We start from the raw sequence: 118,611 nt of genomic DNA, 5'->3' as shown, positions 1-118,611 counted from the left end.
CCTGGGTGTGGACGTGTGGGCCAGGGCTTCATCATGGCAGACTAGGATTGATGCATGCTGCTGGAGTAGATAGGGCCCTTCAGCTGCCCAAACCTAAAGGTCACTCTAAGGGACTCTTGCTGACTTCTATGGTGGCAGCTGTCCAGAGAAGTATCATCCCAAGGTAGAGTGGAGTGGAGGCTGATTATTTACTTTATTCACTGCCTTTACTAGATGGTCCTAGTGTTGCCTAGGAAGAAGCATGCTAAGCTGTGCAGAGGGGAAGGAGCATGCTACGCTATGGAACGAGAGCTCTTGGTGCTAACACTGTGTCAAACTAAAAAGTCTCTGAACTACCAAGAAGCAACCAAATGAACAAAGAGAATCTACAGAATGAACTATTGTGACCTGTTCACCTGACAGATGGGTTAATATCCAGAACATATAAGAAACTGGAAAGTTGGGGCTGAGAAGGTGGCTCAGTGGTAGAGCGTTTGCCTTGCATGCATGAGGCCCTGGGTTCGGTTCCTCAGCACCACATAAGCAGAAAAAAAAAGCCGGAAGTGGTGCTATGGCTCAAGTGGTAGCGTACTAGCCTTGAGCTGAAGAGCTGAGGAACGGCGCCCAGGCCCAGAGTTCAGACCTCACGACCGGATCCAAAAAAGAAAAAAAAGAAACTGGAAAGCTTAGCCACATAAAAGAAATAATTCAACTTAAAAATAGGTAAGTGGCCTAAGTAGACAATTCTCCAAAGAAATGCAAATGCCCGACCAAAATTCTCAGCACCATTAGCCATCAGAGGATTATAGACCAAAACCATTGAGAACAATGGAAGAGGTGACATTTATCAAGATGCAATGTAGTTATAAACTGAGTTATTGAACTGAAGCTCCAACTTTCTACAACTACTCAAAGAGAAAAAAAATCTCACTATAGTTAGAATTTTCAAAATAAATAAATAAATAAATAATGCTGGTGAGGAAATGGGGAGAAAATGAAGTCTTTACACTATTGGTGAGAATGTTATTAGTACAGACTTTGTGGAAACCAGTATATTAGCTCCTCAAGAATAGCACAAATAGATCTACTATATGAATTAACAGAAAAGTCCTACCCCTAGGCATATATCCAAAGGGAATACAATCAGCATAGAGCAAAGGGATATCTACACATGCAAATGCAACAAAGAAGTTAAATCACAAAATTTAAGGTTTGTACTCACTGTGGGTACCCATCAACACATGAATAAAGAGAATGCATATATACAACATAGTACTACTCAGCCATAATGTAAGTGGAAATCCTGTGTTATAGAGCAAAATTGATAGAACTGGATGGCCATATGTTGAATGAAATAATACACACACAAATACCACATGTTCTTTCTCATAAGTGGAAGCTAAAAACAGAAACAGTCAACCTGGAAGTAGAATAGTAGTTGCTAGAGACATGGAAGGAAAAACTGGTGGTAGGATTTTACCAGTACACGATATGGCTCTATGCATGTATCAAATTATCACAATGAACCTCTTCTAATACGTGAAAAGAACACATGTTAATAAGATAGAAACTAATATAATGAAAAAGAGTTATGAAAATTTTGCAGCAAGTTTTTATGAGGCAGACGAGATCTGATGGACAGAATTACGCCTAAGCTGACACTACCTAAACATGGTGATGCTATAGGTTGCCAGCTCAAGCTCAGGCTCGTTAATGGCTTTAGCCTCTTCAGACACTTTGGCTCATCTCATCCACAAAGGATCCTGTTGGGGACATCTTGGATGTGGCTTGTGGCAGGCATTTAGCCATTCACTGAGGTGCTCCCTTCTCATTGCAGATGACAAATGTGATGGTTTCACGTGTTGGAAACTTGAATTGTCAGCTCCCTATGATGAGCTCAGGCCTTTGGGAGGAACTTAGGGTCACGTGAGGACATGACTGTATTTGTGGTTTTGTGAGAAGAGGAAAAGACACACGTTAGCCCATTCTCTTCGTCTGTCTCCCTCTCTCCTCTCTCCTGCCCCTCTTCCCTCTCTCCTCCCTTTTCTCCTCTGTATTCTCTTTTCTCCTCCTCTTTCCTTCCTTCTCCCCCTCTCTTTTCTGTCCTCTCTCTCCTCTCTACTTCTCTCCCCACTCTCTCTACTTTTCTCCTCCCTTTCTCTCTCTCTCTCTCTCTCTCTCTCTCTCTCTCTCTCTCTCTCTCTCTCTCTCTTCTCCCCCCATCTCAGTATCATGATTCCTTGTAGACCTGGTTGCAGGAAGAATGTTCTCACCAGGTGCTAATGAATCTAAATTTTCAGACCCCAGACCCAGAGTGTAGAAGTCCCACCTCAGGTCTGGCCATTTGTTCTCACGCCAGAGATATAGTGAAGGACAGGAAAAGGAGATTTATTACGGGGTAGCCATGTAAAAGTAGCGCTTGTGTTACATCTTCAGCATCTTCTCGGAGATACAGACATTGGCCCCAGGTAAGTTAGGAGAAGGAGGCTTAGAAGAGGGTGAGAAAAGTATACATAGTTGAAACAGTCCTCAGCCACCAGGATAGCCTGGTGGACCATTAGTCCAGTCTGTTATCACTTTACCTCTCCACAGGAACCGGAACAAGTGTCTGGGCTGATGGTCTCCAGAGCTTTTGGCTCTTGTCTTCAAGGTGATAAGAAGGCTTCCCTCTTCAAGGACAGTTTGCTTTTTTTGTCACAGATGCTTATCAATAAGGCCTAGAGCCCAGAGTGATTAGGAAGTCGCAGCAGCAGGAAATGACCCGGATCAAGACGCACAGGTGCACGGTGGGGTTGGGAGTGGCTGGGTGCGCAGCTCTGATCCCGCTTTTCGTTCCTCTGTGGGCCCAGAAAAATTAGCTTTCAGGCTTCCCTTTGCCCTAACATCTTACTACCGGGCCTCCTAGCCTCCATAACTTCCAGACATAAATTACTTTTAAAAGTAAGGAGGAAGAAGCAGCCAGAGAAATCCACCTGCAAACAGTGCAGGATAAGAGTCCTTCCTGCTAACCTCAGGGACAGATGTGTTAGCGGAAAGAGCTCTGCAAAGGATGAGTGAGGGCTTCTACTGGATGCTGTAAACCACGCATGCATGCCACCCTCAGGCTGCATGGCACGGCCGATTGCCCATCAGAGATACAGACGGATGCTGCATGAGCAGACACAGGTGGACATTATACACAGTGCCTCCTCCCTCTACCTTCTCAAGCCCACTCCCAAGTGAGTTCAGGTCAGTTTGGTTTGCTTCAAAAAGGGTTCTCCCAAAAGCTTGCAGTATACAGAGCTTATTATTATTATTATTATTGATATCAGAATATAGTAAAGGGATGTGGATCTGGCACTTACTGAAAAAAATTGGATTCATTTGTATGGCTTGGGAAAAGGTAAGTAAGATTAGTTATACACACACACACATACACATATACAATTTTGTACTAACTAGCAGCAGGATCTAACTTTTAAGCACAAAAAAAAATGAATTAAAGGTATTCATTTATGTCAGCAATACTATTCCATAAACCTTAGCTCATACCAAATTGGGTAGAAATGTGTGATTGTAACAGGGCTAGCAGCTCAGAGTAAATCTTTTATTACGTTATTTGCTGAGTTGGCCAAGCCCTAGCAAGGGCTGTTGCCTGAGCTGGTTAAGAATTGACCTGGAGGAGTTCTTGCAGGAAAACAATGAAAATAAACAATGAAACAACTGGCCCTGCACACACACAAAGCTGCTTCGGTTCTACAGGTTTTAGATCCATTAATTTATAAGGCTTAGATTGATTTACTCACAGGACATTTGTTCCAAAAGTAATATTTTTGTCTACAGAAGGTAGAATCTTACACTTATAAATGGTATTCCTTCCTTTGTTGTTTGTTTTAGAATGATAGTACTGGGGCTTAAACTTAGGGCCTCTCATTCTTTTATTTAAGGCTGGTGCTCTACCACTTAAACCACACCTCCACTTCCAGCTTTTTGCTGGTCCATTGGAGAGGCGTCTCTCAGATTGATCTGCCCTGGATGGCTTCCAATCTTGGTCCTCAAATCTCAGCCTCCTGAGTAGCTAAGGTTACAGGTGTGAGCCACTGGTGCCTGGCATAAATGATAGTCTTATTAAACAATTTAAAATGCTTATACTTTACAATATTTTGAGTTTATGTCACTAATTAAAGTTTATTTAGAAATAATAAAAGGCCAGGCATGGTAGCATATGCCTGTAATCCTGGTGATTATGGTTCAAGGTCACTCACAATATTCAGTTCAGACGTAGGCTTCATGTGAGCTCGCCGTTTCCCCAGCTGGTTTTGAACTCCTAAGCTCAAAGGATTCCCTCTGTTTCAAACTCCAAAAGGCTGGAACGAATGAAAACACACTTGACCAAAGTACTTTAAATGTAGACAATCACAGTAATATTTCCTTTCAGCTAAATTATTTTAGCTATTACAAGTTTTATGGAGCTGTCACTGCCACACAATACTGAGTACCTGGCTAGGGGAATGACTTAAGAAGTAGTGTCCTTGACCAGCAAGTTTGAGGCTTTGAGTTCAATCCAGCAGTGTCAAAATAAGGAAAGGGAGGGTGGGGAGAGATAGAAGATCATCGAATTAAAGGTGTCAGCAATCATTTGGCATTTTTGTTAGGTCAGCATAAAACATAAATAAAATCATAAATGAAATGCATCCAAGATCTACCTCTTCTGTGGCTCTCATTGCTGTCGTATTCCTACTGCTGATTCATGGCAGCCATCTGCTCTGTCTAGGCCCTTCTAGGGTCTGTGTCCTACCTACCGCCCACAAGAGTCTGACCCTCAGGAGTCTGACCACATCACATGCATGCCTGAAATCTTGCAGCATTTTCCATCCCACACCAATAAAATGTCAGCTCCTCACTTGTGAAGTGTGGGGTCCTCCAAAACGTGACCACGCCTATCTTTTTCTGGCCTTGTTTGCTTCAGCTTTGCCCCTTTCGGCGGCTTAAATTTTCATGATTGCAGTTACGAACAGACCCCTGGAGCTCAGAAATAGTAGCAAAAAAATGACAGAAATAAACACTCATTAAGCTTTACGTTGCATACTTTATTCTGAATAATAACATGGAATCTGGAGCCCATTCTTCTCTCCCCTGCCTAGAATATGAATCATTCTCTATCCCGTGTATCCACAGTACAGATGCTACCCACCACAAATCGCTTAGTACCGTCTTAAAAAACTACTGAATGAATGAATAACGCCCTCTGCTATTATATGCATAGGTATCTATCTGAACTAATTTTTAAAAAATGTTTCTCAGCTTGTTTTGTTGGCTCTGTTTTTTGTTTTGTTTTGTTTTGGTGCCAGTCCTGAGGCTTGAAACTGTCCCTGAGTTCTTAAAGCACAAGACAAGGGCTCTACCACTTGAGCCACAGCTCTACTTCTGGCTTTTTGGTGATTAATTAGAGATAAGAGTCTCATAGACTTTCCTGCCTGGGCTGGCTTTGAACCATGATCCTCAGACCTCAGCCTTCTGAATTGCCAGGATTATAGGTGTGAGCCACGGTGCTCAGCTCTCAGTTGGTTTCATACTTTGAGGGACAAATTAATGTCACAGGCTGGTCACAGAAATTCTTATCTGCTGGCTTAGGTGACTACTTAACTTTTGCAAAGGCTTTTAATTATTAGCAAGGGCTAAGTCAGTTCGTGTTAAGGAACACAAAAAGAAATAACCAAATAAATAGAATTGTGAAGGTCGTTATGAGGTCGCTGGGTGATTTGCATATTGTTAACTCAGCTGCCAGCACTAGATTAGCTATTTAAATACCAAGGAGAGTTAAGTAGAGGTGAGAACGTCATGGATGGGTGACAAGAGGCAAAAACTGTGGACAATTAAATAGCTTTTGATCATTATAGCGCTCTCCTGCCCAATGTGATGAGAAACCATGAAACTGTAATTCATGGTTTTATAATTCATGGTTTATAATCATGAGATTATGATTATAAAGAAAATCCAGCAAGGATTTGTAAACAATGAGTGCCTGTTGTTTTCCCAGGATGAATAAACTAATTTCCATTCAGATATTCTCAGTAGCAAGGCTCTGCTCCTTTCAGAAGAGTTCTGAGAACAACCATGCCTCTAAACCACTGGCATCAGAGAATACATTTACGGCCAAAGAAAAGTCATTCTTGTGCTGGTTCCTGGTCAATGAGCCAGTCCTTTTGTACCTACAAGTAACTTCAGGCTCACTCTCAGTCTGCCTGGATTAGCTCAGTTACTTGCTCAATTGTATTTCAGTGACAAGGAAATTGATAGCAGGACCAGGCAATGTAGCTCAGTGGTTTAGTGCTTACCCAGCATGCCTGAGGCCTTACAAGGTGAGCATTGGTGCATAGCGAGCCAACTGGGCTCTGCGGCAAAGCTACAGCATCACTCAAGTCAACAAGAACACGACTTGGATCTGACACAAATGACAATCATGTCAAAATGGTGGTTTCTCCCATCAGATTGCCTGATGAATTGTCAGATTGAATCCCTGCCCCCGTCTTGTAGTAACTGAGTGGTCTTGATTCCATTTTTCATCTGTAATAATGGAGGTTCTAATAGAACCATTGTCATTGTGAGCATTAAGTCAGATAATGTGTGGATCACACTTTGCACAATGTTGTTATATGGTTAACAGCAAGACCTTGTTAGTCTCCCCCTGGAGAACAGAGCTATCACCTCTTGACAAGCATGTAATAAGAACCAGAAGAGTCACCGAGAATTAGCCTGTACCCCTGGTCTCACTTACCAGTGACAGTCCAGAAATGATGCCGGGGGTCTCAGCCATGGGATATCTCCAGCACTCTCTAAAGTGTCCATGTGGGTGATGAAGCGTAGGGTCATGCTCCTGTGAACTCAGCCCACTAGCCAGAGGCTGTTTGTGTCTGTTGTCTGTGGAATGGTCCATGTGGTCTTTCACTGTGTTCCATTGCAAACTCCCATTTGAACCCTCAAATGATTGAAAGAATGGAGAGCAGAAGGAAAAGGGGCATAGGAGGTGGGAGAGGAGGAGGAAGAGGTGGAAAAGAGTGACACTGATCAAGTATATTTCTATCCATAAACTTCTTTGTTAAATGGCAAGTACTTTGCACAAAGAAGAAGAAGAAGAAGAAGAAGGAGGAGGAGAAGGAGGAGGAGGAAGAGGAGGAGGAGGAGGAGGGTGGAAGAGGAAGAAGAAAGTGAAGGAGGAAGAAGAAAGTAAAGGAGGAAGAGGAGGAAGAAGTGGAGGAGGAAGAAGGAAGAAGAAGGAGAAAATAAACAAAAATATAAGGAAACACAGTTCCTAGCCTGATGTTTAATTCTGCAGAGGAGGGAATCTAACTAACCTACTATATGGCATCCCATACCATAATATGGTATCCCATATGCTTCATCAGTCATTTTGTGAGTGGGTACTGGCACTGGGGCATAAACTCGGGGCCTGGGCACTGTTCGTGAGCTTTTGTGCTCAAGGCTAGCACTCTATCACTTGAGCCACAGCTCCATTTCTGGCAGTTAATTGGAGATAAGCATCTGTCAGCAGCCAGGGCTAGCTCTGAACTTTGATCCTGAGTCACTCATTGAAGATCCTTACCTATACCTCAGAGCTTACATTGGGTATGGCTACACTTTGTAACTGTAATTGCTGTTCATAATTTGAAACATTTTTTTAACTTGGAGTCAAATGTTTACATTTCTTGATTGGTTGGGCACACTTAATAGTTTAAAAAATAGCTCATATTGTGCTGTAGACAGACGGCTTGAATAACATTTTGGTTTTCTTTGTATTATTCACCAAATCAGGTGAACCAGAGAGAGATCAAAGCGGGGGCAAGGCACTACCAGCGGAGAGCCTTGGTTCCAGTTGCACACTCTTCTAGAAGCCCTGCGTTTGACTGGCTGCGTGCTGTGGCGTTGGAGGCCCTCCCACTTGGTGGTCTAATCCTCTTGGATCAGATGATTTTAAACTTCACTCATTAGTTAAATTCTGTATTCTTTCTCCCAATACCTCTATATTTAGTCATTCATTAAAGCAGAACAAAGCCTGAAAGCAGAAAGAGAAAGTTCTCCAGAGCTATGAACAATATCATTGGGCCTGCCTCTCCAAGTGTACTTGTCTCAAAGACGAACTTGAGTTCTCATTCAGAGTCAATGATTTTCTTGTTAATTATGTCTAACCTGCTACCTGATTTCTTAATCCAGATTACATTAAATATAGCTACATAGAAGAGCTGAAATTAATCTTCATGTAAACAAAACGCTTAATTGCAACTGCTCCAAAGAGTATTTATACCTCTTAGTCCTATCTCTGTTTGAGAAACATTAAAATTCTTAGAACATCTGAAGAGCCTAGTGGCTCATGCCTATAATCCCAGCTACTTGGAAGTTAACTGTGTGTGTGTGTGGGGGGGGGAATCACAGGCCTGCCTATGCAAAAAGATATTCAGACCCCATTTTTGTTTTGTCGTTGCTGCTGTAACTAGTCGTGGAGCCAGGGCGTTGTTTCTGAACTCTTTTGCTCAAAGCTAGAGCTCTACCACTTTGAGCCACAGCCCCACCTCCAATTAGAGATAAGAGTCTCATGGGGACTTTTCTGCCTGGTCTGACTTTGAACCACGATGCTCAGATCTCAGCCTCTTGAGAGCTAGGATTATAGGCATAAGCCACCAGTGCTCAGTTTAGACCCCAATTATGTAATTATAATCCTAGCACTCAGAAGCCTGAGGAAGGAAAAGTTTGAGTTCTCACTCCATACTGAGACCCTGTCTAAAAAACTAAATGAGATTACAGCATCCAATATCAAGTGAGAACTTTGTTTTTAATTTTGACAGTTCCGTATCTGAGAGAGAATGTATTTAGGTTATAGTCTGACCGAATGGATTTCTATAATACAATGAATAAGACACTTAGTAGGTCTAAAAGCTATTTAAATGTGTAGTTAGGAAGTGAACAGTTTGGGATTTTTATTTTTTTTATTTTTGGTAGCATAAGAAAATGAGTGAAACCTGGTGCTAGTGACTCACACCTGTAATCCTAGCAGCTCAGGAGGCTGAGATCTGAGGATGGCAGTTCAAAGCCAGCCCGGGCAGCAAAGTCAGTGAAACTCTTATCTCCAATAAGCCACCAGAAAATCGGAAGTGGCGCTGTGGCTCAAGTGGTAGGGTGTTAGCCTTGAGCTGAAGAGCTGAGGGACAGCGCCCAGGCCCAGAGTTCAAGACCCACAACCAACCAAAAAAGAAAAGAAAAGAAAAGAAAGTGAGTGAAGAGGTAGGTTTCACTCATGCAGAAAAGATTTGGGGCTTGGGATATATCTCTTTCTTCTTCAAAGGTTTAGCAGTTTTTGAAGTATTACAGTCTGTAGGTCTCTGGAGCATTTATAATTCATTATGTCTGAAAAAAATCCTGTCGGGTAAGTCCAGAAGCACTCGATATATGTCCAGTGTGAAAGCCGCTTTTCTACGCCTGTTTTTGAACCAGGAAGTTGGATTTTTCCCAGAGTCAAGCTGGCTCATGTGTCAATAGAAACTCCAAGCTCACAAACTATCAGTTGTATTTTTCTACCCCTAGCTAAACTCTTGCCTTTCATGCTTTTCATTTTGCCATAAGCATTATGTCCACTGCCATAAACTCAGGTAGCAAGTCTCAAGACACACAAAACTGAATCTTTCACCCATCGGAGAACTTTGGGGGGCTTTATTCAAGTTCTCTTTCATCAGATTGGAAGGCACCATTGCAAGACTGTTGTAAACTGAGCAGGTTCTGAAGTCACAGAAATAGTAAGGGATTATGGACCTGCCTCCAATAGGTGAGCTACACACAGAAATGGGTCAGCCGTGAACAGAATCCAGATTTTGTGTCTAGAGTAGACACAGAAATCAGCCAAAGGAAAATGAGTTGATCCTGCTTTTAAGGTTGTAGAAACAAAATGAGCTGGGTCACCTAATTCTCAAGAAGCACTAAAATAAAGTCCCCAAAGGCTATTTAGAATTCTTTACTCCGAAAGGCTCATGGGAGAAAATCATGATGTTTATATTCATGAGCCTCAACTTGAATTCACTATGTCCTTCCTTACAAACATCAGATTATTATTATTACTATTATTATTATATGTATAATTTGGTCTACAATTTTTAAAAGATCATAGATTTTTTTGTATCTCAGTACAGATGTAAACATCTCAACATGTTATTCATGTTCATCACTTGAAATTTCAGTCATGTTTAGACCTGCCTCTCAATTTTATTTAACATATTCATCAAAAGTTACAGACACTTGCATTTCTTTTTAATATTTGATAATATATAAGGTAATATACTGAAATGATATGATGTGAATATACATACATTCCTTGAGATCTTAGGTATTTTATTTTTTGCATTAAGAACATTATCATACTAGTAAGGGCTCATAGCACCAAGAAGGTTAAGACTCCTTGAATTCTAATCCATTTCAAAGTGATATTTGAAATGACATTTTTATATGTATTTCTTGAGAGTGATGCAGGCTATCAAATATATCAATTTATCAAAAACAACATAGTTAATGAAAATACGCTAAAATGTCCTAAGACTTGGAGAATAGATAAAAAGGGAGGTATACCCATAGGAAGAAATCAATAGTAGTAGTAGTAGTAGTAATGATGATTGATAAAGGTGTTGAAAAACTCATCCATGAAAAACATGAATGAATTTCAAGTACATTATGAAATAAATATGAAGGTCACCAGAGTCAAAAGCCTGCGTGCTCCCTGATTCCATTTCCATGGCCTTGCTTCACACTGGACCTAAAATGTCCCCCAGGACCCATGTATTGAAGATTTATTCCCCAGCTTGACACTATTGGGAGGTGATAGAAATTTTGAGTTGGGGCCTAGTGGGAGGCCTTTAGGTTATTGGGGATGTGTCCTCAAGAGGATCATGGGAGCTCAGTCTCTTCCTCTTTCTCTCTCCTTTACTTCCTAGCACTTAGGTGAATACTTTCGGTCAGCCATGACCTACTGCCCTACCCCAGGTCCAAAGCAACAGGGTTAATCAAGTATAGACTGAAATCTACAAAATTGTGAGCCAAAATATATCTGTTCTCTTTATAAGTTGTCTTATCTTAGGTATTTTTAAAAACTAACAGAAAGCTAATCTGAGTGCCAGTGGCTCACACCTGTAAGCCTGGCTACTCAGGAGGCTGAGATCTAAGGATCACAGTCTGAAGTCAACACTGGGCAAAAGAGTCCTTGAGCCTCTTATCTCCAGTTAATCTGCAAAAATCTGGAAGTAAAGGTATTGGCTAAAATAGAAGAGTACGTCTTGAGTGGAAAAAGCCAAACTGAGAGAGCACTGAGTCCCCACGTTCAAGCCCAATGCTGGCACAACACATACTAAGTATTATTTGTGAACTGGTAATAAATGTACAAAATTCAAAAGTCAAAATCAAGCCAGGTGCTGCCAGCTCACATTTGTAATCCTAGCTACTCAGGAGACTGAGATCTGAAGATCATGGTTCAAAGACAGGTTGGTCAGAAATGTCCATGAGACTCTTACCTCCAATTCACTACCAGAAAACTGGAAATGGCACTGTGGCTCAAAAAGATAGAGCTCTAGCTTTGATTGTAAAAGCTCAGGAGTAGCACCCAGGGCCTGAGTTCAAGTTCCATGATGGACCAAAAAAAAAGCTAATGATCAGAGACACTTTTTCCAGGTCAAAACCTGGCAGTAATTGTTGACAACCAGGGCATGAGGGAGATGGGGAGACTGGTAAAATTTCTGTATTGGATGAACATTAATTTTACCTAAAATAATGTATACATACCATACACTAGGTCCTTAGTGATTTCCCATCTTCCACCGCTCTCTAAAGATGGGTGTTGGCACCCTTGTGGAGAACAGAGGACAGCCCAGCATTTGGCCCATCAGAGCCTTGGCTCAGAGTCACCTCTACTCCCATCTCCTATACCTACCCCACCCCAATCCACCCTCTCTCTGCTGCTGTCTTTTCATTCATTCCAGGTGAGCCTGGCTTCTTTGCCTTATTACCTCACAGAAGGCAGCTGGACAGAGTTGGGACATGATTTACAGCACACCCATGCACTAGACTCAGGCCACAGGTATAAAGCAAGAGAGCACCCTGGACAACCAGGACACAGGGCGGCCTTCCCAGCACGGGAGCTGCTCATGAGATGTGTGCAGCTAGTGGAGACCCTGGACTCCATCGGTTACCTCAGTGCTTGAGTTGAGTCTGGAACACAGAGATGTTTTCATCACTATATCCTTTACCCAACCTGTTCACACTCAACCCCAAATGCCTGTCATGTATTCTGTGAAGTAGTTTAGCAGCCCCTTCTCTGTGGCCTTCTTCACTCTTGCTGCCTGTGTCCTGACAGCTATTATTCTAAAATGCCCTAGAGGACTTTGGCCAAGCAATAATTGTCCTCCTGATGGGTCTCTGGTGCTCATGCATGCCCGAGCACAGCAGTATAAAGCAGAGTGAGTACTTAGCATTCAGAGCTCTGTGTCGCTCCAGCCTTCCAGACTTCTGGGCTGACTAAAGGGACCATCTCCATTTTATAGATGAACAGACTAAGGCTCACGGGTGCCCAGTGACTGTGGAGAGTGGCACAGCCACATTGTCCAACCCAGGAGGTTGAGACAGAAGGTGACCTTCAGAGCCCCACATCCGCCAACACTGCCCTGGTCTAGGACAGGTGTCAGCCAGCATGTTCTCACTTCCTGCCCATATCTGATTGACTAAAGTCAGCACACCTGAATTGTTCAAACAGCCGAATGACCTCAATAGCGGCCAGGCCGCAGCTTTCACTGCTGTGTGCACCTGTGACTCACTCGGTCAGGGTTGGGACTGGAAATGCACGATTACCCAAGATGGCCACTCAATTTCTAGACACTTGAAATACAGATTGCATTCCACACTCTGTTTTAAGCATGCGCCATCCATCAACTCCTGTGATGTAAATAATAACCCTCCATGTAACTATTGTTACAACCTCTCCACTGAAGATAGAGAATGGAAAGGGTACATAGCTGGACCAAGGGCATCCAGTTGGAAAGCAGTAGAAAGTACCTAGATGTCCTGGCCCCGTAGTCTGTCAACTTAATCCCTCCTAATCTCTGGGGAAACCTGTGCTTACTCTAGGACCACGTTGTGTGCCTAGCTGTGCCAGTCACTCTGCCGGTCATTCTGCTGAGATAGAGGACACACTGTGTCCCCAGGAAGCCACTTTCCTGGGGAACTGTGGACAATCAGACCAGCCGTTACAACACAGGGGGAAGTAAAGACTCTACATGTCTAGGAGCCTGTAGGATGAGGTCCCAAAGGTGACCTGGCGAGAGATGGGTTAAAGAGAGGTTTGCTCAGGTCTGAGGTAGTTTGGGAAAAATTCAGAGCAAGGAGGATGCTAGGAGGAATAAAAACGTCATCTCAGTGAGGAGATGTGCAAGAGTGCACTGGCCCATTAGAGAGTCTAAGCTTAGGTTGGGTGTTGGTGGCTCACACCTAGAATCTTAGCTACTCAGACAATCCTCAGATCTGAGGATTGAGGTTCAAAACCATCCTGGGCAACAAAGTCTTTAAGACTCTTATTTTTAATTAACCAGCAAAAAGTAGGACATGGGGATGTGGTTTAAGTGGTAGAGCATCATTCTTGAGCAAAAAAAGCTGTGGGACAGCACCGAGGTCCTGAGTTCAAGCCCCAGTACTTGTATGGAAAGGGTTAGGAGGGGAGGGGAGGGGAGGAGAGGCAACCAAAATTTAGACCATCGCTTTCTCGTCCCTCCAAATGACATGGAAAACTGATTCCTTCCTTCCCTGAACTGCTTTTGGCTTCTGTCCTGTGGAGGCTTGCAGCAGACATATGAGTGGCTCCGTTTCCCAGTCCAACCATCCCAGGGCAGCCTCTGCCGGCTCCTCCTCAGGGAGGCTGCCTCCAAGCCTGGTTCTGGCCAAGCCTGTGCTCCTCCAGCCTGTGCATCCTTTCCTTCCCCCACATCCGCAGAACAGCTGATTCCACAGGGGAAAAAATCCCATTACTGCTTGTATTGACATAGGCAACACTGGAAGAACCAACAAGATATTAATTCAAAGTGTGAAGTAGAGTCAGGAGGAGAGAGCCATCTCTATGAACAACTTCTTAGTATGCCTTTGACCTTTTTTTTTTTTTTTAATTCAATTCTAGGGCTTGAACTCAGGGGTTTTTTGAGTCTTTTGTTTTTTTTTTTTAAAGAGTCTCACAGACTTTCTTGTCCAGGCTGGCTTCCAACTGTGATCCTCAGATCTCAGCCTCCTGAGTAGATAGGATTACAAGTGTGAGCTACCAGCACATGGCTTGATTTTGACTTTTGAATCTTGTACACTTCTTACCAGTTCACAAATAATATTTAGTAGGTGTTGTGTCAGTATTGGGCCTTGAACTTGGGGACTTTTTGCTCTCCCATTTCGGCTTTTTTCTACTCAAGGCTGGTACTCTTCTATTTTAGCCACACCTCCACTTTTTGCAGATTAAGACATGAGAGTCTCAAGGACTTTTCTGCCCAATGTTAACTTCAGATTGTGATCCTCAGATCTCAGCCTCCTGAGTCGCTAGGATTATAAGCATGAGCCACTGGTGCCAGGCAATCTTTAATGTTTTTAAAAGATGTTAGCAATTCAGATCTCCAAACTTCTTCCCCTTCATGCTGGATTGTACTAGTGACTTTTCTTTGGAGGATGAAAATGTGACATCTTGATTAAATGCAACTTTGGCTAATTCGGAGACTGCCTAAGTTTGGTGTATGTTTTACATATTTCCTGGGAAATATACACCACTAAGCGTACCCTATTTTTTTTTAAAGAAGCAATCTTCCCTTTAAAACTTTCCTGAAGCCAACAGTGGTCCAGTTTCAGAGAACTTTGCTTTGTTCTGAGACTTACCTGAAAAAAATGTATTTATTCCACCCCACAGCTTTTGAATGCATTAGTCACCTGATCCTTCCCTGCTGTCCGCAGGCACTGGGAGGTTGCGGTTCCCGTTTTCTTCCATGACGATGGTCCCTTCACAAGGTTTTCAAGTGCCAGGCTGGCTGCTAGGCAGGTGGATCATGTATCCCAGGTAGGTAAGCCCCCTTTCAGCAGGCATTCACCTGTGCAGGGGCTTTTGGCAGGTGATCAGCCTCCAGGAATTTGAAGCCTTGACTCGCTACTGAAGCTTATGAGACCCAGGTCCCTGAGCTGGAGGGGTGGTGAGGTCAGACCGAAACTCACGGCATGTGTTAGGCAGCCGCTGCCTCCTCTGTGCTCTTCTGGGGAGGAGCGGGAAGCCCGCATGTTCAGCTAAACCTGGGATCCTCAGATCTCAGCCGGGTCACTCGCTAGGCTTACAAGAGTAAGCCAGCAGCACGTGACCTTTCAAGTATCTAAAAACTGCCATTTATGTACCGAGGAAAGTATATGCACTGCGAACCAATGTTGTTTGCTTGATGTGTTTTTACAAGATTGCAACTAGCCATGCGAAAGAGTCTTGACGGGCAAAATAAAGGAAGACAGGTGAAATTGTTGGGAAGCTCTGAGCTGTCAATTCTCTGAGGTAACATTGATGTCTGTGGTTACTGGGGTGTTTCTCAGATGGCACCATCGGGAGGTGTAGAAGACTGGCCTCTCTTTGACTGGATTGTCACCAGTCTAAGTTATTCATGATGACTCTGTGCCCATCAGCCCTTAGGTCAGGGTTGGACTCAGACTCAAGCTGAGTGAAGCCATGCCTGGCTCTTTCTGTCACTGGCACAAAGCCAGTGATGGCAAACAGACGTTTTGCTGTGGGAAAGAAGTGCTGGGGACAATTTTCAATTCTCTGCAAAGAAAATCACAGAAGCTAATGCTTCTTGCACCTCAGGACGCAGTCCTAGCCAAAGGTGAGGCCTACAACACTGGCTCCTTCCAGAGAAAGGTGGAGCCAAGGAATCCCAAGGACGTGGGACTGGAATCCTGGTTGGATTCCATCAACTCTGAAGTCAGCACTTTCCTACCAACTTCCAATGAGTGGAGATAACATTGTCTCGATTCAAAGAAAGGTGGGGCCAAGGAATCAGGGGAAGTGAGACTAGAATCCTTGTTGGATTTAACCAGCTCAGAAGCCAGAACATTCCTGAAAACTGAGTTGACTCACTTTATAAGCCACTTGTTGGAGCCTGTGTCCACTGAACTTTTTCCAGCCTGTAAGGCCCAAAGTATCCTGGTACATACATGAACCTGTGCTGCTGTTGCTGCTCTCCAGAAAGTCTGGGTCACACTGTCTTACTATCATAGATGGTTCTTCTCCTCAGCTGCCCACGCAGACACGGACCATACAACCTACCTTTTACCCTCATCTCGTGTTTGCTCTTTTCTTTTTTTCCTTTCTTTTTTCCTTTCTTCCTTCCTTCCTTCCTTTCTTTTTTTTTGTTTTTTGTCAGTCATGGGGCCTGAACTCTAGGCTTGGGCACTGTCTCTCAGCTCTTCAGCTCAAGGTTAGCACCCTACCACTTGAGCCACAGCGCCACTTCTGACTTTTTCTGTTTATGTGGTACCAAGGAATCAAACCCAGGGCCTCATGCATGCAAGGCAAGCACTCTACCACTGAGCCACCTTCCCAGCCCCACGTTTGCTCTTTTCTTAGGCAGGTATGTTCTGCTTTGTCAGCTGTGTGTGAGGAAACAGCTACGTGGTGATCCTACATCCATCCCTATGCCCTTTGGGTACCATTTTACCTCTACTAATTGTGTCAGCCATTAACTTCTATAGGAGATCCTGGGGCACTCCAGGCTACCATCCAAGACACTGCTTTCCTGCCATCTGGGTACTGGGGAATCCAATTAGTAGTCAGCAGGGCATTTTGTGAACATGGATTCAGAACCCAGAGAGACATTTATCATGGATTGTGAGAGTGATCTGGAGGTGATGCAGAGCTGCAAAGCCCTGTGCACATGGGCGCCTGGACTTTCCACTCTCTCTCTCCTTCTCCCTCTTTTTCTAGACTCCATTCTAGTGACCGTGTCTTTCTTTAGCTGTTTTATATCTTACAACCTTCTCTTGAGTTTACTGGGTCACCTGAGCATGGTTCAGGAGTTCTGAGTTTCCACTGGTCTGAATGTAAAGCCAAACTTTAGCTAGAGATTCCTACGGACTCCACCTCTGGGGTAGGTGATGGTGGTACACGGAGATCTCTCAGTCTGCACGAACACTTCAAGCGACTGGCTTACTTGCAGTAACCTTGTCACATAGACTCGCATCACAAGTGTCCTCAGTGGGGATGAATCAGAAGAAAAGTCCTTTGCAAAGGAGAATGGGCAAGACAGGAATTGATGGGATGCGAAAATCAAAGAGGAAGGAGACATTGAAGCCTTCCACTGTTGGTGGGATGATGATAATCACATGCTAATTATGCTCAGGGGTGTGTGTGTGTGTGTGTGTGTGTGTGTGTGTGTGTGTGTGTGTGTGTGTGTGTGTGTGTGTGTGCGCGCTGAGGCTTGAATTTGGACCTGGATGCTTTCCCTTAGCTTTACTGCTCAAGGCTACCACTCTACCACTTGAGCCATACCTCCACTCTGGCGTTTTGATGGTTAATTGGAGATTTGATTCCTATAGACTTTCCTGCCTGGGCTGGCTTCAAACAATAATCCTCAGATCTCAGCCTCCCGAGTAGCTAGGATTATAAGTGTGAGTCCCTGGTGCGCAGCTCATGCTTAGCTTTTTACTTAAATTGAGATAGTCTCACAAACACTTTGTCTAGAGTGGCCTCAAACCATGATCTTCCTGATCTCAGCCTCCCAAGTGGTGAAGATTATAGGCATAAGCCACACCATATGGGTTTCAGTACTCTTTTTTTGCACCAGTCCTGAGACTTGCACTGAGAGCCTGGGCACTGTCCCTGTGCTTTTGTGCTCAAGGCTAATGCTCTACCACTTGAGCCACAGCTGTCCTTCCAGCTTTGGGGGAGGTTATTGGATATAAGGATCTCCCAGACTTTCCTGCCCTGGCTGGCTTTGGCCCACAATCCTCATATCTCAGCCTCTTGAGTAACTAGAGTTATATGCATGAGCCACCAGTGCATGGTAACTTTTCTAAAAGTAGAAAATTATTCTCTCATAGCTTCAGAAGCTAGAAATCCAAAATCAGGGTGCAAGGGTGTGAGGAAAGGAAACAGAATCGAAGAATTTGGTTTTTATCTCCATGATGGTGATGATGATGATGATGATGATGATGATGATGATGATGAGCCAAATCTCATGGGAATAAGGCTGGACACAAGCATCCACACATGGAGTTATGGTAGTGGGAGACATTCTGTTGCTCCTTCAAGCTTGTGAACAGAGCTCTGGCTATAATACTACTGGAAACCCTGGGGAAAGTATCACTAGAGCCTGTCTCTCTGACTCTGCTCCCTATCCAGGATAACAGCTCAAGCTTTGCTTCTGTCATCAGGTGCTGCCATCAGACCTTGTGGCTCTTGAATTTTAGAGGGATTCCAAGATCTGATAGACAAATTCTACTGCTGATAGAAAATCAGTGATCTAAATTCCAGGGTGAGGCAGAATTCTTGGAAATTTCATGTCAGGAAGTCAATACTCAGAAATCTGAATCTCCCCAGTACATCCCATGAGCTCAAACTCACAAGGCAAACACTAGAACCCACCACTCATCAATCAGCTTCCCTGATTTCACCAGAGGCCGATGACTCTGCTGTCCCAGCTGGCACCAACCACATCGAAAGATGCCCTCCTCACTCCAGACAGCACGTGGTGCAGATGTGTCTAAGCAAATGTCTGAGCTCCCCAGGTCTGACCACGCTCTAGGTTGTTCTATGTGATGGAAAATGTTAGGGATGTTGGTCCATCCTGTCATCTTGGGTGCATGCCTGTAATCCTACCTACTCAGGAGGGATTGTGGTTCAAAGCCAGTCCAGACAGGAAAATCCGGAATACTCTTATCTCCAATTAATCACAGAAAAAGTGGGAAGGGGTGCTGTAGCTCAAGTGGTAGAGCACCAGCCTTGAGCAAAATGAGCTCAGGGACAGCATCCAAGCCCAGAGTCTGAGCCCCAGGACTGGCAAAAAAGGAAAAGAAAATGCTAGGGATATGACATCTCCCCACCAGGGTTCCAGCCTCCTACCTCCTTCCTATTTGCCTTTCTCTCATTCCCTTATTCTTTCTTTCTCAAAGGTTTTGCAAAGGGACATGGGCATGTATGTCCTCAGGGATGAGCTTGTCATGCAAAAGCCGATGCTTCTAGCAAAGCAGAAAGCCACGTTGAGGCAAGTCTGTTATCATCCACTAGGGGGCAGTGCTTCCACACCTTGCTCTCCCTCGCTTTGTGATTTGCTGGGTGAGGTCCTCGGATAAACGAATTTTATCATCTGAAATTAAAGGTCGGGGGTGACTCCTCAGTTAGCTACTCTAACAGTAAGGTAACTCTTTTGATATACACCCTGTAATATTATCCTGAAGAGTTGTGACTTTAGTTCATTTTAGCAGGTTTTCTGTTTTGCTTTAAATCTGATGTCTTAGGGACAGATTAAGCATTCAATTTTAGGTTGCAGAAAAATTCAATAGTAAATACACTTATTTTTCCAGAAAATACATTATACCTCACCTACATTTCCTTCCTGCCTCCTTGGGAACCCTCTGTCAGTGGTCAGTAATCTTGTCATTCCCTTGCCTTCACTGGAATTTCACAGAGTTGCAGTTGTCTAGCATATAAAACTCTTTGTTGTGTGTGTGTGTGTACATGTGTGCACGTGCCAGGCCTAGGACTTAAACTCAGGACCTCGGGCTATCCCTGAGCTTCTTTTTCTCAGAGCTAGCACTCTACAACTTGAGCCACAGAACCCCTTCCAGATTTTTCTGAGTCTTTTGTTGGAGATAAGAGCCTCATGGACTTTCCTGCCCAGGCTGGCTTTAAATCGTGATCCTCAGATCTCAGCCTCCTGAGTAGCCAGAATTATAGGTGTGAGCCGCCAGTGCTCGGCTCATATAAAACTCTTAATGTATCACTTTTAGGCTGTTCTATTCCACTTAGCAACTAATATTTAAGATTTTCTCCTTGGGATATGACAAATGGGATTACATCAAAATAAAAAGTTTCTACATAGCAAAGATCATAGTTACTAAACTAGAAAGACAGCCAACCGACTGGGAGAAAATCTTTATCAGCAATACAGCCAACAAAGGCCTCATACTCAAAATATATGAGGAGCCCAAAACATTAAGACCCCTCCCCCAAAAAACTCATAAACCAATCACTAAATGGGCAAAGGAGCTAAGGAGAGACTTCTCAGAAGAAAAAGTAAGAATGGCTAATAGACACATAAGGAAATGCAAATCAAGGAAGTGGTGCTGTGGTTCAAGCGGTAGAGCACTCTCCTTGAGCTGAAGAGCACAGGGATAGCGCCCAGGCCCAGAGTTCAAGCTCTATGACCAACAGCAACAACAATAATAACAACACAAAGGAAATACAAATCAAAACAACTCTGAGATCTCATCTCACCACAGTTAGATTGGCTAACATCAAGAATTAGAACAACAATAAATGCTGATGAGGGTGTGGAGAAAAGGAACGCTTATTGCACTGCTGGTGGGAATCTAAACTAGTACAGCCACCCTGTAAGACAGTTTGGAGGTTCCTACAACCCAGCCATACCAGTCCCAGGCATCTACCCAGATCATTACAAGTCAGGGTACAGTAAAGACACTGGCACATCCATGTTCACTGCTGTACTATTCACAACAGCCAAGTTCTGGAAACAGCCCAGATGCTCTACAACAGAAAGTGGATCGATAAAATGTGGCATCTACACACAATGAAATTTTACACTTCCATTAGAAAGAATAAGATTATGGATGGACCTAGAACAAATCATGCTAACTGAGCTGAGCCAAGCTCAGAGAGACAAACAACACATGATTTTGTTCATATGTGGAAGCTAGATCTAAAATATAACTGGACATGATAAATTATACAGGACTCTAGGCATGCACACACACAGTCAGAGTAAAGGAGGACACCCTTAGGGGAGGAACCCAAAGTTATAACTTCTCCAAACATTGAAAATACTGCCTATTGAACAAATTCCAGGAAATGGAAAAGTGAGTTGTGGTTGGTGGTGGTGGTAGTGGTGGTGTTTGTTTTTGCTTTGAGTTTTTTTCGGTGAACAAATGCAATCACGCTGTTCAGGATAGCCGGTGTGGAAAATGAACTATGTTACTTGTGGGCTGGGACAGGAAGGGGAGTATGGGGGAAAGCAAAGGAAGAGGTGACATTGTCAAAAAAAATGTACTCATTATCTGACTGATGAAAAGGTAACCCCTCTGTACTACACTGTAATAAGAACAACAAAGTATTATCTTACAAAACCAAGAACAAAAAGATCTCTTCCTTGGCTCTTCGTGGCTGGAGAGCTCTGCTCATTCACCCACAGTCTTCCATTGCATGGGAGTAACTGAAGAGCATCTTAGTCACATGTAACTTTTGGTTATTATTAATAAAGCCTCTTTAAACACTTTTGTGAACGTATTCCTTCTTGGGTTCCCCCTGAGAGTGTTGGAGCCACATCTAATTTTCCTGTTATCTCCAACAATGGATTTCATATTGTGTCTCTGCGCCTGTAATCATGCAGACAGCTGTCATTTAATACGAGGGCATGGTGTTAGAGCAACTCCTTGGGCGATCTTGTCATTGTGGGCACATCCTAGAGCCTTGTCAGTACCTTGACTCAGTCTGCTGATTCAATCACAATACCATACAATAGACAAGTCAACACCAGACTAGAGACCACTGCTGGAACACGGCCTACTTGTTTTATAGTTAATTATCTTTTTACACATAGCACATGCTTGAAAATAACAACAAAATGATTAGTGCAGTAAATACATGAGCCAGAAACAGAGTTGTTCATGATCATAATCCAGTGTGACAATAAATAATTGCCCTGTTATACATTTGGAGGAGCTGGCAGGGCAGTCAATCATGCCCAAACATGAGGCGTACCTTGTCCTGGGGGCTGTGGCAGCCATGGTGTCAACAGGAGGTGGGGAGTTCTCATCATCTTCGGGGACCTCCCTTCCGGGTGCGTCTGTCATTGCCAGAACATCACATGCACCCAGCAGCGGATGTGTCCTCAGCCTCCAGCTCTAGGTCACGGATGCTGAAGGAACAAATGGATGAATGAAGAAGTGAATGGGTAGCTGAAGATAGCCCTCCAACAAAGAGAAAGGCAGAATTTGTAAGGTGGCGTCTTTGTGTTTACAGCACCAGCGGGTATTGCCCTACAAGGAGTCCGTGAGGGGCAGACCTCAAGCTAGCTTAGTTCAGGAGCCACGCATCACTGAGGAAGGGCACCTGGGGGAGGTACTAAGCGCGTCCATTTCCAGCAAGGCACCAGTGGCTCCTAGCAATGCAGGAGGCTGAGATCTGAGGATCACCGTTCAAAGCCAGCCCAGACAGGAAAGTCCATGAGACACTTATCTCCAATTAAATAGCGAAAGGCTGGAAGTGGAGCCGAGGCTCAAGGGGTAGAGCACCAGCCTTGAGTAAATAAGCTCAGGGACAGCTCTGAGTTCAAACCCCAGGAGCAGCACAAGGAAAAAATAAACAAAAGAGGTATTTCCTTTAAAGGAAGTCTCTCCTGTTGGAATATTGACAATGGACAATGTTACCAGCTGGCTGTCAGGACAGGCTGCCAAGCATAGATGGTCAGTAGCCTGGAGATAGGATGGGGAAAGGGGGAGGGAGACAAGTCCGTGATGAATCATCCATCTGACGGGGTGAAGAGGGACTTACCACAAGCAAAGAGGACCACCGGTCCCTGCTTAGACTCTGCAGTCACACCCTAGAAGTAGGCCAGAGGGGAAGATTCTTTTTAGTATCATAATCATTATTATTATTAATTTTTTTTGCCAGTTGTGGAGTCTGAACTCTGGGCCTGGGCACTGTCCCTCAGCTCTTCAGCTCAAGGCTAGCGCTCTACCACTTGAGCCGCAGCACCACTTCCAGCTTTTTCTGTTGTATGTGGTGCTGAGGAATCATGCATGCAAGGCAAGCACTTTACCATTGAGCCACCTTCCCAGCCTATCATAATAATAATAATTATTATTACACTACATGGGTTTGAGTGCAGGGTGTGAAGTTGGTGAGGGACTCGAGCCAGGCTCCTAGCTCCTTTTTGCTTTAGGGTTTTGCATTTTTTGCTATGGTTGGCCATGGACTGAGATTCTCCTATATCTGCCCCTTAAGTAACTGGGATCACAGGTGCACATTACCATACAAGATTTCTTTTTTCTTTTTTTTTAACCAGTCCTAGGGCTTGAACTCAGGGCCTAGGCACTGTCCCTGAGCTTCTTTTGCTCAAGGCTAGCACTCTACCACTTGAATAACAGCTCCACTTCTGGTTTTTTTGATAGTTTAGTAGGGGTCAGAGTCTCACAGACATTCCTGCTGAGGACTGGCTTTCAACTGTGATCCTCAGATCTCAGCCTCCTGAGATTTACAGGTTTGAGCCAGTGTGCCCAGCCACACTAGGTTTTTGATCAGTTAGATGGGGTGTCACACTGGCTTTCCGCCCAGGCTGGCCTCAAACCATGATTCTTCAGATCTCTGCCTTCTGAATCACTGAAAAAGGTCTGCTTATCACATTGTAAAAAAAATAAAAATAAAAATATAAAAACAACAACTTATGTAGAAAAGGGAGTCTCCAGCAAGATCAACAAGCAAATTTTAATCTTCCTATTTTGAACCACTTTTCTGTGGCTGGCAGTGACTTAACAGCTAAAGGAAGCTATTTATATCACCTTTCCATCCACAGAAACTTACCCACTTTCCATCCACAGAGCAAACTCCCAAGAGACAGAAGAGGAGCCCCAGCCCTGTTTATCTGAGTGCTGGAACTGCACATGAGTGTGTAATTCTGTACAGGGGCTAGTGTCTCAACTAAAAATCAAGGAAGCCTTTTGAACAATAAGAGCTCCCCAAAAACCATGTAGGCTGCTAACTTTCAGGAGACACCCATTAGTTTATATGCTCAGCCCCTCCCTCTGATAATCTCAAGATGGCCTGAGATGGTCTGGCTCTCAGATAGTCTCAAAAACCAGGCTTTGACTTCCAGGAGATGCCATATACTCTTGATTTAATTTTTTTTTTTTTTTTTGGTCATGGGGCCTGAACTTAGGGCCTGGGCGCTGTCCCCCAAGTTTTCAGCTCAAGACTAGCACTCTACCACTTCAGCACAGTGCTACTGCCGGCTTTTTCTGCCTCTGTGGTGCTGAGGAATCAAACCCAGGGCCTCATGCATGCAAGACAAGCGCTCTACCACTGAACCACCTTCCCAGACCAAATCATTTCTTGTTTAAACTCACTTTTGAGGCTCTTATTCTCACAGCCAAGAGAATCCTATTCACACACATACACACACACACACACACACACACACACACGCGCACACACAGACACAACACTCCCCCCCCCCCCCACACACACACTTACAAGAGCATTGGGAAAGCCAGGAGCTGGTGGCTAGCTAGTAATCCTAGCTACTCAGGAGGCTGAGATTTGGGGATCAAGGTGAAAAGCCAGTTGGGGCAGAAAAAGCCTGGGAGAACCTTGTGTCCAATTAACCAGCAAACAGCCAGAAGTGAAGGTGTGGCTCAAGTGTAGAGAAACAGCTCTGAGTGAAAAAGCCAAGTGAGAACATGAGGAGCAGTGTGCACACACACACATGCTCGCGCACGCATACACACGCGCATGCATACACACCCACACGCACACACACACACACACACACACACACACACACGAGAAATGTATTCACATTTCATCAGTGAACTTTATTTCCAAACTTGAGAAAACAAACTAACCAAATTCCAATACTTTTAACCGGCTTTCCCGAGTATATGATGTTTCTAAGTACGGAAGACCACCAAAAAAAGATAGTTTTTTTTTTAAAGAATGGGTTTTTAAAAATAAAAGAGTGGAAACTAAGGGAAAGAAGTCCCTTTCTCAAAGACAAAACAAATCAAAAGCAGAGCAATGAAATAGCATGTTAGTTTTCTTTCTATGCAGTGACAAAATTTTAAAAATCTGAATTAGTTTGAGATCCTATTTGCTTGAGCAATATTTGAAATACTTCATTCCATGTAGAAGCAGACACTCAGAAAACCAGCAATTTACATTCCATGTTGGATAAATGTCTCAAATGTCTATCATTTCTTAGAATATGCAGAAATGCCTTTGGTTTATTTAATAAGCATTCCACAATTGCCTAGGATACACAGCCCCGTTGAATTTCCAGAACAACATAGAAAGCATCTGAAGGAGAGAGTAAAACCGCCTCACCTGGAAAATGAATACACTGGTTTATCTCTCATAGGCACATTTTTTTTCTTTTATGACTGAGCTGCAATAGACGTAAGAGGTGGGTGCTGGAAACTAAACTAACCACATGTACCTTTCTGAGATACCCCTCCCTTTTATATTTGGTAATTCCAATGGCTGACAAAAAGGAAATTGAAGAAGAGAAAGGGATAGTTAGTGGTTGTATATTCTAATTAAAATTTGCACTCTATCCTCATTTGGGGGAGGAAAAAAAAAAGGAAAACAAACAAACAAAAAATGAGAGCAGTTCTTTACCATCCTTGGCTCCTTTCCTTCCTTAGGATCTAGAATTGTGATCCTCCTGATGGCAGCCTCCTGTGGGGCTAGGATTACAGGCATAAGCCACCGCACCTGGATGGAAAAGCCCTCTGCTCAAAGACCGTGCAGTGGTAGCACCTGGCTGGAATGATACTATTTAGGAGAACCCAGTGTTGTAATTGGAGAAACTGAGCTGGCTAGTGAAGTAAGGAATGTCACCCTCTTTGCTTTGTACCTGGAGAGGGAGAGGTGGAAATCAGTTTGGTCTGTGTCCCAGCAATGGCCTCAGCATCCCAATGGTCATCAGTCACGTGTCTTTGCTATTTGTCTGAGGTTGTGAACCTGCTCGGCTGTTTTCAACCAACAGCAGACTCAGCCAGTGGGCCCCCTACCCCCACCCCGCACAGGGAGGTCGGCCTTCCCTGCCACATCTAGGGGAGGGAGGTTCTCCTGCGGATCTCTTCCCCCTAGTGCTCTCTGTCCCGCTGGTTCCCTCAGTACTCACTCTGTGCTACCTTACAGTAAGCCCACAATGAAAGAGCACACTGTCCCCAAGGACAGACCCACCCAGCAACTGGTTGGCTGGGCGTTGTTTTTCCAAACCTGGTGTCTCATCCCCTTTGTTTCCCTTTTCAGACTGTCTGGCGTCAGTTTACACCGGTTTAGACTCTACAAGGTCACACAGGCCGCTGCATTTCATCCAGTCTCCCTTGGCCTTTATCATGTTTGTTAGTTTCTTTAACTAGTTTTATTGAGATATAATTGTCTAGTTCAAAATTCACCCATTCAAGTACAATGCAGTGATTTTTTTAGTACATTCAATGTCGTGCAAACATTACCCCGAGGAAGAGGTTGTCAATACCCACAAAAAGAGATGCTCTTTTCATTTGCAGTCATTTCCTGGCACCCAAGTATCGACTCTATCTCTGTGGGCTCGCCTATTCTGGACATTCCTTATCAATGGAATAATATATGACTTTTAGTATATATTTCCAAGATACATCACCTGGGTGAGATACTCACATGGGTAATATTTCATGTATGGATATTCATCAGGTATAGAACAGTTGGACTGTTTCCACCTTTTGGCTATTAGGTACAATTATGTTATAAGCTTTTGTGTATAGGTTTTTGTATGGACATGTAGTTTCATTTCTCTCTCTTTTCCTTCCTTCCTTCCTTCCTTCCTTCCTTCCTTCCTTCCTTCCTTCCTTCCTTTCTTCCTCCTCCTCCTCCTCCTCCTCCTCCTCCTCCTCCTCCTCCTCCTCCTCCTCCTCCTCCTCCTCCTCCTCCTCCTCTTCCTCCTCTTCTTCTTCTTCTTCTTCTTTTTGCCAGTCCTGTGGCTTAAACTCAGGGCCTGGGCACTGTCCCTGAGCTTCTTTTGCCTAAGGCTAGCACTCTACCATTTGAGCCACAGTGCTACTTCCAGCCTTTTCTGCTATGCAGTATGGAACCCAGGGCTTCATGCATGCGAGGCAAGCACTCTACCACTAAGCCACATTCCCAGACATATAGTTTCATTTCTCTGGGGGTAGATACCTAGAAGTGGAATGGCTGGGTCATATGGTAACTCTACATTTAACTCTTTGTGGAGCTTAACCCTTTGCTTACTAAAGTAGCTACAATTGTACCTTCCTACCAGCAAGATACAGTGCTTCCAATTTCTCTAGATCCTCACATCTCATCTACTTTATGAATTATCGCTGCATGGGACTCGCAATCATTGTAATACCAACCCTAGAACCTTCTTACACAGGGCATATGCCTGCCAGTGGGGCATGCTGTTTATTATCATTGTTAGGTATACCTGGGGAAAATGGGCCTTTCTCCATTGTTCATCCTGAGTGCGCACGTGGCCCTTGGCTAGAAGCCCGCACCCAGTACCTGTGTTACCCAGGTGACCAGCAAACCTGGGCGCAGTGACCTCCCCTTTCTCTGAGGTTACATCCTGGACCCTCAAGCCTTCTTGGGACCATGGGAGGCTCCCAGACTCTAGGGTCATGTCTGCATCCACCGTGGCCACTCCTCCTCCCTACCCTCTCCCTACATTAGCCCAATCCCAGCGGAAGTCACCCACTCTCCCTTCTTCCCTTCCCTTCCTCTCTCCACACGCCTCTCTCTCATGTGGTCCGGCAGTCTGTTCTCCCCCAATAAACTCTTTTCTGCCTGAACCGTGTGGCTGTTTCCTTTCAGCCAAACCTAACATAATGGTGCCGAGACCCAGGAGGGGACAGAGTCAGAGCCGCTGGACCCCCTTCTCAGAGGGTTAATCCGCCATCCTCCTCCTTGACCACCCCTCCTCGGACCAAACTGCCAACGGCTAGAGAGACCCCACCTTGGACTTCTCACCATTGCTGGCCACGCAGCTGCCACACTGTCTCCTCTCCACATCTGCTGAGCGACTGTGGCTCCCCTCCTCTCTACATGTGGTGAGTGCTACCCTACAAGCCCTCTGAGACTCTCTCTGTCCCTCTTCATGTGGCACCACACCAGAAGGTTCCTACACCTCCTTGGCTGTCACTCCCTGTTTTGGGAATGCCTGAATCAGGAATTCGACCCTCATTCTAATAGAGGCTTGGTTAAACAGGGTCACCTTCCATCCAAACCTCTTAACACTCACCAGACTCTGCCTTTCTAGGTCCTCTGGAACTCCTCCTCCTCCTCCTCTTCCTCCACATGGTTGCCAGACTCCTTCCCTGCCTTTCTTCCAAGTCAAGATACTCCTTTGGGGGTGCTTCCTAAGCTCTCTAGATGTCCTTTTCCCTAAAGGACTAAAAACACCTTCCACTTTCTGCTAATGTAATGGTAAATGGCCAGAAGTTCTGTACATTTAAACTTCTGCTCACCCACCCGTCTGTCTTCTGTTCTCATAAACCTCCCAAGCCATCTCCTCTAGAAACTTTCCCGGTCTTGTAGGAGTTCAATCCCTCCCTCCCTCCTTCCCTACTTCTCTTCCTCTCTCTACTTGTGCCCTTGAGAGTTGAGATGAAGGTGGGGTCCCAGGGACTGCCCTCTAGGCTCCCACTTAAAGCTAGCCATCCTGGCTTAAATCCTTTTAGCTAAGACTGTCTGTATCTCTCTCTGCCGCTCCTGAAGGTACCTTCCTGTATGCCCTTTCTGATTGTTTGTTTGTCTGCTGCTTGTCTGCTTGCTTGCTTACTTAATAAAGCTCCACAAAGTTTTCTTACCATCCTGACTTGTTGTTGTTGTTGTTCTTGTGTGCCATCTTGGCCATGTGGTGGGTTTTCCTGGGACTCCCCACTTGACCAGCAAGTGTTCAAAGGTCAATTTGTATGAACTAAATTTCCAACCCCCTAATGTGTCTCTTTACTAGAATTTTTTTAAAAGCTAGGCACCAGTGGCTCATGCCTGTAATCCTAGCTACTCAGGAGGCTGAGATCTGAGGATCACAGTTCAAAGCCAGCCTGGGCAGGAAAGTCTGTGAGACTCTTATCTCCAATAAACCACTAGAAAACTGGAAGTGGTGCTGTGGCTCAAGCGGTAGAGTGCTCGCCTTGAGCTGAAGAGCGCAAGGACAGCGCCCAAGCCCAGAGTTCAAGCCCCAGCCCCATGACCGACAAAAAAAAAAAAAAAAAAAAAAAAGTTTTAAAGGCTTTCTGGTAACTGGCTCAACAGGCCAAAGAGAGGAAAATGGGAAGTTTTATAAAATAGATCTTGTGAGTAATGTTGGTATGGAACTAGTTGGCTGTGTTTTCAACAAGGTCAAGATTAATAAATTGATGTAAAGCAAGCACGTCATTCTTTTTTATTTTTTATTTTTGCCAGTCATGGGGCCTGAACTCTGACTGGCCCTGGGCGCTGTCCCTCAGCTCTTCAGCTCAAGGCTAGTTAGTGCTCTACCACTTGAGCCACAGTGCCAATTCCAGCTATTTCTGCTTATGTGGTGCTTGAGGAATTGAATCCAGAGCCTCATGCATGCGAGGCAAGCGCTCCACCACTGAGCCAACTACCCAGCCCCAGCATGTTATTCTTTATGTCCATCTATGAAAGTAATTGTGCACTATAAAGCCTGTCAAGTTTTTCATATGTGTTTTCCAAGTATGTAAGCCACCTTTGATACAGAGCTAATAGATAATGGTTTTGATCTTCAGTAGTATCCTAAAGTGCTTTACTCAGTTAAGCAGTTGCTATTTTAAAACTCTCATCTTGTCTACTGAGTTTTGTCATTACAGATTTTTAACCTCTGCAGCTTTTAGTCAGACCCACAGAGGAATAACTTTGGCAAGTACTTGTTGGTCAAAGTAGCTCTGGTTATTATTTCTATTGATCTCCTTGTTGCTTCAGTTGGGAATAAGGGTTTTTGACAAAGGCTCACTTGATCTGACAATTGCAGTTCAAAGCCAGCCTGGGCAGAAAAGTCCCTATAAGACTCTTATCTCCAATAAACTACTAAAAAAAATGCCAGAAATGGAGCCATGGCTCAAGTGGTAGTACACTAACCTTGAACAAAAGAGCTCAGAAATAGGACTCAGACCAATGAGCAAAAATGTCAACTGGGACAAGCCGTTCCAGAATGAGCAACTAGACCCCCAGGACAAAGCCAGTGCTGGCAACGAGGAATCATGGAGAAGAGTAAGAAGGGATAGTGTCACATACTAAATGGAGTTACTTTGTGCCTGTCCTTTAAAACTACCCAGAGCCAGGAGATCAGAAGAAAATAGTTAATGAGCCTGTCTTCTAACTGGACAGGAACTTAAAGTGAGTCTTAGACTCAGGACAGTTAGCCTTGACAGTTTCCTGGGTCTCCCCTACATACTCTATAATCCAGGCATCTACCAAGGCCTCCTGTCAGGTCTGTACCACTCCAATCCAGCCCCAGCCTCTGACTGCTTATTCTTAACCGTCTACTATCCCCTCCCCTACCTAGTCACCAGATATCAGAAGTAGCTAGGGATATTTTCCACCAATCTGGAACACAGATAGGAACTAGCCTGAACCCTTCCTTCTGCCATTTGTGTGCTACTCTCTAATATTTTTCCTTATTGTTCAGCCCCTGTTTTGTAAGATTTCTTCTAGATTTCATTCAAAGACACGTACTGTGTTCACCATCAAGGAACAGTCACTGCTGCCTTCTACCAGACCAAACAATAACTCTTGCCTTCTAGCCATAATGTCAATGCCCCTTGCCAGCAGGAAGTAGCCAAAGAGAATCAGCACCCCCCCCCAACTATCAAAAGGCTGGAATGTTAGGTGTGCCTGGGATAAATGGCCCCTATCCCACTGTTCTTCCTGGGTGCACATGTGGCCCCTTCCCTAGACGCCCCCACCTAGCACCTGTGCTATCCAGGTGATCAGCACACCTGGGGGAAGTTACCTCTCCTTTCCTACATCCTGGACTGCCCCAGTCAGCATCCTTCCAATAGTGGGAGGTTCCCAGACTCTGAGGTCACATCTGCATCCATTGTGGCCATTCCTCCTCCCCACCCTCTCCCAACATTAACTCCAATCCCACCAGAAGTCACCCCTTTTTCCTTTCTTCCCTTCCCTTCCTCTCTCCACTAGCCTCCATTTCTTGTGGCCTTGTGGCCTGGCTGGCTGTATGCTCTCCCTCAAAAAATTCTTTTTTGCCTGAATGGTGTGGTTTCAGCGAAACCTTATAATCATCAGTTACACCGTGGTTCAATTTGGCTCAACCGAGATTTGCCTAGGAAATGAGTAAATCATAGTCCTGGCTATGTCTGTGAGGGCCTTTCTAAGGAGGCCTAAGGGGGACAGACTCATCCTGAATGTCAGTGGCTGTATCCCATAGATTGGGGACCCAGATGGAATAAAAGAGGTAGTAGGAGAGAGTCCACTAGCTCAGGCATTCCTTCACCTTCTTCTTCCCCTGGTCCTAGTCTTTATCTTTCTTGGCCACCTTGAAGTGAATGAACCTCATGTCTCTACTCACGATGCCCTCCATGTCATGATGAACTTAAGCTTCTGAAACTGAGCAAAATAAAAAACTCCTCCCTCCTTCATGACAATTAAGGTGCTGGAAAAACCCCAACTAACACACTTTTAAATAAAAGGGATCCTATTTCTGAGTCCAATACAGATCCAATTGTGCATCTTCCAAAGAACAGAGTACATAAACAGAAACCATGTACTAAAGCCCTCACCAGAGATTTACCACCTACCTCATTTTTTTTTTGAGACAAGAAACTCAGACATTCAAGTTTAACCGAGGTTAATTACCCAAGTAATTAACAGTAAAACTGACATTTAAACTTGTCTTTCATGATGAAGGAATTTCACTTCTTGTAGGAAGAGAAATACACTCATGAGACCCAGTATTTCTCCTCTATAATAAACTTCCCAATGGCAAAGGTCCATGTGTTCTCTCCTCTATTGTAATGAACATAGTTTGGTGATTTTAAACAAATCACTTTTATTATATGTTTTTAGACAATAGAATGACTAATAGGCTGAAACATGAAAGAATACCCTCCTGTCCTCTTTTAATCCCTATTTATGACTATATTTGATAATAGGCTGAGCGTGTAACCAACCACCTGCAGTCCCCAGAGCTGTACAGAAATAGATCCAGCTTAAATCCCCTAAACTTGGGCCTTGTGTTCTACAAGTCACCCCATGGGAACCACAGAATCTCGGCCTCCTCAGTTATCATTCCAGGGGCCCAGGTCCCAGTCTGGTGTCCTTCAGCAGACACCACCAGCTGTCAGGAAAAGCAGAACTGGCTAGAGGCCTTTGCCCCTAACAAACATGGCCGCTCCGAGGCTTCAGGTTTAGGGCGGTAAAATAATGATCACGTGGGACCAATCCTGTTCTCTTATTGGTGTTCTGTCCGGGAAGGGCGGGACAGAATAACCCAATGAGGGCCGTTCTTAAAGGGACCGCTGCTGAATCTGCCTGGGGGCTGGGCGGGCCGAGCGGCGCTCGGGTTTCTGAGCCCCACCCGCTCAGGAAGGAGTTGGGCGAGACCGACGGAGGCCGCGTCTCCCGCAGCCGTGGTGACGGCCGCCGCCGGCCACTGTGCGATCTGGAGAGGGTTCGCCGGGAGCCGGCGGAGGGGAGAGCCGGCGGGGGAGCGCAGCGGCCGGGGCGCGAGTGAGCGAGCGAGAGAGCGCAGGCCGGGATGGAGGACGGCGTGGCCCGGGCCCGGGCTCGGGTGGCGGCGGAGGCGGGCGAGACGCGGGCGCGGCCCGGGGTGACGCTGCGGCCCTTCGCGCCCTTCCCGAGGACGGCCGAGGCCGAGGAGGGCGGCGGCGACTGGAGCTTCATCGACTGCGAGATGGAGGAGGTGGACCTGCAGGACCTGCCCAGCGCCACCATCGCCTGCCACCTGGACCCGCGCGTGTTCGTGGACGGCCTGTGCCGGGTGAGTGGGCCGGCGTCGGGGCCGTCGGGGAGGGCGGACACTTGTTGCCCGGCGTCGTCGTCGTCGTCGTCGTCGTCGCGGGTCGCCGAGCTGGTGGGGTTTGGTGGCGGGCGGGGTGGGCGGGGTGGGTGGGGTGGGGCGGCGACCCCTTCACGTCCCCCAAGCGTCGTCCGTTCTCCTCCGCGCCTGGGCGCCCCGGACCCGCGTCCTGAGCGCCCCGGGACCCGCTCCTGGGGGCCCCCGGGACCCGCGCCTGGGCGCCCCCGGACCTGCTCCTGGGCGCCCCCTGACCCGCGCCCTGGGCGCCCCAGACCCGCGCCCTGAGCGCCCCAGACCCGCGCCTGGGCGGCCTGGACCCGCGCCTGGGCGCCCCCGGAACCCGCGCCTGGGCGCCCCCGGACCCGCGCCTGGGCGCCCCCTGACCCGCGCCTGGGCGCCCCCTGACCCGCGCCTGGGCGGCCTGGACCCGCGCCCTGAGCACCCCCGGACCCGCTCCTGGGCGCCCCCGGGACCCGCGCCCTGAGCGCCCCCAGACCCGCTCCTGAGGGCCCCCTGACCCGCGCCTGGGCGCCCCAGACCCGCGCCTGAGCGCCCCCTGACCCGCGCCTGGACGCCCCCTGACCTGCTCCTGGGGGGCCCCGGGACCCGCGCCTGAGCGTCCGCGGGCCCGCACCTGGGCGCCCCGTTTGTCCATTCGGACGGGGTGGCCGGGAGAGACCGAGTCCTAGTTATCGGGGCATGCATTCTCAGCCCCCCGAAGCGGCCGGGGAGCTCCTGGGGCTTGAGCCCCTGGCCCTGCTTTTTCACTCGTTGTGGTCACCCCATTCATAGGGAAGAGGAAGCAGCCGTTGACCGGCGGCGTGACTCAATGTTCCTAAGTAGGACGAGGGCGGCTCTGCATTCTCAATCTGCACGGTGGGAAGGAAAAGCCAGTGTGTGGTGTTTGGGTGAGGATCGGCGGTTGCTCTTAATTCTGCAGTGGTGGGCCAGTTTGGGTCGAATGGGGTGCGGGTGCGTGCGTGTGTGTGTGTGTGTGTGTGTGTGTGTGTGTGTGTGTGTGGCATTTATTGAAGCCTTTAGGATATTTAGCCGGGAGTCAATCTTGCTCCCTGGAAGGGGGTGACTTGTCACCACCGCTGGGGACATCTCGTACACTGGGAATGGATCCCTCCCTCCCTCTCTAAATCTACACCATTTTGACACTTCGGAGGTTGGGGGGACAGAGATGAGTAATCAATGATGTCGCGGGGAGGAGGCACTTACTGCAAATCTCCAGTTATTGTGCAGAATAGAAATTGGACGGTGTAGGCGTTGCAGAAGGAAGCCTGTCTTTGAGAGCTGCCCCATTGAGAGTGCAGCTGTCCAAAAGAAAAGCCGTGTGTTGAGAGCTTGGCGCTGGGTCCGTGTGTGCTGTCAGTGAGCTGTGGTTGAAGGCGCTGCGCACTGTGGAGCAGGGAGCTACGTGCTGGCTTAGTTATCATTTGTATATGCCCGTTTACCTTCAGGAAGGATTTACTAGGGTCTCCTAAGCTTCGGACACGATTTTAGAGCAACGCTTATCAGGGTCTCTCTTATCTTCTAAGTCCTTTTCTTCTTGCTGGGCTAACCTCTTTCGTAGGGGTCCTAGGTTGTTTTTCTCTGAAGCAAGAAAAGTCATGCCAGACTGCACTTCTCTACTTGGGTATCTGTATCTAATAACTCGTGGTTTTGCATTCATCCTGGTGCTGGGGACATCCGGAACCTGCTTTTGTATAAACATGGGCTGTTCATTTTAATAAGGATACAGAAGAGAATAAATATAAAAGTGCCAGCCCTGAAGGCATTTTTGCTTTCAGGGCTGGCACTTTTGTTAGGGAAGATGCAATAAAGTATAAATATACTACTATAAATATACTAGGAGTTGATGGTGTTAGAGGAACTTGGGGAGTGGAGGTCGCAGAAGGGAAGAAGGGAGATGGATGATTTACATCAGATGGTCCGAGAAGGTCCCATGAACAAAGTGATTCTTGGGGACAGCGGGCAGGCATTTACTCATTCATTTATCCACGCACACTGATGCCCTCACACTCACACTGATGCACTCACTAGATCTCGGGATCTAGTGAGGGAGGAACAGATGGACCACAGAAAAGAAGCAAGGGAGCAGGTGCTTCCAGAGGCAGTGTACCATTAGTATCCTCAGGGATTGTTGGTTCTGAGAAACCACTTCCATACTAACACGATCTTAAAGTAGTATGATATTTGCATGTGCTACCAGACACATCCTCCTGTATACTTTAATTTACATCTAGAGTTGGGTGTTGGTGGTTCATGCCTATTATCCTAGCTAGTTAGGAGGCTGAGGTCTGAGAATTCTGGTTGGAAGTCATCCTGGGCAGACAAACCTGAGAGACTCTTACTGTCAGCAAAATGCTGGTAGTAGAGGTATAGCACAAGTGGTAGAGTACTAGCTTTGAGTGAAAAAGTCAAGCAAGATCACAAGTCTCTGAGTTTAAGCCCCAGTACCAGCATGCACACACACAAACATGTACACCCCTTCTAGGTGGCTGGTTATGTCTACACCATGTAAATGCTATATAAATAAAGACAAGAGAAGACTGTTCACAGTGCTGATGCAGGGTTTTATTTTGCTTTTTGTTTTTAATCATTTTGACTTAAGATTGGAACTGATGGCAGTGATAAGAATATAAAGAATACATAGCAGGAAAATGTGATGGAGAGGGCCTTGGATGGTGGCTGGTAGATCCTAACAGGGTCACCCACCAAACTGGTTTGAAATGCTTGGCTGAAGAACTAGTGAAGTGAGGCAGGCCTGAAGGAATCCACATGGGATGTTCAGACCACAGCCCTGAGCAATAGCTAGCGGTTGGAAGTAAGGGAGGAAGCAGTATGCTGGAATCCCAGGGCTGGGTGGCCTGGAAGGAGCTCTAGACTTGAAGGATGATGTGGACTCAGAGGCCCAAGGTGGTCAGGGAAGAAGTGTCTGAGCCTCTGCTCTGTTGGCAGAACTGAGCAAGCATCCAGGATGCAGAAGAGTCCAGGCAAGGGAGTCCATAGGTAGTCCCAGCCATCCAGGGTCAAAAGCAGGCCGTGGGTCTGGGCCCAGCATGCTTAGTGTCACACAGAGAGGAGTCAGTGTGGAGCTTCTGTAGATCAAGACCCAGGAAGGCCTCTGTACAGCTCAGTTGGGGTTGATTGATGGTAGGATGCTCCTTGGGGAGATCTGGGCTTAGGGACTAGCAATAACCAAGCTCTGAAGCAAGGATGACCTGGGGCAAAGGCCCCTGGGAGCCCGCGGGGGTGTTGAAGGAGCTGGATGGGGTGCTGGCTAGGATCAGGGAGCAGCCAAGGGAAGGGTCATGGTGGGTATAGAAGCCATGGCACCTTCAGATGTTATTCTAGCTGCAGAGCTGGGTAGCAACTGGGAAGGGATGGAAATACAGGCTTATTAATACAAGCAGATGGGCCTTGAACAGCCAATGAAAAGCGGATATGGCTGTTCTATCACATACCACATGATTCCTGGGTCCTTATTTGGCCCGATGGATGGGCAGCAAAAAGGCTCCCCACCCCTGGCTTATAGGGAAGAAAGCTGAGTGAGCAGGAGAGGAAGCAGGGAGACAGGACTGGGAGCTGTTGCCATTGTTGGAAGAGATCCTAAGGTTAGTGCTCTGAGGAGAGAAAAGGACGGAGCATCCACTTGAACCGCTCTCTGCCCATCCTGAGCCTCAGCAGTTTCAGAATGGGGTGGGAAGCTTTGTGTGCTGATCATCCATTTATCGGATCCTGTAGGGACCTAAGGAGCCAGTCTGTCCCCAAGGGATATTGACTGTAGTAAGGCAACCAGGGGGCTTAAACCATGGGAGGTCACAGTAGGCCTTCCGGCCAGGGGACCATTTCTTAGTTATATATAATACCCTTCCTGTAAAAGGGGCAATCTGGCTTGTGAACCTTGGCCTGGCACCTTAACATTTAAAAGGCCACTCCTCCTCCAGGCGGTTTCATCTCCTTTGGGTGGTGATGTCTAGCTTCGCCAGCCTGTGGGCCTTAGCAAGGCAGTGTGGGCTACCCTGGGAAGAGATAGCTCTGGGGAAAAGACGTATCTGCAGCTCCTTCCGTGTATTTTGTGTGATTCTGTAACCTTGTCTTAAAGGAAAGAAAGAAATTGAGCTAAAAGACTAGTCATTTGAGAAGCTCTATTTATTAACAGTTCAGTATGATAGGTGAGATTTTTTTAACTGCATCATTAGTAATGCAAATAATTTATAAAGAATATGTTAATTAAATGTTTATCTAAAAATAATCAAAGCTGCATTAGATTCACACTATTACAAATGATCGAAAACTTTTATTAAAATGAGATTATTTTCTCTTTGTACAGATATTTGCCTCACATGGTCCAGTGCATTACTCTTTGTGTGAACTGTTTTTCTACTAGAAAGGCAAAGCAAGGCTTTGACCCAGTGATTATCTGTGTGTGGATTGCTGGCAATGGTTCTCTAGTTGGGTCACCAAGCTAACCAGAAATTTCAGAGTTCTCAAATGATATTCTGTGTGTTCCCAAGTACCAGAGTTCTCTATAATAATGGAAAAAAGTTCTTTTTTTGGTTGTCTGAAACACAGGAATATATATGTATATATACATATATATATATTTTGATTGACAATGCCTTGCCTGAGGGCCAGTCAGAAAATCATACAAAAATCTGTTTTTTTTCCCTAGTGAATACACTCATTTTCACTTTCTCTAAAAGAAAAATGACCACTTAAAATTGGTAATAGCTATTTCCATGAGTTCTGAGTCAGTTGCTGGTGGCTCAAACCTGTAATCCTAACTGCTCAGTAGGCTGAGATCTGAAGATTGCAGCTCTTCAAAGCCAGCCTGGGCAGGGAAATCCAGTTAACTGGCAAAAAGCTGAGTGGAACTGTGGCTTAAGGGGCAAAGCCTTGAGCGGAAAAAGCCTAGTGAGTTCAAACCCCAGTAGGGGCACACACAGTGCCAGCGGTCGGAATGAGAGCATCTTAAATAAGGACCTTAAATTCTTCCTGTTAGTGGTGACCCCTGAGCAGGTGGAGTGGAGTGCAGCCTTAGCCACACATTAGAGTCTCGGAGAAGCTTTGAGAAGTTCCTATGGCCTTCCCACTCCAGACCAAGCCTAATCCCAGGCAGGAATCCAGAGTGAACTGGAATTCTGGCTGTGGGTCAAGACTGAGAAGCAGTCTATACTATAAAGGTCCCAGTTCGGCCTTACCCGACACTGTTATCACTATGGTTTTGAAAAGATAAAGGAAGAACTGATAACTGAGTTCTAGTTTAGCAACTCAATCTCGATTTCTGAGTCTATAATGGAGATTGAGGTTTGGGATTAGAGACCCTTCCTTTTCCTGGAGTGCTGTATGACCTTGAAGTCTGGAAGTGGGATTCTTGGTTCACAGCCTAAGCCTTTGGGAATTGACCAGGACCTTTATTCTAGTGGCTGCTTCCTTTCCTTTCACCTATGTAGGCTGTAAGCCAGGACAAGCCTCAGACCTGGCCTCTTAGAAACATATCTTGATAGACAAGACCTTATTCAAAGGCAATTTGATGATTGTTTTGGGATCCTAGGTAGCACGCTGGTTATGGCTATGCTCCTGAGCATGTACATCCTTGACTGTGTTCGGGTCTGGTCCTGATCGAGGTCAGTGTGTAGCATATTGTAAAATGTGACATTCTAGGCAGACAGCAGTAGTTGGGAAATCCAGGTGGCTTTAGGCTTTTTCCAGGTTTCATCCTAGGATGAGGGTGAAGTGTGTGGTTCTCAGACTTAAATTATGGATCAAAAGGCCTCCTTCCATGATCTGATCTTTAATGTGGCACAGTTCAGTTACTGGAGCATGTTCTGAATGTAATTTTTAAAAGATTCACTGGATACATATGTGCAAAGTTTGGCTTAGACTTTCTGACTCTTAAATAAATCCAGTGATTTTATATCCATAGGTTGTTTTTTAAGTCCCTCATCACCACCCCACTCTCTAACAAGCGTTTGATTCCTTTTTCAGCTCAGTCTGCCATGCAATACATGGCCCCAGCAATTTTATTTTTTCTTCCGTAGCTCTAAATGTTACTTTGCCTGCAACTACAGACTCTTTAAGCCTTAGGACAATTACATAAGGGAACAGAAAAATAGGCTTTGTAAGAGAGCAGAATAGCAAAAGGGGAGACTGTTGCTTCCTGTGTTTATATTTCAGGCTGTGTTCTTTGTCTCTTTCCTTTTCAAAATACATAATCAGATGACACAATCCACTCTTCTTGGTGCTTGTTGGTACGGGGCTGGTTTGCATACTTCTGTGAATGCATGCTCTTATTATAACAGTGGTAATGGTACACACCTCTGTGTGTGTGTGTGTGTGTGTGTGTGTGCGCGCGTGTATTCAATAGACCGCTGGGTGTATGTACTCTACAACGCCATTAGGACTCATTTCAAGGGTTGTAGGGGAGTACCAGGCTTTTGAAGTACAATTCAGTTGTGCAGGACCATTTTGCCTTTGTCAATATATTAATCACCATCCCAACCTGTGGATGCTGCTGCCCTGTTCTCTGAGCACTAATGGATATAACATTATATGCCTCATCTGTCCTTTATGGGAAAAGACAGGAGCATTTTCAAAATACAACATCAGGGAGATATGAATTACCTGCACGTAAACTTTGACATCAGCAAAAGGCTTGACTTCCTGTTGGTCTAAATTTCAGTCATCATAGAAATTGTGAAGTCTGTCCATGAAGATACCTTGGGGAATAGTGGATTCCAGCATAGTATTTGATTTTCCCTTTGCCACTCCCTGGGCAGGGTGACTCTGAGGTGCATTTCACTGACCCACGCCTTGGTTTCTTCACCTATGAAGTGGGATTTCCAGTGGGACTTGCATAAATAAATGCCTGTGAGAGTGATTGGACATCCGTACAGTTAGCGTGTCTGTTATCTTCTGGTGTGGAAGGAACTGACCCAACGCATAAGGGGCACAAACTAGTCCATGGTGCAGAGCTGACCGTGTTTATAGGGATCTGCCTCAGCGTCTCCCAAGGTCACAATCAACTGTCTGCTATGGCCTCGCTGGAAGGCAAGGGAGAGATTGGTGTCTTGATAGCTATCTGGAGGCCTCTCTCAGTTCCTTGTCCATGGACTGTAGCTCATAGCATGGCACCTGGCTTCCCTCCGGGCCAAGCAGAGAGCCCACTCTCTGAATTCTTTTTTTTGGGTCCCGTCGTGGAGCCTGCCTGAACTTTGGGCCTGGGCGCTATCCCTCAGCTCTTCAGCTCAAGGCTAGCACTCTACCACTTGAGCCACAGCGCCACTTCCGGCTTTTTTCTTTTTGCTTATGTGGTGCTGAGGAATCGAACCCAGGGCCTCAGGCATGCAAGGCAAGCGCTCTACCGCTGAGCCACCTTCCCAGCCCACCACTCTGAATTCTTGAATCCCAGGTTGATACCCCCGCCTCGGCTGTGCTCTGCTCGTAGGACAGCGACAGGATGTGCAGGAGCCCCTGGAGGAGCGGCCTGCCACGAAGCCGAGGCCCTGGAGATGCTTGTTCCACCTGTGTTTTTCCTTATAAACATCAAGTTAATGCATAGTGCTTATCGGGGTGGGGCGGTCAGCCACAATGCACGAGGCCCCAGGTTCCTGCCTCAGCAGTGACAAAAAATCTTTTTACTACGGTTTCGTCTAGTTTGTTTTCTCCTTAGGTTCTACTACCTGAAAGGATACAGTCTTGGCCTCCACAACGTAATCTAAAACGCCTCACGAGAGGGGTACAGCTGTGATCCAGTGTCCCTGAGGCACCAGAAGTGATCACTAACCACCTTTCTCAAGACATGAAACCCTCTGGAGGCTGGAAAGGCTCAGTACTTTTCCTATTGTTACTAATTTCGGCGGGTGCAGCATGAAATTCCCACTGCAGTCGTAATTAACACCGTAGAGAGAGGCATTTGAGGTTGGCCTGGATTTAGAATTAGAAGACAAAAATGTTATTTAATTCAGAGCGCTAATCTTGGATCCTTCCCTTCCACATAACAATAGCTTGTCTTCCTTCATCACTATATTGGTTATCTGGGACTGCCATAACAAGATACCTCAGATCAGGCAGCTAGACAGCTGACATTTATTTTCTCAGTTCTAAGGGCTAGAAATCTGAGATTGGGATGCACCATGGCTGGTGTCTGATGAGGGCCTCTTCCTGGCCTGAAGTCTGGTACCTTCCTGCTGACTTCTCACATGGAGACAGGAGCTTTTTCCTTTTATAAGGACTCTAGTCTAAGTGGATCAGGGCCTCTCCATTCCCACTCAACACAAAAGAACCCAGAACACAGGTCCCAGGGACCCATGAAGAGTCAAAGCCAGCCAGAGTAAATGGAAATGGAAATGCTTAGGGAAGGCCGACCTTCCCCAGAGGCTGCCCAAAGGTCTCCTGGCCAGTGGAGGGGACAGAGGAAGCTTTGCCCAGATAGAGCCTGAGAGACCAGTGGTCACCCCCAGGGGGAGTAGCTTCCCTTCTGTTCTGCAGTGGGTCCTCCCTCTTGACTTAGACTTTCTTTTAGGCATCAGACACAGGTGGTGACTTCAGACCGGAAGGGAGAAGTCATACCTTGTGCCACAGAGAATAAGTTGATAATTTAAACTCTGAATCTGAGGCATACTCTTCCATCTTTGAGCAGAAGACGAGGCCAGTAAGTGAGGCTCCAGGTGATGGCGCTTTGCCCTGCAGCAGGTGACGCTGTCTGTTGGTGGGCTGTGAGGTCCACGGAAAAGGGAGACTTCTTCAACGGGAGACTTTCCTACTCAACTATGCCTCTGTATAAGTTTGTGTAATTTTCTGCCACATACTTGGATTTGATGCAGCTTATTTGGAATATGACTCAAAGGATCAACATAAAGAAATACGAAGAGAAGACAGGGTGAACTTTGTTTAGCATGCATGAGACCTGTCTGGGGATAGAATCCAGCTGGAGACCCCAGCTTCTCCACAAACACATAAAAGAACTAATGAAAACACTTTATTTTAGAGGTAATAGGGCTTTTCTGAGAAGGCTTTGCAGCATTAGGTTCTAACTAGGTTACTTATGTTGGTAGATAGGTTGACAGAACTGTAGAGAGGGAACTGATCGCCCACACGGGAGCTCCTGCCTGAGGTAACGTCAGAGTTATCCCTGCTCAGTCCCTGTAGACATGGTGTCATGGGCTAGATCCAAAGTTTTAGGGGATTTAAACATCTGAGCTTCTCTGACACACCCTGACCTGTGGGTCTCAAATGAGCTGCTCTAGCAGTCTGGAAAACTCCGTTACAGCCCCTAAAGATAGGTTGCCTGGCAAAAATGTCACTGTGTGACTGTTCATGAACTGGCCTGCAAATGGTTGCAAAGTGATTTAGTGTTCATTAGCATCAGTATCCCTCTTGTAGAATGGCTAAATCCAAGATGTAGATATCAAACTAAATATTGGATGAGGTCAGCAGGGCGTGGAAAGCTTGAATGCTGGACAGTGACCCTGGCGCCTTTGCAGAAGAAAATGCAGCAAGCCTCTGTGATAGCATCTGAGGCAGAACTGCTCAGGAAAATATGTACTTGGTCTTTATCAGGAATCTCATTTTAAGGCTAGTGAACGTGTTGCCTGAGGGTTAATATCAGGTCACCATTTAGTTTTTGTTGGCTCAGTTATTTCCTGTTAATTATTTTCTATCCCTCCTTTGTTTTCCCTTCTAATTAGCACAGGGATTGTGTTGTCAGGATCACCCATTTACAAGTTAGTTTGTTTGTTTCTGCTGATTATTAATCTTACTAATTTCCTGGCTCTGCTGAGGGTGGAAATATGGTGAAGGTGTGGGGACATACACCTGTGTATACCCACTCTTCTTACTTAGGCAGTACTGGGTTTGAATTCTAGGCACTGAGTTTGGCTGAGCAGAACAATCTTTAAATAATGTAACTTGGGAGAAGTACCTAACTACTCTGCTTTGGTCTCCTTGTGTGCAAAGTGGGACAGGCAAGTTCCTACCTCCTGGGATTGTTGTTTGGTCCAAAGAGCTGAGAAGATTCCAGGTTCAGAGTAAGTCTGGATGGAGCTAGAGGTTTAATTTACTTGGAATGATGATAGAGCCTGTGTTGCTTTATCCTGTGCCCAGGGCCACTTGTAGGCACTTCCTCAGTATTTGTGGAGCAGTGGAAGTAAAAGCATCACAAAAATGAAAACTCTGCTCTTTGGAGTGCATTAGCTAGTATGCCTATTTTCCCATGTGTAACTTTAGCACTTTCAGAAATTACATAAATTGTTTCAGGTCAGTGAGATCTATGGCTTTAAAGTGACCTCAATAGTGTGTGTGTTTGTGTGTGTGTGTGTGTGTGTGTGTGTGTTGCACTCCCCAAATGCCTAGAATAAGACATAAATTCACCATAGTATATGGGGACTTTATTAATGAATGAAATTAGTGTGTTTAATGTGAAATGATACTGTAAAGTTGAAAATACTAAAAAACTTGAACACTGCTTTGAAAGCTAAAGCTCAAATAACACTGACTACAAAAGCCCCATGAGCTGTAAAGTATAAAATCGTTGTTGTAGACCATGGCAAGAAACCTTAGGCTTCCTAGCTAATGTGAAAATATTCAAGGTGGGGTATCGTGGTACAGGCCTATGATCTTAGCTACTTGAGAGGTGGAGATGGGGGATTCTGATTCGTGATTAGTCTGCTCATTAAAGTGTATGAGATTCTATCCTAATCAGTGGCCAGGTGCAGTGGCAGGCACCTGCAGTCCCACTAACAAAGGGAAGAACAAATAGGAGGCTTGCAATTCAGGCTGGCCCTGACATAAATCAAGATCCTCCCTGGAAGGTAAGTGGTGCAAAAAAAAAAGGGGGGGGGGCTGAAGGAGTAACTCAAGTTGTAGAGTGCTTGCTTAGCAAGCTCAAGGCCCTGAGTTCAAACCCCAGAACCATAGCCTCCACCACCACCACCACCACCACCAAAACCCACAATAAAGTCTTATAACTGAAAAGTAAAGGATGAGGTTTGTTAGGTTTTCCCTGGTCTCTTCCCCTGCTCCTCCTTTTCTTCCTCTTTTTCTCTCTTTCCTTCTCCTCCCTCCCTTCTCTCTCTGTTCTTAGAATGACTTTCTAGACATGAGCAGGTTTTCTCAGACATGCATCATTATCAGTTGTATCTCCCCATACCTCCTCAGCCGGCCTCCAGCACCCTGGTTCAAGGCAGCTGGGCATTCTTTACTATATCTGGTCCTAGCCAGACACACCAACTTGGGATGCTTCTTATTTCCCGATGCTGTCTGGGTTCTCATCAGACCACGCTAAGGAAAAGGATGTTCCATGATAAAAACGCATGCAGTCTGCTCAGTACACAGTACTAATTCCTGCTGTGCTTTTAATTAAATGAGCCAGGTCTTAAAGACTTGATGCTTATTCCTGCAGCAGCCAGCTACCCAAGTCTGTCCCAAGTCAATGCTATGGAAAGGCCCCAGGGGAGCCTGAAGAGCGCAGGGAGGGACTTTAGCATGGTGTCATCTAGACTCAGTGTGGCCCATTGAGGACAACTCCTCATTTATCTATCACTGTAGCAAGAGAGCAGAGCGCCTGGGAGCTTGACTTGCGCAAATACCTACTCACCAGCTGTCTTAGGTCTGCTCTGTGCTGACGAAGACCACATAATGGCATTGGAGATGGAGCACTGGAGCACTGCTCACAAGCGCCACCTACTGAGCACCAGTTATGGATTATCTATTTACATTGCTCTTGCATTTGGAGAGAGGTATTAATAATGATAGTAGTCATGAAGAGAAAAGAGTACAAGCACTTTCTAAAAACCCTCCATTATCTTCTCCCAACCTGTCTTAGAGGTGGCTTCTGTGGTTTTTGCAGGTGTGTCTTCACGCATGTAGAGACACAGATGTGTGTGGACATAGTGTTCCAGGCACCTCTCCAGCTTCTTCCCTGAATATCCCAGTTTTTCTTGTTAATTGTCTGTGCATGTGCATGCATGTACCAGTCCTGGAGCTTGAACTCAGGGCCTGGCACCATTCCTAAGCTTCTTTTGCTCAAGGCTAGTTCACTACCACTTAAGCCACAGTTCTACTTCTCACTTTTTTCCATGGTTCATTGGAGATAAGAGTCTCACAGCCTTTCCTGCCTGGTTCGGCTTTGAATCACCATTCTCAGATCTCAGCTAGGATTGTCAATGTGAGTGCCCAGCTATACTTGGGTGTTTCCAACCCCATCTCTGACTTCAAGATTGTTCTCTCTTCCCAAGTGCTTTCTCCTGTGGCCTAGCAGCCCACATCCATCACCCACTCAACCTGGTTTATAAAGTCTGATTTCTAGCCATGGGTCAGGAGAGACATTCCTCTGATATCATCAGTCAGCGGGGGACTTTGACCCCTTTCTGTTTTGCAACAACTCTAAAAATAATTGTTTGAGCCAGGTGCCTGTGGCTCACACGTTTAATCCTGGATACTTAGGAGGCTGAGATCTAAGGATTGTGGTTCGAAGCTAGTCTGGGCAGGAAAGCCCATGAAACTCTTATCTCCAACTAACCACTAAAAGGCAGAAATGGAGCTGTGATTCAAAAGATAGAGTGCCAGCCTTCAATGAAAAAGCTAAGGGACAGCTCCCAAGACCTGAGTTCAAGCTCCAGAACCAGCACTTGACCATATGCTGAATAAGATGGTAAGCATGCAGTTCCTTCTCCAAACCCTGCATCCCCAAGATTAAAAAAAAGCACGAACGCTAGCAATTGATTTCACTGTTCACTATGAATTTCTAGGTGTGTCTGAGGCAGTGGCCACCTGGGATGTAGTGCACTCCTCTAGATCAAGCACTTGTTCTGCAAGGGCAGGGATGGGATCTGGCTGGACTTTCTGGACAGTTTCTATTTGTTTATTGACTAAGCCCATTTCCTACTGTGAACCTAGTGCCTGTGCTCTGTGTAGCAGTAGACAGAACCACTGGGCTCACCTTGTAATGAAGAGGCCACAGCTGTCTCCTGAAGGCTGTCTGGGAGGTAGGCCCAGACCCTTGTTCCAGTCAGGATGCCTCGTGTCCCTCCCCTGCCCACGAGGCATGTGTGTGGTCTAGTCTTAGACAGAAAAAGTAGCACATGTGCTGGTCTTGTGTAAAGCCTTCAACTTCCCCAAATGGAAGGTTGTGACTCAGGGTAGTACCCCAGCCCACAGAGCTCCATCTTGTCCAGGAAGATTCTGTCACTTACTTATTGTGACAGGGTGTTGAGCAGCTTGGAGAAGGTGAGCCTTGCTGCTGGTGGGAGTCGTCTAGCCTCTCCTGGCAGTTAGGGGCTTTGTCAGCTGGTGGCAGGAAGGTGAGGGCAGTTAGTACTATGTCAAAACACATGTTTGACTTTAAAAACATCTGTGCTTTGCTATGATGCTTGCCTCTGATCGGGTTTCTCCTACGAGACTGTCTTGTAATGAACTCTTCATAATAAGTGAGAGGGGGATATCATCTGACATCCAGGCTCTATAAACTAGGCATCAGATTTTATTAATATCTAGATGAGGGTGGACTGAGCTGATCGCAGAGTAAAATGGGCAAACATTCGTTCTCAATGCTGTGCAGCACTGGGCATAACCACCCTCTCCTGGGTATTCCTGTGCTGAAGCCCTCCAGGAACCCAGCCCCCCACCCTCTGCCCTCCTGTTCCCATGGACATTTGAAAGAGCCAGCACCATGGTCCCTTCCCGTGTCTTCCTGGCACTCTGATTAAGTCAAGTCAGTGAGGTTTTCCTGCAATTGTAAATTGAAGTTTCCACATTAATCACTAAAACACACAGATGTTATATGGGAAAGTCTGAGCAGGGGTGAAACACTGCCAACCAAAAAGTGGTGTTTTTTTTTTTTTCTTCTTGGCATCAGAAAACACAAACAACAAATGATTGGATTTAGTTCTCTTTTGACAGCAACACAAGTCAATGTGGGTTTGTTAATAAATAATAATCTTTTCATCTTAGAGTCCTGGTGTGGAATAATGGCAGCCTGGGAAAGTGGTGTAGATGAAAAAGGATGTAGGGGTTGTGTGGAGGAGGAGAAAGGTACAGATTGTCCCGTTTCAGTATTAACTTGCGGTCTAATCCAAGTGCTGAAAACTAGGACTTTGTCCCCCTCCACTTGAGCCCTAACTACCTCCTGATGAGTGTCTGTGTTTGGAAGAACAGTACCCAGGGGGTTTTATCAAGCCTTTTTTTAGCCCAGTCAGTCGGAGGACAGTTTCAAGGGACTGTGGGTGTGTGGCTGGGTACCACCGTCAGGAACTAATGACTGGAATGTGCCTTTGCCCAGCAAGAATGCCACAGGCCAAGTGGACAGAAATATGACTCTGGTAACCCAGGTATAGTTTGGGTGCTTTCCCCTCCTTAAGCCAAACTCCTCTCTTGAATGGAAGTCAGACAGTTGGATCCATTTGGGTAATTTTCTCAGGTCTTCTGGCTCCCTACAAGTTTCATCTATCTGCCAAACAGAAGGGACTTGATAAACACAGATCTGACATCTGGATAGGGAGTAAGGTGATATTTTGATGTCACCCTTTACCCAGCTTATATTGCAACTTGGCCCTGGTGGCTTGTCCCTGTCATCTGGGAGTATCACAGTTCCAGGCCAGTTCTGGTAAAAAGTCTGTCTCAACTAACAGCTGGGGCAGTGGCTGTTTCCAGTCATTCCAACTATAAGGGACGCATAAATAGGAGGGTCACCATCCAGGCTAGCCTAGGCAAAAAGTGGGACCCCCGTCACAAAATAGCCAGAGCATCTGGAATGCACGGGAGGGCAGCAGAGGTCATAGAGTGCTTGCCTAGCAAGTGTGAACTCCTGAGTTCACACCCATTACCACCCAAAATTGCATAAAATGTATAATGTGATTGGCTCTATACTTACATCATGAAATGATTGCCACAATCAAGTTGGCTAACTTTCTATGGCCCTTATTGCAGCCTAAATCCCAGTCATGCTACAGTTTGCTGCATGACCATTATATTGTAATTCAGTGTTTAATATCACAGTCAAGTAGTTAAGTTCCCTGGACACATGTAAAATAAAGCATGTTTGAGTCTCCGCACATCCACCATAGAATCCACTATACAGGGGTCTTAAAGCCTGGTTTTTTTTTCCTAGACAGATTTGACTGGTAGCTTTTAGAATTGACTGGTAGCTTAAAAGACTTAAGCTTTCTTTGCTTTTCAGACCATTGTACTTGACGTTGGGCTATAATTTCCCTCCAGTGTATTCTGACCTTCCAGGTTCTGCCTGCATCCTCCAGTAGGCGGCATCCTTCTCCCTCTGGTGGTCCTATCCCTTCTGCCTCTGTCACTCTTTATGTTTGCTGTTCCTTCCTCCTGGAATGGTTTTCTAGTAAAAAGGCCACAGCTCACTGCCTTGCCCCCTTCAGGTCTTGGCTTAAATGTCATATTTGCTTGTCAGGGTCTGATTTTGTTTGTACCCTCTTCCCCTGCACTGCCTCTTTCCTGCCTTCTGTCTTTGGGCCACCTATGTTTTATTCTTCCTTGTCCATCTCTTCCAACTAGGGTGAATGGCATACAGGCAAGGATTGCTTCATCTCTGGCTCCTGCCAGGACCTGGCACACAGTAGGTGCATGAGTATATAGTGGGTACTGTGGGGCACTGTCTGGCTCGTCCTGGCTTCTGTGCTTCCCATGAAGAAACCACGAGCTCTATCAGCTTGCTTCTGACACTGCATAGGCATCACTGTGCATTGGGCAAAAGGGTTTGTTGTTGTTAACTGGGGCCTGAACTCTACTGTATGCACTGTTTTTTGGCTTGTTCGCTGAAGATTCGCACTCTACCACTTGAGCCATACCTCTTCTTCCAGCTTTCTGATAATTAAAGATAAGAATCTCATGGGCTTTCCTGCCCAGGCTGGCTTTGAACTGCAATCCTCAGATCTCAGCCTCCTGAGTAGCTAGGATTACAAGCATGATCCAGCTGTGCCTGGCTCATAATGGTTTTTATTCAATAAAGAAACCCTTAACATAACCTCCAAGATCAAGATAGATAGATAGATAGATAGATAGATAGATAGATAGATAGATAGATAGAAAATACTACAGTGCCCCAAAACTTCTAGACCATCCAGATCCAGTCATTCTGATTATTGCAGTTTCAGCTGTAAATTGGCCAAATACTTTATATTTCACCAACAATGTATTTTTTTTTTACATATCCATGAGATTGCAAACTTCCTGTGTATAGTTGGCCTCCTGTATTTTTGAGGTCCACACATCCAGATTCAACCAATAACAGATGGAAATTATTCTGGTAAAAAAAAAAAGTGCATCTGTAATGAACATGCACCTAGTTTTTTCTTCTAAACAATACAGTGTAAGGATGGTGTGCATAGCAGAGACATTGTGTTCAGTGTGAGAAGTAATCTAGAGATGATTACAAGTACACTGGAGGATGTGCACAGGCTGCGTGTAAATACTGCATGCGCTGCTTTCCATAGGAACGCAAGCATCTGAGGATTTGGGTTTGTAGGGGGAATCTAGAACCCTTTTAGAGGTAGCTCCCCATCTTCCTCTCCCAGCCCCTGAATTCCTGGTAGCATTCTGGGATGTTCTATCTACTGTTTCTCAGTTTAGATGCCTATACAAGTAGACTCACATACTGTATTTGTCTTTTGATAACAGCTTTATTTCACTTAGCATAATGTCTTCAGGGCCCATCCAGATGGGGAGCATGTATCAGAATTTACTTCTTTTGAGTGAATATTCCCCATTGTGTAATCCGTTTTTTGGTTTAGAGACACAGGTTGTCACCATCTTGGCCATTTGTGAACCTGCTGTGACCGTGACTCCACAGCTCTCTCTCCAGGACCCTGCTATTCTGTTTTCCATTTTTTACATATCCACTGTCAAGCTGTTCACAGTCGTGACACCAATTTACATTGGAATCGGTCATGGGGCTCTGGCTTCTACACATCCATGTTAACACCCCTCCCCTTTTACAGTGTCTGCTTCCTGGGTATGAGGGGTAATCAATAAAAAGTTATACCTTACAAAATGAAGTTTACGTACAGCAAAGTACACATAGCATCACCTTATATCAGATGGAGACAGAACAATCCAGCATGTCAGGAAGAGGCCTCCATGTCTTTCCCAGTCAGCAAGTACTCTCCAGGGACCCCCCATAGCCCACTATTCACATCACATCACTCCCAGGTTAGTTTTGCTTGTTTGGACCTTATGTAGATGGAGACACATTTTTAAATGATTTGCATCTAGTTTTCTTTGGTTCAATACTATGTTTATGAAATCCATCCTTTTGATGCTTGTTGTAGTAGTCAGGGAAGTAGAACCAGCCTGATGCGTGTAGAGAAAGACTGAAGGAACGGGCTCACACAGATACAGAGACTGGCAGGGTATAGGGTAGGCTGAGGGCTGGAGACCCAGGACCATCCCCAAGGCTTTCTCCTGTGGCCTTCTGGTGGGGGTGTGTGTGGGGAGTCTCTTTGTTCTATTCACTCTCAGTGACTGGATGGGCAGTCTGCCTCACTCAAAGTTCATTGATTTAAATATTCATCACTCCTAAAAATATCTTCACAGAACGGTCTAGAATAATGTTTCACCACATATCTGGACACCATGACCCAGCCAAGTTGACACACAAAGTTAAGCATTACACACAGTCATCATTACTTAGATTCTCATTGTTTCTAGTCAGTGGTGTGAATACATCACAGTTTAATTTTGTTCCCTCTATAGTTATTTCCCCCATTGAAATACATAGAATAATGGTGCTGTCATATTCTCCTCTATGTCTGTCTTCCAGTGTACATTTCTCTGGTTGTGGTGTGCAGCATTCCTTTTTGTTTGTTTGCTTGTTTTTGTTGTATTTTCACCTGTGTGTTCAGCAGACATAGCCTGGCAAAGTCCCCCTTTCCTCCCCGCACTTTCCTTATAATAGCCTTAACCAAGTTTCAGGATCAGGGTGTGTTAGAAGAGAGTGAGGGAGAAGAGAAAGAGTTTCTTTTTTTTTGGTTTTCTTATTGAAGAGCTTATGCAAGACTGCTAGTCTTTCTTAAATTTTTATCACATTTCACTGGTTTGAAGTTTTTAGAGATTTAGGTTTTAAAAAATAGATATAGACTCAATAGATGTATTCTGTCATTTTTTGTAAATTATAGTTTTTTAGGAATTTGATCATTTTACTTAAAACTTTAAGTAAGGGATTTATATGTTTTATAGGACTTTTAATATCTAATTGTGTCCCCCTTTTGAATTCTGATAGTGACAATTTGTCCTGTCAGAGTTTTATTAAATTGACTAATAGTTTGGGTGAATATTTGACTTAATTTCTTATATTATATGTTTATTTTATGTTCCAAAGGTTTCTCCTTTTTTTTTTTTACTTCTGCTTTTTGGGGCTCTATTTGCTGTTCTGTTTTCTTGCCTTTCTTTTTCCTTTGGCAGGTTGGAACCTGGACCTTGCACTTGTTTAAGAATGTATGCCAAGTTCAAGCCCCATGACCAACCAAAAAAAAAAAGAATGTATGCCACACCTCCAATCTTTATGCTTTAGATTATTTTCAGATAAATATTGTGCCTTTTTGCCCACACTCTCCTTGGATCAGAAGCCTTCTACCTATACCTACTGCATAACTGGTATTATAGATAGGCACTCCCATGTGCAGCTTGTTTTTTAAGATTGGGGAAACTTTTTGCTTGGCCTAACCTCAAACTGCAATCCTGGTCTCCTTCTCCTGTATAGCTTGGATTACAGGTGTATACCACAGCTGGCTTGGGTTTAGTATTTGTAAAATTTCACAATAGACACCGAATAATATAGTCATATTATATATAATGTATTTAGTATACCAATGATAATAAATATGTATGTAAATTTGTTTTGTTGTTTTTGAGACCAATTATTGCTATGTATTCCAGGCTGGTCTCAAACTCATGCTCTTACTGCCTCAGCCTCCTACATAAATAACTTTAATAAAAAGTAGAGGTGTGGCTCAACTGTTAGAGCGCCAGCCTTGAGCAAATAAACCAAAGAACAAAACAGTTGAAAATGTCAGGCATTGAGTTCAAGCCTTAGTACCACACCAAAGAAATATAAAAAATAATTAAAGCACACAATTTCTATAAATATTGGTCTGCCCTTTTAGCATGCAGAAGTGGAGGCCACTGGATGCCTGAGGTATTACAAGCCACCCATTAATACAAGGCTGTAGAGACTAGTGATGGGTATGCATTTAATTTTGTTTTGGGGTTGTGTGTGTGTGTGTGTGTGTGTGTGTGTGTGTGTCTGTGTGTCTGTGTGTCTGTGTGTCTCTGTGTGTGTGTGTGTTGACTCCTGTGAATCCTATGGTGAAAGTCAGATTTAGAAAGGAAAATGGATGTGTTTTCTCAGACTGTCAGGCATGCAGGTACATGCACCTGTACTGGTTTGAAGAAGCTGGCCAGTGAGCTCTTTTTAATGAATAAGCTGTGGCCAAGTTAACAGGATGATGGTCCTTAAGTATTTACCTCCTTTGCACTGATATCCTCACATCCTTTGTAATTTTCCCCTCTCCTAAACTGTCTCACCTAGCAATTTGATGAAAACCTTAATAGGCGTTCATGTCCGCAGGATTGTGTTTTGCAGTGGAATGCACTTTTCCTCCACAGTCAGCAATGGCTGGAGAAGGAGTCGGTAGAAGAAAACCTTTTGTAGGAAGGGTGTGATGCATTTGGTAAGTTATTCACAAGGATAAGCTATAATTATTTTTACAAGGCACATTTTTTAAACCACAATAATGTCTGTTTTCCTGAATTTTGGAGAAACACTCAGAGAAATATTGTGGCTCATTTGTTGTCAATGTTCTGCTTCAAAGTTGTTTGGTGAATTCATTCTTAATGAGACGGTGGGTATTTCTGGTATAACTGGCATAACTGAGTTTCCGATTTCCCTTTGGAGGCCTAACATCTTCTGAAGGCTAGGAAGGGATATTAACAGATGATTTGAAGTAAGGGAGAAGACTTTTTCGACTCTAGAATGTAGGAAGAGACATAAGTCAACATATTGCTCCATGGTGATGCATCTGGCTGGCCCGCTAACACTGGTTCTCAGGCCAGCCTTGTCCTCAGGGATCCAGACAGGGACAGCAACAAATGCCCTTCTGCAAGATGGCCTCCGGGAAGCTGTTCCAAGATAACTGAGAATCAACAGGAGCCCTTGGTTAAACTTTATTATTATGGTCATTATGAACCAAGAACAGTATGTGCATGCACACATGTGTGTGCATGGTGTGTGTGCATGCTCATGTGCATGTGTGGTAGCTGTTGAAAGGCTCTGGGTTTATAATGGCCTCTTCAGGTCTCTGTCGTGGCTACTCCTGTCAGATTGTCTCTGTAAATTATCATTGTTTATCAAGATTCAAAGGAAATTGTGCTGTTTAGTACTAGTCTGCTCAGCCTTCCAGGACAAATGCAAGAGAATGGGTGGCTTAAACACTACAAGGCTGAAAGTCTGAGATCATGGTGCCAGGCCTGGTTTCTCTGAGACCTGTCTCTTGGGCTTACAGCTGGCCATCTTCTCCCTGTGTCCTTACTGGTCCCTCTGGTATGCCCCTCATGTCTAGTGTCCCTTTGGGTTTTCCTTTTATTGGATTGAATTCAGGCCCACTTTCATGTCCTCATTTTCACTTACCACCCCTTTACAGGCCCTATCTACAAATCCATTTGTGTTCCAGGATAGCAGCTTGGGCTTCAGCACATAGATTTGAGAGGGAGAAGGTAAGGGGACATGATCACAAGGCTGTAGCAATATGAAAGCAATCAGAATGCTCTGCAGAAATAGCCAGGATATCTTCAGAAATTATTATTTCTGCTACTTAGCAAATGATTCCTCTTCTGATACCCTTAAAAATGGTAACAGGCAGACAGACATGGTGGATCACACTAATAGTCTCAGCTAAATGGGTGAAGATTAGGAGGATTGTGGTTCAAGGCTATCCTCAGAAGAATGTTAATGAGATCCTAGCTTGCCAAATAAGCTGGGTGTGGTAGTGGGTGCCTGTGATCTGTAAGTATGAGGGTGGCGGTTTAAGGCTGACCCTGAGTTAAAATGAGAACCTGGGTATTTCCTCTTCTACATCATTCCTACCTTGTCCTTGTCCTTATCTCTGTCCTCATTCACTTCTTCCACCATCCTCTTCTTCCTTCTCTTCCATCTGAAGACACCTCTCTGATGTGAAGAAAGAGTATGAATAACACTTCCTCAGCTTGAAAACATCTTCAGGGCAATATGGCATCATTTTCCACTCTCTGAGACACTGGTTTATGTTTTGTTTTCCAGTAAACCTTGACTTTTTATCTCCCCTATTCCATCTAGTCGGAAGAATGGCATGCAGAGGCAGTGTGGGCCCTAAGAATAGCATGTGATCTCAGTTGGATGTCATAACAGGTGTCTTTCAATTCTAAGACACCTAAAAACAAAAAGAAAACAAAACATCAGTTCCTAAGAACACTTCCACATTCTACTGTAGAAGGGCCTGGATTCCTCTATTGTTGTTGGTCCATAGGACGTTTTCAGAGCTTTAGCCAAAAGCTCTCCTTTCTCTTTGCTTTCCAGCCCTGGTCACAGACAGCCCCTGAAGTGCTTGCCTTTCCATGCTTTTCAGGATTTCCAGCATATACATTCACAGGTCTATGCACAAGCTAGCCAGAGCTGTAGGAAATTTTCAGGTCATTGGGTATTGGACTTGAGATCTCCCTGGTTTGTGCAACCAAAGCCAGATATTTGGTCCCCTTTGGCCAGATTCTCCCATCCATGGTGGAGTGGATGTAGAGTTACGGTGAGCCATGCACCAAGGTGAGGAGCTATAGGAAGAGTATGTCACCTGCTGCCTGCCTGGGTATCTGTGAAAGCGGCCACCACACCCATGGCTCCTTACAGCTTTGGTGCAGGGAGCATCCATGCTTGCTTTTGTAAGTACTGTCTATCCAGCTGCTTCGGGTTAGAGCCTACCATTCCCAGAGCCTCAAGAAGGACGTGACTGGATAACATCTGGCCAAGTGAGCTGCAGTGATATTTTAACACGAGCTCTGATCTGATTATTCTTCAGTCATCCAACCCTAAGCAAGAATGGCTTCATACTTTCCATTGCCGCCTGTGCCAGCCAGTTTCCATATCAGCCAGACCTCAGGAAGGTGGAAGGACACACTGTCATTCTTTCCATTCATGCTGACCCTGCTCGCTGTCAGGCCAGAGTGCCAGCAGGTCTAGCTACAGGAAGTCACAACTGCTGACCGGGCTGTGCAGACCTGCCTCTTCTTCTAGCACACTTGAGAACAGATAAGATGGCTCTTGCTATTTCAAGCACGACTCACTGTGTCCATGAGAACAAAACACAGGCCTCTCCTTTCTCTGTGGAAGTCCTCTGCCAACTTCTCTTTATATTCTGAGCCTTTGAGGTCATTGTTACAGACACTAAGTTTGACTGTGCTGCAGTCTAACAGTCCAGTCCTTGACACCTGGTGTGAGCAGGTGATAGTCTGATTGATAGCAAATTACCCAGGGATTCTTCTCTACAGCTCTGGGAGATAAAATGGCAAAGGCAATTCTGTTTTGCAGGGTGCAAAGCTAATTTGAGAGGAACAAACAGTTCCTCTGCTCAGGGTCACAACTGTAAACCAGTGGCTCAGATGAGAGTAGGGCTCAGAGCCCCAGACTTGCTTACCTATCACTTCTTTTTGTGAGCCCAGTGATGTGGCTGACACTCTTGTTTTAGAAAAGTGATTGGAGGGAAATGGGGGACTGGGTCTATTGGGAGACTCTGACTAATTCTGTGTGTTCTGTGCTCTGTAAAGCAAGAGTTAGTCATCTGTATGGATAGGTAATGTCTGAGTAACTACACTATGTGTAGTGCTTGTAGAATCGGTCATGAACTTTTGCTAAAGACAAGCATCTAATCACATACTGTGGGACCTGAGAGGTACTTCATTATTAATCATTTGATCAAATCTCCTCAATTCTGTCTGCTTATTGGAGTCATATACAGAACTTATTGAAAATTCAGATGCTACTAAGATTTGGACTTTGGAGCTGGGATCTGGTGACTCACATCAGTAATTCTAGCTGCTCTGCTCAGGAGGCTGAGATGTGAAGATCACCATTCAAAGCCAGCCCAGGCAGGAAAGTTCATGAGAATTTTATCTCTAACCACCAAAAAGCTAGAAGTGGAGCTGTGGCTCATGTGGTAGAACAGTACCAAAAAAGCTCAGGGACTGTGTCCATGCCCCGAGGACTAGCACCAGGACTAGCACCAAAAACAAAACAAAACAAAAAAAAGATTATGGATCTTTGGGCTGGAAAGGTGGCTCAGTGGTAGAGCGCTTGCCTCACACGCATGAGGCCCTGGGTTCAATTCCTCAGCACCACATAAACAGAAAAAGCCGGAAGTGGCGCTGTGGCTCAAGTGGTAGAGTGCTCACCTTGAGCTGAAGAGCTGAAGGACAGCGCCCAGGCCCAGAGTTCAGGCCCCAGGACCAGAAAAAAAAAGGATCTTGAATCTTTAGCATTGCATTTTCAACAAATTCTCCAGGTGGATTTTTATGCAGCTAGCCAAAAATCACCACGGGTCCTATTCACAAATCACTAAGTATAAATCCTTCTTTGTTGTTGTTGCCTTATTATTTGTATTACTGGGTGAAGAACCAGAAGCCCAAAAGTACACTGACCTTGCCTGGGGCCACCTGCCTCATCAGTGCTAGGAGCTGACAGTCAGTTCTCCTCCTCACACTGATGTGTGACGGGGACGCAACAGGAAAGTTCTCCACTGCATGGCTGTGTTCCGAGTTGCAAACCTGCCTGCGGCTCCTGGGAAGTTGCTTCAACCTGAATGTCTGATAAGATGATTTCTTCCCCAAGCCTTAGGAAAGGGCAAACTACTAAGCCATCTCCTTCCTTCTGGACAGGCTGTGTCCTCAGGGCCCAGAGTGAGGCCCCGAGCAAGACCAGAGCAGACAACCCAGCCTTGTCCACTCTGATCTGCTACCTACCTATGTCAATAGTGTGCCGCCCTAAGGCCTGTGCCTACACCAGAAGGCTTGGTAGAGAGATAAGGAGCATGGTAGGTTTTCATTCTCAGGCAGTGTAGAAATAAAGGCAAGACTAGTAAGCCAGTTGTAGTAAGGTAACAAAGAGAAAGTAAAGAAAGACCACTCAAGGAGTGAGCATAGGAACAGGAAACTGGTAGTCTGGGGTAGTAGCTTTTATGTTGCCCCTCCGCTTTCCCTCCTCCCTTAGGTAGTTTGTCAGATAGTGATTGGCTTATTTGAAGTAGGTAAGTAGTACCACCCAGGTACCCCTGGGTGGTAGCCACAGGATGGCGGGTTGGCCTAAGCTTGTGATTGGTTGGTTTGAAACAGGCAAGAGCCTCCTCCTGGAAGGTGGCTTGCAGGTGGGTTTGCCAGAGTCCAGGTAAGCCCAAGACCCTCCCCTGGGTGGTGGGCTACTGGTTGTGGGGGGGCAGCTGGCCTGAACCTGTCAGCTGATAGTTTTCCTCACCCTAAATAATGGTCCTTGCTCTAATACTCTTAATTGAGTGCAGGATAAGTGAGTGGGAGTTCATGGTCCACATTGTTCCTGCCTTCCATAGTCATTCACCAGCAAATCAAGTATCATTTCCTCACTTGCTTATTCAGAGAATCTTTGACATTTTTGGTGGCAAAGTGGAGGGACCGTGGCATCTAAGAGTCAAAGAAGACATTAAATATTTCTTCCAAGTCTCCAAGTGCTCTCCCTTATGGTAGCTGTCTGAGCTCTGACCTTCGTGTGACCTTCGTGCTCTTGGTTTCCTCATCCTTGTCTTTGCCCTGCAGTCAAGAACCGAACCATTCCTCTGTAGAGCACCAGGCCTGGCTATCCACTTCCTAGCAGACCTTCCCCTGGCTGTGTCTACGTAGCTGAGCCCCCATCCTTATTCCTGAACCGATTGGGCCTCTCTTGCCCACCCTGTGTGCCAGCTGTTTGTGCTGGGAGCCCGGGAGGCACTGTGGGCACCTCGCTCTCCCTGTGTGTTCAACTCTGCATTTTACAGATCTCACCTCTGATTGTGTTCAGTCTGTTTCCACTTTCCTCTAATGGCCTGCATTCAGCCTCTTCTGTCACTTCTAGACCTGAGGCTTGCTGCAGCCTTCCACTGACCCCCTCTGGCAACCTCCACAGCCCTGTTCTGCCACCCGAGCAAGCTTTCCAGAAACCTGTGCCACCATCTCACTCTTCTGCTTTTCAATCTCTTCTGTGCTGAGCATTGTTTAGTATATGGAGTTGGAAATCGTCACTTTGGCAAGTCAGGTCTTTCACTCTGGTTGGTCTGTTCTGGCTCATGAGTACAGGAGTGTTGAAAACCTTGGGGATGCCAGGGCAACAGGATGAGGGTATGCACACTGCTGTGTCACCACGTGGGATATCTCACCCCACCCCACTTCCATATGCCTTGAAATGACCATGTTGGCTTTCTCACGGCCTTTTCTCAGTGAGGCAAACTCCTTTCCCACCTGCCCCTAACCTTCTGGATTAGAGAGACTATCTATCATAGCATTTCCAGCTCTGCTCCAGCACAGTTGATCACTGTGTTATGTTATCATTGTGTTTGAAAGATGATCAAATGAGTTGGCAAGGTGATTAAAATCCAAGCCATGTATATAACCCATGTCTTTGGGTCTTCTCCTACCTGCTCACTTATATTATAATATTTATTTGGTGATGATCAGTTACCCACTATAGTCTCGGCAACTCTACCGAGTTTAAGATAATGTATTTACCCAAAAGTATAGACATTCCCCCATAACAGTGCATTATTCTCAACCTGCTGTAATTTTTTGTTTTGTTGGTCAGGGCATACTTGCAGGCTGTGCTAAAATTCCTCATTGTAAGTTGCATCCCCTCAGTTTAGAGCACAGAAAACAGTCACAGACTGACTTAAAGGAAAAAGAGACTGCCATCAAGCTTGTGATTATAGTTCCTGTAACGTATAAGCCTGGAATTGTGTCGCTCACCTGTGTCTGAATGGGACTGTGTCTCCAGGCTCATTTTTCCCTGTCACAGGCTCCAGAGCCCTGCCCTGGGAGGAGCCTCAATTCCTAATCATGGAAAGAATAGCTCAAGTGAAGGGCACACCCCTAGCGTGGGGTGCTACAGGTATGAGCCTGCAGAGCTCCCTTACAACGCTTACCTGACAGAGATAGCAGAAGAAAGAGCAGGGAGGAGGACAGTTGTGGATTCACAGTTTTATCACTGGGCGGTATCTTAGCAACCAAGAGAAGTAAATTACATTGATGAGCTCTTGGGCATGATTCAGAATCTTCCGGAAGCTCCCCTTACATGTTATGTGGCTTCTCCAGCTATCACATCTAGGTCACAACAGTTCTAGAGAATTCCACAGATTTGGCTCCTACATGTGATTTTTTTTTTTAGTTAGCAAAAGTGAATGGTCACACACAGAGTGCCAGGCAGTCCTGCGATGGCCCTGCACCAGGCCTTTGAGTTTTCTTCATCTATAGTTAACACTTGCATTCTGTGTCCTAACCATTGACCTACCTCAGAGAGTTATCCTGGGGCAAGCATGGTGAGAGAATTCCACCCAGCCTCGTGTGAAGGGCTAGCTAAATAAGCTTGACCTTGTCCAAGTTTGTGATGCCTTCATGTTTTCTCTAAGTTCTCCCAGTTCCCTTCCGGGTCACCATTGCCATGCCAAAGCTTGTTCCAGGAAAAACAGAGAAAAGGAAGATAAAGGAAAGGGAAAAGGTAGAAGGAAGTTAAAAAACAAAACAAAACTTTTGATCCAAAAGTTTGTGGCTCCTTGCTGGAAATTCATTTACGTACATCAAGCCAGTTCTCAGATAGCATTCTAGGATCCCTGTTGTTAAAACAAAGCCTCACTCACACGAGGAAGTGATTTTTGTCTAACTTCAGAATTTCCAGCTGATATTTGCTGGAAAGAATCCAGAGGAGCCCAAGTCACCTATTTTGAGGAAATCTTAGAGAATGTCCAGCTCAGTGGTTTTGAAATTGTTTCATTTGGGGGTTTTAGTGGTATTTTGAGAGAAATGTCTTTAGGGTGTGTGCGTGTGTGCACGTGTGTGCACACACACCAGTCCTGAGGCTTGGACTCAGGGCCAGGGTACTCTTCCTGAGGGTTTTTGCTCAAGGCCTAGTGCTCTACCACTTGAGCCATACGGTTCTCCTTCTGGCTTTTTACTGGTTAATTGGAGATAAGAATGTCACAACTTTCCTGCCTCGGCTGGTTTGGAAAATAGACCCTAGATCTCGGCCACCTGAATAGCTAGGATTACAGGCGTGAGCCACCAACACCTGGCAAGAACTGTCTTTTTAAGTGAATTAGTTCACTGGACCTAACATATAAAATAAAGTGGACCTACATGGTTATATGCAAAACTAAGACTTGACCATCAGGCTTTGGGTACTTGTGGGGTTCCTGTGAAGCAGGTGTGTCAACCCTGGAGCCACGCAGTACCCCTGTTCCCCTGTGCTTCTCCACTCCCATAGAATTCCCCATCGTCAGTCTACAGTTGAGGAAACTGCACTGGCAGAGGGCTCTCAGGGTGAGAACTGTGCCCGGACTCAGAGTCCCTGGCACAGATCTTCCTGCTGCCCAGGGAGCAGCAGATCCTGAACCCAGGAAATGTGTGAATGACTCCAGAGCTCTGATAGCCCCGATCTTCACCAAGGCTGGGGAGCCATGTCAGGCTTCAGGGGGTCTGGTTGGAATCGTAGGGGTTTTTTGAAACCACTGGGTCCAGGGGAAACTAGCTGAGATTTGCCTCTTTTTCTGTCAGATAAGGCTTCTAGCTGCCATATTGAATGCCTTTGGAAGCCTCCACACATCCAGGAGTGGCCGGCCCTCCATAGCCCACATTCAGTGTGCATGGATCCAATCATCTAAAGATCGAAAATAGATTTTCAATATGGCCAGACTTCTCTCTTGTCATTAGTCCCCAAATAATCCAATATAACAACAGTCCACACTGAGTTTGCATTCATTAGGTTTATAAGTAATCTAGAGCGGATTTAAAACCTAAAGACCAAAGGATCTGGGTCTCTTGTTGGCTCCTGGAACCAATCCCCTGGGATGCGCAGTGATGACTTGGCATCGAAGTCATTGTTTCTCTCATCACACGAGAGGAGTGATCGTTCTCTGCTTCTCTTGGTCACCAGTTACGTTAGTTGTGATTAAATTAGGTCTCTGATAGGCAAGCAAGTAACAACAGTTGTAATTTACCAAACTAAGGCAATTATCCTAATGAGTCATTGTGAAGTCATTAAAAAACTGTATTTCTATTCTCTGTGTAGTTCTAATTTGAAATAAATTGATTGGTAATATCAGGAAATTTAATTTCTTTCATTACAAGAACCTTCATGTTTTAGCCCAACATTTATTTTTAAGAAGTAGATATAAGCTTAATTTTTACAGGCTATCTTTAATCACTTTTAAGTGGTAAGATTTTGATGTGTGTTTTTTTTTCAGAATAGCTTAACAACTGGGTCAGAAAAGCAAATGGTGTTTTGACATATTTAAACATGTTCCACTCTTTTATGAAGAAAGCAGTTTCCCTCTTAGAAGAGATCCTTTATTGCTCATTATCATCATGATTAATTTTTGCCTTTGTTAATATTTGAAACTCATATTTTATCTTGGTCATATTTGAACATGTGATTAGAGAAAGGCTATTTTTTGTTGTTCTCTAAGCTTCTAATTGTTAACATAATTTAGCTCTGAAGCAACCTTATAAGAAAACCATCCCTCCTACAGATGTGGTAGATTTGGAATCACCCACAGAGAAGGGTAAAAGCCCAGAGCTGAGATTTGGACCTCTGACGTTCACCTGTGGAGTCCATACCTTAACCCCCCAGCCATGCTAGGTTCCCATAGCTCACCTTTTCCAGCTATTCTATGTGTAGTGTCTCTCTAATCTCCCCAACCCACTGCTGTCAAAGTTGGTACCCACTCACTGTGGAAAAGCTCTTTTTTTAAAAAAAATATTTTATACAGAGTCATGTAATTCTTTGATTAACAAAGGCTAGCTTTGTGCTAAGAGCAATCTGCAGCTCTTTTCAAATTGCATTGAGAACAGGTTTGTTAGGTACTACACAATAAAAGTAGATGTGGGTGACAGTCATGTTCTATTTTTGGCTTATAATTGTGTTGCTGGGTTCACAGTGCACTTCGTGTAGCATATTTTGGTTTCAAGTGCTCAAAATAAAGTCCACCATCGTCAAAAGATAGAGGTGTGTCACTGGAAAAGCATGCTACAAGATGCATGCGACGTGAGGTTGACTCCCAGTAGAGATGTGAGCTGGGCAGCGTGGAACCTGTGGCGATTGCTCTCTCTCTTCTCATTCAGGACAAGCATGAGGCCTTTTCCAGCCCTGGTCCTCAGATTAATGAAAGTTACATGTAAAAGCCGACCACTTGTCTTTGGGTGAGTGTTCGTGCTACGTAGATAGTACTCTCTTGTTTTCTCTAGATCATATTTTACCTATAACACATTTTCTTGACCCTCTACATTCAGACAAGAAAGGGCCTTTTTCATTATCTTGGATCTGCTGTATTGACTAGCACCACACTTACTGAGAACTCAACTGCAGGGGCTTAGGGATTTTCTGCTAGTGCACTAGGTGTGGCGTCCTGGTCTCTACCCTCTGACTCTCAGCTGTAGCCCATGGGGTGGGCAATGCCACAGGCTTCCAGAAGAAGCAGTGGGACACTCCTCTCCCTACACACACCGACTTTGTGCTCAGCCCCTTCGTCCACCAAAGCCCACAGAGGCCCCTTAGAGCCTCTGAGCTCAGAGGACTGTGTGTTCAAAACCTGGCACCAGAAATGAATTAAGTGACGGCCTTGGGCAATGCATTGAACCTCTTTGAGATGGTTTCTCCTTGTGACGTGACCATCACACCTGCCCAGTAGCCAACATGAGAAACTTAACAAGTCCATATAAAAGGAACACCTGGACTAGTGTGGGCACTGCGATACGCTTACACTGCTGTTTCTCTCCCCTTTCCTCTTCGTGCTCTTTTCTCCAGGTGCCCTTCTGTCCTCCTCCCCCACGTCCGCCAGGTCTCATGTGCACCACCTCAGATCACCCCGGTGTTCTGTGTGTCCCCGAAGGGGAGTGGAAGGAGAGCCCCTGCTTCCTGCTGGGCTCCCATCCTTTCCCCACTTAGTGGGTTTCCAATTTGGGGCAGCATAGCATGTAAAAACTGTCACAGAATAAAAGTGGTGCTCGTTTTTTTAGTATTTGTATTAAATTACTTAAAAATAAAAGAGATATCCAGGTACCGGTTACTGGTAGCTACTCAGGAGGCTGAGATCTGGAGATTGTGGTTCAAAGGCAACCCAGTCAGGAAAGTCTGTGAGATTCTTATCTTTAATTAACCACCAAAAAGCCAGGAGTGGAGCTGTGGTTCAAGTGGTAAAGTGTCAGTCTTGAGCAAAATGGTTAAATGAGAGGACATGAGTTCAAGCCTCAGTACCAGCAAAAAGAAGGAAACACTGTCTTCTCTTGAGGTCCAAGCCTTCAGGATTTATGATGACTTCTACTCAGCTCTTCCTCTAGCCACAGAAGTAAATTTGATTCTTGAAGGTCTCTTGCACCTGCTGTCGAGTGCTTGGAAGGCTCTCAGGCTAGCCACAGACACCTGTGCTTCCCACAAAGCCACCAAAAGCTGTCTATAGAGGCCCTTGAAAACAGACATGTGGAAGATCTAATGGAAATGAACAACACTGAGGAAAAAAGCTGGAGGAAATGGGCCTTGGAATGGCTCTGAGCCATCCTGGGGTACTTGAAAGACCTCCAAGATCTGTCCATGATCTTCTGTGAGTACAGTTACTCAAGAAACAAGAATTCTTTCTACTTAGAATGTCTACTTTTTCCTCTGAATATAGGCTTCACAGACTCTTGCCCCCATCTGCCCACCTGAGCTCAGGAGTTCCACCAAAAGTGCCAGGTAGCTGAGAGAGAGCCAGCACACCTTGGCCATAGGCTGAGCCGTCATCTCTCCTAGTGAATGCACTTTCTTGACTCAAAGTAACAACTTTACTTGATTGGTATGTTGGAAAACTAAATGCCTCAAGTTAACAGAGCTACTCAACCAATGTGAAGTCAGTCTCTGTCCATTTAACTATGGGACTACATCAAGTTCAGGGCACCTTTCTAATCATTAGAGCACAGAGAAGGTAAAATCCAAGGCCGTATTCTGATGCAGGAGGCTAATGAGGCCGGTCAGTGTTTGGCAGCCGAGCCTGAGCAGGAGGCCAGCCTCCTGCTTCCAAGTGTGCCTGTCAGCTTCCTGCTGGGGGGACATGGAGTGCTTTCAAAGCGGGCACGTGGGGCCTTTGTGGAGACTCGCATCCCAGTGGAAGCTACGGTGAGTGCTTTGCCATTCCGGTCTGTCAACGCCCTCGGTGTTCTCAGACCTTGGCCCTTGCCATTACCCATCAAGCAGAATCTGGTCTCCACTGTGACGATGATCAACGACATGAGAGACCTGGGAAAGCGTCAGTGGCATTTCCCCTTGCATGCTGTCCACGTAGCAGAACTATGAGCTCTGGGATGTAAATAGCAAAAGTGAAGCTTGTGGTTCCTCCCCTTCCTCTTTTGTGCCCATTTCATTCTATCAATGGAAGCAAGAAGTAAGAAAGATATCGTTAGGGCCTTCTTTGCTCACAGTTAAATGTTTCCCAGTCACAAGGCTGAAGTTTGAAGTTTCAAGATTGAGGAGACACGATACTCCTAGGAGCTGGGGTTCTCCACCTTGCATGTATTCGGTGCCTTTTAGTAGAAATTAGCCATACTTCTCTTATGTTGCAGCATTTGATTTGCGTTGATAGAGTTTTAAATCATAAAAAATAGGCAGATCCACAGTAGGATTTGGGGAGGAAGGGGGGAGAGGGGCAGATTTTGGGGGGGAGGGTTCGGTCGTGGGCCTGAACTCTGGGCCTGGGCGCTGTCCCTCAGCTCTTCAGCTCAAGGCTAGCACTCTACCACTTGAGCCACAGCGCCACTTCCGCCTTTTTTTCTTTTTGCTTATGTGGTGCTGAGGAATCGAACCCAGGGCCTCATGCATGCAAGGCAAGTGCTCTACCACTGAGCCACCTTCCCAGCCCAAGAGGAGCAGATTTTTAGCTAAAAGAAGACAAAATGAAGGAGATTGCTTAGCACAGTCTGGCTCCCTCCCACTTGCTTTGCAGGTGGAGTTTGCGTGTCTCCAGTCCTGAGTGACTGGATCTGGTCCCAGACAGTGAGAGCTACTGATCTTTCTTGATGTGTGTGCACGCGTGTGCCAGGGCATGAGAAAAGATGAGGGAAATTGGAGGTTCAGTTGGAAACAGTTGAAAAGGCCACTGCCCACAGCCCTCACCCAGAAGCTTCTGGTGCCAGGTGGCCTTGCCAGTGTTTGCCTGGCCTCCACCTGCACCAGGAAAGAGCAGCCACCTGTGCCCCTGGCCAACCTGTCTCATCTTCACCTGGCTCCAAAATAGCACTCCTTCCCATGAGCCAGAAATACCCCCCATTTCCTCTGTGGTGTTATCGCGTACATTCCAGAGCGGGGGCAGGTTTTGCTGTGGAATGTGCTAGAGAGGTGAAAGGTGTCTGCGGCAGAGTGTCAGGCCAGTCCTCGCTGTCCAGGCCTGGCAGCACCATCACAAGACCTGCAGTCCTGATGGGACGTTTCTCACGCTGCTCGTCCAGTCAGTGTGTGCGCACGCGCACATGTATGTGTACGCATGCGCACTACTGAGCTAGAAACGCCCCAGCCCGGCCTTGTGTCAAAGGGGGGGCCATCATCTGTTTGTCACTAATATTCATTAGTGGCACATTCTGTAGCAAATACACAGGAAGCCATTGAATTTATCCGATGCGGTCTTTCCCGGATGACAAAGTGAAGCTTTCTAGCTATTCAGGAGGATCAGTTTGAGGTGGTCTAGGGAAGAAAGTTGTGAGATTCCCATCTCAACAAACAAGCTGTGTATGGTGGTTCACAGTGTAATCCCAACTACATAGGAGGCATAGATAGGAGGATCACAGCCCAAGGCCTGCAGCTAGCAGAAACACAAGACCCTATCTGAAAAATAACTGAAGCCGGAAGGGTTGGCGGTGTGATTCCAGCATCTCAGTCCCTAGTACTGCCAATAATAGTAATAAGAATAATGGTGATGAGGTAGAGCGGTTGCACACTAGGCTGAGGACAGTTGGCTGGAACCTTTCCTGTGTGGGAGTGCTTCTCACCTGTGGCACACACGTCCTGTGCTGCCTTGCACACACCGTCATGTGACCTCCCCAGGGGTGGCTGCTGTCCAGCACAGCTCTTTCCCAAGCACATCCTGCCCAGCCCCTTGGGATGAGGACGGGTCGGAGGCCGCTGCAGCTGAGGGTGAGCTGGCACAGGCTGCACTCTGGGGACACCAAGCCCCAAGAAGCCCGCAGGCCTGGGATGCCGCCTGTCACTGCTTCTCGAATGCTGGACAACATAACCATGGAAGAAAACTGAATGACCAGGATGCAGTGGAGGAAGAAAGGCTCAATGTAGGAGCAGCCGTGACACGTGGGGATCAGCCCCCACAGACAGCAGGCTTCCCCTCCCCGTCTGTTCTTCCCACGGCTGACCCAGCTGAGTTCAAAGACCTCACTGGGGCTAGCGCTGTCGTAAATGGCAAGCACAGGTGCAGGCTAGGATTTTAAAGCAGGAAAAAGTGGGCTTGTAATTATGAAAAAAGAAAACGAATGAACATCATACTCAATTCTTGTTACTTAGATCCACTTCGACTCCTCTTCAGTCAACAAGCCCATGTTTTCCACGGTTGTGGCTTTTGCTCCTGCCCTGGTCCCCTCCCTGGCTCCTGTCCAGTCCCTCGGTACTCTCCCTCCCCTCAATTCTCTTGAACTGAGGTCTTCAGGGTTTCTAAAATGTCTTCCCAAGTCACTCTCCCCTCCTTCATCTCTCAATGCTTACAGGAAAGCATCTTCAGTCCTCTCCCACCTGATCTGAAGCCTTATTAACCTTGGGCTTTATCTACTCCCTGCTCTATGGTACTCCCTGCCCCACACTGTGTGCTTCAGAACTCCATGGAGTTCTAGAATGATCTGGAAGTTTTTTTTGTGGTTTCTTTTGTTTGGCACTCAGTGAATAGAAGCTGCCCTCCCCTGGTGGAGATCAAGCTTCTCATTTGGCATCAGCTGCCCAGACATTTTTCTGTGATAAAGAGCAACAGCTTAGACATCTTTATACATTTATCTTTCTTATTGTAGGAAGTAACTGCCCCAAATGAAATTAGAGAATCTTAAGATTACGGACCTTTTGTAAATATTGGTGCATACTGCCAAATAGTTTTCCAGAAGGGTTGAGCCACCTTTCAGTGTCAATAAATTCTGAGTTATAACTCAAAAATATTCTGGCCTCATATTCAAGTTTATACTAGATTGCACAGTGTTCTTGTTTCAGTAGCTAATGCAAATGCACCAGCTTTTGGCTTTGGATGTCAAATATCCACAGGCAAGGCCTTTGTTATCCAGCCCTCTTTTCTCTTATAAACATCGGCATATAATTATTACACGAGGGCAGTATGTTGACATCTGAGTCTGGTACTGCCAGGAGTAGAAGTTCAGATAGAAGATTGACTTATGAAGGATTCCCCCTTCCTTTGTGTCAAACAAAGATAGACATGAAGGGTGTCAAAAATAGCCAGCTTACTAAATAAGATACACATGGGAAATGCAGAAGACAGACACCCATGCACCATCACAGGCTCTTGGATTTTTGTGAGGGGTGGGGGGACCAGTTGTGTCTTGAATTCAGGGCCTGGGCACTGACCTACTCAAGTCTGACTGATGCTCTACCACTTGAGCCATAGCTCCACTTTCAGCTCTTTTGGTAGTTAATTGGAGATCAGAGTTGCACTGATTTTCCTGCCTGGGCTGGCTTTGAACTTTAATCCTCAGATCCCAGCCTCCCAAGTAGATAGGATGACAGATGTGAGCCACCGGTGCCCGGTGGGGCTTGGATTTCTTGAGGAAGAGTATCCTACTGTATGTATTTATAAAGTGCTAGGCAGTGTGAGCATTTCTCACTTATTGAATCCTTACAAGAGATACATGAGCTAGGTAGAGGTGTTAGCCCATTTTATGGATGAGAAAACTAAGATATGCAGAGTAAATAACCTGCCCAAGGTGGTAAGTACAGAGTTAAGTTGGGATTCAGTCCTAACCCAGAGCCCTGCTACCTACTACCTATGATGGTATGTTTGACTTCTGCATTTGTCTGACATGATGACAACTATCTTGTTGAAAGGGTTCTAGATTTCTCAGGTAAGTCGCAACACCTTGGGAAGATGGCAGAGGTAGCCTGCCTCATCCACACCTCTGATCCTCACTGCTGGTGACCTGTGGCACTTTGCACCTGCCACCATCACCCAGCTTTCTTCATGTGCCACTCAGGTGCCTGGCTCCCCTAGAAAACATACTTTCTAAAGCCGAGCGCCGGTGGCTCACGTCTGTAATCCTAGCTACTGAGGAGGCTGAGATCTGAGGATCACGGTTCAAAGCCAGCCCGGGCAGAAAAGTCTATGAGACTCTTATCTCCAATAAACCATTAGAAAACCAGAAGTGGCACTGTGGCTCAAGCAGTAGAGCACTTGCCTTGAGCTGAAGAGTGCAGGGATAGCGCCTAAGCCCAGAGTTCAAGCCCCATGACTGACAAAAAAAAAAGAAAAAAGAAAACATAGTTTCTTAGGATTATGTGGCACAGAATAGGTATCCAGTCTGTGATTTGGAGGAACAGGTCAGTACAGTTTTCTCTTTTTTGGGGGGGTCCGGTCGTGGGGCCTAAACTCTGGGCCTGGGCGCTGTCCCTCAGCTCTTCAGCTCAAGGCTAGCACTCTACCACTTGAGCCACAGCGCCACTTCTGGCTTTTTTCTTTTTGCTTATATGGTGCTGAGGAATTGAACCCAGGGCCTCAGGCATGCAAGGCAAGCGCTCTACCACTGAGCCACCTTCCCAGCCCCGTCAGTACATTTTTCTGTCAATATCTATGAGGAATTGGTTCCAGGACCCCCTTCATATACCACAATCCACAGGTGTTCCATCCCTCCCATAAACAGCACAGGGTTTGCATAGAATCTGCATACAGCTTTCCATAGGCTCTAAATCATCTCTAGATTACTTAACATAAGTAACACAATGGAAATGTGTAAATAGTTGTTACACTGCACTGTTCAGAAATAATGATAAGTAAGTCCGTTCATGTTTAGTACAGATACCATATTTATTTTCCTGGTTGTTTTCGAGCCATGGTTGGTTAAATCCACAGCTGTCAGACCCCTGGATGCAGAAGGCTGACCATAATTTGATTTCCAGGAGCTTGAGGATAAACCAGCACTGATGTCACTGCAGCCTAAAGCAGCGTTCCATGAAGTCTTTATTGAGCTTTAGCCAACATGTGGCTTAAGGGATTGTCCCTGAGAGAAATAGAGTAAGGTGATTGTTTTCTCTGCCCTGCAATGGAATTCACAGAGCATTCAGTTGGATTTTCTCAAAGTGCTGGCTCTGTGTGACCTCACAGAAAATATGAAGCGATCCGGGAGTGCCTCACTTAAGTGAGTATAGTCACATGTAAGAAGAGGTAATTGAGTGTGACACTAGTGATAAACGACATGGAATTTTCTGGGTAGGCCCCGGATTGGTGGAGACAGGCCCTAGAGCTTCTCTAGGAACCAGATCTCCGAATCCTGAGCGCATGGAAAATTCACCAAGAGCCAGCCATGTACCTCAGCTTTCCTAACAGTGGGCTCTATGGCCCCTACTTGGGAGAATGTTTTGGTGTTAAAATTCAGGTTTTATTGGCATTGTTTGTCTGTCCATACCATGTTTAGCTTTTTTCCCTGAACAGATTGCCAGTGTAAATCACTTTTATATAAAATAACCCAAAAGAGGTAGCACTTTCCAGAAATTGCTGGAATTCATAAAATTCTGCTCTCAAGTATTTAAACCAGCATGAAATTTGTTCTACACTTTTAACTTTTAGAGGAAGGTTTGTTCTAAATGTTTTGTTTTTAAGAGAAAGAATGTTAAAGTAGAGTTTTAACTTACTGTTTCTGGACTCACGAATAGTTTGACCAACAGCTGACAAATACACACTTTGGGGAGCATTTTTTTGGGTGCTAAAAATAATTTTTTTTTAAGTAACCACTTTCCAAAACCAAGTTTCCTGGTGCTTGAGAAAACTGCATAGATTGGGAATGTCTTCCCACCCCAGTGGTAGTGATTTCAACACTAGCAGTTCATAACGAGGGTAGTCAGCGGCATGACCGGACATTGCTCTTTCCTGTTTCCTTCTTTGGCCATTGGTTCTCTCAGTGCCTTCTCCTAGCCCGTGGGCAGCAGAGGCATTGTCCTTCTGATGTCCTTGTGAAATCACATTGATAGTCCCAGTTTTTAACACATTATTTTCTTGTTTGTTGTCACTTCAAATTTTCTTCAGTACATTCTAGATGATTATATTAAATAATAAAATTTGTAAAGACTTGCAAAATCATTTCCATTATAAAAACCCTGTTTTCTTCATTTAGAACTTTACAACAGTCCTCCTTTTCTAAAGATGTTTTCCAGGAAGTGGGTCAACACAAGAGTCAACAACCTTCTTGTGAACTTCAGTGTGCACATCCATCCTTCGCGTCTCCTCCGTCTCTGCTATTCTCTGTTACCCTTGCCTTCTAAATACAAAGAATGAAGAAAGATACTGGAATATCCTGCCTTTAAGTTCTTTTGTTTGCACCATTAGAAGTTTTTATTGGTGTGTAGTATACTGTCCAGAGTAAAGGGTTTCTTCATGACACTGCCATACAAGCAATATGTCTTGATCATATTCACTCCCTCTATTGGTATGTCTTATCTTTACTCTCCATCCTTTCTTTTTCTCTTCCTTCCTTCCACAAATGAGAGAAAATGTGATATCTGTCCTGTGGCATTGACCTTTCATTTTGCATGATGATCTCTAGTTTCTTTCATTTTCCAGCTAATATATCCTTTTAAAAAATCTATTTATATATACTTTTTTATCCATTCATGAGTTGGTAGACTTAGCTATTGTGGATATTGCCTCCATAATATGGGTTGGCATGTATCTCTGTTATAATCTGACTTTGATTCTTTAGGGTAAATAAGTGATTTGGCTGGATCATATGTAAGTTCTACTTTTAATTTTTGAGTAATTTCCATACTGATTTCCACAGTGGCTGGACTAGTTTTCATTCCCAGTAAGAGTTCATTTACTCTCATGATTGCCAGCAGTTGTTCGTGTTTAGATGTTTAGATTATTGTTGTTGCTGGTTTTTTGTTTGTTTGTTTTTGTCGGTTGTGGGGCTTGAAGTCTGGGCCTGAGCGCTGTCCCTCAGCTCTTCAGCTCAAGGATAGCACTCTACCACTTGAACTATAGCGCCACTTCCGGTTTTCTGGTGGTTTATTAAAGAGTTTCACGGACTTTCTTGCCCCAGCTGGCTTTGAACCGTGATCCTCAGGTCTCAGCCTCCTGAGTAGCTAGGTTACAGGCATGAGCCACAGGCACCCAGTGGCTGTTTTGTTTTTTTAATAGTTATTTTGACTGGGGTGAGATAGAATCTCAGTATACTTGATAAGGTTGTTTAGGTTGGTATCTGCTGTAGTTTGGATATTGTTCACCCACAACAAAACCCATTTGATTCCCAGTGTAGTGGTGTTAAAAGGAGGTGGGAACCTTAAGAGGTGATTGGGTCATTAAGAGGGGTCAAGGCCTTTCCCTCAGGACTAGGTTAATTCTCCAGGGGCTGGATTAGTTACCCACAAGAATGAGGTAAAACAAAGCCAGCCCTGGTGCTTTGAACCTCTGCCCATGCAGCTCCCCACTTTTCTTTCTGTCACCAGTTGAAGGAGTGTGAGACCCCCTCAATGGCTCCATGCTTCTGTGTTTCCTAATGAGCTAAATAAGCTTATTTCCTTTATAAACTGTACTGATGCTGTGTTAAACACATGAGTGCACGTGCATGTGCGCGCGCGCACACACACACACACACCAGACTAATATAGCCTCATTATATGGAGGAACTCAAGGCTTTAAAATTAACCTTCTTAGCTGGGCAGCAGTGGCTCACGCCTGTCATCTAGTTACTCAGGAGGCTGAGATCTGAGGATTACAGTTCAAAGCCAGCTGGGGCAGGACAGTCTGTGAGACTCCTATCTCCAGTAAATCACTAGAAAACCGGAAGTGGCACTCTGGCTCAAGCAGTAGGGTACTCGCCTTTAGCTGAAGAGCTGAGGGTCAGCACCCAGGCCCAGAGTTCAAGCCCCATGACTGACAAAAACAAGCAAACAAACATTAACTTTCCTGTAGAGACCTCCAGCCCTCCATTGTGTATTTAGGATTAGCAACATCTTCAGACTAACTCGGGATGTTGGAATCATGGTTGTGCAATCTCTGGTACTTGGGTCTTGGTTTATATCTGGATGCTCAAAAATGCCTAGAAATGGCTTTTGGGATTAAAAGATAAATTTCTTTTCTTTTTTTTTTTTTTTAATGATCTGAACCTTTTCTTAGTTTGAAGCCTGAGCCAGGCATACACTCACTGTTCCATTTAAACAATATTTGCTGAAATACCTCAGAAATCTGGAGGTTTGAGTATTCCTGTAGTTTGCCTTTAGGGGGACTAACTTAAGCATTTTCAGAAAGAAATGTTTGAGTCTAGCTCTCCTGGGTGGCAGAGTCAGAGAACATGAATATGAATGTGGATGATGAGATGATCAACATGACCTTGGACTGTGACCTTGGGTGAGTAATCTGAACTCTGGAGCCTGGTTTCTCCACAAAGGAGAGGACAGGAAGACCTTCCCCATATTCTCTGAGGGTATAGGAAACACTAAGGAATGCACATGAATGAAAGGATCTTGCAAACTGAGGTGTAAGTTGAACGAAATGTGGGATCATCATCACACAGGGCCTGTACAGTCAACAGGAAAATGTGAGCTGTGGTCAGAAGAATGTCAGGACCTTTGGTGGGACCCAGTTTCTGATGTTTTAACTGACTTAATCCTCTCAGAACAAGCAGATAGCTTAGGCTCCGGCAGTGAAGTGCCTATTAGACTATTACTAGTGGGGCATTTGTGTTCCTTACAAATAAGTTCTTTATCTTCTCCCTCGCTCATAAAAGCTAAAGGAATGCTTTGGTGGCTGCCCACAAAGTAGGTTCATCATGGGGCCCCTGAGCATATAAACCAGTGCTGAGAACAAGCAGGGTCTGATGAGGACTCCTACAATAGAATCCTGTGCTGTGAATCAAATGCAGATTGTATTCAACTTCTGACACCATCTCATTTCTCAGGCAAGCTTTTTTTTTTTTCTTTCTATTTTTTCCCTTTAATCTTGGCCTTGTTCCGAATTTTCCAACTATTCCTGGAATAAGCAGACTGCATTTATCCATCTTTGCATTCTCATAATTTCCAATGAGCCTAATGGGAATCGCATGCGGCTAGAATGACAGCAATTTGTCATTTTTATTATGATTATCATTACTTGGAAGCCTATTTTTGGTATTCAGGTGAAACATTTTTAGAGTGTTTCATTAGCAGTTTGCTTCCCTCCACCTCATTCACTCATTGAAGCTGATGATAGTTTTGGTTTATTTGTTTGGGGGTTTCTTTTTTTTTTTTTTTTTTTTTTTGCTTTTTTGCTGTCACATCCTTTTGGATCCACTGGGTTTTAAGCACTGGCGCTGAAGGATCTCATACTATTGATTTTTCAGCATGAAAAACTGAGTTGCAGGAAGACAGGATGTCTGCCCAGGGGAGCACACAGCCTGCTATTGCCAAAGCCAAAGCTAGAAATTGTGACTTCAGAATCCTAGGATATAAGGGCTCCCTGGGTAATCAGAGTGAAACTTAAGTCATTTTCAACAGCTAGGTTGTCTGTAGAACTCAACTGAGGATAGATAGCCTTTTAGCTGCTAGATATTTAACGGTGGACCATTTTCTGGTCAGAATCTAAAATGAACAGTCCAACTTGGACTCCTTAAACACTGATAGAAGTCTTGTTCTTGATCATTCTCTTTCTTGCTAACGACTGGCAATTGGCCTTTTTCTCACCACTCTAGCTCGACAGTCATTGGCTGGAAGGTCCACAGGACTGAGCCAGAAGCCTGCTTTCCTGAAGCCTGCTTTCAGGCCTTCCTGAACTGTGTGTGTGTGTAGTGGGACTTGAACTCAGAGTCTGGGCACTGTGCCCAAGACTGTACCCAAGTGGTTGTCCCTCAACCAGTACTAGTACTACTTAAGCCACAACTCCACTCCTGGCTTTGTGCTCGTTAACTGGAGATGAGAGTCTTGTGGCTTTCCTGCACCGATTGGCTTCAAACTGTGATCCTCAGATCTCAGCCTCCTGAATAGCTAGGCATGAACTGCCACGAATGTATGGAGTAGTCATACAGCCCTTGTTTGCCCAGAGGTTCAGCCAGGGGTATGAAGCAGCCTTCTCCCAGGAGTTCTCTTGCCTTCTAGATGTCTTGTGCATCGTCAGCACCATTAAAAGCATTACACTCTTTCCGTCAGTAGGCTATGAGACCACAGTCACCTCCTCCGAGCTTGAACTTGTCAACATGGCTGTCACAAGGCTGATGGATCATTCTTCACTATTGGAAGAATTTGTGCCAGGCTGGATACAGTTTCATTGTTGCTTTGCTTCAAATTCAGGTTCCCAGTCAAATAGCCAAGAGAATTAAGTTCCACATGTGGAACTATCGTCTTTCAACTGTAAAAGAGATAGAGTACCATGGCAATACAGACAGCAAAGAACAAGAATACCTTTTAAGAGAAGATGAGGGCTTTGTTGCCAGTGACCCAAGCCAGGCTAGTGCCAGAAAAAGTTTGGATCCTGAGGGAGCAGAGACCCTGGGTTTTTACAAGTTTTACAAGCTGGCTACATACAAAATAGGCATTAATCAGATATGTAAAAGGTCTGGTGGGCTGACATCAACTTCTGACCCGATAGGCAATTCCTTTCTAGTTGTACAGAAATCAAGATGCAACTATTATGATCCCTTCTGTATTATTATTTTAAAAATGCCTTGCCAGACGCCAGTGGCTCACGCCTGTCATCCTAACTATCCAGGAGGCTGAGATCTGAGGACCAGGGTTCAAAGCCAGCCCAAGTAGGAAAGTCCATGAGACTCTTATCACCAATAAATCATAGAAAACCGGAAGTGGTGCTGTGGCTCAAGTGGTAGAGCGTTCGCCTTGAGCTGAAGAGCTGAGGGACAGTGCCCAGGCCCAGAGTTCAAACCCCATGACCAACCAAAAAATAAAAATAAAAAACCTTATGGGCTTCCCTATATATTCAGACATCCCAACTGGATGTTGGGAAGTCCCTTTGCCATGCACTTTAGTAGTCCTCCTGTCCAGGCAGGTGGCGGAGTAAGTAGAGAACATATCAGAGTCCTTCCCTCGGTGCCCCAGGGAAAACTGCCCATTTAGGGGATCTGCTTTTCCCAGCATCTTTGTCAGCATCACCACCCCTTGCTATAAAGGCCCATTAACATCATCTTCTATGAAAAACAGACTAGCATTCTCATCTTTCAAGTATGTGGCATGTGAATGTTGTTCTCCTATTTCCCTATTTTTAAAAATTATCTCAAAATTTCAGAAGCCACCACATGATACTGGAATAGACATCCAAACCTATCATTCCATTTAGCGACTTCCCTGGGGTTGGCAGTAAGTCCATGGTGGTAGTTAATGCTGCCTGCTGCATTCTGTGGCATTGGGTTGGGTAGCTCTGGCTCTGCCTCTCCCCTTGACTCATGCCCTGAATTGAGCAATCACATGATCTACAGTAGTCCTTCATAGATGAATAAAATCATCCCAGCTGCCCCCTTCCACCTCAAGAGACTGCTGTGGGAGTTGGGAGTTAGTGTTTCTGACCCAGCTGGCTGGAAGGAGCCACGTAGGTATGGGTACCTGGTGGCATAGATGGCCGGGTGGATGTGACTATACCACGTGGCTCTCACGCACTGAGGACCTCACTTCACAGCTTTGAAAGCACTACCACTCACAAAGCAGTCAGAGTGCCCTTCCCAGAAAAGCCCTCTCCTCTCTGGGTATGGCATTGACTAGCCAGGTAAGATAAAAGCAAACAGTATGAGAAACAAAAACCTCCCTAGTGCTTAGTGGAGACATTTCTCTACTTATAATACATCTGCAGACTGTTGGAAATAGTCCTCAATACTTCCTCCACGGATAGTTGTATCTGGAAAGTAAACATTTTTCCAGTGACTAGGTTACAGTGATTTTAACCTCCCCAAAAGCCTATTTCCAAGACAGTGCTGTTTTATACTTTTAGTATTGTATTATTATGAGATTTTTCATCAGTGAACTCTTCTTTCAAAAAATTGTTAAGCAAATTAACATTTTTTACTCATGTGAATTTTATCTTTATTATGAAACCCATCTATCTGATTACCAAGTCCACTTACAGTTTGTAGTTAGTGCTCACACTATTTTAAATCCTTTATTAAATCGTTAGCTTTTTCTTTTTTTATTTCTTTTTGCCTTTAATTGCTTTTTTTCCTTCCATTTTTGGGGTCTTGAGCTTGCTAGGGAGGCAATCAACCCCTTGAGGCATATTTTCAACCTATTTCTTATCTTTTACCTTATTTTTTTTTGTTATGAAAAATTTTCTATTGCAAAGGCAGGGAGGATATTCAGATGCATCTCATGAAATCAACACCTGACTCAGAAGAAACTCCCCTTTCCACCCATATACCATGGAGTGGGCGTCATATCACTCATTTGTATACATCACTAAAAGATAAGATAAGGACTCCATTTCCTTTTTCCTTTTTTTTCTTTTTGCTGGTTGTGGGGCCTGAACTCTGAGCGTCAGTTCTGTCCCTCAGCTCTTCAGCTCAAGGCTAGTGCTCTACCACTGAGCCAGCTTCTCAGCCCCAGAACTCCATTCTTAATTTAAAACAAAAACAAAAACAATACCCATCTTGTGTTCAAAATTACCCCATTTGTTGTTTTATATTTTATAATTTATTATCTTTTATAATTAATAATAAGTTCATTTAAATTTGAATCTAAGTAAGATATATCCATTGCGTTTGATTGATCTCTCTCTTTTCTCTTAATATCTGCATTCTTTGTCCTTAATCATTTGTATTTGAAGAAATTGTCTCATTTGTCTGACAGGGTGTCACAGTGGGGAAGCAATTGAGTATATACCTTTCTACCCTGTGTTTTCCCTAAAGTCCTGAGTCTCTGGAAGCTTAGTTGAATAGAGGAAATAGAGCTTGTTTGTATTTTTAATGTTTATTGTCATATATTGTAACATTTTCATATACTCCCATTTCATATATCCCCCCTCTGTTAGTGTTCTTATCCTCTTTCTCCCTTTCTACCTCTCTAATAGTCTCCTTTATTTTCCTTATCTTGGATTGCTTTGCTTTATTTTCTCCTAGCGTCCACAAATGAGTATAAATATGTGATACTTGTCTTTGTGAAACTAACTTACTTTAGTTAACATGATGATCTCCAGTTCCATCCAATTTCCAGCAAATGACATAATTACATTCTTCTTAATGATTAAGTAAAAGTCCCTCTTGCACATGCACATTTTCTCTGTCCACTCATCTATTGATGGATATGTTTTGTTTCTATTTGGACAAGACTATTTCACAGGAAATACCTTTCACTGACTGTTGCTGTACAGGAGACATACAATCCTTTTGGGATATTCAGGTATTGGAACCATCCTTGGGTTCAAGCGTGGTCAGTCTGGTTGGTTCAGCTTATAAAATTCCCAATTACAGGCAAACATGTGGTACAAACTTGTAATCCCAGCTAACTGGGAAAGTAGAGACAGGAGGATCTGGAGTTTGAGGCCAGAAAGGGATAGAAGTATGGCTCACTCGGGACAGCACTCTTCTAGCATGCTGAAGGCCTGGCGTCACTCCCCAGACCCAGGAAAAGAAAAAAGAAAATTACCACCAGCCTTTCACCTCATTGGGTTTTAGAAGCAATTTCTGACTCAAGCCCCACAGTGTATCCATGAATTAACCTTTCAGCACCAAATACATAACTCAACTTGAAAGAAAAATTTCTTTAAAAAATTCACTCATAGGAATTTGAGACACTAAATGATTCTAATAGAACAATGACTTGCGATGGTATAATGCAAAATATTTCAGGCATTTTTGTATAGGAACACAGATTTTTCAAGATGGAAACTAGAAAAATAAAAATAGCAGACTTAAAAATGAATATAAAATGTAACTGGTATAGTTAGCTTGTTCTCTATCTCCTGTAAACTTGAGCCAAAAATGTGTGCACTGCTTCTGAGAGTTTTTTTAAATTTCTTAAATAAAATCATAAGCAATTTACAAGCATTTATCTTCCTTAAAGCATAAGCAATTCAAAGCAGCTTAAGTACTTTCTGCTTCATAGCAATGATTAACTATTGACTTAATCTTTAATGAAGCATAATGCTTCACTGTCTTAGGAGGATATATGATAACTCCTTACTAGTTTACATCTGTGGTTCTGAAAAGATTCCTGCTTTCTGTTTATGAAGTAGATCCGATCTGAAACTCTTGATCATAAGCTACGTATTGCGCTAATGGCTCTTTGACTGGAATGTATGATGTCCGTCCATTCGAACCTTTCTAAACACTGATTACTTTAGGAATTTTCAGCCAAACATTTATTTGGCACTTACAGTTAAGAATTAAAATTGTACCTAAGTTTCTGGTCTTTATATATCATTCCACTCCTTATGTGGAATAACTCTCATCAGAATCATTTCAGGAAATGAGAAAAAGTAGGATATGGTTATGAGTCAGCCATGGAAAACGACAGCATGGAATGAATTAGTCAGAAGAAGCATTTCAGTGGCCAGCCTAAGCTGTTGCGATGAGGAAGTGGCTCGACTTTCCATGATTTTATGAACTATAAATCGTGTGCCATGGTGCTTCAGACACCTGGCTAGTCTTCTTTTTGTTTTTTTTTCCAATTCCAATTTTTGTGTGTGCATGTGTCAGTCATAGGGCTTGAATTTGGGGCCTGGATGCTATGCCTAAGATGATTTTTGCACAGGTCTAGCACTGTATCACTTAGGGCACAGACCTACTTCCAACTTTCTGGTGGTTAATTGGAGATGACAGTCTCATACTTTCTTGCCTGCCTAGCTTTGAACCACAAGCCTCAGATCTCAGCTTCCTGAGTGGCTAGGATTATAGGCATGAGCCATTGGTATCTGGCTTCCAATTCTAATTTTTTTTTTTTTTTAAATAGCTGGTCCTGGAGCTTGAACTTTGGGCCTGGACACTGTCCCTGGGCTTTTGTGCTCAAGGCTCACATTCTACCACTTGAGCCACACCTCCACTTGCAGCTTTTTGTAGTTAATTGGAGATAAAAGTCTCATGGACTTTCCTGGCCAGGCTGACTTCAACCACAGTCCTCAGATCTCAGCCTCCTGAGTAGCTAGGATCACAAGCATGATTTACCGGCACCTAGGCCACTTCCAGTTTTTGAGATACTGTTGACAAGTGCTGATGGAGCAAAAGCTACCAAGTAGTGGCTCATCTTCTGTCGGCTCCAGTGGGTTTCCACTGCCACTCAGTTCCGCTGGGGCCAGGCCATTCAGGTACAAGCTGGATGAATACACAGTCAACCACTGTAATCACTCACACAGGGAAAAATGTTTATCGCTTTGTTAATAACAGGGTAAGTTGGTCCAATTAAAACCAAGTCACCTTCTTCTCTTTTTTATGATGAAAAGTACGTACAACCTTCAGTAATTTCAGCTTGTATGTTTGTTTGTTTTTTAACCAGCATATCTAGTGGATCATGGTTTGAAGCCAGCTCAGGCAGGAAATGTCCACAGTTATCTCCAGTTAATCAGCACCACACCAGAAGTGGAGATGTGGCTTCCATGGTAGAGTACCAGCCTGAGAAGAAAAAGTTAAATGACAGCTCCCAGGCCCCCAAGTGCCAGCTCCAGTACTGGCACAAAAAAAGAAAAAGTGAGGGGGCATGTGAGCATTAAGAACTGACACTGAGTATCGGTGGAATTCCACTTGACTCTGCGCCCTTAGCAACCTGGTAAATGTAGTCCCTGGAGGAAAGCCTGTAAACCACATTTGCGTTTGGGGCAGTCTGGCACAATTCCTATAGAGAATTACTGGTCCAGAAGTTAAATTAGGCTATAGTGTTCTATAGCAATCAGATGTGAATAGTCCGCATATTCTTTCTCCCCATGACCTCACACTTGTCCATTTCCATGTGAGTAGGATCACCTGAGCATCCTTAAAAACCAGACCCTACTTCACTAACACTTGGCCAGGGTCCAGTGTCTTTCATTTCTAGCAGTCACAGGTGATGCCTGTGCTACTGCTCCAGGGGTTGCTCTGGGGTTCCCAACCCTATGTAAGGAATTACCTACCATCTGTAGAGATAACAGGCCCTGTCCCTTCCTCCTCCCTGCCCCACCCCCAGCATTTCAGGATGGAAAATAACCCTGATGGAGGCAGAGTGAGACCTTTTGACTTGTGCCCCAAACCTTAATCCATCTTCTGAGTTATATGGCTATATGGCTATTCCAAACTCTTCCAAAGCCAGGTAAAGGTCTTTTCTTTATCCATAATGAATTGGATTCTTTCTTATTGAGAAAGGTTCTAGAACTATTGTCACCTAAATCTCTTAGGACTTATGACACACTCTGTGTGTGTGTTTGTGGTTGTGTGTGTGTGTGTGTGTGTGTATCTTCCAACCTTCAGAGAAAGGGCTCAGCAGGTGTAGAGGATAAAGAAGGTTTCTAGAACGTTTCTAGAACATGTAGAATTGCTGGAGAGAGGGACAACAATGTAATGGAAGGGGACTTGATATCTTAGACTCAGACATGCTGTGTGTGTTAATTACCAGGCCATGATGGGTTTAGGGTTTGGCTGCTTGTTAACAGTACAGAAGATGGTGTCTGCTCTTCAGGGTCAGGGACCTCAGGTGTCACCAGTGAGCTCCCTATAAATGAGCTTTAATGACAGGGGAGGAAAATGGTAGAAGTACTGTGAGGAAAGAAAAGTCCCGGAGGTCTCACATTCTTCAACACCAACTTAAAGAATCGGGAAACAGTGTTCCTCAGGGACAGGAGTCACAGCGAAGCCAGCAGTTGATTTCAGAATTGCCAGCTGTCACAGCATGGGTTCTGGACGGATGAAATTGTCAGGCTGGAGTGGCTCCCGCTCTCTGCCACCTCTTATTTCCTTTCATTGCCTGAGGGGAAATAGGTTCAATCTTAAATTGCTTATTTTATTACCATGGAATTTTCAAATAAACCAGCAAATCAACATCATTATTTTAAAATCCTGGGAAACATGAATCAGGGTCTTGTCATTATTTTTTCCAAGGAAGAAATGATTATAGATACTTTTTGCAAGGGTACATTGCTCCGACTTTTCCAGTTAGAACCCAGCCAGCAGACCTTCATACACATCATTTGAAAAGAAGCAGTGTTGAAGACATAAGAGTAAAAATAGTTACTATTGGCATGCATCCATCCTTGATGTTTTTCTTCTTGGTGTATTAGGTAGCTTTGAAAGGCTTTCTACCATTTTACTTGGATCTAAGCTGAAAAAAGGACAAAAGAGACCATTCCAAACGATTGTCAAGAATGTGGCATTGGGAAAGGCAAGTCTAGTCACTGTCACGGAGTGCCTTGTCTTACCTTATCAACATCAGCACATTTTGTAGCTTTCTATGTATGGATGAGTTCCCCACAGTTTGGTATCGGATGTTGGCAGTATTTGAATTGCATTAGATACATAATAAATCTGTGCGTGCCACCAAGCCTGCCTGAAGCTTGCTGGTATGCCTGAGTGGGGTGGACTGGAGCCTGTTACCTCCTATGGACTGTCTTCTTCCAGATTGACACTTTATACATGCCTCTTAAGTCAAAGATTATATTAGTTTACTAGGGACACCTGGCACAAAGAACTGATTAGATGTTAAACAACAATTTTTTTTTCTCCAGTTTCTGAAGGCTAGAAGTTCAGGTCAAGAATGTGCAGGTTTTTTTCCTAAGGCATCTCTTCTTCATACATATCTTCATGGGGTCTTTCCTCAGACTGGTATTCCTGTATGTCCTGATCTCTCTTAATGACACCAGGCATATTTGATTAGGGCCACCCTTATAATTCAGTCACTGTATTAAAGGTCTCACCTCTATAGTCAGTCACATTCTAAGATTAGAGCTTCACATATGAATCTGGGTGAGATACAGCTCAAAACTCAGATCCAGGCTTGCGACGGACCAGCTTGGCTGGAGCACTGGGACCAACGGGACAGGGATCTCGGGATAGGTGGGCAAGGAGTCGGCGAAGTGACAAACAGACACAGACTCAAAAGAGTTGCATCTGAGTGTATCTTTATTGAGGAGAATTAACATTTTTATACAGTGTGTGATTGTGACATAGATTCTTTGTTTATTTAAGCACGTAATCAATTTTTTTAAAGGCAAAGCATTGATGAATTACATGAAAATTGATGACTATCCCACCAACTGTTTGAGCTAAGTGATGCGAAACAAGTCTAGCATATTGTTTAATAGAATGCATCATCTATTCAGCCTTTTTATGTTTAATAATTAAACCTAAGACAGGGCTGTACTTATATTGTACTTTTTAAAATTTTTTTCCATATATTTTCAAGTCCCTTTGAAACCATCCTAAAAACCACTTTCAGGTTAAGTCAGGCATTCTTTATTTCCTATCATTTTAATCCCAATATTCGTACACATAAATTTCTAATTGTTGTTTTAAACTGTCTTATTGTTGTTTAAATAATAAACACCATAATAATCTAGATCTACCTAATCTTTGTACAAAATCTAATGAATTTCAAAATACTCTTTTTTCTTTTACTTTATCCAACTATTTTCATCTTTATAAGCTCCTGTATAAGGAAATGGTTCATCGGTTGGTTCAGGAAATATGATGTTACTAACTTTATATTTTGTGTGAAACCACCATTTATTCCCTATAATGTAAGTTGGACTAAACTTAATCATAACTGTTAGGGGAATCTTTCTTTTCCTTTTATAATCAGAGATCCCTTTTTTTTTAGAATTCTGAACTACTGGGATAACTCTTTCTAAATTAGTTTAATTCATTGATTTTTGTCTGTTGTGACATACCTGGAAATTTTAAGTTTCTATATTTACTATGCATGAGCCGCAAAACTGCTTGTGAAGATGTAGGAGTTTCTGGAGTCAGCGTCATATCAGATGATAGATTGATTGGGGCATTGCCCACATTTAATCTTTGGTCCTAGTCTTTATTATTTAGAGAAGTCGTCGCTATTGGACTGGAAAGATACAACATGCTCTGTTCGCAGATCAATAGAAAAATAGCCAAAACGAGAATAAAGGCAACGAATGTACAGCCAAGAAGAATATAGTAAGAATAAAGGTAGAGGCTATAAAGGTGCAGCCAAGTGTATGGGAAGCCTTGAACCAACACCCCCTTCCTGCAGGCATGCTTCCTGGAAGCTCTTTGTCTAACACAATCTCTCACACAGACTCCGCAGCAGGTGGCTTGGCACAGGCTATTTTGTGACCCTTCCTTTCCTGTTTGAAAATAATTCTATTTTCATTTTGGTGGGATAATGACAGTTCAGAATTTATTGTGGAAGTAAGAACTGGGATATAACAATTCTCTGTTATTTTATTTTATTTTTGTCGGTCATGGGGCTTGAACTCTGGGCTTGAGCTCTGTCCCTCAGCTCTTCAGCTCATGGCTAGTGCTCTACCACTTGAGCTACAGCGCCACTTCCAGTTTTCTGTTGGTTCATTGGAGATAAGAGTCTCACGGACTTTCCTGCCCGGGATGGCTTCAAACCGTGATCTTCAGATCTTAGCCTCCTTTTTTTTTTTTTTTTTTTTGTCGGTTGTGGGGTTTGAACTCTGGGCTTGGGTGCTGTCTCTGTGCTCTTCAGCTCAAGGTGAGCGCTCTATCGCTTGAGCCACAGTGCCACTTCTGGTTTTCTAGTGGTTTATTGGAAATAAGACTCACAGACTTTCCTGCCCAGGCTGGCTTTGAACTGCGATCCTCAGATCTCAGCCTCATGAGTACCTAGGATTACAGGCGTGAGCCACCAGCGCCCGGCTATCTTAGCCTCCTGAGTGGCTAGGATTATAGGCATGAGCCACCGGCACTGGGCCTCTGTTATGTTTTATAGCACTGAAAAGACATTGTTCAATGAGATTTCCTAAGAAATCCATCCACAATGCTGTGGAGAGAAGTGTAGATCCTCGTGTCTGGTGAGTCTGGGTCCCAGCTCTTCAGTGACCACAGGCTGCCCTCACTGTCTGGGACAGACAGGAACATCGGGGAGAGGTACTTCGGGGTCTGTGCTCTGTAGTTCCTGGAGTCAGTTTGCATGCTCAGGTGCACCCTGTAGGACCACTGGCCCCTCAGGGACCGGCGGACCCCAGCAGCTGGCTGAGTCAGTCAGTACCTGACTGAGGGTAAACAGTCAATGAATGAGTAGACAACATGGAAGACCACTTCCCATCCACTTCCACTGTGGAGTATTTGAAAAGAACAGCAGCCATGGGGCCTCCTCCCGTCATCATCGTGCACCCCCCCCCCCCACCTCGGGAGAGCTCTGGGGGCCACCAGAGGAACCAGACTGGGTTTTATTTTTCGATTTGGACTGGGGCAGGCACTGTTTGAACCTGACCTGGCAGTCACCAGTATCACTCATGCTGTGAGACAGTATCAATTTTCCAAGTTTCCTTCCATAATTTGCCTTTTGAGGGTCTCAGGTACTCACCACTAATACTGGTTTTGAGCAACCACAATGAATCATCTTATTTATGCACTTTGAAACTCTAGATCATCTTAGAACATCACCTAAAACACCAGGTTAGAAAGGGAACATTTTGCTGTAAGAGAAAAAATATTTACATGAAGTCACAGGTTAGATTCTACCTGTTGCCTTCAAGGTACATTTTATTTTTTTAATCATAGACTACCAGTATGGCTCCTGATGTCTGACTCTCATTGTACCCAGTGCCTTTGATAGCTACCAAGGTCATGAGTCACCACACACCAGTACCCAAGCCAAGCGTGTGTGGACACAGTGCTTTAGTCGTGGACCAGAGATCATCTTCCTTCCATCAGAGAGCGTAAGAAGCAGAAAGGCAAATGAAGGAGAACTTCTGACTTGTAGTCTGAAGTCTGCTTTGGCCCTACACCAGCACCCAGCAATCGGAAGCCCACACACTTTTCCTGGTGTTGGACCACAAGCCAATTCTGTGACTGGCAGTTCAGCAAGCTCATGAAACCTGCAAAAGTAAACAGAGAGGAGAAGCAGGCATTGCTTTGTAATCACGTCATCCTCTGACTTGGTCCTTTGCTGGAATTTACAGTGTGAACTTAGAGAAGTAAAGTTTTACTTAGATGGCACATAGAATGTAGTATTCTGCCAGCATCTTTTGCACTGAATATAGGATTTATTAAGAGATGTAGCAGTTGATAACAGCTTTGAAAGTTTTCACACAGTTAAAACAATACTTACTGTGTTAAGCAATATATCTATCTTAATATAATGACCAAGATACTAAAAGTACATCTATAAATGTATATATTATAGCTCAACAAAGCAAGCTTTCTAAAATGCTGTGCTTATATTAAAAAAAAGTTTTTAGCTAATTTAAATGCTAAACAGGGGATGACATTGTCCAAAAAGAAATACACTCATTGCTTGACTTTTGAAATGGTGACCCCGCTGTACATCACCTTTACAGTAACAGTTTTTAAGTTAAAATAAAAATAAATCACATTTAGCCTTTCCCAGCATTCCCAGTTGAAGAAGACAATAAAGATATTTTGTAGAAATCACAGACATGCCTTTTTATTAGAACTGATTTGATTGTTGCTATGTTCATTGGAAAATCCTAATCACCCAATACATATCTAGCTATAAAAACAAATTTCACATATAGTTTTGAAAGCAAAAAGGATGCTGTAATTAAAATATATGACATATCATAACTGATTACTTCTCCAAAAGTTGAGAATATGGCCTTAGAATCCATGGGCTTTATTTTAAATGCTGAGTCTAAAGCTAAGACTTGAGGGTATTTTAGTCGGCTCAGACTCCTGTAGCAAAACAGCAGGACAGCTGGCTTAAATATCAGACTTCACCTCTCACAGCCGGAGGCTCAAGTACAAGCTCAGGCTGCTGCACTGCTGGCCTTGGGCGAGGTTCTCATGCCTAACTCTTCATTCACTCAGCCTCCACATGACAGCCTTGACTTTCTGTTGAGACTGTTTTCTCTAGTTCACCTATCTCCTGGGCTTATTCAGGGAGTGAGCTGGGAAACAGAGGGAGGAAAGAGTCTGCCAGATTGTGTGTGAAGAAGCAAGCACTAGACCCAAGTGTTGTCTACTAAGGGCAAGGACGGCCCGGACAGACCCGTGGGCTCCTTTGGGGATGTGCTGTTCCCTCGGGTGTGTGACAGTCTCCTGCCTGGACTCCACTCCTGCTTACCCATGTGATGGCAGCCCCCGCGCTTTGACTCCTCAGCAGCTGGACTCTAGTGGCCATGCCCGCTGCTGCCCCATGGGAGTTTGTGGCCTTTTGTGTTCAAAGAACTCTGCTTCAAAGCCACTCTCTTTCTTACCCACTGTGTGAGACCTTTCATAAGAATAGACCCCTAATGGTGTTTGGGGCCATACTTATTCACACAGGTATGCCCCTGTTATCCAGACAGTCACTTCTAATAAGTCATGTCCACCTGACTCGTCATTTTCTTGGCCTTTTCTTTTTAATTTTCCAGATAGAACACAGTAATAGGTCAAGCTGCTTAGACCTTTCCTGTTTCCCCTTTGAGTGGGAAAAATATGCTGTCTTTCCACATCTGAAATGGAATCGAACATTTCCTGTCGAATATCCATCTCAAGGGAAAAACCCATGGCTATTCTAAACCTGCTTCCTCCTCTTCTTCAGTTCCTGGTACAGTCGACATTGTGGCTTCTGACTTCTACTTTCAGAATAGATAAGACTAGAGGGTGCAGCATTAATTTTCAAACTACAAATTAGTTTTGCTTTTCAGCCACAGTGATTTTTTCTTTGCATTTTGCAGTGTTTTTTGTTGTTGTTGTTGTTTGTTTTTTTGGTCGGTCCTGGGGCTTGAACTCTGGGCCTGGGCACTATCCCTAAGCTCTTCAGTTCAAGGCAAGTGCTCTACCACTCAAGCCACAGCACCACTTCCAGTTTTCTGAGTGGTTTATTGGTGATAAGAGTCTCACCGACTTTCCTGCCTAGGCTGTCTTTGAACCACGATCCTCAGATCTCAGTCTCCTGAGTAGCTAGGGTTACAGGCGTGAGGCACCAGTGCCCGACTTGCAGTGTTCTTTGTATTCATTTCTAAAATAAATAGGGACTATGCACCTTTTGACATTGTTAGCATTAACTACAATTATTAAAGTAATTTCATTACACCAGCAGTGATTTTCAGTTAGAGTTTATTTAGTTTGAGACAAAGAAAATAATGTCTGTATTTTCCAAGCCAGAAAACAAAGAAGATAAAACCCACCAGTGATGAAGCTGAGTGCTGGTTGTTCATGCTTATTATCCTAGCGACTCTGGTGGCTGAGATCTGAGGATCACAGTTCAAGTCAGCCTGAACAGGAAATTATGTGAGACTCTTATCCCCAATTAACTACAAAAAAGCTAGATGTGAAGGTGTAACCCAAGTGTATGAATGCCAGCCTTGAGTGAAAAGCTGAGGGAAAGCACCTAGGCCTTGAGTTCAAGCCCTAGTGCTAAGACAGAAACAGCAATAGCAAAAATAAAAATTAAAAACATACTGATGAGGATGCAGGTTCCAATCAATAATATTATCAGGTCGGCATCTTTATGTCATTTTCTCCTAGAGCCAGAATTAAACAAGTTCTTAGCTTCTGGCTGCAGAAAGTTCTTATTAGGTAGAATTTTTTCAAATGAAAAGATAAATTTTTTGCCGGATGCCGGTGGCTCACGCCTTCAACCCTAGCTGCTCAGGAGGCTGAGATCTGAGGATCATGGTTCAAAGCCAGCCTGGGCAGGAAAGACTGTGAAACTCTTATCTCCAATAAACCACCAGAAAACCAGAAGTGGTGCTGTGGCTCAAGTGGTAGAGTGCTAGCCTTGAGCTGAGGAGCTGAAGGACAAGGCCCAGATCCAGAGTTCAAGACCCAGGACTGACAAAAAAAAAAAAAAGATATATTTTTTCATGATTGATTGCAACTTTTTTTTTATCCCTTTTACATCATTAAATCTTTTCCCCTTAACACTTTTCAGATGGTCAAAGATCATTTCATATCTCCGAGGCATTTCTTCATAGTCAATCTTGCCTAGTCTGTGAATATTGCTGTATGTGCATTTTACTCTTTTTTTTTTTTAATTTTTGAGACAACATCACTATCTCCTTTCCCTGTTTGAAATGACACATTTCAAAGGAGCTCTCTGAGTTCATTCTTGTTGAACAAGAAATTAACCGTGTGCATTTGACGTACTGGGCTGATCTTAGGATGTTAGAATAACCCGTCGAATGTCTTATCTTCCGGGAGACTCCTTCTGGGGACATTTGAAAATCCCTAGTTACAGCAACAACTGGGAGAGTGATTGTTATCGGAGGATAGAAGAAGGAGGAACTAGCCAGAAGAATGCTGAAAAATGCAGAAAGAAAAGTCCAGAAGGGACAGGGACACAGGGGAGAGACTGACTCATCCAAAATGTCGTTGGTTGAAGGAAATCGTGGATTTTCCAAGCCACAGGATATTAGAACACAGAGGATCCTGTGTCTGAGCGCAGGCTGAGTTGCATGTCTGTGTTCTTCGTGTCTGCCTTTCACCCCGGCCCGACATGGCAGCAGGTTTCATCAGAAACCACAAGCAGCCCACCACACACACTTCCTTGTTTCTGCCATAACCTTAGTCAGGGCTCCAAGTCTGTTTTCCATGGAACCAAGACTCTTTGTTCCACTAGCAGAAGCATACATTAGCTGATGTCAGCTGGTGTTGAGACTGTCATCTGACTGTGTTTGGGGGGTGAGGAGGGGGAGTCAAAGATAGTGCCTGTCTTTGTGATTTACCCATGATTTTTATTGTTGTTAGCATTGTATTTATTTTGTGCCAGTACCTCTAGCTTGGCAGGGTGGTGCTTCCCTGTTATCCAAGGTTCAGGGAAAGCCAAGGTGGTATGTTCCTGGCATCCTATAGGGAAAAGTAGGAGCATTGCAGCTCAGGAGGCCTGGACAAAAGGCAAGATCCTACTTGAAAAATAACCAATCCAGCCAGGCATCGGTGGCTCACACCTGTCATCCTAGCTACTCAGGAGGCTGAGATCTGAGGATCACAGTTCAAAGCCAGCCCTGGCAGCAAAGTCCGTGAGACTCTTATCTCCAGTAAACCAGTAGAAAACCAGAAGTGACACTGTGGCTCAAGAGGTAGAGCGCTCTCCTTGAGCTGAAGAGCACAGGGACAGCACCCAATCCCAGAGTTCAAGCCTCACAACTGACAAAAAAAATAAATAATCCAATAAATCAATAATCCAATCCAAAAAAGGACTGGAGGTATGGCTCGAGTGGTAAAGACCTCTCTAGCAAGTGCAAGGCCCTGTTCAATCCCCAGTATCACAAAATAAATTTAAAGGAAAAAAACCCCAAAAAAGTGCTGGTGGCTGGTGACTATAGTCCTAGCTACTTGGGAGGCTGAGAACAGGGACATAAAAGTTTGTGAGACCCTTCCCAGTCCAGTTGCATACTGTGGATTGAACCTGTCATTCGAGGCTTGGGGGGCAGGGGTGGGGGCTGAGATTGGAAGAATCACGGTTCTAGGCCAGCTCAAACATTTCTGCAGAGAGAAGCTGGAAACTGATTGTCTGTCATCCAACAGTGAAGGGTGAATTAAATTAGGTGGATTGTAGCTCAGGCAACTACAGGATGGGAAGTGAGACCCTAACTTAAGTATAACCCATGAAAGCAATACCATGCTAGCCTAGCAAAGGCAAAGCCTCGTGTTCAAAACCCCACTACCACCAAAAAAAAAGCTTCCTGTTTGCAGGTTTTAATTTATAATAAGATACGTATAACATACAATTTATTCTCTTCACCATTTTTAAGTGAGTTCTGTGGTATGGCACCAATTATCCCCCCCCCACCCCACCCCACCCCAGGGAATCTTTTGGAGTTTACCAGTAATTAATGTTAATTAATTAATTAATTAATTTACATGGGCGGACAGTCAGCAGCAGGCCATCTCCTGGATGCGCAGAGATGGCTGGAGGTGCAAACACAGCCGGTCATTTTCTGGCCCTGGGAAGAGGAGTCTCAGTAGGGAACCTGGATGTTTAAAAGACAAATTGTGGAGCCATGTTGATGGTTATCTGTGCAAGGAAGGAAGAGGATTACTAACCCAGGGACTCAACTCCACCCAGAGGTTGAGACCAGCTACCAGAGGAAGGATATTTAGTAGGATATTCCTAATTTAACAGTAGGAATGAGAAAGGAGAGATGTGGAAGATGCTCCAGGCAGAGGGGGCAGCTTGGATACAGGTCCCAAGAAGTGAAGACAGCCTATAGAGCATCCGTGGAGCAGGGGGTAAGGCTGGAGCAGCACGCAGGTACTAGTGAAGGCTGCGCTGAGCTGAGACAGTAAGAAGACACAAAGGCCACATCTTCTACAGAATGCATGGGAGGGATTGTGTTTTCCCACTCCTACTTTAGGAAGGTTCAGAAGGAAGCCTTGTCAGTATTGGTGGATGGTTTTGTGACCACTTCAGTCCTAATAACTGAAAAAGAAAGTCTTTTGTAGTGTGTGTGTGTGTGTGTGTGTGTGTGTGTGTGTGTGTGTTTGCGCATGTGCCACGCACACCCGCCCTGGGGTTTGAACTTGGGCCTGGGCTCCCTGTCCCTGAACTTCTTTTGCTCAAGGTGACTTTTTTTGGTAGTTTAATGGAAACAAGAGTCTCACAGACTTTCTTGTCTGGGCTGGCTTCAAACTGCAATCCTCAGATCTCAGCCTCCTGAGTAGCTTCTTTTGTGCTTTTTTAAAATGCAAGAAGGGTCAGGTACCTGTGGTTCATACCTGTAATTTTAGCTACTCAGAAGGCTGAGACCTAAGAATCAGAGGTTCAAAGCCAACCTGGGCAGGAAAATTCATGAGATTTGTATCTCTAATCAACCAGCAAAAAGCCAGAAGTAGAGCTGCAGCTCAAATGGTAGAAAACCATCCTTGAGTTAAAAAGCTAAGGGACAGTGTCCTGGAGTTCAGTAACAGCACACAGAAAAAAACAAAAAAAAAGCCTTAGGAGGTTGATGATGTTCCTGGAAAAGAAAAGTATACTAGAGAAAGCATAGTGTTTGCTCACCCAGTACTCTATCTATGGCCTTTAGACACATTCAAGGTACTCAGACGTGGACATACATTAGTCACCAGGAAGACTTGTTAAAGAACAGTTTCTCTTGCTGTGCAACAGGACAAGTAAGTGGCTTACACCAACACCATGTCTGACAGCTCTATAGATTAGAAGTCCAGGCATGCAGGACTGGATTTTATGAGACTGGAGGTTTCGGCTAGACTACATTCCTATCTGGATGCTGAGGAAGAGACTACTTCCAAGCACATCCCCAGTCCACCTTAAGGACCCTGTGTTAGTCAACTTGCCCTCACTGTAACAAAATACTTGAAATATTTGGCTCACAGTTCTGGAGGTTGCAGTCCATGATCGGTTGCCCCTATGGCTTTGGGCCTGTAGTGAGGCAGCATATCATATTGGGAGCCCTAGCAGAGGCCTGGAAGTAAAAAGAAAAAGGAGGGGGCAGAGGTCCCACAATTTCCACCAGGGACATTAGATCCCACCTCCTACAGCCACTTTCCTACAGCCTCAGCCTGCAGTCCAGGCCTTTAGCACATGGGATATCCATGATCCAAACTCTAGCAGATCCTACTCTTGCCATCTCGTAGCTGGAGAAGTCTTTGGTTGCTTTCCAGTTTGCTGGGTGATAACCTTTGCCCCTCTTCCATCTGGGAAATGCTTTTCCACTTTCTGTTGCTGCAGAACAATAGAACAACAAAATAAAGTAACAATCACTGCGGTTTCTGCAGAACGCTGCAGAAGTGGTTCGGCTCCTTGGAGTATCCACTGGTTTTGCAGGGCTGCAGTGGTGTTATCAGTGGTTTCAGTTTGTTTGCAGTGTATTAAATTGGTATCGTGCCCTTTGTTTGCACTGTGATTATTATATACAATCTCAAAGTCTTATTTTTAATCTGTTATGTTTTTTGGGGGAAATCCCATTCTTTACCTAAATTGAGTAAGCAAAGCAGGGATTTCACCAGAAAATATTTATTTTGCTTATCTTTGATAACCTCTCCAGATAACCCTCTCTATCTAGTGAAATATGCAAATTGATCCACTGTGTTGGCCATTTGCAGTAAACAGGGCTGTGTGTGCTCCAGAGAGCAGTCATGGGATTCTGTCCTGGATGAACCTCCGGTGGTTAGGGAAACTGTACATAGTGTGAGCAGACACTACAAAGCACTGCACAGATCCTTACATCCCAGATGAGGTCCGGTAGAAAATACCCCAGAGCCCTTTGGAAAAGGCTGGTTTGTGAGACCTCCAGCCAGCATGCGTTTTCTGAGTGAAACACCCCAGTTCTTTCTTGTCCTCACAGATACTCCCTTCTCCTCGGCTTTCTCCTTCCCCTTCCTTCTGCTCCAGATCACATCCTGGCCTTGTTCCTTCTCCCAGCATACCCCGTTCCTGAGATTCTTCCTCCTAACAAACCTGGAATGTTACCCAATAAACTTTTCCCCATTAAGGCAGTTAATGATGACAGCTGTTTAATGTACAAGGCCTTCCAAGAGGATTTGTATTTAATCAGCAAATTCTGGAGATCAAAGTCTCAACCCCGAAGGAATGCATTGCTAAAGGGAAAATTCCAGGCTGGAGTCGTTTACAGGGGAAAATTCTCTGGACAGGTGGGCTCTTCTGGGATTGGGTGCTGCCTACCTGGAGACAAAACATGTATTTTTCAAACACCTACATTGAACAGACGTCCAAGTTTAAAGAAAACTCAGTATTTCATCCATTTAACCACCATTTATATTAAGGTTGTACCAAGTGTCAACTTGAACCCGTAACTGGGTTGAATTACTCATATTACACATTCAAGTAACACAAGGAAGTTCTGGTTCTCTCAGCCTTTAATGCATTCTAATTAATTTCCTCCATTAAACTAAGGGCAAACTAAAGATGAACCCTGGAACACTTAAACCTCTCCATAGACATTCCTGAATGATGCATGCAGCTGAGTTCCGGACTCTTTGCTGGAAATACAAAGAGGAAAGAAGGTACGGTCCTTCAAAAAGTGCACAGTCTAATCCAACAGAAAATACTGAGCTGTTGCTCAGGGCTCAGTACTCAGAGCTCTTCCAAGGGCCTTAAAATTCTAAAACTCCATTCTTCCTCTATTCAAGGGCTTAAGTTTGTAGCTTGGGAATCAGGACTGCAACTTGAGACACAAGATAATAGTAATGATCACTCCGGTGTGCTGCAAATGCTCTCAGCTCAAGGAGGACCTGTAGGCCTAGTCCAGTAGGCAGAGGTCACATTCTAATGTCCAACTGGTCCAGTCACAGAAAGTCTTGAACATACAGGACTCAAACACAGGGTTAAATTTTAAATGGTTAGGGAAGGATACACCTTTTCATTTTCTCATTCCTCTGGGGGAAAAAAGGAAATTAATTGTTTCGTGTAGAATCAAATACCGAGTTGCTTTTATTAAAGGACGTGTTGCCAGGGCATGGTGGTGCATATCTATAATCCCAGCACTTGTGAGGTCGAGATAGGAGGATCGAGCATTCCAGGCAGCCTAGGCTACATAGCAAGACCCCGTCTCAAAAGTAATCAAGCAAGTAAGCAAGAAAACAAAGGACATCTCCACTTTCTTCAGTTTGAACAGGTTCCTTTGATTGCCTGAATTTTTGGATAGTGTTGGTTAAGTGCTAATCTGTTCATTTATGCCCTGAATTTCTTGGGTCATACTTTGTTTATTTTGGAAATCAAAATAATCCATGCATACACATGGCTGCCTTTTTTAATATTTTTGTGAAAATACCAAAATATATAAGCTAATGTAGTAGACAAAATCTTCCACTGGGCCATAAACACTAATTTGGGCATGGAGGACAACACATATAACATGGGGATGCTGTGAGTGTATATTCACGTGTGTGTGTGTGTGTGTGTGTAGTATGAGCTACAGGCAGCTATGGTAAAGATAATTCTGCAGATTGAATTTTCCAAAGATGCCTGAAGCATTGTTTCCTATCAGCAGGCTCTTGGAGAGAGAGCCTTGCCATTCTCCCAACAAGACACAGAATTCGTGTCCCCTGCCCTTAAATATGGGGACCTGTGTGAGTACCTCAACTGATGCTCTCAGGGGCAGAAGACACCATGTGGCTTCCAAGGCAGGGTTATAAAAATCCATGACATCTACCTTGTTTCTCAAGGACCCTTCCTACTAGAACGCAGCCGCCATGCTGTCAGGAAGCCCAAGTAGCCCATGGAGAAGCCTGGCTGAAGAAGAGCCAAGGCTCCACATTCCTGGCTGAGCTCCTAACTGACCACCAGGACAACTTCCCAGTTGTAGGAACAGCTCAAAATGCTGCTTTCTCAAGTTGGTCTGTTAAGCAAACGTGTCTTAGAAGCACTCACTCTGAAAATACCTTCATATTATCTCCCTGTGTCTTCTCATGCTGGTCCTAACAACACCTCTCTGCCTCCATTCATCTAACTCTGTAGAGACCCCTAACTGTGTTGGGGTTCTGATTCCCAGCCACCCTGCCTGCCATCTGGCGAGGCCTAGTCATTTCTTATGAACAGTTGCTGATGAGACCAGCTGAGGCTTCTATACATTTGAGCACAGTCGAGGTCATCCCTCTAACCACGTCCCACTGTTCCCTGGCATTTATATAAAATTTCAGGAGTGGGCGAGAACATTCTGCATTGCCCAGCGAGTCACCCAAGGGAATGTGCGTACCTGTGAATGGGCTGTGTGTGTGTGTGTGTGTGTGTGTGCGGAATTGTTGTGTGAAAAGCAAGGGTGGGTGTTCTCTATGATGGATAGTTTGGTGCTTAGTTGATGTGAGCCACAGGAATGGGTAAGCAGCAGCTCCGCTGAGACCCCAGTACCTCGGGTAGTGCCTGGCTCGAGGAGGGACTGATCTATTTTTGATGAGATGCTGAGAAGTCTCATGCCTTTGGGGTCAGTCTTCTGTGAAGGGGACTGTATAAGACAAGGAAAAGGGGAACACTAGTACTAGAGTACGCATTCATCCCTCCCAGTGGTATCTGCATAGCCAAAGCCACACATGGACCCTGTATTACCATGGGCTGTATTACCATGTCCCTCCTGCCCCCTGAAAAGAATCAGAAGTTCAATTTCTAAATGAACTCCACACACATACCTCTTTCTTACACTAGTTATTGGGGCTTGAACTTAAGACAGTATCCTTTAGCTTATTTGTTCGAGGCTAGTGCTCTGTCACTTGAACCACACTTCTGCTTATAGACTTTCCTGCGCAGGGTGACTTTAACCTTGCTCCTCAGATATTAGCTTCCTGAGTAAGTAGGATTACAGGCCTAAGCTACCTGCCCAGCTGAAAGACCCCAACGTTAATGCCAAGGGGAGTTCCCAGTTTACACGGGGTAGATTAAACAGGCATCATGGGCCTTTTGGTCTCTGACACTTGGTGTAAAGATGTTAGCCAGGTCTCAGATTCTTATGGAAACAACCAGATTTTCCTAACAAATAAACTTGGCACAGTCATTCTCTTTTGTGATTATGACTAGGAAAAATCAAGTTGTCGTGGGGTTGGGGGGGGGGGCATCTTTGTTATGTGCTTCTAGTTTGTTTGCAGTCCATTTCCATCACTGAGGACTCCTGTGATTTGTCAGACTTCTGGTCCGCAAAGAATGCAACTTAAGGGTCAGATGAAAGTGCAGACTATGGCCCTGTGTGTGCTTTACTATGCAGACATGGAAACAGGGCGTGAGGATGGTAATGGAAATAGAAGGTAAGGGCACATTACACACTTCTCCCTCACTTGGCCCAAAACACAAAACCCACATCTGAGCTGACTCCTGAATTTTGAAACTGGGTGTGGCTAGGACCTCTATTGGGTATTTAAGATTTACAGTTTTGCTTGTTCTTTTCTCTTCCTTCTCTGATCTTCTGGCCCTTTGATCTTGTTCCTAAGTAGACCAATCTCTTGTCAGGTTGCAGTGCCATTGCATTTGCACATCCTGGGCTCTGTGCCAGGCTGCCTGGGGGGTGGAGGGGAGCGCCCAGGAGGAGCTCTGCTCTCCTGGCTAGGCTAAGTTGTCTCAGTCTTGGTGAGAGAGAAGTATTAAGTACTTCAGGGGAGGAATAAGGCTTTCCAGTCATCAGCACCCAGAAAGTAGTGCTCCTCCTTCGAATGTGACGGGATTGATCATTGGAAAGAATGAGCCAGAGCTGAGAAAGGTGTGTAGCATGGCAGTGATGATCGTCTGGGGCTTGGTGACCGTGTCGTGGCGGACCACAGCTCACTTTTGGACCCATGGTGCTTGCCCAGGTTTTTCTTACTGCAGTATTGTGCCTCTGGCTGAGCATGGTATCAAAGCCAAAGTTAAAATCAGCCATCAAACAAGACAAGTCTGGAGCAGACTAAAGAACAGATGATTAATTGGAGCAACTAGCCCAGTAATTTCTAAATAAATGTCACCTCCCATAGTCCTTATCTGCTGATCTCCAAATCATTAAGTATTGTTTCCATTTGCCTATGGCAATTTCCTCATCTTCTACGGTGTACGCAGTGCCTTTCCAAGAAGTTAGCCTGGGTGGGTAATGGTAGTTAAGCTTTATGTACTAAGGAAAAATCAAGATAAAAAGGAAAAAAGATCTAATAGATTCTGAGCACACTGAGGACTTCACAAACAAGATGAAATTGTCTGTGAACTCTGACATCTGTCTTTAGGAACAAATTTGTATTCTCCCCCCTTCCCCCCCAACTTTAGATTGGTGATTTTCTTCTTTCCTTCCTTCCTTTCTTTTATTCTTTCTTTCCTTTTTTTACTCTCTTTCTTTCTCTCTCTCTTTCTTTCTTTCTTTCTTTCTTTCTATCTTTCTATCTTTTTCTTGTTTGGTCTGTGTGGGGCTTAAACTCAGGGTCTGGGTGCTATCCCTGAGCACTTTGAACTACTCTGTCACTTCCAGTTTTTTGGTGGTTAATTGGAGGTAAGAGTCTCATAGACTTTCATGGACTTTCCTGCCTAGGCTGGGCTGACTTCCATCCACAATCCTCAGATCTCAGCCTTCTGACTTGCTAGGATTATGGGCATGAGCCACTAGCACCTGGCTCTTTTCTTTCTTCCTCCCTCCCTCCCTCCCTCCCTCCCTCCCTCCCTCCCTCCCTCTCTCCCTTCCTTCCTTCCTTCCTTCCTTCCTTCCTTCCTTCCTTCCTTCCTTCCTTCCTTCCTTCCTTCCTTCCTTCCTTCCTTCCTTCCTTCCCCCCCTCCCTCTTTCTCTCTGTCTCTGTCTCTTTCTCTCTTGTGTGTGTGCCTGAAGCTTGAATTCAAGGCCTGGGCATTGGCCTTTAGCTTTTTCACTGAAAGCTGGCATTGTACTATTTGAGCCACAGAGCCACTTCTGGCTGTTTAGTGGTTAACTGGAATCTCATGGACTTTCCTACCGGGCTGGCTTTGAACCATGATCCTCAGATCTCAGCATCCTGAGTAGCTAGCATTACTAGGTGTGAGCCAGCCCTTTCTTTTCTCTTTACAGGTCTTATTTATGTCCACTATAAGCTCTAACAGGCCTGGGGTGCCATACTGGTGGAATGTGTGTTTATCATGTCACTTCTAATGCAAGCTTCGAGCAACATGCCATCTGTCATTTCTTACACTAGCATAAGTAAGCCATTCTTAGAACTTCTGAGTTATCTTCCTAATATGGATTACTTGTACATTCTTTTGAACTAATCCATACAAAGCACCGAATGATATTTCAGGCTTCTCTCTTTTTTTCTCCAAAATACCAGAAATGTGCCATGCTGAAGTTTGTTATTACTGTCTCATCTTATGTCTTCCTACAGGTTATGTTTATATCATTCTTTACTTTCCTGTAAGACAATTTTATTATGTCACCTAGTATTCTTATTTGACCTTCCCTGTGGTTGGAGAACTAGCACCTTGCTCTTTTCTCCAGGACCTTCTGGCTAGAGCCACTGCATGCTGCTAGAAAGAGAAGGTTATTTGCTCTCCTTTGCATTTCTTCTGGGACTTTGCCGTTTCCCTTTGGCCAAACAAGTTTGCCAAGGATAATGTAACACTAAGATCAATAAATTTCTAAGTCCAGGCTGGTTTTGCCCAAACCCTTTCCCTGACTTACCTTTAAAATTAACCAAAACGACAAATCCCTAATAACCATTGTTCATCATAAACAATCCTAAAGAAGAAAATGGGCAATTTAATCACACGGCTACTTAGACAAATGGTTTCCAAGTATCTTTCATAATGAACCTTATGGGTAAAGACTTTTAGTGCCTCCTCCAGCGAAGCATTTTATTTGTAAATCCTGTACACATTCCTTACACTGGATACCTTACCAAATATACCCTAAAAAATAGACACACACACAAGACAAAGTGAGCCTTCACCTGCTGCCTGCTGTGTACCACCAATGGTCATGGTCTTTGATGCCTTGGTAAATGCTGGCTCTTCACCTGCATCCCATAGGCCCTCCCTGGTCTCCGAATGTCCATGTCTCCCCAGGCATCTATCTGAATCTCCAAGGAGCCACAGGCCAAGTTTTGCGTCCTCACAAAGCTCACCCTGTACATTAAAGCTTACTAAGGATGAACAAGTATGGGGTCAGGCAAATGCAGGAGGGCCCAGGTAACATCTCCAGGGGCACGGTCAAAGTGAATCAAAGAGGGGACCCTTGTGGTTTCTCTCCTCAGGGCTGAGAATCAGTGGTGGGCCCCGGATAAGAATAGAGAGAGGAAACAACAGCAAAACTCTCCAACCAAAAAACCAAAAACAAATATTATCCTCCAATGAAAGGTGCCCATCCCCAAGCTTCAAGATAAACGAACCAGCACCCGTGCCACGCGCTGCCATCTTCCTTCACAAAGAATCTTTTGCAGATTCTTCATTCTTGGCCTTGGTGTGCACACCCAAGTGAAAACTCAGTTTCCCTCTCGGCTCCATTACTTCTCTCGGGTTTCTCAGTGGGCACATTCCGGGCACACTCGTTAGCTCCTTGGGCTCACAGGGATCGCGAAGGTCCTCCCACTACGTTCAGGAATGCAGTAAGGGGAAGGATGGAATTCCTCATAAACCTCGATGTTTTTCCTCACCCGAAATAGAAACTATTAATGAAAATAGACTCTGAGTGGAGCCAGAGGAGGCAAATGCAGGTTAAAGAGCTTCATTTGTGAGTTTTATGGTTAAATGGAAGAAATGCAAAACATGGAAAAGTGAGTTGATTGAGCTTTTCATTTCTTGTTTAGCTTCTGGTTTCAGTTTTACTGTTTGGAGGGTGACTTTTCAGGGGTTCTACTAACAGCCTTTGCTGTGGGCACCACCGCACCCCCAGAACACTCACATTCCACCAGCAAACAGGAATCAAGAATGCCCGTCTCCACTGGGTGCCAGTGGCTCACATCTGTAGTTCTAACTACTCAAAAGGCTCAGATCCGAGGATCCTGGTTCAAAGCTAACCTGAGCAACAAAGTCCATGAGAGTTTTTTTTTTTCTCCAGCTAAGTGCAGAGAATCTAGAAATGGAGGTGTGGTTCAAGTGCCAGCATGCTGGACTTGAGCAAAACAGCTTAGGGACAGTGCCTAGGCCTTGAGTTCAAGCCCTAGCATTGGCACAAAAAAGAAAGTCCTATCTCCTAAATACTTTTTAAGTACTTTGGACCACTTGTTATTACAAGTCACCATATGCAAGGCCACTGTGGACTCTGGTAGGAATCCAACACAGATAACAGACACCCAACAAAAAACTGTCAGATGAGCAGACGGGTGTAAAGCTATCTGGTACAGGGACGGGTCCTAGGAAGCCCAGTGCTCTGCCCTTCTGCCAGGCTGTGGGGTCATGTGCAACGAGACGTCTTCAAAATGCAATAGCCAGGTGCCCTTGACTCAGACCAGCAATCCTAGCTACTCAAGAACTAAGATCTGAGGATCGTGGTTTGAAGGCAGCCTAGGCAATAATAAATAAATAAAAAATGACATCTGTGAGACTCTTAATTCTAATTAATTACCAAAAAGCCATAAGCAGATCTGTGGCTCAAGAGTGTTCATCTTGGGCAAAGAAGTTCAAGGACAGAGCCAAGGCCCTGAATTCAACCTCAAAGACTGGCACAAAAGAGGGGAAAAGAAGCAAATCTGCCACACCTCCCCCCAGATCCCAAGGAGACTTTCTCTTGCTGATCCTGGGCCTCTCTCTTGGTCCCAGTCTCTAGCCATTGTGTGACTTTTTGTGATTTTTTTCCCCCCACATGGCATCAATTCCAGCCTTTCTGTAAAGTAGCAACCATCACTTTAGCCAGCTCTATTTCTAATCTAAAAATGGAAATGCTCAAGTTCACTAAATTTGATTCAGATGGAATTAATCAGTTTAAATGCAGGTAACTGAATTACACATTTTTGCTTGGGGGACGGACGTGTGGTGACCGGGTCTGTCATTTCTATATGCAAAGACAGTTGGATAATCTTCAGATACTTCATTCACCATTCTCTCCCCACCCCCTATCCCCGCTTTCATACAATGAAATAAAAATGATAAATTCCAGTGAGCCAGTACTGTTGCGAGATTTAGAGCTTTGTGTCATGATTTTAAAGACAATGATCTCCATTACCTCCTCCCTTTTTCTTCCTCCTCCTTCTCCAGATACCTTTCAAAGCTTGTTGTCAAGGTGAGCAACCAGAGCAGGACAGAAAGGGGAGGCCAGTGGTTGCAGCAGAGGGAGGGAACTTGTGTGAGGGGCTCTGGAGGAGTGTGTGTCCTCTGCCCCTTCCCCCCACCCCAACCTCCCTTCCCTCTCTCCCTCACAAAGCATTATTCAGCAGGACTGCGGCCTCTGGTGTGTGACGCACACTATTGTCCTCAGTGTTCCAGACCTTTTTAGAATAAATACAGTTCGGTCTTTTCAGGTTGGGAGTTGTGGTAATTTGGCAAAGCAAACAACATAACTGGTTTCTTACATAACTCCGCAGTTGGCAGTAAGACACGGTGCATTGAAATGAAGCAACTCGTACCCATCCAAGAAGTCTTCGCCTTTCCTTTCTTGAAGGGTCTAAATGCCTCCTTTGTTGTTGTTTTCCCCTGTTGCATATATTCTTTTTAATTATTGGCTGACATTAATGATGCTTTGAAATAAAAATTTAATGTGAACGCAAGGGTCCCCTTAAACTTTTGGAAGTGTAGAAGAGGGGTTTCTGCCAGTCCCTAATCTAGAGAGAGCTTAAATAACTAGAGGACTTTTTGGTGATAATGAAGTTAGAGATGTGTTGAGACTGAGGACAAAGAATGCAAGGCTGAAGCTGGCAAGTTGTTTAGAAGTTAAGTGATGTGATGCTCAGAGGTCTGGAGTCAGTTTTGCAAAATGATCCAGATGAGGTGTCTTACCCAGAGAAGCCAGCAGAACAAGCTTGTCAATTATGCTGTACATCCTTTCCATTTTTTTCTTCATTTCCTACTTTAAAAAAAAATTAAAAAGCCAGGTGCTGGTGGCTCATGCCTATAATCCCAACGACTCAGGAGGCTGAGGATAATGGTTTGAAGCTAGCTCAGGCATGGAAGCCCATGAGACTCTTATGTCCAAGTAACCACCAAAAAAACCAGGAGTGGAACTGTGGCTCAAGTAGTAGCATGCTAGCCTTGAGCACAGAAGCTCAGAGACAATGTCCAGGCCCTGAGTTCATGCCTCGGAACTGGTACCAAAAAAAGAAGAGAAAGAGAGTAATCAGCCCATGAGTCTTTAAGCAGGATCCCTTTCTCAGTTTCAGAGGCCAAAGTCTCCTCAGAAATGTTTTTGTTTTTGTGGTGCTAGGGATCAAACCCAGAGCCTGGTACACGCTAGACAAGCGTTTTACCACTGAGATATTCCTCAGCCCTCTAAATGATTTTATGTCTTTGCTTGCCATTCGAAACGAATCCAAGACTCACATATTCCTAGTTCTCAAATTTCAATGATAAAGTAGGGATTCTTTAGCCTCTCTTCCCATAGTCCTACTATAGAATCCAAGTGGAAATTGGCACATCCATTCAAAAAGTTCCACTGGAAAAAAAAAACCAACAAAACAAAACATCGCATTTCAAAATAAATCCCATCCTTTTTTTTTTCTTTAAAACACAGTTCACTGGCCAATTCAGATTTCAAAATGTTTTCCTTAATGCCCCAATGTGAAACACTGATTGAAGTTTTCAGGAAATTGCAGGGATAAGCAGCAACTCACCAACAAGACTTAAGTTTCCAGATCTCCCAAACCCTTGAAACTTCCCTGGAGACTAATTACTGTTTACTGCTTGGGACCTTGGGCCTTTTTCTTCCGTAACATTTTCCATCTTAAGCAGGCCCGTCCCATTCAGCGTTCAGCCGAGAGGAGTTAGCTGCACGTTGTCTTAAGTACTGAATGGAATTACTACCAGTGGAAACTATGCTGCAAGAGGGGCGGACGCAACAGCTGCCAGGCAAACCTCAGCTGCCTTTTCCACCCTCTCGCCAGAGGTAATTAGCATAGGGAAAATGACTAAGGTGTTGACGTCACCTCTTTCCAGTAGAAACTTACACTTTGTCCCTGTCTGCCTACCAGCATACAGGACTTGACTCAGGAATTTGCTGTCCAAACAGGATGCTTGGAGAGCTGCGATCCCCACTCCCCCGCCCCCAGGGGGCTGGCGCTGGGTACTTTATAAGCCTGGGCTGGGAGCAAGAACCCGAAGAAAAGGAGCACCGCTTTGGGGTTTGGCTGCCTGGGTCTCTAGCGATTTCCTAGTAAGAAAGCAAGATGCATTTTAGGAACTTTAACTACAGTTTTAGCTCCCTGATCGCCTGTGTAGCTAGCAGTGAGATCTTCAACGAAAGTGAAAGCAGGGTAAGACGTGGAAATGGAAGTTTTGAAAGTTTTGAAAGCCTGGTGCTAATCCTCTGGGGTAGATGGCTCTCTAGTGGGGTTGGTAGAGTTGGGTGGTAGGGAAAATGTGTGTGAAGTAAATCCAAAGTGTTCTGAGCTGCTGAAAATCAGAAGCTGTGGTCTGTAGAATTAACTCTTGAAGATCTCAGTATCCGGAGATGTCCAGTTCCCGCATCTCTTTCCCAGCCAGGCAGTATGTGGGCAGCGTGTGTTTTTCATTCTGTGTGTGTGTGTGTGTGTGTGTGTGTGTGTGTGTGTGTGTGTGTGTGTGTGTGTGTGTGTGTGTGTGTGTGTGTGTGTGTGTGTGTGTGTGTGTGTGTGTGTGTGTGTGGTATGTGAACTCTTCTACCAGAGACCTGTTCTGACAGCAGATGGAACTGGGGCAAACTCTACAGCCAGAGTTTGGAATTATTTCATTTCCTCCTAGGGAATAAATATCGCAGATTTGTTGTGCATTTTCTAGTAATTACAAGGGAGCTCCTTGAGCTTTCAGATTTCTCTGGCTAGCAAATAATAAAACTAGATAATTCAAGCATGGGATAAATATGCCTCCTGGGTAGCAGCTCTCATTGTAGTAATTAATATAATTAGCAGTTTTAATCATTATATTTTTCTTCTTCATTTGTTTAAAATGTACAATTTCTCATCGGCAGGTACCTAGCTGACTGGTTGATGTTTCATACAAGAGTGAATAGATAGTATCATATAGGCACAATACTGTATATATGTGTTGTGTGGGAATGTTATTTGCGTTATACGCTTTATACTCAAAGCCATCTTGTGAAGGATTGTTACTTTTAATCAGAGTTACCTTTTGTTAACTTTGTGTACAATTACTGGAAGAAAACTGGGACACATTTTTTTACCTTAATTACAGGGCTCATTCTATACATAAAAATACAACAGAGTCAGCATAATTCATATTAACCTTCTGTGCTTAAAAGCATTACTTTCCGTGTATGTGTAGGCCTGTACCAGGATTTAAACTCAGGACCTCTCATGGCTGGCACTTTACCACTTGAGCCACACCTCTAGTCTGTTTTTTTGTTTTTTGGTGTTTTGATTTTTGTTTTGTTTTTTTGCTGGTGATGGACTTTACTGTCTGTACCTTTTTTTCTTCCAGGTCTCAGCCTCTTAAGTAGCTAAAATTATAGGCAGGAGCCACCATGCCAGGCCAAAATGATTTCCTTTTAATTAAGTGTAGAAATACTATGTACAAATGGTAATAACTAGATATCAACTATTAGAACAAGTAAGATTTTTTAAAATTATGCTAGTGATCTTTATTTAGCACTAATGTCCATTTTCTGTTGCTCTGGTCCTGAGCCCTGACTTACATTCTAAAAATACTCATCAAAGTCCTCTCTCCCAAATTCTGAATCATAACTCCAGACCTCTACTGTTAGTCATAATGCTTATTAATGAGGTCATGTGAAATTCTGGATTTACCAAGACACGCTTATACCACAAACTTGCCCGTGCCCCAGATAGGTGGGACAAGTACTGGGCAGCAGAGAAAATGCTCACACACATAGCTCCGCAGAACCCCACCTGCAAGTCGTAGGAATGTTCCAAAGCTAAGGAAAGAGGAGCTGAGGAGGACAGAGGGAACATTCCACTCTCCTAACCCGCCCTCTGGTGAGAGGATACTACTTTTCCACCTACAGCCTCTCCCTCCCAAGTTGAATCCCCAGAGGCTGATGGGCTGTCCTAAAGCTAAGCTGGCCATCTAGAACTTGGGATTTTCATTCTTTTCTCACCAGCCCTTCCAACACCAACAGAGCCTGTTTAACCTACCGGAGAGATGGAGTGCACCGTGGGTTTCAGTGCAAGTGCCTTCAGTTTTAGACCAGTATCTTGCAGACAGTTAAACAAGAACAGAGTCAGATAAAATTAATTGGTCGGGCTTTCCTTTTGTGTCAGTACTAGGGCTTGAACTCCTTGTACTCTGCTGTCCCTTAGCCTTTTTGCTCAAGGCTGGCACTCTCTATCACTTGAGCAACAGCTCTACTTCCAGCTTTTTTGCTGGCTAGTTGGAGATAAGACTCTTAGCACGTTTCCTGCCCAAGCTGGCTTTGAACCGCAGTCCTCACATATCATCCTTCTCAGTAGCTAGGATTACAGGCATGAGCCCTGAGCACCCGGCAATAATGGGAATTTTACACACTTGTTTTCTTTAAAGAAATGCAAGACTTTTCTTAAGTTGATTTTTTCATTCTTCAATATTTTTTAAAAGATTTTTTAATTTTTATTTTTCAAATTAACAGTAGGATTTTTAAGCCCAAAAGAACTGTTTGGCATACCCAATATCCCTGAGCTGAGTGTCAAGAGTGGGACTTCCCAAACTGGAGAAGGTGTAGGAACATCAGTCAATGGGTAATGAGTACTATGCAAAAAACCACCTCCGTGGAGAGTGCTTAATCCTCTTCAAAAGGAATTTTTCACTGAGCACTCGTGGCTCACACCTGTAATCCTAGCCTCTCAGAGGGCTGAGATCTGAGGATCATGCTTCAAAGCCAAGCCTCGGCAGTAAAGTCCATGAGACTTTTTTCTTCAGTTAACCACCAGAAATGGAGCTATAGTACCATGTGGTAGAGTGCTAGCCTTGAGCAAAAGAGCTCAGGGACAGCAAGTGCCCAGGACCTGAGTTCAAGCCCCATGACCAACCAAGAAAAACAAAAAAAGGAGGGGGGGCACTTTTCTCTTTTCATATGAAATATTTAGAAAGCTGGGGTATATCTCAGTTGTAGGACACTTGCCTGGCTTTTGTAGGCCCTGGATTCCATTCTTAGCAACACACACACACACACACACACACACACACACACACACGCATAATGCATGTGTGTACATTTAGGTGTTCATAATTGTTCTGTTGATTTCATGAATTTACTAAATCTTATCAGATTCAGTAAATCGTACCTTCATCACCTGTCTGAGAGCAAGGGCACTGTCTTGTGTATCTCAGTGACAGAACACGTGTGGGAGGCCCTAAGTTCTAAAATAAATAGAGTCGTATCGCTTCAGAAGTGAGAGCCTTTTCTCTTAAGAGTTGATAGCTGACTTCCTCAGTGGGGAATGTGGAATGCTCTGTCAGGGGCCATGTGAACTTAAGGTTTAACGCCTTTTTATTTTTTTACCTTCCAGGCCAAATTTGAATCCCTCTTTAGGACCTATGACAAGGATATCACCTTCCAGTATTTTAGGAGCTTCAGGCGCGTCCGGATAAACTTCAGCAGCCCCTTATCCGCAGCAGACGCCAGGCTGCAGCTGCACAAGACTGAGTTCCTGGGGAAGGAAATGAAGTTGTATTTCGCTCAGGTAAGTGGTAAACGTGTTCGCTAGACATGTTCTTCCCTCCTTTCACATCTTAAGGCAGTTTATACACTGATTGAAATACACACACACACACACACACACACACACACTGAAAAAAAAAACCTTATCTCAAAAAAGTCAAAATTCCTACTCAGAATTCTCAATGTCTCAGTTAAGACAACATCAAGGTTACCAACTCAGGAGGCTGAGATATGAGGATCATGGTTCAAAGCCAGCCTGGGTAGAAAAGTCTGTAAGTAGTTCCAGTTAATCACCAAAAAGCCAGAAATGAAGGTATAACTCAAGTGAAAGAGTAACATCCTTGAGCAAAAAAAAAAAAAAAAAGCCAAGCACAAGCAGGTGGCCCCGAGTATAAGCCCCACTTACCAGCACCAAAAATAAAATAAAATAAAAATCAAGGTAAATTTGAAACCAAGCTCAGAAATGACCTTTGACGCTTGGGTTGTATGGCGATGAGAGGCGGCTCGATGCCCCCCCCCACCCTCCACCCTCCTCCCCACCCCTCCTTCCCGCCCCACCACGTACTGCTGTCGTGGGGCTGCCCCAGCACCCTGACATCTGGGCAGCAGGAGCTGCTCCAGGCTTAGGCTAAGGAGCACTCCGGACTAAACAGATCCGAGTGGTTCCAGTTTGTTTAGCAGAAGCCTTCACGCGTGCCAGTCGGCCCAGGGCTGCAAGATCTAACCTGATAGGGGAAAAACAGCTCACCAACAGCAGACAAAGACTAAGGAACCTTCTTGTTCATTAAGGTCCAGCCAAGAGCACCATGGGACAGAAGGAAGGGACTGCCGGTGGCTTTGCTGATCATCTTGCCTGTCACCCTCCCACCCTCCTCCCTCCCGGGGACCCTAGCCTACCCGTGACCCCTGTCTTCAAGGCAGCTCCCAAAGTTCTATTCGACTTTGTAACAGAGACTAGCAGATTATCAGGGGAGAAGAAAGGAGCTGCTAGAGTGCTACTCGCCAAGTAAAGCCAGACCCCAGTGAGGCTCTCCCTGGCATCTGAGCATGCCCCACCCTACCTCCTCCCCCCACTCCACCTCACAGGGGAGGGAGGGGAGAAAAGAGGAACACTTCCACTGCAAGTACCTTTCTTCCCTAGGTGAGGTTTCGTGTAAATAATGACTTATACCTTCATCCTTCATGACCTGTTCTGATTATTTAAATGATTCATATTTATTGTGAAACTCTTTTTTTGGGGGGGTGCCTCTCCTGGGGCTTGAACTCCAGGCCTGGGCACTATCTCTAAGCTTTTGTGCTCAAGACTAGGGTTCTACCACTTGAGCCACAACTCCACTTCTGGCTTTTCTGATAATTGATTGGAGATAAGAGTCTCACCCAGACTGTCTTTGAACCACAATCCTGGGATCTTAGCCTCCTGAGTTGCTAAGATTACAGGTCTGAGACACCAGCTCCTAGCTTATTGTAAAAATTTCGGGGGAGACATATAAACCATACATAAAATACAAAATGGTTAGCTTTTGATATAAAGTCTTCTGGCAGCCCTCTGGTCACAGATACAGTTTCTAAGACCAAGCTAGGATTATAGGCTATGGCTCAGGAGGATTATTTTTTAAATCTGTAGGAAGGTGAATTTTTTGGTCCTTGATGTTTGACTTTTGCCAGGAGCCCTGGAAGCAGAGAAGGAAGTGCAGGAGGAACCCCAGATCCCACTGTGGAAAGCTGTGTCCAGTTAGAAGAGGGTCCTGGCCTTGGGCCCTCCTTCCTCTGTGGCATAAGGAGCGGGGAGAAATGGATGCTGAGATCACTTCCTACCTCAAGGACAGGACTTCATTTTTTCCCATTCATACTAAAGCCATCTGTGTCACTCACTGCCAGAGAGTCCAGTCACCCCTTTACCTTCTTAAGACCCATTTTAATTCACCTGGGAATCAATGTCCTGCTGCCTGGCCATAGTTCTGTCCCAGCACACCTGTCTTCCAGAAGCTTCCATGGGGTGCTGTAAACCCATTGCAGTCTCCTCTCAGGACAGTGATGAGTATTGATTTCTCTCCTTAGACTTTACACATAGGAAGCTCACACCTGGCTCCACCCAATCCAGACAAGCAGTTTCTCATCTCTCCTCCTGCCTCTCCGCCAGTTGGATGGAAACAAGTAGAAGATGCTACTCCCGTCATAAATTACGATCTTTTATATGCTATCTCCAAGCTGGGGCCAGGTAAGCAGCACCCTAGGCTGGGCAGAGGACAGGGTGGCATGGGAGACAGTCCCAGACCGGAGGCCTGCCTCTCAGAGCGCGGAGGACCCCCATTGCTCTGCACTCTCCATAATCTAATGCAAGTGTGTCTTAGGATCTGAATTATTCCATCCTCCCGCATCAAGTCACTCGTGTGTTCCTTGAGAAGCTGTGCAAGGAAGAGTAGCTGCCCATGGGTCCTGTGCTCGCTCCTCCTGCTGGTGGTCCCTTAACCCGACCTCTAACCCACCAGCTGCTCCCTGTGTGTCGATGCCCAGACCCCAGGTTCTGTTCCTCCAAGTGGGATGAGTGAGTGGACTTTGGGAAAGAGAAAAGAGACCCTCATTTTAGACATTGCACCTGCGCGGCCATTTTAGACATTGCACCTGCGCGGCGTGACTCACCATTGACCCCATTCTCACCTAACAGCACCTCAGGCCCCGGTGTCCACAACATAGGCCTCACACAGAACTGTAGGAGCTTACACCGTACCTGGTCCTTGTAGTCAAGGCTCAGTACAGGACTTTTTGAAAACTATTCATTGCATGTCAGTGGCTCCTGTCCTGTGTGCTAGGGTTTGGTGGCAGGGATAAGAGGAAAGAGATCTTGGAGTGAGGAGGACTGAGCCTCCTCCTGCCCCACCACAGAGCCAGCTGAGTAAGTGCTGAGACCATTATTCCTTGACCCACAATCTGATGTTCCTTTGGGTCGAGGGTTTTATTTTCATGAACCATCAGCAGTTTCATGTTGAAAAGATTGCATTTCTGAAAACACAGACTACACAGAAATTCCCAGGGTGCTGTAAACCAAGAATCACATTTCTGAGTGCTAATCGTGGCATGAAGGTCAAGGTGGAAGAGGGCTGGTTTGACCAAGTGTGTTGCCCTCCAAGACAGCGCTCAGAGACGCGCCTTAGCAAGGCTGAGTGTTAGGGATGGAGCAGGCAGGGTCTCCGCCAGGGACAGTGCCAGCTGCTCTAGAGGTGGGCAGTACTAGGACAGGTACGTCACGCGCCAGGACCACCCTCACCTTTACTGAAGGCGGGGAAGAAGCCTTTTTTACAAAAGAAGATGTAATAAAGTCAACTTGGGGTCCGTTTATATAACACTGAACTTGAGTAATATTTTCTATTCCATCTGTGCTTTTTAAAGATATTGTGAACAGGCTGGAGTCGCTGAACATCTGCCTAGCACACATGAGGCCCTGAGTGCAAACCCCCACTTTCACCAAAGATGCTGCAAATAGAGTGCCAGGCTCTGAACTTCCTGAATTGTGGTTGAGCGTAGATACACAAGGACTTCTAAAAGGCCTTTTCTGGTGACATGTGAGCCTCTCCTGCCTTAATGCGCTGAGCCAGCTGAGCCTCCTGCACATCTCCGGTGCAGTTACGTTAACATTCCAGCCTAGAGGGTGGGGGAGAGGCAAGGCAGCGGTCTTCTCTGTGACAGTGCCTTCCACATTTAGACAAGTGCGTGTGGAACAGGAGGCTGGAGGCTCTTCCTAGCTGCTCCTTCTACTGGAAATCAGCCACTGCAAGACCTCCTTTCTTGTGCTAATCTCAGTGCTGGCAAGCATTCTGTCACTGAGCTGCCTTCCTGCTCCCCTGTATTTTAAAACACGATTCTATTCCTGGCACTGGTGGCTCATGCCTGTAATCTAGTTACCCAGTAGTCTGCAATAAGAGAATTATGGTTCAAAGCCAGCCCAACTAGGAAAATCTGTGAGACTCTTATCTCCAGTGAACCAGCAAAATCTGGAAGTGGAACCATGGCTCAAGTGATAGCTTGAGCAGAAAAAGAAAAACTTAAGGGATAGTGGCCACACCCTGAGTTCAAGCCCCAGTACAAGTACACACATGTACACACACGTGTATACACACACACACACACCCCATTCTAGGCAGCATGTTTCAGCCATGTATATTGTGAGCCAGGTACTACGTGCTTACTCTTATGACTGGCTTCACAAAGTTGACACCTTTATTGTTCTCATATCACGAAGGGACTGAGGACATGTCATTTTGTGGGGCCTCTGCCAGGCTGCCTCCATCAGCACCCAAGACAAGTCGGACATTCTCCATGGCCAGGCTGGCCCTGAAGGGGCGTCCCTTCCCTTTTTCATGTCGGTTGCTCAGCGGCAGAAGGCTCAGCCCACCTTTGCTGACCAGGGCGGGCTGGACAGGACTGAGCCTGGTCATACTTGGGCTACCACACAGTGGCACACTCCTTGTTTGACATGACCCTCATCCCATGCTGCCACACCGGCATGGGCCTCGGGGGGCCTCCATGCCTCTCCCCTTCCCCGGCATACTGAGAGGCCCACGAGGGGAGGCGCAGGACTTCAGTTTCCAAACATGTTTATTCATTTTGTACCTTTCTGGAACCACCCTTGGGAAAGGCTGACGGAGAGATAGTCAGGGACAAGAGAAGTCTACCGCATAAAAAGCACTCCTCCAGCCAGGCACCAGTGACACACGCCTGTAATCCTAGCTACACAGGGGGAGGAGATCTGAAGATCACTTTTTAGTCAGCCCAGGCAGAAAAGTCCATGAGACTCTTATCTCTACTTAACCAGCAAAGCCAGAAGCGCAAGTGTGGCTCAAGTGGTAGAATGCCAGCCTTGAGTGAAAAAGCCCAATGAGAGCATCTTGGTCCTAAGTTCAAGCCCCAAACCAGACACTCCTCTATGCCTCACGGGCTGGGCCCAGCCCTGTACTGGAAGAATGTGTCTTTTTCTGAATGAGCCACCAAAAACATAGAAATGCAAAATGAGTCTGTCTGAGTCCCTCCTCCTTATTGAAGGTGAGTAGAAAGCGGCTGAACCCCTGGGGTAGCGCCATTCACACGCGCACCAGGAGCCCTTTGCATCTGGAGGACTTGTCTCTGTTAACCAGCAGTGATGTTCTTCCCCTAGGGGAGAAGTATGAACTGCACGCAGCCACCGACACCACTCCCAGCGTCGTGGTCCACGTGTGTGAGAGCGATCAAGAGAATGAGGAAGAGGAAGAGATGGAAAGAATGAAGAGACCCAAGCCAAAAATTATCCAGACGAGAAGGCCAGAGTACACACCTATCCACTTAAGCTGAACTGGCACACAGATGAAGAGCGTGCATTGAATTACACTCACCAGAGGAATCTTTTACTGTGCAAATGGCCGGTCACAGCTTTGGAGGTGGCAGCTGTGACCGCTGGGGGAGAGAATCAAGGCTTTGTCTCCTTGTTCTGATGCTGCACCGCAGCCCAGGTGTCTGTGGCACCCGGAATGTCTTGGGCCATTCACTGAGTTTGTGGTGATCGCACAGGGACATTGGGAGTGTCTTGAGAAAACTGATACTGATAGTGTTTTGTACTCATTCTTTTCCGGTAGGTTCTGTGTTTGCCAAGGCCAGGTTGGTCAGCAGGACTAGAGGGAGTTTTCTGTTTCTAAGCAGGGTCCAGACCCAGCTGGTAGGCAGAGACCCCACTCCAGCATCACCAATGTCCATCGCTACGGGTTGTGAAAGCAACCAGTCTATGTGGAAATTTGTAGCGTTTCATTTCTTCCTTCCTGTTCTCCTATCTGTGCATGTATACTATTGATTTTCAAGGCCACCCTCCATTCCTGGATGAAGTTACATTGATGTTTTACATCCCTAGGGAGGCCAGGTGTGCCTGGGGAAACTATCCCGTCCCAGGCCCCTCCCTGCCCCCCCCCCCCCCCCCCCCCCCGTGTCACAGGTCTCATTTGTGGAATTCTGCCTGGAATGCATTCACCTGGCATCTGTCTGGTACATGTAACTTGTGATGGGGGGGGGAGGGGAGGGAGAAAGTTGGCCTGAAATTCCTGTGTAGTTTAGCTTGGATAATTCAGAGAATAGCGGTTGCACTGCCAACTTTCAGTGGGTGAGAAAAGTTAGTTTTGGTGTTTGGGGTCAGACATTGGTTTCCATTGTTTTGTTTTGTTTTATGTAGTGGTTTGTGTCCGTGAATCATAGCCAGACTTCTGGGGATCTTGTTGGGTTGAGGTAGTCGGTTTTTCACCCCCACTGAAACCTCAAGATAAACTTGTAAATAAAGCTGGTAGTGTTTATCCATACGTGTTACACACTTGGATTGGAACAGTAGGGCAGTGGAGGAGTTGTATGATGTATTAACTTACCTGTGACTTGTCTGTGGTAGCAAACGCCGTACCATGTTTAACAGGATTGAACTCAAAGCATGTAAAGTGAGTCGTAGATGTGTGTTGATACAAGAAGGATGCAGTGCCTTCCCCCCACCCACGAATTCCTGAGGGAACCGTCACACTAGCTGAACATTTGTAATGTTTTTCTAGTTGTATTGTGTATGTCTAGTAAATAGGTATTATATTTTGGCCTTACAATACCATAACAAAGTTTGTCATTTTGAAATACCTAATGCCAAGTTAACAATGCATGCTTTGGAAAATCGGAAGATGGTTTTTTTCTTTCGTAAAGCAGATCTGTGTGCATTGAAGTCTTTGACTGTTTCTAACAAGAAATCGATTGAATGTTCTCACACCTCTGTTTACAGTACTTGGTAGGGGAGGCCTTGGTCAGGGAGAGGCCATTATAGCTGTTCAAGTGTTTCTAGTTAAGTGCTTTTAAACTGGAGAGGCTAACCTCAAAATATTTTTTTTAACTGCATTCTATAATAAATCAGCACAATATGCTCTTTATGGAAAAAGGTGTCTATTCCTCATTTTATTTCTAGGCCTAAGCTGTGAACCCTTTGAATTCTGCAGTCTCTGAGGAACATTCCTTTGCCAGTTTCAACATAGAAACTTCTGATTCTGAGCAATAGCTCAGTGTCTGCCACATGCACACACAGCACACCGTAAAAGGGTAAAATCAATAACCGGAAACTGAATATTTCCATTGCCCAAGCGGATGACATAATGATGAAGATTCTGTAGACCTACACCTCCATTAAACAGTTATTTACAGATTATTTGTCTTTAGTGCTTGGGATGGAATCTCGGGTCTCACACGTTAAGCGAGTGCTCTACCACTGCTCTGTGCATCCACACCCCTAATAAGGATAGGGATTGAGACTTGTTTGTTTTTAAAGATGTTCATTGGAGATGCTGCGTTATAAAGGCTAGGTGTGTTCAGAAGATCTGTAAGACTTCTGCTTGAAACTCAGGCTGCCTTCTTCCTGGAACTTCAAGTACTGCTAAGTGTAAGCTGCCTGGCCAGCCCACAAACACCTCAGTGATAGAATAATCTTTGTTGAAATCTGAAAAACTAATCATTTTGGTAGTACTGGGATTAAATTTAAGATTCTCTTACTTGCTGGGCAGGTTCTCTGCCACTTGAGCAATGCCCATAATCCTTTGACTCTTAGTTCCTTTCTCAGTCTAATGTTTTTGCCCTGCCTGGCCTCAGTCCATGGTCTTTCTGCCATCACCTCCGGAGGAGCAGGGATTAGAAGAATGTACCACCACTCTCCAACAAGGGATCTTGATCAGGATTTGAAAATTCACATGCTACTTTTTTTTTCCCTTTATGAAATGTACCATTCTGTCATTCCCAACCAGCATTTATTTGCATATTTTACAATTACATACATTCAAGATTTGAACATGTTGAAAGATCCACATTTTCATCCAGTTGCTCAGATCATTATTGAGCAGATTTGCTAACTAACCGCCTGGAGAGAGAAGGAAGGTATATCCAAATGGAAATACAGCCTAGGAGCCCTTCTGGCAAGCAAAGGATAGACTAAGCATTGTGCTGGACCCAGATCCTAATTCACAAAGAATCCTAGAAGGAAATCGAGATGTGTTGCAAGTTAATTCAGACTTCCAGAAGATCCTCTTACCTAATTGGAAAAAAGTTGGCAGCAAAACAGAGTCTAGAGTGTAAAATCAGACATCACCAAAGGTCCTCAGTGCGGACCGTCTCTGTAATGGGGCCATGTGGCAATTTCAGAATGTGGAAATTTCAGAATCATTTATATACTAGGTCACTAGTTCCCAGGCTGCTAGATCTGAAGGACCCCAAATGAGAGCACACCCAAGAGTCAAATGTCTTTGAACAGGGCTCAGTGAAATGCAAAGTGACAGGCACAAACCAGGCATAAACATGCAGCACATTCTCTTTTTCATTTATGGAGTATATTTCTTAAGTAGGTTTGTGTGTTAGTCAGTTTACAACACTGTAAGAAATAATCTCAGAAGCAGTTTCAAGGAGGAAGAATTGATCTTGGCCAATGATTTCAGAGGTTTCAGTCCATGCTAGTCTGGCTCCATTGTTTCCTGGGCCAGGGGTGAAGCAAAGCATCATGGGAGAGCAAAGATGATCACCTCACAGCAGCGAGGAAGAGGGAAGAAAGAGAAACAGAGAGAGAGACAGAGAGGGAGCACTAGTTAAAATTTTTGCAGTAATGCTTTGAGTGACCTATTTCCTCCTGCCAGTTTCCATCTCCTAAAGTTTCCAGAATCTTCTGAAATAGCAACACCAGCTAGAAACCATGAGACATTACATACTCAAACCATACCAGTCTGATAGAATATATGACTGACCTAACAGTAAATAACATGCTATCCAAGGAGAGGAAACTCAGCAAAATTTCGGAGGAGGGTGGTGATGATAGGAACCTAGCGACTCATGTAGCTGTTAATACTCGGATTATGCGCACTGGTCTGCACTTGATGAGCATTTAGGATTTTACATTTCCAGAATGTTGTGTGGATCATTGCCCACAGGAGATTTGGGTTTTCAGAGAGCTTTTAATTTTAGGTAAAAAGTACAGAACTCACTACAAATTAATATTAAACTGCAGAAGATTAAATGTACCACATGGGCATGTTATGACCAGAAATGAACGGGCAGCTGGAGTATTTCATACTAAATAGTGTTTGCAGAACTTTCTGGAATGTTTGCCGCAATAGAGTAAGTACATACCCAGTCCCATTCATCTAAAGGTCACCGACTCAGATGGAAACTGCATAAATAATTTACCCTAAAATTACTTAGGAAGGCTCTTATGATAACAAATATGCTTTCTTTTCCCAGTCTCTGTCTCTAAGTGGGGCACGGAGAGAATTCGTTTTCCAAGTATGCATCGTCTGCTGGCAGGCAGTCTTTCACATCTGAAACTCTCACAGTGTGACTCATTGCTAAGTTACATGGATAGATCGATTTGATTCTCCCAGCCCTCGTTTCCTTCCTGGTTCTTCGTGAAAGGTCATTTTAATCATGGCTATGTTTGTGAAAGACAAGTGATTGAGATGCGGTGCCCACACTCGGCCTTTTCTCTTTCCTGTCAGGATTCTGATTGAGGTTTTATTCACAGAAAGGGAGGCCAAGCAGAAGCGGAACCACTGCTCATAGCTCTTCACTGTGGCCCAGAGCCCCTGGCCCGCATCCATACTCCTCTCTCACTTGCTACGCTTTCTGCCTACCTGCCTCTGTCTAAAAATATTACTCCACCACCCCAGCTCAGCCCTGCTCACTCCACCCCTCTACCCCCCCTCCCCCGGAAGAGTAGGCCCATGTCCACTCTGCTCATCTCTCTCTGGATCACAAACAGTGATCCCTCTGTCAAGCTCCCAACGTTCAATAAATATTACTGAAATAATTAACTGACTATCTGCCCTGCGTTGTACAGCATTAATGAGCGTCATTGCTAGCTACTGCTGCTGATGCCCACCCATGCCCTCGTCTGATGGGGCAGATTTAAAATTTGACTTGGATCATATTTTCTTCCTTAAAGTTTCATGTAAGATCATTTTCCTAAATATCCAGAGCTAATACTTTGCTTCCTCAAAGATAATATTTACATGGATGTAAAATACTAAAAGAAGCGGGGGTGGTGGTTTGTGAGCCGTTTGCAAAAGGGAAGTACACCTCAGGCAGATACCCCAAGCACAAAAGGACCACCGAGGCGGAGGCTGGTCATGCCACAGGTCTATGGGTGGGGCACGGGGGCAAGGATGGAAGCCAGGAATTACCAAAAATGCAACGTACACCTGAGAATTTAGTCTTCCTCCCCCAGGAAACAGGTATTTGAATCTTGGCTGGGACACCACTGGATGCTCTATGGGTGATAGTTCTCCGCAAGGCAGAAGTGACGGTGACTTACAGATCCCCTAAAGGCCCAGCTGTGGGGAACACCCCACCCTGTGGCCAGTGCTTGAAGAGTCCTGGGATGCTGAGCGGATGCCATGAGAATGGAGTCACATCCACGTCGGTAGGCTGTCCTCTGCTGCCAGGGATCCTCCACTCAGGAACGTGACAAAGGTACCTCGGGGGCCGTGCTCCGAGTTCAGCTGAGGTAAGTTGAGCCCTACTGGTAGCTTCTTCCAAATGCAAAAGCGAGAAGACAAATCCCAGAGACACACAAGGAAGGATCAGAAGGAGAGGCAAGGTGCTAGGCATGCACAGCCTTGGGACGGGGTGAGGGGGCAGCGGTCAGGGTCTCCAATCTAAAAAGTTTCTTCATAGTCACTAGGACATTCCCTGACTCCGGAGGAGTCCTGCCTGACATCCCCTAGCTTAGAGCCAGGGGACAAGCAGGCATGATGTCAGTTAAGAGTTCAGAGTGGTGGTGGGCTGAATGCTCAGATGGCCCTCAAGGTTGCCACCCCACCCATGCCCAGGGTAAACAGGCCCGGTATAACTCTGCTTGTAGGCAGGACATCTGGTAATGGTGGCACAGCACACTTGCATTCGGTCTTGCTGATGGAGTGAAGGTCTGGAGCCAGTTGGCTTTGAGCTCATCAGAAAGGTTATTCTGAGTGAGTCTGGCTTAATCAGCTACAGGCCTACAGACAGGAAGCAGCAACTCCCCCTGCTGGCCAGAAAGAACCAAGCAGCCACACAGGTAGTTGAGACGGTGCTTTTCCAGTCCTTGGTGGGGTTAGAAGGGTCTTTCCCTGCAAAGAACAGTCCAGCAGCAACCAAGAAAAGCAACACCTCAGGGAGACCACCACAAGACACCCAGGCTCTCCTCGAACAACTCCTTTACTTTATTTGTGTTTATTTAAACACTGAGATTCTGCCTTTTGTTGTTGCTGCTGCTGCTGTTTTCCAATATTAAGGTTTTGAATTCAGGTATCATACTTGCCTGGATTACTTGCTCAGCTAGTGCTCTACCACTTGAGCTACCCCTCCAGTCTAGCTTTTTTCAGGTTCTTTTGGAGACTGAATCTTGTGGACTTCTCTGCCCAGGCTAGCTTCAAACTATGATGCTCCAGATTTCAGCCTTCTGAGCAGGCAAGCCTATGGTGCCCAGTTTATCTTCTTTTTTAATGAACGTATTTGTCAGTGTATTCTAGTAAGACCTTTCCTAAGCAATTCCAAAAAAGAAAAAAATAGAAACTCAATTTTTTGAAAAGTCAAAATACCCCTGATACAAACATAAACTCACGATAGTTTTAAAACCCAGGATTCTCATTATCTGAACGAGAGTTAACACATAAATAATCACACAGATAAGCTATTATAATGTTATAATATTCCATTTATTATTCAGAGTATCCATTGAGCATCCCAAAGTGCCAGGCACTATTTGCAGAGCTCAAGATAAAATGATGTAAAGAACCAACACCAAACAGGGTGCCGGTGGCTCACGCCTCTAATCCTAGCTATCCAGGAGGCTGAGATCGGATTACTGTGGTTCAAAATCAGCCTAAGGAGGAAAGTTCCTGAGACTCTTATCTCCAATTACTCACCAAATAGCTAGAAGTAGAGCTGTGGCTCAAGTACTAGCCTTGTACAGAAAAAAACTAGGATATAGTGTTTAGGCCCTGTGTTCAAGTCCTAGTACCACACGCTTGTGCATGCATGCACGCGCGGACACGCACACA

General features: G+C 44.9%; 1 protein-coding gene across 2 annotated transcripts; it reads left to right on the top strand.

Annotated features, from left to right (window-relative positions):
• The first annotated feature begins 32,648 nt into the window (after positions 1–32,648).
• Rcan1 (regulator of calcineurin 1) lies at positions 32,649–112,603 on the top strand. Of its 2 annotated transcripts, none has more exons than XM_042687320.1 (4): positions 32,649–32,945; positions 106,413–106,586; positions 108,623–108,782; positions 111,714–112,603. In XM_042687320.1, the coding sequence occupies exons 1-4, from the start codon at positions 32,703–32,705 to the stop codon at positions 111,884–111,886; spliced, it is 750 nt and encodes a 249-aa protein (XP_042543254.1). In that variant the 5' UTR covers positions 32,649–32,702; the 3' UTR covers positions 111,887–112,603. The 2 variants fall into 2 exon arrangements, with proteins under 2 accessions (XP_042543254.1, XP_042543255.1); XM_042687321.1 differs by lacking the exon at positions 32,649–32,945 and adding an exon at positions 103,056–103,226.
• The last annotated feature ends 6,008 nt before the right edge of the window (positions 112,604–118,611 follow it).

This window comes from Dipodomys spectabilis, unplaced genomic scaffold (genome assembly GCF_019054845.1).
Source record: "Dipodomys spectabilis isolate Male_0828 unplaced genomic scaffold, ASM1905484v1 ptg000107l, whole genome shotgun sequence".
Taxonomy (NCBI): Eukaryota; Metazoa; Chordata; class Mammalia; order Rodentia; family Heteromyidae; genus Dipodomys; species Dipodomys spectabilis.
The sequence above is the reverse complement of the archived record's forward strand: the minus strand, read 5'-3'. Positions and strand labels throughout refer to the sequence as shown.

Bases quoted from the DNA above. Each gene is read 5' to 3' on its own strand.
- Rcan1 (XM_042687320.1), top strand. From the start codon at position 32,703: ATGGAGGACGGCGTGGCCCGGGCCCGGGCTCGGGTGGCGGCGGAGGCG. The intron at 32,946-106,412 runs GTGAGTGGGCCG...TTTACCTTCCAG, and splicing joins TCGTGGACGGCCTGTGCCGG to GCCAAATTTGAATCCCTCTT. The intron at 106,587-108,622 runs GTAAGTGGTAAA...TTCTCTCCTTAG, and splicing joins TGAAGTTGTATTTCGCTCAG to ACTTTACACATAGGAAGCTC.